General features: G+C 42.2%; 2 protein-coding genes, 3 long non-coding RNA genes, 7 other non-coding genes and 2 pseudogenes across 18 annotated transcripts; 5 read left to right on the plus strand and 9 right to left on the minus strand.

Annotated features, from left to right (window-relative positions):
- Positions 1-7,808: 7,808 nt before the first annotated feature.
- On the minus strand, positions 7,809-30,373 carry ZNF322 (zinc finger protein 322). 7 transcript variants are annotated; one of them, XM_038584389.1, is made up of 4 exons: positions 30,061-30,373; positions 29,138-29,223; positions 17,574-17,615; positions 7,809-12,142 (listed from the first exon to the last, which is right to left on the minus strand). In XM_038584389.1, exon 4 carries the CDS (start codon positions 11,958-11,960, stop codon positions 10,752-10,754), a length of 1,209 nt encoding a protein of 402 aa, XP_038440317.1. In that variant the 5' UTR covers positions 11,961-12,142; positions 17,574-17,615; positions 29,138-29,223; positions 30,061-30,373; the 3' UTR covers positions 7,809-10,751. The 7 variants fall into 7 exon arrangements, with proteins under 7 accessions (XP_038440317.1, XP_038440315.1, XP_038440316.1 ...); XM_038584387.1 differs by having other exon boundaries at positions 17,541-17,615; XM_038584388.1 differs by having other exon boundaries at positions 17,541-17,615; positions 30,205-30,368.
- LOC106558250 lies at positions 30,341-36,081 on the plus strand (annotated as a pseudogene).
- A 12,282-nt stretch (positions 36,082-48,363) lies between these two features.
- On the plus strand, positions 48,364-48,436 carry TRNAM-CAU. The gene has a single exon. It is a non-coding gene; the product is annotated as a tRNA-Met (tRNA).
- Positions 48,437-50,522: 2,086 nt separating this feature from the next.
- Positions 50,523-72,012, minus strand: LOC111094059. Its single transcript, XR_005384435.1, has 3 exons — positions 71,939-72,012; positions 58,999-59,078; positions 50,523-51,560 (listed from the first exon to the last, which is right to left on the minus strand). It is a non-coding gene; the product is annotated as an uncharacterized LOC111094059 (long non-coding RNA).
- Positions 65,602-65,675, plus strand: TRNAI-AAU. The gene has a single exon. It is a non-coding gene; the product is annotated as a tRNA-Ile (tRNA).
- TRNAV-AAC lies at positions 69,928-70,000 on the minus strand. The gene has a single exon. It is a non-coding gene; the product is annotated as a tRNA-Val (tRNA).
- A 3,962-nt stretch (positions 72,013-75,974) lies between the features above and the next one.
- On the minus strand, positions 75,975-76,047 carry TRNAA-AGC. The gene has a single exon. It is a non-coding gene; the product is annotated as a tRNA-Ala (tRNA).
- Positions 76,048-80,836: 4,789 nt separating this feature from the next.
- LOC100687060 (proteasome subunit alpha type-6-like) lies at positions 80,837-83,194 on the minus strand. Its single transcript, XM_038584401.1, is given in 2 exon segments — positions 80,837-81,640; positions 81,643-83,194. Coding segments are annotated over 2 exon segments (741 nt in total). The 5' UTR covers positions 82,183-83,194; the 3' UTR covers positions 80,837-81,439.
- An 8-nt stretch (positions 83,195-83,202) lies between these two features.
- Positions 83,203-83,275, minus strand: TRNAR-ACG. The gene has a single exon. It is a non-coding gene; the product is annotated as a tRNA-Arg (tRNA).
- A 7,062-nt stretch (positions 83,276-90,337) lies between these two features.
- Positions 90,338-90,431, plus strand: TRNAI-UAU. The gene is made up of 2 exons: positions 90,338-90,375; positions 90,396-90,431. It is a non-coding gene; the product is annotated as a tRNA-Ile (tRNA).
- A 217-nt stretch (positions 90,432-90,648) lies between these two features.
- LOC106558251 lies at positions 90,649-95,876 on the plus strand. Its single transcript, XR_005384427.1, has 3 exons — positions 90,649-91,093; positions 93,795-94,113; positions 94,454-95,876. It is a non-coding gene; the product is annotated as an uncharacterized LOC106558251 (long non-coding RNA).
- Positions 95,877-101,651: 5,775 nt separating this feature from the next.
- Positions 101,652-102,509, minus strand: LOC119877865 (annotated as a pseudogene).
- A 2,032-nt stretch (positions 102,510-104,541) lies between these two features.
- On the minus strand, positions 104,542-109,669 carry LOC111094058. Its single transcript, XR_005384433.1, has 4 exons — positions 109,263-109,669; positions 105,598-105,666; positions 105,375-105,479; positions 104,542-105,223 (listed from the first exon to the last, which is right to left on the minus strand). It is a non-coding gene; the product is annotated as an uncharacterized LOC111094058 (long non-coding RNA).
- TRNAS-GCU lies at positions 106,771-106,852 on the minus strand. Its single transcript has one exon. It is a non-coding gene; the product is annotated as a tRNA-Ser (tRNA).
- Positions 109,670-128,060: the final 18,391 nt, after the last annotated feature.

A 128,060-nucleotide genomic window follows, 5' to 3' on the forward strand; every position in this document is an offset into this window, starting at 1 on the left:
GTATTTTCGTGACTGACTGATTTAATTCCACTCATTTTACTGAAGAAGATAGGGACCAAAAACATCTTACTGTCATTGGCTTTGAAGTAGAAAAGCAAATAAGTAGAAGAGCAATAGTAACTGCCTGACTTCCTGAATCGATTTCAGTATTCTTTTCACAATGCACCACGTTTCACAGAGCTGCTCCCTGAGATCAGGCTTCATGGCTATTATGACTGTTGGCTTTTGCGTTTACCCCAACCTCCTATCATAATGTAAACTTAATAAACACATGAACTGTTCACTGATCTTTCTGCAGCATCTAGAAAAATGTCCAGCACTCAGTAAATATTTGTTAAATGAAAGAAGTTCTGTGACTGTGATAGACTACATTGGATCTGGTTAAAGCCCTGCGTGTTCAGGCAGACCCCCCATCAGATGCTTTTAGGCCGAGCCACAGCATGCTCCTGTTTCCAACGGGTGTGGAGTCACTTTAGATGTTACTCTACTACCAGGTTTTAATGTTCTTTGAAAGAAATCATAGTTCTTCATATATAAGAGTGCTTAACAAATGTCACTTCCTTTCCACCTCGCTTCCCTCTAAGAGAGGCTGCTTCCCTGTAGCTGTTTCATTTCCTACAGCTAATACTTTAACTCCTAAAGTATCTAGTAAGATAGCAGATGTCCTGTTCAGAAAATCTCCACATGCAAACATCACGAGAGATGTATGCAAGAAACTATCCACTTCAGGCTGTAAGTTCAACCGTAGGGAGCAGAGAGGCTGTGGCGCTCTGGCCCTCGGGTGGGAACTCCAACCAGAGGTTCTGAATATGAGATATGGGGGTTCCAGAATGGATTTTCCTAACCAGAAGCTCAGTTGGGTGATGCCTCCCTCCTCTGGGTTCTGCCTGGACAAACTCTGTATCACGATTAAGTTCTTTATTGGTATCTTATTTTAAAAGCATTTCATGTATATGTTTTATCTCCCCAATAAAAGGAAACTGTATACATCTTGAACATTGAGGAAAAATAAGAGAGAAAAAGAGGAGAACTACTGGAGACACAGAGTACCAGAGAATCCTTTCAGGGATGTTTACTGACATAAGAGACCTTTTTGGACACTCTAGGGATGTCAGGCTGGCTCAGCCAGTAGAACATGCTTGGGGTTGTGAGTTTGAGCTCCACAATGCGTGGGGAAATTACACAAAAATAAAATCTAAAAAAAATAAGAAAACTTTAGAAAGGAGAATCTAGTCGTCAGTTTAATTTCATAGGCAGAAACGTAAGAACTTCATTGCATCTGGGCCCTAGAAGCTACAGGAAGAACGGTTTTTAAAGTACATGGATTAAAAGGTGAAAACATCCCAAATTTCCATCCAGTAGAAGAGTAGATAAACAAAATGTGGTATATTCATACAGCAGAATATTATTCATCCTTAGAACACAATTCTGATACATGATGCCCAGGAATAAAGTTTGAAGACATGATGCTGAGTGAACCAAGCCAGACACAAAAGGACATGTATAGGATGATTCCACAATGTGAGGAAGCCACACGAGGCAAACTCATAGAGACAGAGATTAAGGTTTCCAGGGGCTGGGAGAGAGGCAATGAGAAGTGACTGTTGAATGGATTCAGTTTCTGTTTGGGATGAGGAAAAAGTTCTGGAAATTGATAGTGGTGATGGTTGTACAACATTGGGAATGTGCTTAAATGCTATTTGTGCACTTAAAAATGGTTAGAATGGTAAATTTGATGTTCTATTTTACCATCTTTAAAAAAAAACATTTTCAATTTCAAAAATATGTTCACTATTAGATATTTAAGAAATAAACCTATAAACCAACAGAGATAATTGCTGTTACCATCTTAATGTGTATATTCCCAATGTTTTTCCTATATATGTCTGCATATATTAAAACGGAGTCATATAATACATACCATTGTATGACCTGCTTTTCAGTGCTGACAACATATCATGTAGATCCCTTAGTGCCAGACACGTACATTTTATGAATAACTGTGACAAGCACCCTTGTCTGTGTATTTTATCACAGTTTATTGCTTCCTAGTGGTAAATTTCTTAAAATAATTTAAGATCAAATCCCAAAGGATTTGAGTGTTGAGGAATACTAAAGAAGAAATTCCTTGGACACTGAGGGTAGATATAACTCTAGAATAGAGAAGAAAAATGATGAACAACTAAGACAAGCTGTTGGGTTTTGAATACCACAATCTGCCATGTAAATGTTCCATGGTTTATGGTATAGCTATGCTCTGAGAGTTGCCCAACTCCAGTAAAATAGTTGTATTCTTAATATTCTGCTCAGACTGTTTTCTCTGAATTTTAACATTTAAATAATGAAATGATACAAAATACATAAATTAGAAAATACAAATGTCCTCTATTTGTAACATTCATAAAAATACTATCAATATCCTCCTAGAATATTATTTTTCTTTGCATTTACAAACATACCATTTTTTACAATAATGTACATACTACTTTGCTACTCTTTACACAAATATATTTTGACATTTCATCAAATACATTCACCTTATTTAAATAGTTTATTTAACTCGACGTTTGTTTTTTGCTATATCATTATATCACAAGGTGGCTACAATAACTGTCCATATAGATACAGAGACACAGACTTTTATCAGTATATTTATGGAAACATCCTTAATCATTAAATTACTGAGGTAGTATATACATTACATATGAAAGCTACTGTTTTCTCCTAGTTTCCAATCTTTTCAGGCAAAAGTTTGTTACTCCAATAAGACTATATACAAGTATATCCACATATAAATATGAAATACTAGTAATGTATGAGTGTCAGTCTGTTCATGGAGTGTCAGCTTATAAACAGCAGAAATTTATTTCTTAAAAAAAAAGAAATTTATTTCTTACAATCTGGATTCTGGAAGTCCAAGATCAGGGTGCCAAAATGGTAGAGTTCTGTGAAGGCCCCCTTCCTGGTTCTGTTCAAGATGGCAGTCTTCTTGCTGTGTTTTCACATGGCTGAAGGGGCAAGAAGGCTCTCTAGGGTCTCTTATTCAAGGACACTAATCCCATTCGTGAGGGTTTCACCTTGTTGGCCTAATCACCTCCCAAAGGCCCCACCTCCGAATGCCATCACATTTGGGGATTGGGCTTTAAACCATAAGAGTTTTGGGGAGATGCAAACATTCAATCTATAGCATAGTGTCTATTTTTTCTAACTGCCACCTACATGGCTATTACAGTTTTTTACATCTTTGCTAATAGGAAACATTACCAAAAGAGTTGGATATTCAAAATAGTGGAAGTATTTTATATTACTAAGAATATTAATGTGACTCTCTTTCCAAGTGTATATTGGCCAGCTGTATTCCTTCAGTGAACTCCCTATTCACATCTTTTTCCATTTTCTTTTACTTATTGATTTGTAGATGCTCTTTTATAGCATGAATAGGAGCCCTTGTCTATGACATACAATAAATATACTTTCTTACCTGGCTGATTGTGTAATTAGGTAATATAAGTTTTTAGTTTTTACACCGTCACTTCTGGTAACTCTTGCATAATTTCTGGCACTGATACTATGTGAAGAAAGGCCTTCACAAGAAAGGACTGTTATTTTTTTTTAATTTACCCTAACTTTATTTTGGTACAACCATGATCTTATATTTTACATTAAGAAAATATTTAATTTTTCCAATTAAACTTCTCCAGACTGTTTTTAGATTTGGTGTGGTAGGAATTTAATGCTATTTTCCCCAACCCTTAACGTCCCAAGAATATTTTAAAATAAACTACCCTTTCTCTATGATTTGAATACCAAATACCAATACATTGCTTCCTATAGAAATCACTGATCTGTTTCTGGACTAGTTATTCCACAGACTCTGGAGGAAATATAAGCCTGTAAGTATGGTAATAGAATTTTCTGAGTAGACAGAGAAGCTAGTTAGAAGACCTATGTGGAGCAGCCCCGATGCTTGTTTCTTTAGTTACCTAGGTCTCTTTCAAGACTCACTCTCTTTCTGGGATTTTGCTTCTTTATGTCTTCTCTTTAGTTCCTATAGAACCTGGAGGTTCGTACCTAATGAGGCAAACTCCCTTCAGTTTTCTCTCGAACTCTGAGGCTTATTTGTACACCAAGGAGGGAGACAGACAACAAGTCAAATGAAGGGACCTCTTTCCCCAATACATACACACCACCACCACTGCCACTCAGATCAGTCTTGGTGTGAGCTCTGAAGATTGCAAGACACTCAAACTCTAATATAAACATCAAGTTCCATGTATGCCTCAGATATAAAATGAAACGTGCCAGGATCCAGCCTTGGAGCACAGCACAGAAGGGACTTGCTCTAGTCCTGATTCCATCATAGGAACCTTGAAACTGTCTTTAATAAAGGCTTAGCTTCCTTACCATCTGAGAAATGGGGATAATCATTGTGATCCTGCCTGGGAGCTCTAATTGAGACAATATATCATAAAATAGCTGTAGAAGATGTAATTTACTATACAAATGTAAGGAATCACAATAGGCTTGCATTTATTTATTTATTTATTTATTTATTTATTTATTTATTTATTTATTTATTTACAATAGGCTTTTAAAGCTTGAGATGGCCTTAAATATTATACAGCAGTACAATTCCATAGAAATATAATGCAAGCCTCTGGAACACCTGGGGAGCTCAGTCTGTGGAGCCTCCAACTCTTGTTCTCAGCTTGATCTCAGCCTGATCTCAGGGTTCAGGCCCTGTGTTGGGCTCCATGCTGGGCACTGAACCTACTTAAAAAAAAAGAAAAAAGAAATATACTGCAAGTCTCATGTGCAATTTTAAATTTTTTAGTAGCCACATGAAAAGAAAAATGAGACAGGTGAAATTTGAGTAATAAATTTTATTTAACACAATATATATCAAAAGTACTATTTTAATATGCAATTGATATAAATTATTAAGGAGATATTTTACATTTTTTTGGTACTAAGTCCTCCAAATCCAGTGTGTATCTTACAGGTATATCTCAATTTAGACTAAAATTTTAAGTGTTCAATAGCCAGGAGCGGCTAGCTACCTAATAGTGCAATTATATGGTCCAAATGCTAATTTTATAGAGTGGAAAACTGAGGATCAGGGGTATTAAGGGACTTTCTTCAAGGTCATCTGGTTTTATCTTGGTAGAGTTTGGTTTAAAATTCCAATCTTTTAGCCTACCTGTACTTTATTTTTACGCTTCACGCGGCAGGGATGTACTTTTTTTTTTTTTTCTCCCAAGCTTTTATCTGACTAATCTAACACCATTGAGTGAATCATGCCTTCTGCACTAATTTAAAATGACACTTTTTAAAATATAGTAAATTCCCATATAAAATGCAGCTCTGTGTCTGGACTTTGCATTCTGTCCTCTCTACCGCCTTCACAGGAACAGGAGCTTTTGATCGCTCGGGGTCTGCAGCGAGGACCATCTAGTTTACACCACTCAACAACCACGGCGAAGCAAGCGCAACATTCTACAGTTTCCATGTGGACACGTAACTGTAAAAGCACCTTTCATACTGCGGTTCTTAGTACAGAGCCGCTGCCAGGCCGGATCCGGATGCCCCCCACCCCCGCGGACGCGGGTGCTCCCTCGCACACGGGACTCAGCCCCGGACAGATTCCGGGAGCGGGCACCGAGGGGCCGGGGGAGGGCGAGCGCGAAAAGGAGGACAGAGACAGGGTGAAGACGCTAAGAGACGGCAGCGGAACGGCAAAGTGCACATCTTCTTGCGATTTGGTGCAGAGATCAGTGATCTTTGAGAGCATCTCAGTAGAAAACTGAGAGAAGGCAGAGGGTAGCATGATAGGTAGGAAATGAACTCTTAGAAATGGAAGCAGCATAGATTTTAAGCGGGTATATTCTGGAAGGGGAAAAAAGAAGAGAAAAAACTAGCATCTTAAGGGCAACCTAAACTTTTTTTACACAGGAAACGAAAGGATAGCTCTATATATTTGAATACACGAGGAACAATCTCAATGAAGGAAATTAATTTAAAATTCTACAGAAAAAAAAAAGTGGAAGAAGGTTCCAGAGGTGGTTGTACCATGTGCTCAGCTTGTGAAAGGAATCAGGACATTTATTCTTGTGGGAGGAGAAAAGCAGGCTAGATAAAACGATTTGTTTTGCAGTGGTCAGGAAGGCTCTTTTTGGTATAGGTGATCCTGTGGGGGCGCTGAGAGGGAGCTGAAGAATGAGGGGAGTGTGGATTTAGCACATCAGCAGAGGTGACCAGCAGCGACTGTTCCATACAACTCCCTCATCAGTCCACTGCCCAGTCAGGAACTCAGCTGCCCAATGTAAACCACAGGCCCTGCTGCCCCTCAGTGCCTGCCCCAGGTCTCCCAGGACAGCTCTAACTTCCTCCACCTGTAAGGCCAGGCTCCCGTTAGAAGATCTGGATTCAATGAGAAAGGTCCACTTAGAATTTCATACAAAGGGCTTTTCCTAGTTTTCAGATATATTAATGCAACTGTCTGAGCCAGGAACTAAGGCACAGAATTGCAGATTTTGAAAATAGGCACAAAAGGTAATGGGAGCCTCTCCAGGAGTCCTTCCTTTCCCTCAGTGGACTGAGAGCACCAATTATTCCATGTTACCAGACACCACTCACAGTGCAGCCCCTACTGCTGTTTCCTTGGCCAGATAGGAGGAGCATTTCCTCTGCAAGAGTAGCTACCTTCAGCTTCTCTCACTTCCTAAAGGCCAAATCTCTGCTTGGGTAAAGTGACAACACAAGCTAATGTTGGGGTATCAAACAAGGAACTTTCAATTTCATTGCAAGCGTTTTGTTTTGCTCAAGGAGCAATGCAAAGAATGATTTCAAGAAACATCCGTGGCATATGTGTGTGTGTCAGGATGCATCTTTGCTTTTCTACTTCCCCAGAGACACCACTTCTCTTCTGGTTACTTGTAAGAGATGTGGCTGTTTTCCAGGTAATCTCTTACCCCCCCGCCCACCGGAGCGCAGGGCTGGAACAGTACTGTAAGGTGGTGGAGGGGGCACAGGAGCTTGCAGGCCTTGTTCCAGGTATTCCACTCCAGGCATCCCTCTCAAGTTCAGAAGGAAAACAAAAGGACATTGTGCTATGCTCCCTTCCCCTTTTCATCTACCCAGCTGTCATGCTTCCCCCTTATTCTTTTCTCACAATTAAAAAAAAAAAAAAAAAGCCACTTTGAAACCTGAGACCTATTCTAGTTGGCCGGAGCAAACATACCAACAGGCAAATTTGCTAATGGGAGGAAAGTGGGCGCCACCGTTCTGACCCCGCCTCCTGAGCTGCACTCCAACCAAGGTGGGAAGACAGCACTGCAGCCCTATGCAGCTTCTAAGGAGGACTGCAAATTCAACATTTTGCTTGATTTTTGACGTTGGAGGTTACTCAAACAATAGATGATTTTGTTGTTACGGTCAGTTTAAGCTATTACTCTCTCCTGTGCTATTTAGGTAATGCAGTGGGGAGGCTCCAAAAGGATCCAGTACCCACAGCAGAGCACAGACAATATTTCTTCCAGGTTTCCATTCACTTCTCTGCCTTAGCATCAAAAACTGGAACTCTGGAGACAGTTTTAACGACGATCACCCCTACCAGGTGGAAGGGTCACATGAATACCCACTTTATTTTTCTGCTGTTTCACTGAGGTATAGCTGACAAAACTGGAAGGTAAAGTGAACAAGCTAATGGTCTGACATATGTATACACTGTGAAAAGGTTCCTGAATACCTGCTTTATTCTTGTGCAAGTGTAGGGGAAGTGCTTGTTCTTAGTAGAGCAGAGACAAAAATGGAGTTTTTCAGAATAAATGTTTATTTAAGAATTTAAGGGAAAACAAAAACATTAAAGCATAGGAATACATAGACTGAATACAAGTGTCTTGTTTGGTCTGAAGTCTTGAAAAAGTTACTCTAACTACTTACCTGAGGTAGATTTAGGTTGGCACTGTCTCAAGAGAACCTCCATCCATCCCAGAAGTTACCTTCTAGTTCTGGTTACAGGCTCCCAGTGGTCCTCTCCAACCTCAGGTTATGCTCTACAAATAACACCAACCCCTCTCTCAATGGGTAAAAGCCCTCACCCTCAGACCTGTCTCATACCCTGCCTGTTTGCCGTTTGAGGGATGGTCCATCCTTAATTTATTTAAAGACAAGAGACAATTATCAGTAAGATTAGTTGAAAGAAGGGGCAAGTCACTGCCCTGCCAACAATACAAACTCTGTCCCCTTCTCTAAGCTGTAACGATTAACAAGTAGCCATGAGGAATAACCCTCATCACCACCATGCCATACACCCAATACTATTTTAAGCATTACAACCGTCAAACATATACTAGTGACAGGCATGATCTGCACCAAAGAGAAACAAATACATCTTGCGTGTTTAATCACACTGGGCAACTTTTCATGGTATAAGAGCTATTTATGAAAATTACTAAAACACAACAGATCAAAGAAACCCTCCAGCATTTGTTTTCTAAAACAAAACAAAAACAAAAACCAAAAAAACCAAAGGAAAAAACAAGTAAACCCCACCCTAGAACCAGATTCCTTATTATTACTATACACTATATCCACTGACTCTTAGATTATCAAGCTCATTAACCAGTTAATAGGACCAAAGCTTAGAGCCATACACAAGGTAACAGCTGGCCACCACCATGAGTCTGAATGCCAGCACTCTCCAATCATTCAGGGATTTGTTAAAATAAACCAGAGAACCCAGACTAGCAACAAAATATTTACTCACCAGTCTATAGTCCCAAATACTGTAGGAATCTTATTTATAGTAAATGTCTTTTAACTTGAGGGAAGAAAAAAAACCTCTGAATGGTCCATTTATAATCCCTGGATTAAGTACAGTATTTCTAGAGAATGTTAGAGATAATCATTAATTATCCTGTTAAATTGGAGATAAGTGCTTATCCTTAGGTCTCTGATGAATCTGTCAACTACTTTTGCCTCCTAGCATTCAGAATCCTACATTCCAAGCCAAACAGATACCTTATGTTGTGGTGACTGCAATCCTTTCCCTGGGAAAAAAAGTATTCTCTCTTTCCTTGGCAGAACTGAAATAAATGAAAGGCATATCATTATGGGGATTGATTTACTATCAACAGCAGGATGACAGAGTGAAAAACACCAGCTTTGAAGTCAGGATACTCAAAGTTTAGCTCCTTCATTAATAATGTATCATTATGTGTTTTTACTCTGTGTTCAGGCTTAAATCTTTCTTTTGGTTTCCCTTAATCATTTTACAAGGAGCTGAAGAGCATCTTTTCATCAAAAGAGATGTATTAAATAAAGTCACAAAAATACAGATGCTAGCAACATCATGACCATTATACTTAAATTTGCATTTCTGAGTTGAAAATAACTCTCTAAAGCTAAAATTTCAAATACCAGTGATAATCTCAAAGATGTTCGAGGGAAAGGAAACTTTTTGGGGGGATCCCTTAACTCACACAGGAAAAAGCTAAGTATTCTGCCTTTTTATGAGGTTGGCCCTCCAAAGAGGGCACTTTGGGGAGTGTTTTGATCTGGCTACTCCCTAGCTGTTCAGTTCTTTTCACTACCAGCAAAAGGTTCCCAGGCTATTGACAACATACTAGTCCCCATTCTTGCCAAGAATTAAAAAACTGACAGAGGCAAAGTCAGTATAATCCTTTCCCCCTGACAGTAACACATGCCACACCTTCTATCACAAGGTTACAGTCCTTTCCTTTATTGGATTTCCAAATTTTAACAAGTGAAAGTAAAGCAATCATTAAGTGGTTCAGATAAAAGTATCTTTACCTGAGTTACCCATCAGGCCACTTCTGACCTGCCTAGCTCCTCCCAGAACAAGGTTCCAGGCATCTAAGCAACTGTTTACATACTGACTCCATTAAAAATCATCTCTACCATATGGGTCAACTATTACCTAACATATGTACACAGTCCACAATGAGATCTCTCATTGGCGCAAAATTCTGTGCAGAGTACGTTCTTTGGGACCTGATAAGGTAGGAGTTTCTAGCAAGGCTTTTTTCAGACTCAAAGGAGGGTTCTTCCCTTATGGGAGTTCCCTGGTGTACCACAAGAGCTGCTCACTGACAGGAGTCTTTCTTACTCAGAGACTTTGTAAGGTCTTTCCTCAGATTGGGTTTCTTTGGTGCAAACCCAAGAAGGCTCTCAGCTAATGTTTTTGCCACATTCAAGACAAATACACGCATTTTCACCAGTATGGCTTCTCTGAAAAGTAAGAAAGTCATAGTTCTGTTAGAAGCTTTTTACGCACTTGCTGGGTTTCTCCCCACGATGGGCTTTCTGACATCCAATTCGACGTACATGCTGTTTGAAGCTCTATTGACAATGAGGGCATTTAAAAAGTCCTCTGGAGCGAATTCTCTTGGGATGAGGCGGGGTGACTGCTGCTAGAGAGCTCTCTTACACTCACTGCATTTGTAAAGTTTCCCACCTGTAGGAATCCCCTTGCGGGTGATCAGATATGAGCCTGGACTAACGGTTTGTCCAAACTCAAGGCATTTGTATGGTTTCTCATTGGAGTGGCTGATTAAGTGTTCTGTTAGGGTAGTTCTCTGGGCAAACCATTTCTCAACTTCCCACAGTTGCATTCTCTGGTCCCCACTGAAGTCTGAGCTCTGAGGAAAGTGTGAGATTTGCCTAGAGTTCTTTAATGAGTTCTCTCACAGGTAAATACGTTTTTTATGGTATTGTAACTTCTTGTCTGATCAAGACATTTGTGAGGCTTCTGACGCATGGGGAGGGCTGAGCTCAAGACCTTTCTCGCCCATATTACAGATGTATGGTTTCTCACCGATATGGATTGTCTGATGTTGAAGAAGAGCTGAGCTCTGGTGGAAGCTTTTATCACATACACTGTATTTATAATGCAGCTCCTCAGTCTGAGTTCTCATTTTCTGTTGGGCAACAAAGTCCATCCCTAGGAGGAAGCCACTCTCGCATGTCGACCACTGATGTGGTTTCTCCTCCATGTGAATTCTCTGATGCACAATAAGGTCTGAGCTACAGCTGAAACTTTTCTCATATTCAAGGCATTTAAAAGTGTGAGTATGAGTTGCCTGATGTCTGATGAGGTTGGCACTCCGGGTAAAACTTCTCATACATTCCAAGCATTTATATGGTTTCTCACCCGTATGAACTCTCTGGTGTACAATGAGGTCTGATTTCTGGCCAAAGCATTTCTCACAGGCACCACACTTATAGGGCTTCTCCCCGGTATGAACTCTCTTATGAACAATGAAGGCTGAACGGTGTCGGTAACTTTTCTCACACTTATTACATTTGTAGGGCCTTTCACCAGTATGAGTTCTCTGGTGGCTAATCAGATCTGATTTCCCACTAAAAGCTTTTTCACACTCCAGACACTTAAATGGTTTCTCACCTGTGTGAGTTCTTCGGTGCCTTATAAGGTTTGTACTTCGACTGAAGCATTTATCACACTCACTACACAGATATGGTTTCTCGCCTGTATGGCTTCGCTGGTGGACAAGCAGATCAGAGCTCTGACCGAAATTTTTGCCACAAATATCACATGTATAGAATTTTTTACCTGCATGTGTTCTCTGGTGTCCTGAAAGAGCTAAGTGGTGCCAAAAGCTCTTCTCACATTTGCTACATTTGTAAGGTTTCTCATAATTGTGGATCCTCTGGTGTGAAATAAGATCTGAGCTTTGGATGAAGGTTTTCTCACACATATCACATCTACAAGGTTTCTCCCCAGTATGGGATCTCTCACACATAATAAGAGCTAAGTTTTCACAGAAGTTTTGCTCACGTTCAAGGCACTGGTATATCTGATCATCTATTTGAGTAATCTCATGCACATGAATAAAAATCTTTTTACCCTTCTGAGGGCATACATGATATATTTTACTTTTCTGAGTTCTCTGATTATATCTCTCTTGTGAAGTGAACATTTTCTATGGCTCTCTCCTAGGGAGTCTTCCACTTGTCTTCCTGACCCATCATTTTTTTCATTGTTGTTTTCTTGATATGAACTTGAAAGATACATCTGTTGTAGGCCTTTCAGTCATGAGCAGCTCATCTCTACAAGCTTCCAGCATTATACACACTAATTCCTCACTTGGTATTTCCAACCCTGTGAAACAAAGAAGAAATATGATTTATATTCCTGTAACTAGGAAAAGAATGCACAAGGTTATTACTGCAGAAAAGATGGAACTGTTCCATCAGAGTTCATAAGTGCTCTAGTTTTTATAGGGCTTGCAATCTTTTCCTCTTTTCTAACATACAACTAGTCAGAGACACATATGGGGAAAAGTCCAGGAAGAGTTATTTCTGTCATGAGCCTGGGTGATCTCAACACTAGGCTTCCTCCTCTTTCCCCTGCTTCAACTGAGTAATCACAACAGGCCTAACAGTTAGTGTGCTTGCTCAAGAGGAGAACAACTCCAAAGGGACTGGGAAGGTCTATGCAGTCCTCTCGGTAGCAAAGTTGGGAAGGAATCGGGAATGATCATTAGAATTGAACACACACGTACGTTAAGTAAGTAAATTAATCACTACGTATCTCACAGTAAGCACTCTGTGTTAGCTCTCACGCTCACTGTTATTAAGATGAAGATTCTGCTTTGCTATGAGCACAAACCCTGCTCAAAAAGAAAAATCCTGACTACAGATGAAAGCTTGGGCTTCAAGCCTGCTTTTTGTACCAGGCTCTTCCTTATACAATGAAGAGATACGGAAGAATTTCTTTCCTCTTTTGAGGGATGTGCAAGTATTAAAACAACTGAGGTTGAGCATCTTGAAGAAATAAGCCCTTATACAAAGAAACATCACAATTACATAACTCTCCTTTGTCACTTCACTGAAAAGGGCCCTCTGCTCAGGCTGCCAATGCTCCACTCTTCCTGGGTAAGGGATGCAGCCACATCTTCAAATGAGTAGGAGATTAAAAAGGAAGGAGAGGAGAGAAATGCGGAGGTCTTTCAACTAAGGACCTATTTTCCATGAAGCTATACTAGTAGATGAGTTAAAGACGCCATGGCCAACAGGAAATAACACAGACTAATGCTGTACACTGGGCTGATTCGAGAGAGAAGCACGGGGGGGGGGGGGGGGGGGGCGGGGGCGGGGGGGCAATGAATTGGTCACTTAATCAACCACTCACAATATACCAAAGAAGAAACACAGGAGAAACAAGAAAGGGGAAAAACCATCATATTCCGTGTCCTTTACACTCTTTTCAGTGATCATTTCCATATTGAATCCTCCCCTCATACATTCTAAACCTTTCTCATCATCTAAGGAGTAAAAGCTGATGACTTTGCTTCCTATTTTTGAGAAAATTTAAGTAAGCCAAAAAAAACCCCACAATATAACACAATATACACTTATGCTCAAAACAAAAACATAAAAAACCACTTCTACATGCTCCCACCACATCAACTAACTTCTTGCCAGCACGGTCATGCGCTCCATCTTTCCTCTGTCCTTACGGATGACAAACTGCCTTTGCTCAGTCTAAGGACAGACAGCCCTTCCACTGGCGTACTGGATTCTATCCCTTTACTCCACAAGGACATCACTCCAGCAATTCAATCCTCCCTATCCTGCACCTGTTCTTTTTGTGTGGATCACACTAACCAGCAAGCTGGCTGTCCTGTTCTCCTAAAACAAAAGCACAACCAACATGAGAACTTCTCTTGACCACCTTGCCCTCAAGCTATCATCCCACTTCTGTTTCTTTTTCCTGCAAATTTCTTCAAAAGAAATCAATCTGTTTATTGCCTCCAAATCTTGTCTTCTAAGGTTTCTGGAACATCCTCCAATCTAACATTTGCCCTTATCGCTCTGCCAGACTGCTCTTGTTAGAAACCAACAAGCCCCTAAGAACTCTGCCTCCTGGTTACCACTCTGACTCTTCTCCTTGCTTTTCTTCTACTGTGCACATGTCACATTGTCTCTCTGCTGCTGTTCAAACTAGCAGGTCACCCCCACTTCAGGATCTGTGCTGTCTCCTCGCTAAAGTGCTATCCCCTCTAGATCTTCAAGGTTCCATCCCCCTCATCACCTTCAAATCTTTGCCTGGCCATCCTACTTTACATTGTAATACACCTGCATCCCAGCTGACCCACACATATAACACTCCTGATATACTGTTGTATTTTCCTCCATAGAATGTCAGCCCCTAAAGGACAGGGATTTTTTTCATTTCAATGCTGTTTCCCTAGTACCTGGCACATAGCAGGTGCTCAAAGCTAGAAAAGAAGTCCTTATCCAGCATCTATGGACTCCTAAATAAACACAAAAACTGTGAAACTGATTGCAAATGTTATTTGGTGTATGTACATACTTCTGGGGACAGGGTCCACCATTCATCAACTGTGACATATAGGACTAGAGCCTGTGTATGTGAGAGGAAACAATATGCAGGCCACCAGAATTCAGAGTAAACAATGAGGCGAAAGGATCCAGAAGATGGGGGACTTTCTGTTTCATCCATTTGCTAATTGGTTTCCCAATTTCCATTCAGCAATTTGCAAACTCTCCATGCGTAAGGCACAGAGATGGTTGTCATAATTAAAAAAAAAAAAAGGTTATTTATAAATAGAAAAAGAAATACCAAGGCTTTAGGTGTCAACTCAAAACTGAACAGGGTGGAAGTAGAGCAGTTTCTTGAAGAAGCCAGAGAGAGGTCCACAGAAAGGTAGTGTTCAAACCACTACAGAGGAACAGTATGAGAGAAAACTGATGCATGGCTGAAAAGAGCGGTGATGTCCACAGCTCGGAGAAGGGAAGGAGGTGGGATACACACAAGAGATGGTGTGTTTATGCTAAATACAGTAACTCTACATCCTAGATTTCAAATATTCTATCATGTCACCGTGATCAACAAAACTGTCATAGAAATTACATTTTTTGGTCCAAATTACCTGTTCCAGGTGACCCTCATAGTTATCATACAAGAATTCCTTACACTCCAAGATCATTTCTCTCTGTTCATTCGATAATGGATCCTAGGAAATAAGTGTACACATCTGACCAGTCAAATGAACTCCTGCTACCCAATGAAGTATCTTAAAGATGAGTACATTTCTGTCCTGATGATACAAGAGAGTGAATACTACTCTATGTATTTACCAAGATGCTGAGTCTCTGAGTTCTAAGGGGCTGCAGGCAGCCACAGAACACATACCCTTGATTACTGATGAACCATGGGCCTCTTGAGAAAAAGTTATCTGAAAACTACTAACAAAACAAAACAAAACCCCCAAAGCTAAAACAAAACCAAAAACTACTAATAATAACATATTATTAGTTACTAAGTACCAGAGTGTATGCTGCAGCTTCCACAATCAACCCCCAAAGCCTAAAGTGTCACAAAAAACGTTTTCTGTTAATAGAATTTAGAACTCGATGTCCCGTATCTGATCTTGCCTTACTTAGTCAAAAAGCAGGCCAGCAGAGAAGCTGCACCGAGCTGAAATCCAGACCTACTCCACTACTCCTCCGCCTGATCCCAGTTCAGGGCAAATCTATCCTTTCCTGTCCTCAGGCCCAAACCCTGGAGTCATCCTGTAATCTTCTCTCTCACTCTCTACAATTGAGTCATCAACAAATTCATGGGCTCCATTCTCAAAACTAGAATGCAACCACTTCTCACTGTGTCTGCTGCTGCAACCTTGGTCCAAATCATGCTCATTTCTCATTTGGATGATGGTAAAAACCTCCTAACTGGTTCCTATCAATTAAGGGGTGAAAGGGGTGCTTCCCAGATTTGTATGTTGAAGCTCTAACAAACCCTACACCCCATTACCTTGGAATGTGGCTGTATTTGGAAACAGGATCTTTAGTTTACTTTTTATTTTTTTTTTTAAAGATTTTATTTATTTATTCAATGTACAATGATAGTCACACAGAGAGAGAGAGGGGCAGAGACACAGGCAGAGGGAGAAGCAGGCTCCATGCACCGGGAGCCCGACGTGGGATTCAATCCCGGGTCTCCAGGATCGCGCCCCGGGCCAAAGGCAGGCGCCAAACCGCTGCGCCACCCAGGGATCCCTAGTTTACTTTTTAAAAAGATTTTAAAGTAAACTCTACACCCAATATGAGGTTCACTTACAACCTTGAGATCAAGAGTTACTTGCTTTATGGACTAGGCCAGCCAGAGGCCCTGGAGACAGGACTTTTAAAGGGTAAAGTTAGGGACACCTGGGTAGCTCAGTGGTTAAGCATCTGCCTTTGGCTCAAGGCATGATTCCTGGAGTCCTGGGATCGAGTCCCACATCGGGCTTCCTGAATGGAGCTTGCTTCTCCCTCTGTCTATGTCTCTCTCTGTGTGTCTCTCACAAATAAACAAACAAAATCTTAAAAAAAAAGGGGGGGGGGTAAATTTAGGTGGGCCCTAATCCATTTTGACTGATGTCTTTATAAGAAAAGATTAGGACACAGAGATATTTGGGATGTGTGGGCAGGGGGAAGATCATATGAGGACCAAGAGAAGGTGGCCGTCTGTAAGCCATGGAGAGATCTCAGAAGAAACCAAACCTGACACTTTGATCTTGGACTTCTAGCCTCCAGACTGTGAGGCAACCAATTTGCTGTTTAAAGGCACTCAGTCTGTGGCATTTCATCATGGTAGCCCCAGCAACTCCTGCCATCCTATCACTACCCTCCTTATACCCACAAGCCCTCAACCCTGCAACCAGTGAACTCCTGTTAAAACAACAGAACAGGAGTGCTTGGGGTGGGGCTCAGTCAGTGAAGATCTGCCCTCTGCTTGGGCTCTCTCTTCCTCTGCCCTTACCCCTGCTTTACGCTTGCACTCTGTCAAACAAATAAAAATCCAAACAAAATAAAAATAAAACAACAGAATCCATTCTTCTCTGCTCCCTTCAGAGGCCTCCCCTTTCCCCACCTCTTTCAGTCCCCACAATGGCCCTAGAGGCCTCAAAGGGGCTGCTTTGTGACCTTACCACTGCTTCTCTGACCTGCTCTCTGTTCTCCACATGATGTGCCCACAATGGCTTCCCAGCTGTTCTCACCCCAACTCCCTTTAGAGCCTCAGTCCTTCCCTGCTGGTTTCTCCAGCTTTCTTCCTTGTGGGTATGCACAGCTCTCTTAATTCCCTCAACTACTTCTTCAGCTGTCACTTCTTCAGGAGGCCTCCCGTGACCACCATATTCAGAGCTGTGGGCCATCCCCACGCCCAGTGTTCCCAAGACTGCTTTTCCGATTTTTCCACAACGCTGACCACTTTGGATATGCTACATAATTTGTTTTTTTATGGTCTAAAATATGGCAAGGATGTTTATGTGTCTTGTGTACTGCTCTTTCTTTAGGATACAGAGCAGTGCCAGGCACACAGCTGGTGCTTACTAAGCATCTGCTGAGTACGTGAATAAACCTCATTGTAATTCTTCGTGTCCCTATGGTAAAAGCAAAAGGCCGAGTTCCAGAAGACAGGGGGCCACTCTGACAGAGCACGATCTAGGAGAAGGTACATCCCTGAGGACCAGAGAAACTTAGCTTACCTAGAATCTAACTGGAAAGAAAGCAGCATTTACCTCCTGGTCCTAAGAATTTGATTTCTCAAGGAAGACAGCATTCTGTAAAACACAAGGATGAGAAAAGAATACACCATCATAAATGAGCAAATTTAGCACCAGATCATTTCACTCGAAGAACCTGAAAATGGGTAAACTGATTTCCTTAAAAGAGCAGATGGGTTTTCTTATACAATGCCTTAAATTCAATTCTGAGGTTAATCGGAATCCTACACCATCTCAGAGAACTCTACAGGAAAGGGACAAGGGAGAATCTGAAGACCACCTGCACAATCTACAGCTTCCTTGGGGATTCTAACAGCATCAAAGGAAAGGGCCCCTATCCCTAAATCTCAGTGGAAGACAACACATGCTAAGGCATCATCCTCCCAGCAGGAACTCGGGCTGCAGGAGGGACCTACAGAGCAGTAGGGAACACACACTATACCTGCATTCCCACGAAACCACTCCTTGACTATAGGCATCCTTCCTTCACTGGAGGGCATGACATCATCACACTTCTGGTTATCCAAAATTTACAGTGGCCTAAGGGGACTAGTATTTCAGCCACAAACAATTCGGAAGGTAGCCCATTACGGGCATAAAAGAAGTCAGAGAGCTCAGACTTGTCCACTGATTCCTTCCCTCGCAGCTTTAACCTGCCTATTTCAGGCCATGGAGGTTTCCGTTTCCTCAAGAACCTTTCTGCTCTGGAGGATCAGAAGCATGAAAGGAACTCCTGAGACCCAGACAACAAGTGGGCACATTTAGTTGAGGCTCTCTATGACATGGAGTCCCTACGTAGCTGCCAGTATAAAGATGACAAGTGTCATGATTCTGGTTCCAGGCTAAGATGGAGTAAACACATGCCATTTTTGTTCTCCCTCAGAATGCACTTCTGAAATCTGGACAGAATCCATGGGCTAGGCACTTAAGGCCTCTGAAAAGTAAACAGTGCGCAGGTTAAGGAAGACCAAACTTTCAAGCACAACCCAATGGGCAGTGAGTTGACTCTTCTGAATGCTGTTTCCTTCAGGGTGAACCCAATACAGCCTGAAACAAAGAAGTCAGGGAAACCATAAATTGTAGTTCAACTGGGATTTTTCAGAAAACCTATGAGCTTCTACAACAATGATTTAAAACTGACTTCAGTGGATAGAAAACCGACTTATGTATGGAAAAAGGACAAAATACCTCTGGGAGAACTCTACAGAACACAGTAATAAAGCAAAGTCAGGGTAATGGTGGCTGTAGGAAGCCCAATTTCCCGACACCTCCTTTAGAAGCTAAAGGAGCAAGAAGAAAAACAAACGCACAACACAAGCCCACATCTTCACCAAGTCACAGCTGGCCGGCTCTCAAGTGCAAGTTATGCATGCTGCCCATGAGAGCAAGGGTGGCCTGAGTATGTGGGGTGCAGACGAGGGCTCAGGGTACACAAAATCAACTGAGTTTCCTGCCAGAGAGAGAAAACCCACTCTAAGTACAAAACACATTTTGAAAGTTCTGATCAGAAAAGGGTATCAGAAAGGGACTTAACACCCACACCAGAGTAAAAGAGGCAGTCCTGGCAGGTGCTTCAGGAGAGAGTAAACAGGGAGGGAGAGGAACCAACCCTCTGGGCTGCATAGTGAAGGAGAAAAGAAAGAAAATTTAAGGGTCCTTCAAGATGAAGGGAAGATTTTTTTTTTTAGAAAAAAGGAAAATAAAAGAGACACACTCTATCTCCCCATTATCTTCAAAAAATGCCAACTCATTAAAAAAGACAAAAACCAAAAAAAAAACTTAAAAAAAAAAAAAGACAAAAACCCCACAAAACCTTACCACAATGACAAAAGTGCCAAAGTGTTACTAAATTAGCAGTCTTGTTAAACACTTTATGTTTCAATAAAACAGACATAATTCAACTAAAAGCTGAGAGAAGAAAAAGAAAGTGGCCTCACTAGTTAGTGCATTAATGGCAGACAGGAGGAAAGGGTTCCTACTAAAAACTGAAAAACCAGATAATTAAAGGCTCAATAAGAAAATGGGACTAACATCACAAAAGATCTATGCCATGATAACAAAAACCAAACATTCTAAAAACATTTTTAATGAAAGAGCAATGAAAACACAACAAGTAGCTGAAAAATTAGGACAAGTATAAACAATATGATCATGCGGAGACCAAATATATCAATCATCAATGCATGCGAAGGAGTTTGGCTCACCTCTTCAAATGTTTTTACCATGGTTCACAAAGCAAGATCCAACTACATGCCAACTACAACAGATGTTTAAAGACTCAAAAAGGCTGAAACTAAAGGGACAGAAAAAGGATCACAGGCAAAAAAAAAAAAAACAAAAAAACAAAAAAAAACCCACAGGTAAATAGAAAGAATAAAGGAAGGCCCTGAAAAAAAATAAAAATAAAAAAAAAAATAAAGGAAGGCCCTGTATCCAAGATATCAAGAAGAGAAGAACTCAGGCTGAAAAATATTAGACATGATGAATAACTTTTTAATGTTGAAAGCCGTAATTAAAATAGAGCTTGTAAGTTATAATTTTGAACCAAGTTACACAGCAGTCACCCTTACAAAGCAAAAACTACAAGAGATAACAAGAAATACAGATAAAAACATTAATAATAAAACAACATGCCACTATCAGTAAAGACTTACAAAGCAGAACAAAAATAAATAATGATGCAGAAGACCTAGATAATCTAATTATCAAGTAAATCTTAAGAATAGCTATGGAAACTTATGCCCTAATAATACGAAGTAAACTTTTTTCTCAGGCACATGTGACTCAGTCACAGAATCCTGTCATGTATTAGGTCACAGAGACAACATCAGTAAGTTCCATAAAGTGACATGAAACTAAAAATTTATTAAAATGCAAAATTTAAAAAGCCCCTCCTAAGTGGGGAAAATAAGCTATTAAGACAACTCTTCAGCAAATGGGGAGATGAAACGAAATTTCTTTTTTTTTAAATTTTATTTATTGAGAGAGAGCACGATAGGGGATGGGGAGAGAGAGAACCAGACTTCCCACTGAGCAGGGAGCCCCATGAGGAGTTCCATCCCAGAACCCCAAGATCATGACTTGACCCAAAGGCAGAAGGCAGGCACTTAACCAAATGAGCCACAGAGGCACCCCTGAAATAAAATTTCTAAATATTGATAATTAAAACTATTACAGATTATAATCTATAGAGTAAACTTAAAGCAGTGATCCAGGAATGTTCATAGTCTTACTTTTATATCAATAAAAAGATTAAATGAACAAACACTAAATTCTCAGATCAAAGAACTAAGAGAAAGGTAAATCAAAGGAAATTAAGGAAGAAAATAAAAATAAAAATGGAAATCAGTGAACTAAAGAGAAAAGCAACCTAATTATAAATCAAAATCCTACTTATTTGGAAAAACTTAAATGATTTAATGAAGACAAAGAAAATGTACATATTTATTAAAAAAGAAAAGGAATTAATAACAAGTAAAACAAAAAAACCCCACATACACAAAACATCACTTTGCAGACTTCTACACAAATAAATGGGATAACCTATGAAACACTGTTTCCTGGGAAAAACCTAATTTACCAAAATCACACTTATCAGAGACAGAAAGTTTTAAAACACTAATATGCACAGAATAAACAGAAGATTATTAAGGAATTATCCCACAAAAAAGCACTAGATCGACATCATTTCTAAAGGGTATTCTAACAAACTTACCAAGACCAAATAAACTCAATGCTGCAAAAATGTTTTCCAGAATACCAAAAATTAGAAATACTGCTAGTCTTTTGTGAAAATAGCTTAATGTTGACAACTAAATCTGATGAAAAGTATAAAAATGTTTATAGCCCAGTATTAGTGTGAAAAATACTAATAAAAATCTAAAACCATATTAAAAGTAACATCACAAGAAAGATGAACTTATTCAAATGTAAGATTTGTTCAAATATTAGGAAATCCATTAATATGATACCATATATTAACTGATCTATGGAGATAAATCATGACTATCATCATAGATGCTGAAGGAACTCACAACAGAAATCAACATCTATTCCTAATGAAAATACTCAAAGTAGGAATTGATGGACTTCCTTTTAAATAATAAATTATACATTCTTTGGTCTAACAGCTAGTATCTAAGTGAGAAAAACTAGTCATTTCCAGTAAGATCAGAACAAGTCAAGAACAATCACTATCTCTTCTGTTACTAAACACTAACTTGGAAGTATTAGCTAATGCAATAAGAAAATAAAAATCAATTAGAAGTATAATAATAGAAAAGAAATAAATTTATATCTGTTTGGAGATATAGGTTATAATTCAAAAACCCTAGAGAGAATCAACATTAAAATTGACTCAAAGGGGAGGGATACCTGGGTGGCTCAGTCAGTTGAGCATCTATCTGCCTTAGGCCTGGGACTTGATCTCTGGGTCCTTGGATCTAGCTCCACCTCCAGCTCAGCAGGGAGTCTGCTTCTCACTCACCCTTCGCTCCCCTGCTCCTGCTCTCCTGTGCTCTATCTCAAATGAATACATAAATAAAATCTAAAAAAAAAACTGACTCAAAGGAATTCAGCAAGGCAGCAGGATATAATACACACAGAAATGAACAGCACTTTTTTGTACACAAATAACTAGAGTATACAATGATAGAGAATACTCTTTGTACAACAAAATATGAAATACTTAAAGATAAATTAAACAATAATTATGTAAAATGAAGAAGAGGAAAACTTTCAAACACTACTGAAAGACCCAAGAGTACACTTAAACAAATGGAAAGATATCTTTTTGGATAGATTAATTCAGTATGATGAAGATGTTAGTTCCTCCTAAAAAGACTTATAAACTAATACAATTCCAACAAAAATAATAAACTTCTTCATGGAACGAGACCAAAGGTGGGTAAACTATGGCCACAGGTAACTCTGGCCTGCAGCCTAGCCTTTTTATAAAGTTTTCCTGAAACAAGGTAACACTTATTCATGAATGTATTGCTCATGGCTTCTTTCACACAAGCAGAGTTAATTAGTTGAACAGAGACCATATGGCCCCCAAAGCCTAAAGTATATACTTTCTGAGACTTTACAAAAAAAATCAACAATGCCTGAGCTAGTTATTACTCAGATTCACTTGGAAAAACCAACATGCAAGAGTAGCTAAGAAACGATGAAAAGATTGAGAGGTGATTGATAATCCCAGGAGACATTAAAATATACCATAAAGCCTCTATATTTAAAAAAATGTCATTCTGGTACATAAATACATAAAAAGATAAGTGGAATAGAATAGAAAATCATATACAGAAATTTAGTATATAATAAAGATGATGTCTCAAATCACCAGGAAAATAATGCATTTTTAAATAAATGATTAAACGATTAGATTAAATAATTAGAACATCAGGATAGTCACATGGAAGTTGATACAACTGATCTATACCCCATACCACATACCAAAATCAACTCCACACTGATCAAAGATGTGAATTTACAAACTGAAATCATACACATACTGAACATACAGGTAATTTCAGTGTATAGAAAGGTTTTTGGCTTATGATACAAAATTGGCCATTTGAAAAAAATAAAAACATTTTTGCATGTAAAAAGAATTGCAATAAATGTACCACTCTGGGCTGAGATGTTGATAGCTGGGGAGGCTGGGGTCGGTGGGTGGAGGGTGGCAGAGGACATACAGCAACAATATGTACTCAACTCAATTTTGCTGTGAACCTCAAAGTACTCTAAAAAAAGTCTATTTTTAAAAAATGAAATAATTGAAAAGGGTATGGGAAATGCCCAATCAATTTGACATACACTAAAAAGTATGACAACCCATTTTGTTGTCAAAACCGTGGGGAAATAAGACACTTTCATATGTTGCTAGAGGTAACACCAATTGGTACAACCTCTGGAGGGGAATTTGACAATGTAACTAATAAAACTAAATGCATGTATGCTTCAAAGTATTGGTTATTTTATGATTTCTAATAAAACTAAATATGCATTTCTATCTGACTCAGAATTCCATTACTAGAACTTGACTCTGAAGATACACCTCCAACAATATAAAAATATACAAGCATAAGGTTAGTCACCGTAGCAATGTTTGTAACTTGAATATATTTAAAACAACTTAAATACCCATACGTAAGAAAGTGGTTGAACAAACTCAGTATAGGCACATATAATGGAGTACTATGAAGCTGTAAAAGAATGAAGAAAACCTTTATGAATTGACGTCGAGTGATTTTCAGGATATTCCATAAACTTTAAAAACAATGGTATAAAAAAGCATGCTACATTTTGTATAAGAATGAAGTAAAAATAAAAAAATACACGTGTATGTGTGGGCACCTGGGTAGCTTGCCTCTTGGTTTTGGCTCAGGTTATGATCTCAGGGTTGTGGGACCTAGTCCCCGTTTGGGCTCTGTGATGACCTTGGAGCCTGCTTGGGGGTTCTCTTTCTCCTTCTGCCCTCCCCCTGCTGATGCTCTCTCAAATAAATAAATAAATAAATAAATAAATAATAAATAGATAGATAGATAGATAGATAAATAAATAAATAAATAAATAAATAAATAAATAAATAAATAAAACAACTATAAATCCTTTCATTTGGCCAAAAATAACTCTTTTTTTAAAGATTATTTATTTATTCATGATAGTCACAGAGAGAGGAGAGAGAGGCAGAGACACAGGCAGAGGGAGAAGCAGGCTCCACGCCGGGAGCCCGACGTGGGACTCGATCCCGTGACTCCGGGATCACGCCCTGGGCCAAAGGCAGGTGGTAAACCGCTGAGCCACCAGGGATCCCAGGCCAAAAGAACTTTGCAAAAGGTTAAAGAAACTAATGCATGTGCTTATCACCACAAGGTAGGTGAAATGGGATTAAAAGGACCAGCAAATGGCATCAGTGTCAATAGGTCAAGGACTATACATTTTTGTAACACACTCAACATTTTTACTTTTAGAACTGTTACATTTCACACATTCAATAAAACAGACAAGAGAGAAATGTTAAAATATAATACAAACAAAAACAAATGAGTCTGCTTTTCAAATGATTAAACACCCAGAAGGGAAAAAAACAACTCAAATAGCACTTTAATACAGTCTTAGGATTATATAAACTCAAGCTAAACATAAAAGAACTATAAACAATTACTAAATTCTCATTAGTGGGGCTTTTTTCTCTCCTGTGGTATAGATATATTACTTAGAGTATACCCTAGAACTGAACAAGTATATACTTTGGGTAAAATGGCACACAGATTCCTCTTTCAGAGAAGGGAATTATAAATATAGAAAAGGCAAAGGCAAGAATGAACTCTGTAGTGATTAAATGGAATTAGAAGTATCAGTATGAGGCCAAGGTTTTATAGTATATATGAAAACAAAGGTGTGTATGTGTCAAAGTATGTGTTTATTTTATTTTTCTAATGACGTCTGCTGAAAGGTTATATAAAGAATGAAATCCTAGTAGTAATGTGCATACTAAACACTCAGGTCTTGGTTTCTAAACACATTCTCCACTTAATGCTATCAGGGCTCCTGGAGTAATGGCTGATTCCCGGGCTTAGAAAGTATAAGATGAACCCAGAACATCTTATTGTGCCAGGTAAGAAGTGCTCAAATAGTGGTGACAATATGCCAAAAGGACCCAGGAGCCAGGCCGAAGGGGCTGCTACTGTACAAATCTGGAACAAACAGAACATCAAAATAAATATTGACTATGATAAGTTTTTTTTTTCCAAGATTTATTTATTTATTTTATGATAGACATAGAGAGAGAGAGGCAAAGACACAGGAGGAGGGAGAAGCAGGCTCCATGCAGGGAGCCCAATGCGGGACTCAATCCGGGGACTCCAGGATCACGCCCTGGGCCAAAGGCAGGCGCCAAACCGCTGAGCCACCCAGGGATCCCCTGACTGTAATAAGTTAATAACACAATAAGAATCCATACAGATTCAAAAAAAGTGAAAATGGAGAAGGGAGTTTTTCTTATTTTAAAAAAGTCAATAAGTAAATGTAGAAGAAATGATGGAATTTTAAAAACCACCATGTCAAAAAAATAAATAAATAAAAATAAAAATAAATAAAAATAAAAATAAAAACCACCATGTCCAATCAAAACTAGAGTATTTAATTGTTTCAGGTAGAAATCTAGTGGGTGAAAAGTTTATGAGATCAGGATATTTATACAATCTGAAAGTATCTCCCTACTAGATATTTAATAATTATGAGACAAGAGTACTTCACAGTACCGAAACTTACAGAAACCTGGAAGATACCACCTTAACCAAATGATCAAAGTTACTATTACCAGTAACACGATGTCCAAGTTACCCAACAGAAGGTAAAGAACAGAATAGGACATCACCTCTGTGCTATCTTGCCAAAAATGTATAACCTAAATATGCGGAAACATCAGACAAACCAAATTGAGGGAAATTCTACTAAATACATGACCTAACCTCTTAAAAAAAAAAAGCCAATGGGGCACTTGAGTGGTTCAGTCAGTTAAGCAGCTGCCTTCAGCTCAAGTCACAATCTCAGGGTCCTGGGATAGAACCCTGGGCATGGGGCACCCTGCTCAGTGGAGAGTCTGTTTCTCCCTCTCCCGCTTCCCCTGCTTCTGCTCTCTCTCTCTCCGTCTTGTTCTCAAATAAATAAATAAATAAGATCTTAAAAAAAAAAAAACAAAAGAAAAAAGTCAAGGTCTGAGGACATATATTCCATGATAAAGAAGACATGACAATTAAATGAAATGGGGAATGATGGACTGATCTTGGGCAACAAAAACTGGTTTCTTCCCTTTCCTGAAAAGGACACTAGTGGAACAATTGACTCAACTTGAATAAGATAATAGTGTTATATGAGTTTTAATTTCCTAGCTTTGATAGCTGTAATGGTAAGGAGAACAGCCTTGTTTTCAGGAAATAAACTGCTGCGTATTTAGGACAGGCATTCTCAACTGGGGTTCTAGGAAAGAATGAAGCTCTATAGGAAACAATTTGAGTATTTTTTCAATTCTCTCAAGAATGGCATGTAACTAGGAGCACTGGACATGCATAGGAGAGAAGTTAATTCACTACATACTTTTAGGGCTTAATTCTCTTAAGACTTTAGGGCTTAGCATGTCATAAGACTTTAGCGCTTAATACTCTCATAGTTTGAGGAGAATCATTATGTCTATAACCTAGTCTTAAAGGGTTCAGGGAAAACATATATATATATGTGTGTGTATATATATATATATATATATATATATATATATGTGTATATAGAGACACATAGAATCATAGAGTGAATACAGTAAAATGTTAACATTCAGGACCATGGACAAAAGGTATATAAGCATTCTTTGTACTACTCTGCAACTTTTTCTTACGTCCGAAATTATTTCAAAATGAGAAGGTATTTTAGTTTGTTTAAAAGAACATGAGAGCTGAGAGTTGATATATTGTACTAGTTAAAACTGAATGTTCAAGTTCTGGAATCAGATTTTGGTTCAAATTCCCACTATGCTTCTCTGTAGCTGCAAGAACTTGGGTAAATTACTTAACTTCCTTCAGCTTCAATTTCCCCTTTGATAAAATAGGAAAGATCCCATTACATGCCTCAAGAAGCTGCCATGAGAACTCAGACATCACCACGAAAGGACTCAGCTCAGTACCTATGTCTCTACAGATACTCAATAAATGACAGGTTCTATTATTTTCTTAATTTCATCTTCACACACACAAAAACCCTCTTTATCCAGTCCATCCTCTGCATCTGCCTCGTGTAAAGCTTTGCTCAGAATCCACTAAAAATTAACTAAATCATAAGTAATAAAATAACTCAGCCAGTTAACAATGAATATGGAGATTCTGCAAAAGCTAGAAAAACAGTAATGGATAAATATTAGGAGAAAAAAGAAAAATTCAGAATCAAAACCAAGTAAAGATATGCAGGCATATGGACAAATAGCTAGTAGAAGACAGTAGAGACTGTGGAAGCTTTGTCTTTTAAAATGTGTATTACTGCTCAGGTCAAAAGTACAGCAGAATGGAAATAAAGGATTCTGAGTTTGGCAATAGCCTGGTAAATGAAATCAGAGTCTTGCCTAAAGTTATCAGCCCAGGATATTGTATTTATCCTAAGTAGCCAATAAACTGTGGGACACCAAAAAGAAAAAAATTAAAAAATTAGGAAAATCATTTTCTCATTCCTATCTAAGTCTTTAGAAGCCAGCACCTAGAAAATAAAACACTCTGGTTTGTCAAAACTTAAAGTAGACCATGACACTTCCCTAGCTCAAGATATTATCATTTCCTATCACACTCAGAATAAAACCCAGTTCTCACTGTTCTACATAATGTGGCACCTCCAACTATCTTTACCCTCACGAACCATCTTGGAACTTCTGCACTTGTTCCCTCTGCCTGGGACATTCTTCCCCCAGGTAGCTTGCTTCTTTCTTTGATCCAAGTCTCTGCCTGAAAATTAATTCCTCAAAAGGAGGCACATCCTGACTACTTTATATAAAATAGCTATGTCCTCTTATTCTCTTTTATTTCTCTTCACAGCACTTTTCATTCTCCAACTTTATGGTACATATTTTATATCTGTTCATTTGTTTCTCTCTCCTAGTAGACTTTCATTAGGGTTAGGACTTAGTATTTCATTCACTGCACTATCCCTATACTCTAGAACACATTTGTTGAATGAATGAAAAATATGAATAAATACCAGAGCAACAAAAAGGACCGACCACCATAATTCTTAGGGCCCCCATAGCAATGCAACAGGCCAGGCTGGCAGTCCTGGCTGGTCCATCTGGCAATCTCAAACATATCCTGTGTGTCCTAGCTTCAGGGTGCCCTCCTCCAAGAGGTTTATCCTACCTCACCCTAGGGGGAGACTGGTTCTCTCTTCCATGGCTAGGGTCAGAGTGTGCACAATAAGCAGGCATGCAATAGAAGTCCAAACAGAGAATCTGAGTATTGAACTTCAAAGCTCAAGGTTATTCTTACAGTTGAAGGATATATGGGACAAGCAAAGTCGATAAGGCATTAATCTAAAAAACAGATAATGCTTATTGTATCAGGCCCGAGGCGATACATTTATCATTTATCTTTCATTGACTGCATGGATTATCTCATTTAATCTTCCCAAGAGCTTGGTAAAATAGGTATTAATACCAATATTTGCACTTAACAGAAAACCTTATGCGTAGGGCAATTAAATAATTACTCAAGAACTCATGGCTATTAGGTAGCATGGCAATGATTGAAATTTCAATCTTCTAACTAAGGAAGCTGCCTAAGCATTGGGCATACTGCCTTTTTTGGGCTGGAAATCAATCAAGAAGCAATTGCTACAAGCCTACTGCGAATACATATGTGGGAAAGAAGTAGAAAATACACTTAAATTGGCAGAATAGGATCCAGTTTTAACACTATCTCAGGACCTAAGAAAGTATCAATCTCTTTTTCCTGTTATCTTCTTCCAATCCTTCTTGTCCTCCCCCACCTCCTGCTCCCAAATCCATATTTATAGAGAAACATGTAGTCTGGTATGCCACTTACCATTAACAAAGATTGAAGATGGCCTTCCTTTGGCTTCAAAAAGTCTCTAGTCTGTAAGTATTCACAATACTCAATGCTTCCCTCTCCTAGAGAAAAAACCAATAATGTAGAAATTTATAATTTTTTGGTGAAATTTATATATCTTTCTGGAGCTGGACGTCTAAATATTGGTCCCATTTACGCCCCAGTCTGGTCAACATCCTTCAATCACATCTAACTCTTCCCACAATTGCTTACATTCCGTTTCTCCTGCAAGAAATAGCTGCCACTGGTAGCCATCACTTCCTTCCCAAGCAGCCCTAGACAAAACATCAAGAATCCTTCTGGATGATGACTAACTTTCTTAGGAAAACTCTGAGTCTTGTTTTACTTGTCTAAAATATTTTTTTGCTCATTTTTCGTTTGCATTATCTCCACTTCTAAGGTCAAGGACCCATTCATTATTCGACCACAATACATCCCAAGACACACCAGTAAGTGTATATAATACACTTCTCCAAACATAGTTATGAATGGTTAAAAAACGGTATTCTTCTGCATATAGATTTGAGTACAACAGAACTAATCTCCGCCTTAAAAGACGGGGCGGGGGGGGGGGGCTTCATTCAATGTCCTTGGGTTTTTCCCCAACGGGAGAGATACAGATCGCTCAGAAAAGTGCCCGGTAATGTTTATTGTTATCCTCTCCAGGAAGGACCGGACTGAGCTGCTCTTCTTTCAACTTTTCATTGACCGTCTTTCAGTCCGCTGTCTGGGCGGGGGCGAGGCGGGGGAGGGGATACGGACCCCGCTCGGCAGCCGGCTGCAGGGGCCCAGGGACCGTGGAGGGCGTGGGGTGGTCGGTCTCCGGTCCGGCCGCGACCCCCCCCCCGCCCCTGGGCCCCGCGGCCGCGCCCCTCCCAGGCCCCACCGGCCCGGCTTACCCCGGCGGCCGCAGGCACCGCCCCTCCGCCTAGGACCGCACTTCCGGTTAGTCTTCGGACACTCGGGTTTGGGTTTCCCGGCAGCCGCAGGCTTCGCGGCGGCGGACCCCAGGGCCCACCTTCGGGAAGAGAAAGAAAGCAAACCTGGGGAGCCGACGAGAGCCAGAAGCAGCTTCCTTTGCGCGGCTCGGGAGGGGAGCCGAGGCCAGGCCGCCCAAGGAGCGCTTTAAGGGCCGACAAGGCCGGATCCGCGAGCCTTTTCAACCAGGCTGGGAAGCAGCCGGCGTAGCCCCGCCCCCTAGAGTCACATGACCACCCCTGCTCCGGAGGCTGGGGCGCCCCGCCCCCGGCCTCTGGGCCAATGGGAGATGAGCTTCTGTGAGGGGGCGGGGCCTCGGGGCGCCTGCGCTCCGGGCCGCCGGTGGTTCGGGGCGGGGCGGCCAACAGCCCGGGGCCTGCGAGACCCCTGGGGTGCTGGGTTGAGGGCGGGCTCCCTTACCGCTTTGAAGAGAAACGACGTAGTTTCTGTTCCAGTGTCTGCCTTCTGTGCTCTTTCCTGAAAAGCAATTAAAAGAGGACTCGAGCCAGAAGTAGCGTCACGGAGACGAGGGCCACCCTGAGAACACCCGGAAGGATCCGGGAGAGATGGAGGCTCCCGGAGCGCGGCGGAAGCGCTCAGCCACCCGAGATGGGGCTGGCGAAACGGAGGAAGTACTTTACCGGGGGTGCTGGTAGCAGCCGCGCGGAGGATGGGACCGCCCGGGATCACGGGGGTCCCCGGTCCTGCTGCTGGGCTGCAGTCAACGAAGACCAATCACTTTTGTTTGGGTTGGAGCAGAAATAAGATTGCCTGCACAGTGAGAAATCTGTGAAGGTCTGCTTTCCCTGTTCGATTGTTCAGGGAACAAAAGTTTTTAAAAGGCCCTCAGACAGCAAAGAGGGAGGATAAATACTAAGAAAATAAAGGAGGAAAGGCTGGGGGAGGTAGCCAGGGACCTGACCTGGATTGTGAGCTCAGTACTGGGGCTGGGGAGCGGTGAAAACATCAGTGTTTTACCAGTCACGCCTTCAGGAGTAGCCAGTCATGTTTCTAATCCTGGAATTCTCCAGAGGAGCTGCAGTTCATTTTAATTTCATATATATTTTTAAAGATTTATTTAGAGAGCGTACAAGTAGGGGAAGAGACAGAGGGACCGACTCTTGAGCAAACTCCGCACTGACAGGGGAGCCCAACACAGGGCTTGACCTCAGGACCCTGAGATCATGACCTGAGCTGAAATCAAGAGTGGGTCTCTTAACCTAGGAGTCATCCAGGCGCCCCTTTTTAATGAGAACTAAGGCCAAAATATTCTATCTATCCAGAGTCGTCTTAATATTTGAAATAACAACTTTTAAATTGATATATGTGGTGTGTTCCAGACACTGTTCTAAACACTTTATATGTGTTATCATATTAGCTTGTAACACAAATTCTGATATGTATTATTATTTTTATCTTAGAAGGGAACTGGTGCACGCAGAGATTAAGTGACTTGCCCAAGATCACACATTTAGTCACTGGTGAAGCTGAAAGATGAACAGTCTGATACCAGAGCCTGTGCTTGCACCCGCTCTATTTGTATGGCTACCTGGATAGTGGTGAGTGTATTCTGGGAAAGTACTGTAGTAAAAATCAAGCAAATGGTTCTGATCCCTGCACTCCATGTAGGAAGGATTCAGTACATGTTGAACTCTTCAGCCTTTTCTTTCAAGAGACATTGGCCCAATCAAAGTGCTCATCCTATTTATTGTTTCATTCACTCAACAGGTGTTTCTCAAGCACTGCCAATTCATGTGACTATATTGGATTTTAGGAATTTGTTTTTTATTTTTAAAAATATTTTATTTATTTATTCATGAAAGACACACACACACAGAGAGAGAGGGGGGTAGAGACACAGGCAGAGGGAGCAGCAGGCTCCACCTAACCCCGGGACTCCAGGATCATGCCCTGAGCCAAAGGAAGGCGCCAAACCGCTGAGCCACCCCTGGATCCCAGATCTTAGGAATTTAAAGATGAGTGAGACTCAGTCCCATTCCTCTAATGGCTCACATCCTAGCATGGAGACAGCAGGGGCCATAAGTGGTATGACAGAGGTAGAAGTTCCATAATATATTCTGGGAGCATAGATAAGGAGTACCTAAGATTTTTTTTTTAAGTACATAAGAATTTGAGAAAAGTTCAGAAAAGCCTCGGCGGGGGTGGGGGTGGGGGTGGGGGGAGGGACGAAATAGGAGGTGGAGCTTAAAAGAACAGAAGCAATGAGATGAGACTGGAATGAAAGATGGGAAAAAAGAGATACTTGAATGTGATTTCAATTAATGGATTTATCCATTAATTTCCATTAATTTAATGGAAGCTCTTCATGAGATAGCTTAATTATTTTCAAACTTAAAATCTTTAGAAATAATGGTTTTATTTTTATTAGTTATTTAGAAAGATGATTTTACTTTAAAATACAGAAGCAAAACAGGAAGCTGGGAGAAAAGGATAAAGAATAAGGAGTAGCCAGCAAATTATGAGGAAAATGAACAAACAAAAACGGGTCAGGACAACCAAGGGAGGAGAGTTTCAATTAAAAGTTTGACAACAGGGGCTCCTGGGTGGCTCAGTCAGTTATGTGTCGGCTTTCAGCTAGGGTCATGATCCCAGTATATCGGGCTCTTTACTCAGTGGGGAGCCTGCTTCTCCCTTTCTGTCTGCCTACTGCTTCCCCTGCTTGTGTTCTCTGTCAAATAAATAAAATATTTAAAAATAACAATAAAAGAATAAAACGTTGACAACAGCAATGTCATATGTTATAGAGATCAGTTGGGAATTCCTATATTCTAGGCATGTTATAAAGCTCCTTATACCTACTAACTCAATCATCCAAGAACCCTTTGCTGTTTAATCCTCACAAAAACCCCATCCTAGGGATGATGGAAATGGAAGTACAAGGAAGTTCAGTGTTTTGTGCAAAATCATGCTGCTGGTACGTGGCAGAATGGGGATGTAAACCCTGGCAGTCTGGCTTCCTGAGTCTGTGCTGGTTACCATTACCTTATACTCTCTCTCTCTGAAGAGGATCTATGGAATTTAGGATAACCAGGAGTCTTTTGTGTTTAATAGGGGCAGCTTGCGTGCAGTATGGTGGAAAGGGAAGAAGGGGACACAGGTTGTATCATTTCTTTCCAGAATCTTGGTTATAAAAATGAACGATGAAAGGCCATCTCTACTGCAGAACATAGGACTACTAGAGGGAGTAGGGCCTACAGCTTCAGGGTGAAAGAGATTTGAATATGTTGCTAAAGGGAAAATGGCAGTGGAGAGGATGGAGATTCGGGAAAGGAGTATCTGAGGCCACTCAGGAGATAGGAGAAGCTAGGTTCTAAAATATCAGGGGAATCAATCCTTTAACCGAGAAAGAGTCTGAGATCAGAGGAAGGAAAATACATCTGCACTGCTCGGGGCTTGTTCAGAAACACTTTTAGGATTTGGAGGGAGGAATCCTAACTAGCCACAGGTACCTTACTCATCAGGCATCCAATTTGTTATATTAGTCATTCACTAAAACCCTGATTCAGCAGAGTTATAGTCTCACAAAGGTGTCTTCTGTTTGATGTACTCCAAAGTCAACAACCAACAGCACATTTTAAAAAAATCACCATCTTGCTGGTTCAACAATTCCAAGAGGATAGCATCGCTGTCCTTCATGTTTTGATTTCCTAGGGCAGCTCAGATTTTCTCACTGAGGAACACCCAAGCAAGAGGAAAATGAGCAGACACCCCAAAGTGGCTTGTCACAGGTATCAAATTAATTTGAGGATCTCATTTTATCTTTTTGTTGTTAAGCCACAGCAATTGCTTCACTGTTAAAAGTATTTATTTTTAACTAAGTATTTTAGGTCACACAAAAGTTGGGAAGAGAAAGATGGATGTCAACTAGCCCATGTCCAAATCTGAGGACAAAGAGCTGCCTAAAGAAATGAGTAGCTGGAACAAACCACAGAGATCACAATGGCCACTGACCAGTGGAGTCAGCTTCCTGGGTGCACATTCACAAGCACCACTGGGGTGTAGTGAGGGCAGCAAAGCTGCTGGCCCCGGTCATTACAACTTTTTAGGAAAGGAGAAGCATGAGCTCCCTCTTCAGACACGGCCTTGATGCATTTGTGCTCCTTCCTGGCCCTCTCCCAATCCATGGCATTGAATTCCTCAGTGGCCATGCTCCACACACCACTCTCCTCCAGGCGGGCAGCATGTGGCAATTCCAAAACCTCCAGGGTGTGAGCAGGATATGTAAAAGCTCTGAATGCCACAGCTCTCACAGAAGTGTGATGAGAAAAAAAGTCTCGAAAGACCTCATACACAAGGGAAGCCATTTTAAATTTCTTTCTAAGTTAGCATGAGTACCTAAATGTGGTTCAAACCCAAAGCCTAATTTATGGCCCACCACACATGCGTTGTACATCTGCTTTGTAAATGAGTAGCCTGAAGGAAAATCAACTTATCTTTGAGCTGTCAATGTTCCTACCACTGGCATTCCTTTGCTATAAAACTCATTCCTGCCTATGTGCTAATCTATGATCTTCTAAGCTCCTACAAGATGTAAAAAAGTATATAACCCTGTAAAAACTGTTCATTCTCCAGAATATTTTCTAATCTGTGAACAGTGTGTTTCCCTGGCAGCTGGCCTAAGTTGGGCTCAAGTAAAACACTTTCTTACTTTTAGAGATTCTAAAAGGCTTGTTCATTTGGCATGGGCCAGTGTGCTAGGCTTTGTTGTGCTTTGAGTGTATATGTGGTTATGCCCTTAGCTCCCTTCAGGAGCTTGGTGAGAGAAGCCTGAGCAATGAAGTATCTGTTCTGCTGTTTCTTGCAGATACTGCAATTGCAATCAGAAAGGTACATGTCTGGAAGATGGCACCGAAGGCAAAGAAGGAAGCCCCTGCCCCTCCCAAAGCCGAAGCCAAAGCAAACACTTTGAAAGCTAAGAAAGCGGTGCTGAGAGGCGTGCACAGTCACAAAAAAAGAAGATCCATGTCACCTACATTCCAACGACCCAAGACTCTGCATCTCCGAAGGCAGCCCAAATATCTTTGAAAGAGTGCCCCCAGGAGAAACAAGCTTGATCACTATGCCATCATCAAGTTCCCCCTGACTACTGAGTCAGCCATGAAGAAAATAGAAGACAACAACACACTTGTGTTCATTGTGGATGTCAAGGCCAATAAGCACCAGATCAAACAGACTGTGAAGAAGCTCTATGACATTGATGTGGCCAAGGTTAACACCTTGATCAGGCCTGATGGAGAGAAGAAAGCATATGTTCGACTGGCTCCTGACTATGATGCTTTGGATGTTGCCAACAAAATTGGGATCATCTAAACTGAGTCTAGCCGGCTATAAATTTAAATATAAATTTTTTCACCATAAAAAAAAAGAAAGGTACAAGTCTGCTGAGACCCAAATGTTAAAGTGTCCTGCTCTGCATTGGCAGCCTCCTGAGTGTTATCCCAAGGCATCCTGCAGCAGCTCAGTGGCCCACTGGCAGGGTAGTGCCTGACAGCTCCTGGAAAGTCTTCCACTGGTCACCAGGAGAAGAGAGCTGCTGTCCAGGGCCACCTCCTGGGCCCAGTGACCACTATCTCCATTGCTGCTTGTTCTGTGGGTGCCTCACTGGCCACAGCTCCCACTCCCAGCTGGCCTGTGGAGTGCTATTTGTGGCTGGTGTTCAGGCCTTGGAGATCCAGCTGCTTCTGCCCCAGGTGGCTTGGTGGCCCTGCTGCTCCTTGCTGAGAGCATTAATTTAGGAGTCTCATTTTATCTTTAAAAGTCATGCAGTTTACATTCTACTCTATAATCTAGTTGGGCACTAGAGACAGAAAATAAGAGACTGGTTCCTTACTCTTTAGAAATCATATTTTATTTTTTTAAAGATTTTATTTATTTATTCATAGACACACACACACAGACACACACACACACGTGCGCACACACACAGGCAGAGATACAGGCAGAGGGAGAAGCAGGCTTCATACAAGGAGCCTGACATGGGACTCCATCCCAGGTCTCCAGGATCACGCCCTGGGCTGAAGGTGGTGCTAAACCACTGAGCCACCCAGGCTGCCCTAGAAATCATATTTTAAAATGAAATAGATGCATGCCTCACTCAGGTGGCAAACTATTAGTCTCCTTGCCATATTTAGGCAGGTAACACCAAGCAGTTGTGACTTTCTTTTCCACTCAACAAAAACTTGGACTCAGGTTCTTCCTCGATACAGTATTCACTCAGGTTCACCTCGATACAGTCCATCCACAGAATGGACTTTGATTTGGGAAATCTCTATGTATAAGAGACAAGTTTAATTCAATAAGCTATGCGTTGGAGGAAAGATCAGTGCAAAGTGCAGTAAGAGCACTGAAGGAAGGGGTTTTCTGCTTGGACGGATCTAAGGGAACTTTACAACAGGAGGTATTCAGTCTGTGACTTGCTCTGGCTTTGCTCTACAAAGTCTTCAGGGGTCCCAGTTCCTTCCAACTTATATTCCATCATCCCTTGTCCGGTAGGTAGATTTCTAGTCGTCACATTCAGATTTTAGATAGAAACATGGAGGAAGAGACAAGAAAAGGTGAAGGGTTGTGGGCCAGCTCTTATTAAAAGAAGTCTCCAAGAAGCCACAGCTCAGGCAGCCCGCCCTCATCTCCTTGGCCAGACCTTAGTCACATAGCCACACCTACATGTAAGTTCCATTCCTATAGAAGAAGATGCATATGGACATTACATGGGGCCAGGGTGGGGGATGGGAAGGAGGGGGAAAATGGTTGTTTTGTTAAGTAAATGTTGGAAATACTGGATTCTATTAAATGGTCTATTTTTATTTTCAGTGTGACTCTTGTATGCCCAACCCCTGACGTGTAATATATATGTCTTCTTCCATAGGAATAGAACCTCCTATAATTAAGAAAATGGACAGCAGAATAAGACTTAATTCCCTTACAGCAAGGGAGGATGAAGAGGGATATCCACTGAGTAAGAGGGATAAGAGAGGTTAAAACAACAACAACAAAACCTCAAAAAACTAGAGAGAATCAGCTTAGGGAAGCAACAAGAAATAAAGCTAGTAGTATGCGGGGTCCAGTACATAGGGAGGGAGTGGGTTATATGGGGAAGGCAGAACTTCTTTTTTTTTTTAAGATTTTATTTATTTATTCATAGACACAGAGAGAGGGGCAGAGACACAGACAGAGGGAGAAGCAGGCTCTATGCAGGGAGCCCGATGTGGGACTCGATTCTGGGTCTCCAGGATCACACCCCAGGCTGCAGGCGGCGCCAAACTGCTGTGCCACTGGGGCTGCCCAAGGCAGAACTTTGCGCAATCTGATAGAAAGCAACTGGAGATTTGGCCATATCCAAAATCTCCTTTCAAAAGAGCTCAAGTGGAAGGAGCTAGCTCAGGCCTGCCAGGGAGAAACAGCAGAGGGATGTTCCTAAGCATGTCTTGTCCTATGCCATCACTGGCTCCATTCCAATCTTCACCAGAACATGAATCTCTCCCAAGAAGAACCCAAGGAAGCAGGTCAAGTCTCTGTCTTGGCCCTCAACTTCATGGCCACCTTCTTGCTGAAATAGACTTATATCTCCTTATCCTGGGTCCCTGTCATGTTCCTTGACAAGCTGACATTCAGTAGTGTCTGGGATATCTGTTTGGAAGGTGATTTTTTACTTTCTCCTGGTGCAAAGGGACTAGGTGACAACTGTGGGGAGTGGTTACTTTTATTGTAGGCTAGGTCCCCTCTAAGGTAGGTGTTCCTGACCCAGACCTTATATTGTGTTAGGAAGACTTAAGAAATGCAGACCTCTGGGGTACCTGAGTGGCTCAGTTGATTTGGCATCTGCCTTTGGCTCAGATCATGATCCCAGGACCTGGGCCCCACATTGGGCTTCCTGTTCAGCTGGGGGTCTGCTTCTCCCTCTGGCCCTCCTCCCCATTTGTGTTCTCTCTTAAATAAAATCTTTAAAAAAAGAAAAGAAAAGGAATGCAGGCCTCCAGGTAGACTTTTACCTCTAGGTAAGTGCCAGCAGGCAAACAGGCTCAGACTGAGATCTCACCCTTCCTGAACTCCTCCATTTTCTCTATCTTCTCCATCTTCTCTGAGTCCTCCAGCATCCTGTCCCTGAGCTCACCTGTCCATCTTTGAGTTCTCTCTCAGTTCTTCTCCTCTGCTCTTGACAGTCTGTGAATATGAGTAGGGCAGGTGGGGAGGAGCATGTGAATTTAGAGGCTAACAGAATCAACTCCTGTCCCAAACTGGACTTCCCACTTCCTCCTCAGCATATTTGTGGCCGGTGTTTCATTGTCTTTGCCATTATACTCTCCTCCTCAAGCCTCATTTTGGTAGTATCCTTCCAGACCTTTCCTCTTTTTCCCTCAGAGTTATCTGTTTTTGCCGTCTGGGAATTCACTTTGGTTAAGGGATTCCCATCCAGTTGCTTTGGTACTGAAGAGCATCTGGGTTTAGGGATTGAGATGAAGGGGAAGAGACAACATTGTGAGTAGGATTGAATGGTTAGAAATTGTGATCTGCAACCCCTGGACAGGCACATTTCATCAGTCTGAGACCTTTTTCTAGGATGAGACACTAAAAAATGAGATGCCATATTGGTCCTAAGGGGAATGTATGGTATCTGGGGTTGCCAGATTTAGAATGAAAAAAAAAAAAATACAGGGGGCCTACTTATATTTGAATTTTAGATAAATAATGTATTTTTAAGCTTTTTTTTTTACATGGGGCTACTTATACTAAAAAAAGAATGATTCGTTGTTTATTGAAATTCAAATTGAAATGGGCATCCTGTATTTTATTTGGCAGCCCTAGAAGTAGCCTTTGTGCGGAAGGAGAGACAGATTGTGTGAAAGGAATTCATTTCTAAGTAGGAGGATTCGTGTTAAATGAGGCAGAAAATTCCACACCTTCCTAGGATGCCTCTATTTGGGATGGTGAAGAGACAACCACACGAGTGAGATAGATCGTGTGATTAAGATAATGAGATCTGATTATAGGAGGGATTGATATCTGTAGTTAGGGTGAAATATTTGGAAAGAATAAGAGTATGGCAATTTGGGAAAGGAGAAATTTAAGTTTGGGCTAATGGTAGGTAGGAAGACAAGGCATTGGACATGTGGGGGAGAGGACAGGATCAGGGGACAGCAGAGGTTTAGTGTGTGGGCCATATTTAGGTAGAAGGGTGAGTTTGGATGGAAAGTGATTTCAAATAGGTGGATGATAGATTTACATTGGTTGGACAAGCATGATTAGGCAAGCAGGTGGGCAGTACAGAGGTATGAGTTGTGCTTGGCTGTTTAAAGTGTGGAGAATTGATGAGTTGTAGAGGAAAGTGATCAATGAGCTTTTTTGAAGGATATGTTTTATAGATACATTGGAATGCCATTTAAAAAGGTTTTAAATCCTCCTTAAACACTATGCAGTCTTTTTAAAAAAAAAAATCATTCTGCAAAACAACTTACACACTAAAGAAGCAGGCCTATTTTACCCGTATGACATGCACTAACACAGATGATCTTAGTGATGAGACATAATCAAGATCAAAGTGGAACTTCCTAGGACACTTTAAGGAAATAGCTGAGATCAGGGCTGAGGCTTTTCCTCCTCAAACCTAAGCTCACACCAATGGTGGACTCCAGAGAGCAGTACTTTTCTTACACATGGAGGATACATTTGTGATTACTGAGCTCCTGAAGCACGCACTGCCAATGACGACTTTCACAGGAGTCAGACCCCAAGTCACCTGTTAGTGTCCTCACTTTATACTTCATCGTGTCCCTGAGTTCTGGTGATTGTCCTCGCACCTGTAAATCCAGCCAGATTTTAACTTGGTCAAGGGAAAGGTTTTATGCCATGCCACCTCTTCTTAATTTACCTGTTCTCTCATTTGTTGAATTTATCTGGCTACCCATATGAAGACATCCATTTTCCTTCTCCTGAATACCACCTGACTGCCCTTCTTGACAGTATATGAATATGAGTGGGGCAGGTGGAGAGATGTCCAGCATTCCATATTCTCTGCTTTGCAACTCTCCATTGTGTCTTTCCATCTTGATTATTACAAGTTGATAATGCAACACCTCCTTCCCTGAGTTGTGGGAAGGTTGCAATTGTGGTAATTGGTGCAAAGAGACCAGCACAGTGGCTAGGGATGAAATAGGTACTCATTAAAATGATAGTTCTCTGAAGAGCACAAACCACGCCTTTGGTTTCTTTTGGCTCCAAACTGTTCTGAACCCAGCAAACACCAAACAGATACTGACAATTTGAGACGGCTTGTTAAAATCTGTTTCTCTTTTTGTCTCCACTTCTCAATGTTTTCATATCTCAATGGCTTTGTGAAATTTCTCTTTCTCCTTCTATTTCCCAGGATTCCTTTCTTTTAGTTCATTCAACCTGGAGGACTGGCCTTGAGGGATGAACACAACCTGAGGAAGTCTGAGCCTAAAGCATGTTCCTGGAATAGACTGAGGCCTTATGAGATAACCCTTGCAGTAGTGAGAGCACCTGAGTATTTGACTTGCATCTGCCAGCCTTCCTGTGCTTTACATTCTGTGCTCTAGGAGTCTCTCTCGTAGTTCATGGGTCGTTTGGTCAAATTCCCATTCATTCCTCCCATGGAATTAGATTCAGATTTAGACAAGAAGGTGGTTTAAAGAGATTCATTCTCAGCTCAGATGAGCAAGTGAAGCCTCTTGTACAAGCCTGTGTACACCTACACAACATTTCTAAGCTTAGGGACTCCCGTGATTCTGCCTCCCCTAGCTGAGTGCCTATACAGCACAGCTATTTCAGAAGGCAGACTGCGAAGAAGGTATAATGAGCCTAAGTTTAGCATACAGCTGGATCAGTGGGGTTGGGAGGGAAAAAACCTCAGACCACCACCCTCTCCTTTCTTGCCCTCATTTCAAGTGGATTATGCAAAAGCAGCTGGTTTTAAGTAATTTTCAGGCAATGACTTAGTCCGCCATTTGCTACTTCAGAGTTCCTGTTTTTCCAGTGTTGACTGATTTTGCATTGTTGGGGGATCATGTTAAAAAATCAAATTTTTGGAACGCCTGGGTGGCTCAGCAGTTGAGCGTCTGCCTTTCATTCAGGGCGTGATCCTGGAGTTCCAGGAATGAGTCCCACATCAGGCTCCCTGTAGGGAGCCTGCTTCTCCCTCTGCCTATGTGTCTGCCTCTCTGTGTCTTTAATGAATGAATGAATGAATGAATGAATGAATAAATAAATAAATAAATAAATAAATAAATAAATAACTTTTTAAAAGATCAATTTTTTCTTTTTAAAAAATTGTATTGTGGTAAAATATATGGAGTGTAAAAGAAATGTAAGCATGCCACCTTTAACCACTTTTAAGTGTACAATTTGAAAACATTAACTAAATTTAGTGTTCTCCAACCATCACTACTATTTCCAAATCTTTATCTATCACCCAACTAGAAACTCAACCATTTTATACTTGTTTTCCTCCAACTCCTCATATTCTCAAATCCATGTTGTCTCTATGAATTTGCCCCTTCTAGGGCAGCCCCGGTGGTGCAGTGGTTTAGCACCACCTGCAGCCTGGGGTGTGATCCTGGAGACCCAGGATTGAGTCCCTGCATGGAGCCTGCTTCTCCCTCTGCCTGTGTCTCTGCCTTTCTCTCTGTGTGTGTCTCTATGAATAAATAAATAAAATTTAAAAAAAGAATTTGCCTCTTCCAGATATTTCCTATAAATGGATTCATATAATATTTATACTTTGGTGTCTGGCTTATTTCACTTAGCATAATGTTTTCAAGATTCATCCATGTTTTAGCATGTGTGAAGACTTCCATCTTATGGCTGAATAATACTCCATTGTGTACACACACACACACACACACACACTTGGTTTATCCATTCATCTGTTCATGGATGTTTGTGTCATTTCTACCTTTTGTCTATTGTGAACAATGCTACAATGGGCATTGGTGTGCAAGTATCTGTGTGGATCTTTGTTTTCAGTTACTTTGGGTGTATACCTAGGAGTAGAATTGCTAGCTGATAATGGTAATTCTATGTTTAGCTTTTGGAGGAAGTCAGCTGTTTTGCACAACAATTTACATTTTACATTCCCATTGGCATTATATGAGGGTCCCAAATTTCCTCACAACCTTGCCAACATTTATTTTCCTGTTCTTTTTAGTTATAGCCAACCTAGTAGGTATGAAGTGATATCTCATTGTAGTTTTAGCTTGCATTTTCCTGATGATTAATGATGAACATCTTTCCATGTACTTTTTGGCCATCTGTACATCTTTAGAGAAATTTCTCTTTGAATCCCTTGCCTATTTTACTTTTTAATTAATAAAAAATTTTAATTGAAGTATAGTGGACTCACAATATTACATAAGTTTCAGGGTACAACATAATGATTCAGCAACTGTATATGTTAGTCTATATTCACCCAAGTGTAGCCCCCATCTGTCACCATATAATGCTATTACAATACTATTGATTATCTTCTCATGTTTTCTGTACTTCCCACCCCTGTGATTTATTCATTCCATGACTGGAAGCCTGGACCTTCCACTCCCTTTCAACCATTTTACCCGTCCTCTTGACCTCTTCCTCTGTCAAACACAAGTTTGTGTTTTGTATTTAAGGATTTTTTTTCTGTTTTTGTGTATGTTCTTTTGTTTTTTAGATTCCACATATAAGTGAAATCATGTGGTATTTGTATTTTTCTATCTGACTTATTCCACTTAACATAATACCATCTAGGTCCATGCATGTTGTCACAAATGGCAAGATCTCATTCTTTTTTTATGACTAAGTAATGTTCCTATATCTGTTTCTATATACCACATCTTCTTTATCCATTCATCTATTGATGGACACTTGGGTTGTTTCCATATCTTTGCTGCTGTAAATATTGCAGTAAACATAAGGGGAGCATATATCTTCTCAAATTAGTGTTTTTGTTTTCTTTGCGTAAATACCCAGTGGTGAAATTACTGGATCATATAGTAGGTCTATTTTTAAGTTTTTGAGAACATCCATACTGTTTTCCAGAGTGTCTGTGCTAGTTTGCATTCCCACCAATAATGCACAGGGGTTCCTCTTTCTCCACATCCTTGGCTCCACTTGTTGTTTTTTGTCTTTTTGATTCTAGTCGTTCTGACAGGTGTGAGGTGTTACCTCATTGTGCTTTTGATTTGCATTTCCCTGATGATTAGTGATGTTGAGCATCTTTTCATGTGTTTGTTAGCCATCTGAATGTCTTCTTTGGAAAAATGTCTTTTCAGTTCCTCTCCCTGTTTTTTAATTGGATTATTATTGTTATATACATACAAGAATATTATGTATTATATACAACTTACAATATTATATATTATAAAATATATAATATTATTATATTGTTTAAGTTCTTTATATATTTTTGGATATTAACCCCTTCATGGATATATCATTTGCAAATATCTTTTCTCATTCAGTAGGTTGACTTTTCATTTTATTGATGATTTCCTTCACTGTGCAAGTTCTTTTTGCTTTGGTAGAGGTGGCAGGAATGTAGGAGCCCACGCAGGATAAGGAAGACAAGTACAAAGACTTGGATTGTTTAACCCAAGCATAGTGCAGAGGGCATCCATTTAGGAATGGGCCCAAAGTATGGAGTTGGAGAAGAAGAGCGTGGGTCAGTATGAGATGTTCAAGCCTAATTAGTGCAAGGAAGGTGTCTGTCAGAGGCAGAAGCCCAGCCAATGATGTCAAACCCTGAGCAGGATGAGGAGAGCATCTCTGTAGTACAAGGCAGAGGCAATTGAAATAGAATTTGTGAAAAGGACTTTGGAGTGAGCTGTTGGTGAGCTATTATTTTTGTACATTGCCCACATACAAAAGTTCAGAATGAGTTGTCTCTTCTTTTTTACTAAATCTTCACAAGAGAGATGCCAACAAGGCCAGTCAATGGCACCAAAATATGGGGGACACAGTGGAGAGGCCATGGGTAATATTAAGGCAATGTTACCCAAATTAATTCTTTATTGAGATTAGTCTGCAGTTTCAGAGCTCTTTGGGGACAACCAGGCATGAACATTTCCCACACGTGTGGGAAACAGAATAGAAAGAGGATTGGCCCAGGAGCAACTTAAAGCCAGTTTAGGGATGCCTGGGTGGCTCAGTGGTTGAGTGTCTGCCTTTGGCTCAGGGCATGATCCCAGAGTCCTGGGATTGAGTCCCACATTGGGCTCCCTGCAGGGAGCCTGCTTCTCCCTCTGCCAATGTTTCTGCCTCTCTCTGTGTATCTTTCATGAATAAATAAACAAAATCTTTAAAAAAAAACAGCATAAATGGGCTGAATAGAGAAATGAAAGCAACTCAGAGAAAAAGAAGCAGGAGGAAAGAGAGAGGAAACATTTTCCCCAACAATTGTCAAGTAGCCGCCATTCAGCAGCTTCAGGGAGTGAAGGGAAAAGTTTGATATTTATGTCAAGTATGAGTTTGAATGTGACAGGGAGCTCAGCATTTTAATTTTGGGACTGAGACTGTATTACTCAGGATAAGTCATGAAACTACTTAGGTCTTCATATGGACATAGGGGAAAAAATGAGTCCCAGTGAATGGAAATAAAATGATAATGGAACACCTTCAAATATATGGTCTATATCATCATGTCCCAAACCCATAAGATAGTTATGGACAAGGAGTCACAGGGCTCAGGGAAAATAAGACAAGATCATATACGAATGAAAATAGCAAGAATGGGCCTTGAAGAATGAAGATGAGAAATCATGGATGAAAAGAAATAATGGATGTATGGATCAGGCATGAAGTTGGAATTCTTCTAATGACTTTTTTAATTGAGGAGGCTTTAACAAACACATAAAGGGAAGTAGTGACAGCAAAGGCTGAGCATTTTGAGCATGTTATGGGCTGAATTGTGTCCCTCCAAAATTTGTATGTTAAAACCCTAACCCTTGCTACCTCAGAATGTAGCTGCATTTAGAGATAGGGCCTTTAAAGACATAATCAAGTTAAATGAGTTAGAGTGGACCCTAATCCAATCTGACTGGTATCCTTTAAGAAGAGGAGATTAGGACAGAGAGAAACCAGACATGTACATACAAAGGAAAAACCATGTGAGGACACAGAAGGTCGCCATGCACAAGTCAAGGAGAGAGGCCTGAGGAGAAACCAAATCTGCCGACACCTTGATTTGAACTAGGATTTGATCTAGCCTCCAGGACCGTGAGAAGAATTTCTGTCGTTTAAACCATCCAGTTTGTGGTATTTTGTTGCAGCAGCCCTAGCTGAAGAATACAGAGCGGAAGGGTTATGTTATCAAAATGAAGTATTTCAGAGGATATATTTAATTGTAAGAATGAGGAAGTTTGAGAGTGTGGGAACTGGGCCTTTGTTTATCCGGCCAGCTCCTGAGGTTAAGGATTGTTCAGGTCTCTGTAAATCTCCAACCTCAGTATAATGCTTGGCACAGAATGTGTTCTCAATAATTATACGTAAAATGAATGATGGGATGAAAAGGAAGAGAGTTTTAAGAGAGGTTGTATAGAAATAATCTGTGGTGATTCTCAAGATTTCTGGTACCAGGACCATTTTTTAAAAAATTTTATTTTTAAGTAATCTCTAAACCCAATGTAGGGTTTGAACTTATGACATTTTTTTTTTTTTAAATTTATGATAGTCACACAGAGAGAGGGAGAGAGGCAGAGACACAGGCAGAGGGAGAAGCAGGCTCCAAGCACTGGGAGCCCGACGTGGGATTCGATCCCAGGTCCCCAGGATCGCGCCCTGGGCCAAAGGTAGGCGCTAAACCACTGCACCACCCAGGGATCCCTGAACTTATGACATTGAGATCAAGAGTTGCATGCTCTACTGACTGACTCAGGCTGGCACCCCAGGACTCTTCATACTCTTAAATATTATTGTGAAACCAAAGATCTTTCTGGATTATATCTATCAACATTTACTATGTTAAGATTTAAAACTGCAAATTTAAAAGCATTTACTTGTTGGGGTGCCTGGCTGGCTCAGTCTGCAGAGCATGAGTCTTGATTATGGGGTTGTGAGTTCAAGCCTCATGTTGGGTGTAGAGGTTACTTTAAAAACAATTTTTAAAATCTTGGAAAAATTGTTAATTTTTTCTAAAATAAAAACAATCAACTTATTAAATAACATTTTATGAAAAAATAACTATATATTTTTTCTTTAACTGTCCTTAATGACTGGCTATGTCGTATATGAACAAAGTTTGGCTTCATACAGATATGTTGTTAGAAAAGGAAAGAGTATTTTAATAGCTTTTTTAGTTAATTGTGGATATTCTTTTTTGATTTTATAACAAAACTTGACAGGTGGCATCTTCTTAGGGTTGATTGTAATGTGGAATCTGAAGCCTTATCATTAAGTTTGAATGGATCTTTTAACCCATGTGCGTTTGGTAAATAGGTTGGCATATTGGTCCATGGAGGTGTTCAGCTTTTCCAAATATTGAAACATTTCAGTATATAATGTCAAACAAACAGAAAAGAACATTCATTAATACCATCACCAATCTCATCAGAATATATCTCATCAGAAATATCTCTAAGTATTAGGGACACCTGGGTGGCTCTGTTGGGTGGGTGTTTGCCTTTGGCTAAGGTCATGATCCCAGGGTCCTGAGATTAAGTTGGCATGGGGCTCCCTGCTCAGTAGGGAGCCTGCTTCTCCCTCTCCTCCTGCTTGTGCTCTCTAGCTCACTCACTCTCAAATAAAAAAAAAAATTTTTTTTAAAAAGGAAATATCTCTAAGTATTGCAAAGCTGCAAGTTCATGAAGTCTCCTAACTGCTAATTTTCACTTGAAAGCTAATAATTCATCATTGTAAACAAATCCTCTCAATTATTTTCTTTGAATTGTTTTTTAGACAGATTTCTTGAGAAAAATCTCTGAGTATATCATAGTTTTGCCTATTTGTGCTTTCAAATAAAAATGATGTTCCATGAAAACAAAACATCTAGATCAGTTTGCAAGTCAAAAGTCATCCAAACACTTTTCTTAGACAATCATCCTATTTTTATACACAACTGAAGTGCTTTTTCTGCATTAACATTTATTCATATGGATTATTAAAAAGACATGTACTTAAGGGTAAGAGCTAATAAAGTGATTTTTTTTGTTACTGCATCATCAAGGATATTCTCAAATAAACCAACAACCACCCCCGCCCCAGCCCTATATGTGACCCCTATGAACACAATGAGAGCGAGTACCTCTTGATATACTGCCTTGATCCATAAAAGGAACCAGCAGTTTTATCTACTGTTTTTGCACCATCAGCCTTTTTCATAACAAATAAAAGCCTTGATATTATTATGAAAATAAGTTTGGCTTCACATACATTGAAAATGTCTCAGGATCTCCATGGATCTGTTCACCACACTTTGAGAACTGATGTTCTGAAGTATGGGGATTTGAAGGACAAGAGACCAAGCTTGCCTTGGAAGTTTAGAACTGAGTCCTCAAGCATATGGCAGGTTGCGAATTAATGTTGGTTGAATGGACTGGAGAATCCATAATTGTATAAATATTTGCTTAATTGAATGAATGCAGTGATGTGGATAAAAATGGTGGAGAAAGCATGCTTTTTGGAATCAGAATCTGCTTTAAAGGTCTGGCTTTGCCACTTAGCAGCTGTGGGGTTAATTCTGCAGAGCCTCACTTTTACCAGGATAATGATATATAGATTTATGACCAAGAAATTAAATTGGGACTAAATGAAATTATGTGTATAAAAGTCTTTTAACAAGTGCAATCTACCCCCTAACATGGTGTTTGAACTCAAAAATCTCAAGATAAAGGGTCACACACTCTACCCATAGAACCATCCAGGTTTCCTTATATGGATAAAGTCTTTAATAGAATTTTTGGTTGTATACAGGTAGAGAGAGCATGGAGACTTTAAAAATCAGTTTGTGATATTTCAAGGGTAATAACTCCGGAGACATCAGTGGGAATGTAGTCAAATTGACAGGTAGGTATGGACCATGGACATACTATTTAGTGAGTCTACTTCTCCAACAAAAGAGGCTGTGGACGGCAAAACATCGGCATCTCTGAAGAGAAGACGATCTAGATCAATAGGGAATGAAGAAAATACTGTCCACAGGTCAGTTTTTTAGTAGGTACACCAGGAATTCCAGAAATTCCATGATTCATTTAAAATCTAACCAGGGGTGAGTCCTCACCGCCTTCTTAGCGCAGTGGGCAGCGCGTCAGTCTCATAATCTGAAGGTCCTGAGTTCGAGCCTCAGAGAGGGCATGTTTTTGTCTCGAAGCTTGCTCACCTCACCTCATTTTCACAGTCGACGACAACCTCACTTTTAGAGACCGGGGGGCATCCTGAGGGCTGCGCTCACTGCGCCTGGGATGTGGTTGCTCCTGTCCCAAACCGAGAAGGTGACAATCCGTGAGATGCGGGGAGTTCCCGCAGCAGGTGTTGGGAGCCGCATTCCACCCGCGCTCTGCCTCCTGCCGGGGAAGCCGGGGACCTGCGGGTCGCGAGAAATCGGCGGGGAGGGGGGTGCGCGGGGGCGGGGGCGGGGGCGGGGGCGGGGGCGCGCCACCCGGTGCCGGGACAGCCAGGGGCGCCGGAGGAAATCCTCCACGCAGGCTGGGAGGAGCCGCAGGGGCCGCGCTAGTGCCTGGAGGTCGGGCCGCGCCTTCCCCGGCGGCCACCTGCCGAGCGCATCCCAGCGCCGCGTGCACCTCGGGGTCCTGCTTTTCCCGTCTGTTTTCAGTTTTAGGGGCACGTAGAAGACGGGGACATAGTGGATATCTTTGAAGCGTAGTGAACGGGCTCTTTCTGCCCTTTTTTCCTACGTTTCCGCCCACCTCGGCAGGCCCCGCGATATTCTGATCGACCCTCCTAACAGACCGCTTGTGTCCGACGAGGGGACACAGGGGAAGCGGGGTGGGGGTCCCCGCGGCCTCGGAAGGGCTCAGAGAGGGAGGAGGTCCGGGCCAGGAGGCGTCCTGGGGCGCCCGCAGTGCGCTGAGCTGGTGCAGTGGGCCAGGCGCCCCGCCCCCCTTCCCAGCAGCTGTGAGAAGTTCATTTTAGTGGTGACAGCACCTCTCCGCTCCCTGGATCTGGGATTTACATGCGGGATTAGCCTGGGGTAAAGGAAGCTAATGTCGTGGGCCTGGAGAAGCTGGACTATTTATAATATGCGGGGGCAAGGTCTCCAGGCAGATACTGGCTTGCAGAATGATGGAGTGCAAAGTGCCGGAGACTCAGGCAAAGGAAGGTTAGGACACCCAGTGGAATTTATAGAAACTGGATTCACGTGGAAAGAAAGGAAGGAAGAAAGTGTGGGGAGGTCTGTCAACTCAGTGCTAACCCACCTGCCCGGGACCCCATGGCCTCCCTATTTCAACTGTAAGACCAGTCCTGAACAATAGCTTCTGAAACCCTTCAAAATTAGAGATGGAGACAAAGAGGCCATTGTCTGTGCCATACACAGAACCCAGATAGTTTCCCCTCTTTTGTTTTAGAGGCTCCCGGAGATGGAAGCAAATGTGCAACAGCTTCCCAAGCAAAAAAGCAATTCCACCCCGACTGTTGTCAGAACTTACTGAGGTCTAGACAGTGGGAGGGAAGGGACTCACTCAGTGGTACTGGGCAGTGGGACACTCTCTGCCTTTGGGCTCTTTCTCACAACCTTTTCACGGCTTCAACATGAGCCCAAGCCCCAAGATATCTGAGGATGATGCAGGCGGCATGAGGAGGTCCTGTGACAGGAATCACCCTTGGATAATAAGACATTATCATGGCTTTCAGATCCACAAATGCCATGTGCCCTTGACTTTTAAGGCCACCAAACTGGAGTGAGGATGGAATAACCGTCTACCATTCCAGAGGGTACCCAGGGTGGGAGCAGGAGGACCAGCCATGGCTCTGTTGTCTCCACAACAGTAAAGTTCCCAGGCCCATGGAAGGGAGCATGGTCCATCTGGGGAAGACCACACCAGGAACTGCCTGGCTAGTTAATACAGGTGTTCCAGAATTTCCTTCCATATTTTTCAAAGTTATGATTGTCAGCTGACTGTTGTGGCTGACACTGTGGCTATCTGGTAGCTTTGGGGTAGGCCATTCTACACTCTCTGTTTGCACATCTGTTCCCAGCATGTCTAGTCCACGTGTAAGTGGAAAGATCATGTCTATGGGAAAAATTATCATTTATATGTAACTCAAGATAAACACTTTTTGTTTGTTTGTTTAAAATGCCAGTTAAAAAAAAATAAAACGCCAGTTAAACATTCTCTCCTTAGACGTAAAAAGGAACCAGGTGGGTTTTTTGTCTTTTTTTTTTTTTTTTTTTTTAAGTAGCTGAGCTTAATTGGTGGAAAGAAATCAAGGTTCATCTTTAATTTTTGTTGCTACAAGAGCCATTTGGAAACAGACAGGGACCATGCGGTGTCTGAAGACTGTCATTTAGGCTTCTGCTTCTCACTCTTCCCCCAACAGTACTGCTGGTCTGTTGTGCTTCACACTGTCCCTACTCCATCTCCTTCATAGGTAGACCATCAGCCCCCCTGGAGCAGCAGCAGCGGGCTTTCCCTGGAGATCTGGGGGCTGCATGCTGTTCCCTTGGCTCAGTTCTCAGTCACTCTGATGGATTCCAATTCTGAGTTTCACTACCCAGCAATCTCACTTTCACTGCATATTCCTGGCAACTAGAGATCTCATCCCACAAATTCCATACTAACTGAATGAATAAATACACTACTTATGTGACTTAAATAAAAGAGAGGTTGATTGATCTTTGAGGACTGGGACAGCCTGATAGAAACTTGATCAAAGGCCGGATCGATCTGCAGAATGTTTCTTGTGCAGGAGCAGAGACTGGGAGGAGACTTGAGTGCAGTATCTCTAGGGTGAATGGCAGCTGTTGGATTACCAGCTGATCTTCTTGCAGTTGCAGTCAGAGCAGCAGGGCTAAAGCCTCATCTCATTACAGTTCAGGGTCTGCAGGGGACATGACAGGGGCTGCATTCTGTTACCTCCCTTAGATCCCTATACCCCAGCAGGCCCTAGTTGATCTTTTCCCCACAGAGTGCCTGAGCAGCAGGGGAAGTAAATACTGGGCTTGAGGTTTCTGCCACCTGAACTTCTTTACTCCTGTGAGCATCTATCTGGCCCTCAAATTGCTAAAGCTTCATGGGTACCACTGAGGCTGCCTGCTTCAAATTTCCCCCTTCCCTCACAACTCCAGCCCAGTCTGATTCCTGCTCTCAGCCTTGGGCAGGTAAAAAAGTAAGACGTGCCATCGATGAGACTCAGGATCAAGATTACAATGACCCCATGATGCTTGTGTGGCCAAGTGGGTTAGTTCTTGACTCTTTATCTCAGGCTTGTGAGTTCAAAGCCTGTGTTGGGCTCCACCCTACTTAGAAAAAAAAAAAAAAAAGAATATGATGAATTTTTGCTTTTTCTTTTTAGCCTGTGTTGGGCTCCACCCTACTTAGAAAAAAAAAAAGAATATGATGAATATTTGCTTTTCTTTTTATCCTTTTGAAATAATAAACTAGTAGTGTAGAGACTATTGGGGCAGTTACCTTACTTTTAAATTTTATATTTTTTTTGAATAGATAACAATTTAACACAGTTCAATATTCAAGAGGTTTTCCAAAGGGTGACAATGTTCCTGGTGTTCAATTCTGTCCTCTGAAAGCAATCAAAGTTAGCAAATGCTTATGTATATTTCCAAAGATACTTAAGGAATGTACGAGAAGCTATCTGTGTAGCTAAGTGTAATTTTATTTATTTATTTATAAAAGATTTTTACTTTTTTATGAGAGACACACAGAGGCAGAGACATAAGCAGAGGGAGAAGCAGGCTCCTTGCCGGGAGCCCAGTGCAGGACCTAGGACCCCGGGATCACACCCCCAGCCGAAGGCAGACACTCAACTACGAAGCCACTCAGGTGTCCAGCTAAGTGTAATTTATGTATCTGGTCCCTTGCTACATGGTTTGTGAAAATCTGCTTTTAACAATAGACCTTGGATCTGTTTGTTTTTTACTTTATGCTCCTCTTTCCCCTTTCAATCCCATTAAAGATTCTATTTTATTCATTTACCATATTTGGTTTAACTGTTCTCCTATTGATGGGCCCTTAGGGGGTTTCTGGTCCCTTGATGTTACAAACAATGCTACGATTATTATATTATGCACATTTTTTGGCATATGTAAGGGGATCTGTAGCATGAATTCCTAGAAGTACAGTTGCTGGGTTAATTTTGAGAGATTTGGCCAAATTGTGCTCCAAAAAGTGTTGTACTAGATTTGGAGGGAATCACCGGTGAAGTAAACTAACCCTTTGTGGTCAGGGAGGAAAATAAATCAGGTTTCTCAGAGACTGATATTTATTTACAGGAATGACAATTCTCAGAGAAAGTGTCACTTGTTCAAATGGCCCAACATTTGTATGGGCACATTTTGGGGCAGGGAAGACGTACAGCTCCTTGCTGGTGGGACTTGTCAAGTCCCAGAAACATGTAGGTCCTGGGGTTATGGTAAGACAAAGAAAAAATATTCTGCCGGGGGAGGGGGGAGACCTGGGGTGAAGGCTGGTGGGGAGAGGAGGTTCTCAGTAAGAGCAGACAGAACCCCAGATGCTGACTGCATGAAAATTTCAGAGACACTTCAAAATGTAAGAGAAAGCAAAATAGAATTGAATACATATGAATAAAGGAATAAAATAAAATTGATTTGCTGTGTTCTCAGAGGTATGCTGTGAACACACACACTTTGCCTCATGGCCTTGGCCACAAGTCCACGGAGCCGGCGCCACGCAGTTAGAGGCCTCTGACTCTCTTTTCTGTCCCCTGTCCCTTAGAAGCTGGATTCCTGGAAGGAATGACTGGAAATTGAACATTGTTCTAATCAGAAAACTAAAAAAGAACATTTGTTCCTGTTCTTCCCTTTTCTTTCCTCTTCTTCTCAAGGTCACGCTTGTAATTACGTTTTATTGGCTACAGAGCCAAACAATTTAGAAATGGGCATTTTAAGCACAGGCAAGGTCCCAAAGGCATGAAGTCATCAGGAATGGAGGAGAACCAACAGGTGGCTAATGCATAGAAGGGAGAGCAGGGTGACATTCTCGAAGGTGAGAGGCTCTGAGCACTTTGTTGTCTGCTAAAGGCCCTGTTTCAGTGATTTTACACTGAACTGCAACATGGCCAAGTCTGTGTTTCTCAAAAGATAGCTGTGGTGCTGGCGCAAAGGGAAGAGTGGAAAGTTAAGTTCAAAGGTCAAGAGAAACATTAGGGCATCACTTTAGTGGACCTGGAAGAGATGTGGAATGGCTTTTCTGGCAGTCAGGGTAGGCTCATTTGTTCCTATGAGCCTTGGGAGTTCAGTCACCATCGGGGCAGACATCAGCCTCACACTGTTGTATGGGGAGATAAAAACAAAAACAAAATAATAAACTAGATAGTTTCAAGTGTGATGGAAGTAACAACTTGATGATTCAGGGGCAAGTGCTCTGAGGGGATGATTTTGAGGTGAGTCTAAATATGTGGAAAGTCAAGTATATGAAGACTCTTGAGCCTTGAAGCAGACGGAATAGTAATGCAAAGACCTTGAGACAAAATTCACTTGAGTTATCAAAAGGGAAAAATGAAAAGAAGCTAGTGTTTCTAATTTAGACAAAGAGGTAGAACTCATAGAATGTAGTGAACAACTGAATGCAGATGATGAGAAGGGACAGAAAGTCCTGGAGTCTCTTGCTTGGGGCATTGCATGGTTGGTGGTGCTTTTTCCAAGACTGGATATTCTTCACTAAAGCAGATTTGGAGAGAGAAATTATTAGGTTCTTGCCATGATCTATTAGTTCTGAAATATCATGGGATGATATTCAGAGATATCAGTGAGGGGTGGAGATATCAGTGAGGGGTTATAGATAAAGGTTGGAACTCAGGAGAGATGACCCTTCAGAATATAGATTGGGCTTGTAATGAAGCACAGAGAAATAAATTGTATAGGGCTGTACTACTCAATACAGTAGCCACTAATGATATGTGGCTATAAAGTATTTGAAATATGCTTTGAAATGGGATGTGCTATAAGTGTAAAATATATAGCATATTTCAAAAACTTAGTAAGAGAGAAAAAGAATGTAAAATACCTCATTAACAATTTTTATATTGATCACTGTTGAATTGATAATATTTTGGATATAGTGTTAGATAAAGCATGGTATTAATTTCCCTTGTTTCTGTTTGCTTTTTTAAAAAAAAATGTTTTATTTACTTATTAATGAGAGACACAGAGAGAGTGGGGGCCGGGGGGGGGGGGGGAAGGGCAGAAACACAGGCAGAGGGAGAAGCAGGCTGCATGCAGGGAGCCTGACGTGGGACTCGATCCTGGATCTCCAGGATCAGGCCCTGGGCTGAAGGCAGCGCTAAACCGCTGAGCCACCCGGGCTGCCCTCTGCTTTTTTAATGTGACTGCTAGAACATTTAAAATTATGTGTATGATGCATATATCTATTGGGTAGCACAGGTATAAGGCAATAGTTCTGAACCTCCTGGTGAGAAGGGGATCACATTTGCGGAACTCTTCACTTACAAGAATGGTCACAGATTCCTGCCCTCCCCCCAAATTAGCTTGAGATAAGAAGTGGCCCAAGGACAGAACCTCAAAGAATATTTATAGAGAAAGATAGAGAAAAAGTGGAGATACAAAAGCCCCTGAAGAGTTCAAGGAGAACTAGTTGGGGGAATCCCTGGGTGGCTCAGCGGTTTAGCACCTGCCTTTGGTGTGGGGCATGATCCTGGAGTTACAGGATCAAGTCCCACATCAGGCTCCCTGCATGGAGCTTGCTTCTCCCTAACTGCCTGTGTCTCTGCCTCTCTCTGTGTGCTTTTCATGAATAAATAAATTAAAAAAAAATTTTTTTAAAGGAGAACGAATTGGTGCTATCTAAATCCAAGGAAGAGATCTTACTCATGTGATAGGGGGAAGGACGGAGAGTATCGCAAAAACTACAACCCCAAGTAGGAAAAAATATAGACGTTCCCACTGGATTTTACAATTTCAAGGAGATCATAGTGGCCTGAAGGAAAGCAGTTTAAACAAAAACCACACTTTCTTTAGTGTTTTAAGTCTCTCTTCGTTCATAGATGATCCCTTGCTTTTCTTTTAAAATTGTCGTTAGTTAACTAATATACTTTATTTTTTAGAGCACTTTTAGATTTGAAGAAAAATCAAACCAGTTACATAGTTCCCAGTAGACAAGGTCACCCTTCCTTCTGTATAGTTTCCCCTATTATTAATATTGTGTGTTAGTGTGGGACATTTGTTATAACAGGTGAATCAATATTGATACATTATTATCATTGACTGAAGTCCATAGTTAACATTAGGGTTCACTCTTTGTGTTATACATTCTATGGGTTCTGACAAATGTACAATAACATGTATCCACTATTCTAGGATCATACAGATTATTGGTTATGCCAACAGACTTGTTGAAGGGACTATATATTTTTTATCCTACATAATTTCCTACACTGTGGATTTATTCAATCTCATCTTCTTGGCATCCCTTGACATATTTTTCAATTTGCTCTACTTCTTGTAAACTGGTAGTTAGAGGTACAGGCTCACTTAATTTCAGTTTCAAATATTTCAACAGTAAAATTTGAGAGGCATTATGTGCATCACTTTACGAGGTACATAATATCTGAATTTCTCAATTTTAGTCGTCAGTGTTAACGTTCATCTGTGGGCTCGAATGTCATATACATAACATTTATATCATGTTAATCATATATTGATACATACAATTGACACACAAAATAAATTTAGACACTATTAAAAGAACAAACATAAGTGCAAACAAAATATTAATTCTCAAATGAACACCTTAGAGACAAATCAAAAGCATACTTTCAGACTCCTTAGATGATCAAAAAAAATGGGAATTTTGAATGACCTATTTCTTGGATTCTGCAGAAACTGCTCTCTAGTTTAAAACTCTATCCTTAAATACTCTTTAGTTATAGAGCATTATAATAAATCATCTGTGCATTTAATATAAGGAGTAAAAAACAGAAAGAGACTCTAAAGAAAGCCAGAAAAAAGAATGGTAAATGGAAAAACAGGGATTAGCCGGAATATAGCAAATCTAGTTCATCATTTGAAACAACAACAACAACAAAAAACCCTAAAATTGCCAATTATCAGTCAAATGTAAGAAAAACAGGAAGATGAAGAAAGCACAAGAAAGAAGCAGAATGAGTTAGTGGATGTTATTTTAGATTTTAGAGATGTGGTGGGATAATTTTTTGAAGAATTAATCTGTTTGATTTTCCCGCACCACCAACTGCATCTGGGCAAGGCAGTGGCCATATGTCATAGAACCTTCACTCTAGATGCTGGGGGTACAGTAAGACTCAGTGGTCTGTACAGACTGTGCCTGGGCACTCAGGAAGCTCTAGGAAAGAGAAAAACAAACCAATAACTTTAAAAACAAACTTTCTGGAAGACATAACATTTGTGAAGAAGATAGGACAAGGAGTGAGAGACCGTGCAGGCGCCATTTTAGCTTTACTTGTCTGAAGAAGGAAAATTTGAGTTGGGACCAGAGTACTTAGAAGTGCCAAGCCTGGGGCAGGAGTAGGAAGGAAGGGACGCTGGATGGTGGACCAAGGCTCTCCATGAGGAACAGTAACAAAGTACAACAGAGGAGACAAAGTTTCTTGGATCTTTTCCCAGGGGAGAAGCTTCAGGTTTGTAAATAGGAGAGCAAGCAATATACAAACTAAGGAAGGGGGGTGGTTTAGAACACCTCTAAACTAAGCCAGTGCTCTACCACTTGAGCTAATTCCTGTAGCCCACCCATGGGCAGACTGACCACACCCCACTCTCATTCCGAGTTCATTCCTTGTTGCTGGGGCTGCCCCAGCCAGGACCAGATTGAGGGTGGAGATGATCAGACATTGCCATGGGCAAATCTCTGAACCTCAAGTGTGAAGGATGGGGACTTCCTTGGAAAGCCTTGTCACATCTTCCCAGTTTCACTTTCTTGACCTCTTGGAAGTAAAGAGAACACATTCCAGATGTGGACACACCATGTCTATTCCAGCCTGCTCCCAAGCTGTGATCATTAATGTTCATTGCAGGCATGGCTGCCAGAGAGAAGTAATGGGGCAGCCTCTCCAAGTCCAGGGCCTCAAGCCATCTGTGTCACATCCCTGGGTCAGGCCACTGGAAAGCCCTACTCCCACTTCCTAGAGAAGCCCCAGAAAACCAAAAACCTAATTTCGTTCAACTTCCCAAAGGTGAAACTTGTCTGTAGCCCAGGATGGGGACAAGAGGAACGACTGGGAGAGAATTTTGAGGCCAGTAGGTCTAAGTGAAAACACAAGCTTTGTTAAGTTGGGTGGATTAATAGTTTCAAAGAAAGGCAGAGAAGGCAACCGCCAGCATCAGTCCCTTCCCAGAACTGAATATCTGTGGGGATAGTGACTCTGAAATAATAGTTTGCTGTTAGCCTGAGAGAATGACCACGTTTGCCTCTCTTCTCCTTTCTAAATGCAGTGGACACTCTTCCACTTTATTCTCCAATTCTGGATATGGAATCAACACACTTGACCTCAGTATTTTGTCTGTTGCAAGCTGCCCACCACAATCTGGGTATTCCATTAAAAGATCTTGATCTTCTTGCCTCCATTTCAACTTTGATCTGAGCCTCAATGTTCTCACAGTTATGCTAGTCTGTAGTGGAGATTTCTTAGATTTCTCAGAGAATACCCATTCCTGAGGCTGCACATGGCATTTTTCTCCTGTAGGGCTCAGGGAGCGATGATGAACCTCGAGGGGAGCCAGTATTGTATCTTGAGCATTTTACCCTTAATCTGTAGATTCATTGCTGAAGCACTTAGCACCAGGCCCAGAGGGTGAGACCAGTGACCTACTCAGAAACTGCAGCACTAGTATTAATTTATGGAGCAATTTCTGTGGTCTAGAACTGTTCTTGATGCTGTACATGTATTAATCCAGGTAACATACCTAGAGATAGCCTACAGTCTCCATTTCCATCTGAAAAAACTTATGAAAATTTCTTGCTGCAGACCTCAAGACTCTCATGGCCAAAAGGGAAAACAAATGGAAGTGATACATTGCTCTTTAGATTCTCCTTCCTCCATCCCTACCTCTCTCTCTCTGGTCCACTTGGCAACCACATCTTTCTTACTACTATCTAGACCTTCACTTCCACAGGCCAATAGAAGAGGGCTTTTCCCTTGTCATCTCAGTGGACCCTAAATTAGCTCGTGTCCCAGAGTGTAGAGGACTCCAAATTTGTTTTCCACCCAAGCAGAATTCTTGTTTAAGATAGAAACATAGGCATTTCCTCTAACTATCACTAATATCAAGTAGGGATTTTTGTTTAGTTAGTATTTGATGTGTGGAGAAATGATATACAAGTAATTAGAAGCCTTGAAGGAGAGAGTCATTTGAGATTCAGTAAAGACTGGATAGTGAATAAGAAGCTCGAGCCTTTCGGGAAGCCTGGGTGGTTCAGTCAGTTGAGCCTTTGACTCTTGGTCTTGGGTTAGGTCCAGATTTCAGGGTCTTGAGATCAAGTTCCACAACGGGCTCCACTTTCAGCAAGGAGTCTGCTAGAGATTCTCTCCCTCTGGCTCTCCCCCTGTTCTCTCTTTGTCTCGATCTCTAAAATAAATAATTTTTTTTTAAAGTCTTGAGCCTGACAAATCCACAAGAATTCCTATGTGTGAGAAGGAAATGTGGTTGGGGAAGATTAGGAGGGCATGATCCAAAGAGTGACTGGCAGGTACAGGCATGAGGCACTGACCTTCTGGAACTGCAGATGGTTTTGAGCAGCTTCAGGGCAGGGTCCTTCTTCATGGTCCCAGTTTATGAGGAGTGCACATCCTAAGAATGCGATTCTCATATGAGAAACAAATTCATCAACATGCATTATTATTTGTAACATTTATTGGCAAAATGTATAAACAAGGAAAGAGATAAGCACATCTAATAAATAAAAATGTTTTTCTACTTTGATCACTATCGGGCAATACTGAGAAGGATCATGTAGTGTCAAAGAGGGAGATATGGGAGGGGGAGAAGAGAAAGATGTTTGATGAAAGGGTAAAACATTGGCAGCAGCCCTAAGGACCCACAGGATCTCCCAAAATCCAGCACAGAGATCAATGCCCCCTTCAGCATGACTCTGCTAGGGCCAACTGAACTGAATGAGAACTTCATGCTGTTTCTAAGTAAAATGGAATAATGTTGCAATTTCAAAAATACATTTTTAAAAATGTGGTTCCTCTTGGTAGTTAAAGGAAAATCTGGAGCCCAATATATATTGAGCACATTTTCAGAAAATTCAGGGAGTTAAGCAAAACACTGGACCTTGCCTTCTTAGTGAAGGCATACCTGAAAGCAGAATTAATAGCTAGCTCACATCTTTTCCCATCGTCCTTCCAAATCCCTCTTTCCTTCTTTGTCTTCTTCTTAATACTTAGCCAACTCTCAGAGAACCTGATAGACAAATTTACATTAGCTACCATACCATGAGTTGTCACTGTGAATGAAATACTAAAGCGATATCATGATAAAAATAAAAAATAAAATTTATTGTTTATAAAGTGTAAGATGTATTTTATGAAAAAAAATTAAGATGTAATAAAATCCAGATTCTCCTATGTGTGCCTCCTGACACAATTCTCAGGCTGTTCCTCACACTTTGTACCCCAAAGGAGAAAGTTTGGTTTTCCTACCACATTTTTTATTAACTTTGAGCAGAGGCCCCAAAACCTGTGTTTGTAAAAGACATTTTGACCTATCTGTTCCTTTTTTGGTTTTGTATGTAACATTTTATGTTTTATTTTTTCTTTTTAAACCAGCACATAAGTGTTCAGGGGAGATGAGCTAAAGAGAAGTCTGCCTGGTGTACACCTCTCCAGATGCCCATGCAGCCCGGGAATTGGGGGAGCCTGACAGGGGTGCAAAAGCTGGAGAATGCAGGTGTCGATCCCGCTACCTCTCGCATGCTAAGCGAGCGCTCTACCACTTGAGCTAATTCCCCCTGATATCTTTGCTCTTCAGCCTATTTTTTATAATCTTGACACAAATTTCATTCCAGTGCAACTTCAGTTTCCAGGTAGTTCACACCCTCAGGAAACTTCACTACCAAGGGAGAGCTGGGACTGGAGCTGGTCAGAGACAGCCTGGGACCCGAAAGGCACACACCACCTCTGCGTGCAGAAGGGAGGGACAAAGCTGTGCAGCTAGCTCTGCTTCAGCTTCACTCTCCGGATTAGATGAGAGTGGGGGGAGGGGTCCTTCATTAGCAACTACTCGGAGTCATCTGGGAGTGCATTGCACTTGAATACCACCTTCTGTACTCCGTCTCCTAAATCTGGGAACAAACCCAAGCATCTTTCCACGTGTTGTTCCTTCAAATAATTCATCTTTTATCTGATATCTCTTAATAGTTTCTCCTTTAAGGGAGTTGGGATCTGCTGTTATCTATTTCCTCCTTGAGTCATGGGCTTATCTGTTGAATTATAGATCACTGGATCTAGCAATTCTTTTTTAAAGAAGTAACTGGATTGGGGAACTCAATTATGGTGGTTTATTTTACAGTGGTCCATATTGTGATGCCTATTTTAAAAATATCAACATGGTTGAAGCATAATGTATATACTGTGGAGGTCGAGAGAATTAGGGCTATTCAAGTTTAACATTGGCATGAGTACAACCATTGTAGCTTTGGCAGCCATCTCAGGCCCCTATGACCAGACCAGGCCACTGTGACCAGGAACTGAACTCTACCTTACCCTGGCTACAGGCAAAATCACAAAGCACGCCCTTATCGGAATAAGGAAGCAAGAGCTTGTGAGACCTCTTTACTGGAGATTCTCACACCCTTACCCTTACTGAAAAACCCCACCTTACCCCTAGACCAGCCCATAAAAAACCAGCTGTAACCCACCTCGGGGTCCAAGTCCCTGCTCCGCTGTGTTGGGTATACTTGGACCCAAGCTCGAGCTTGTTAATAAACCCTCATGTACTTGCATCAGTGTCGGTTCCTTGGTGGTTTTCTCAGATTTGCAATATTGGGCACAACAATACAACAAAATGCACACATTTCAATGAATTTTGACAAATGTACCCACACATGAAACCATCACCACAAAGAAGATATAGGACACTTTCACCCTAGGAGTTTCCTAGAGCTGCCGTAACAAAATACCCAAGGCTGGAAGGCTTAAAACAAACATTGATGGTCTTAGTTGTAGAGGCTAGATGTCTGAAGTCAAGGTTTCCCTTAGGCCATAGCTCCTGAGCAGAATCCTTCCTTGAATTGTGTTCTTGAATTTTGGATGGTTTTTCACTCAACATGTTTTGGAGATTTCGCACAACTTTGTTGTGTGCATCAGTTGTACATTCTTGTTACTGCTGGCTGTTTTTCCATAGTCACATCAGCTTGCCTTTGGTCTTAATCTTGAAACAGAGGGTCTGAACCAGCCAGTGTTAGGAAAATTGGAGCTTCGTTTGTGTCATTCAGCATAACTTGTAAACTTTTTCGGTGTTGTGAGTCATAGGGCTTTTGCAAATTCTCAATTTGTTAATTTCTCACTTTGTCCTCTTTCCTCCCACTAGGGCCACGCAGACCCAGTTACAGCCCAGTCGGGGAGGCCTTAGCTGCGAAAATCCTCAGCGAATCCGGAGAACGGTCTCCTTCTAGAAATATGAAAGCCGAGAAGTTAAAGGACTTCTCTAAGGACACATAAGCTAAAGAGGGAGAGGATCCCATACCGAGCTCGCTTGGTCTGTGGCCGTATCCCGACGGACGTGACCTTCTAGACAGCTGAGGGGATTGGGTGTGGGGAGGGGCGCGGGGCTCCGCGGACCTGGTGCTGCGTTCCCCGGGGGTCTGTGCCTGGTCTCGGGCGCCAGCAGGGCCCGGGGGCGGTAGCGATTGCCGGCCGCCTGTACCCCTGGGACCCAGCCCGGGAGCTGAGGGGTGGGCTGTGCGGGTGGGAAGAACGGAGTCCAGGCCGGAGAAGGGGAGCTGAGGCGCGGAGAGGCCTCTGTCCCGCTGCGCATCGGCTTTGCAGGCCTGCTCTGAGCGCGCTGGGACCGCACTGGTCGCTTCCCACCGACCGTGTTGCCAACTCCGGGCACTCTCCCGTCCCTCTCCAGCGGGCAAAGGGCTCGGGTCCCTGACAGCTTCTTTCTCTCTCCCTCAAGGCCCCCCTACCGATCTGAGAGAGTGGGGTGTCCCCTGATTGTCTAGGAATTCCGCAGGCACCCCAGGCTGGAGCGTGCTTGCTTGCTTGCTTTCTCTCCCACCCTCCCAGGCTGGGGATCTCTCCTCTCCTCTCCTCTCCTCTCCTCTCCTCTCCTCTCCTCTCCTCTCCTCTCCTCTCCTCTCCTCTCCTCTCCTCTCCTCTCCTCTCCTCTCCTCTCCTCTCCTCTCCTCTTCCCCTTCCTTCCTCATCTTTCTTCTTTCTTTCTTTCTTTCTTTCTTCTTTCTTTTCTCTTTCTTCTCTTTCTTTCTTTCTTTTCTTTCTTTCTTTCTTTCTTTCTTTCTTTCTTTTTTTTCTTTCTTTCTTTCTTTCTTTCTTTCTTTCTTTTTCTTTCTTTCTTTTCTTTCTTCTTTCTTTCTTTCTTTTTCTTTCTTTTTTTTCTTTCTTCTTTCTTTTTTCTTTCTTTTTCTTTTTTCTTTCTTTCTTTCTTTCTTTCTTTTTCTTTCTTTCTTTCTTCTTTCTTTCTTTTTTTCCTTTTTTCTTTTCTTTTCTTCCTCTCTCTCTCTCTCTCTCTCCATTCCTTCCCCTTCCTTCTTTTTCAGGAATATAATTGCTATTATTATTGAAGTACAGTTGGCACAGTGCTAATTTAGCTACCAGTGTACAACATAGTGATTTGACAATTCTATACACTAGTCAGTGCTCATCATGATAACTGTAGTCACCATAGCAAGTTATTACAAAATTATTTATTATATTCCCAATGTTGTGCTTTTTATCTCTGTGACTTATTTATTTTATAACCAGAAGTTTGTACCTCTTAATCCCTTTATTTCATACTCTCATCCCTCTGTCAACCACTAGTTTATTCTCTGTATTTATGAGTCTGTTTATTTTGTTTTGTTTTTTTTTTGTTGTCATTTGTTCTTCTTTATTTCTTTTTTTTCTTTTAGATTCCACATGGAAGTGAAATTATATGGTATTTGTCTTTCTCTGTCTGACTTATTTCAATTAACATAATCCCCTCTGGGCCCACTCATATTGATACAAATGGTAAAGTCTTATTCTTTTTTCTATGGCTAATATTACATTACATATATGTACACACCTGTCGATAGACACTTCTATCCATTCATCTGTTGATAGACACTTAGGTTGCTTCCATATCTTGGCTATTGTCAATAACGCTGCAATAAACAGAGGTGCATGTGTCTTTTCAATTAATGTTTTCATTTCTTTGGGTAATGGAATTACTGGATCATACAGTATTTCTATTTTTAATTTTTTTGGGGGGACCCTCGTACTGTTTGTCATGGTGGCCACATAGTTTGCAGGAGGGCTCCTTTCCTCCACATCCTGGTCCAGGTGCCTCATGTTTGTTTTTGTTTTTCTGACAACTTAAAGATACGTTTCAATTTTTTTTCAGGTTCCCAGGGGTTTGACCTGTGGGGGGTGGATTGGGGTGGGATGATCGCTGAGGTTGGTCATCAAGTTCAAAATTTGGAGGCAAGGAGAGGAAAAGCTTCTTTGTGTGTCCTGTTCTCTCCTGCGTGAAATTCGCAGGGAAATGATGACAAGAAAAGGCATCACAAGGCTGGGTTCTCTGCAGATCGTGGGACAGTCGTGGGACCGTGTCATACGGGAAAACATAGCGAGCTCAGGCTGAGTTCACCAAGCCCTCACAGAGACTGAGTACTACAGGGAACTGTAGCTCGTCGGGCTCCAGGGCGCGGGAGTGCTCCGCCCCAGGGCGCCACGACCTAGCCCATTCCCGGAGTGCTTATCTTTTCTGTCTTTTCCTTCCCCTTCTTGGGCGTCTGCTTTCCCGCCAGACAAAAGGCACAAAGAGGATGTGTTTCCTCAACTCCTTTTCTAGGAGCTTTTTATCCAGTTTCTTGTCCGCAGCCTCTACCCCAGGCTGGGTGCCCAGGCGGTCTCCGGAGAGGAGGGGGAGGAGGAGGAGGAGGAGGAGGAGGAGGAGGAGGAGGAGGAGGAGGAGGAGGGGGGGGGAGGAGGAGGAGAGGGGGGTAGGAAGGAAGAGGAGGGAGCCGAGGAAGACGCGGAGCCTCCACCCGCCAGCCGGGAGCACTTGCAGCAGGTGCAGGAGGCTGGGCCCCGGGTTTGCACTCTGCGGCGGTGCCTGGGCCTCAGGAAGCCGACCCGGGAAGACCCGCCAGCCCGAAAAAAGTGAGCTGGAGAGAGGTAAGCGTCAAGTCCAAAAGTCACGAGCAGTAACGGCACTAGAGCAAACGGTGAGAGGCCGCGCACCTGCTTGAGAAGCGGGCGGTGGGCGGAGACTCCCTCACTAGTTCAGACGCCCGGTGCGGGGCTCACGGTGCCGCGAGGTCCTGGCTGCTGCGGGGGTGCCTGCCCCCTCCCCGTGGCTCTGCGACGCTGCGGGCCGCCCACCCCACTTTACCTAAGATCCCAGACGTTTCCAAAAACGAATCGCACCAGATTCGTTTGGGGGAGAAATGGCTAGCCGGGCGGAAACCCGCGGGCGGAGGGGACGTCGGGGCTCCTATCCCAAGCGGAGCGGTCACCCTCGTCCCAGAGCGAGACCTGCGGAGCTCCCTGAGGTCCGCCTCTTGGAGCCCCAACTTGAAGGTGGGCGGCTGTTTGCACCCACGGCCTGAACGCGTTTCGAGAAACAATGCAGACACGAAGAATGCAATGGAACGTGTTTGTCTCAAGTGACTTTTGCAAATAGAACTATGGGAGTGCTTTCCCGAATTGGGTAAAAATAGGGAATAGGGGTAAAATTCTGCCTTTAAGGGAAAATGGGCGAAGAACCCAGTGGGGATGGTGCTAGAAGCCGCGTGTAGAGGAGCAGGTGGAGAGCCAGGGTCTCCAAATTCGACTCCCGCCAGTTACTCCGTGGGAGTGAGTTCGGGAAGCAAAGTAGAAAGGATGGAAGGAGCCGGGCCAGAGGAGGGATAAAGGGTAGTGAGATTGTCTTTCAGATGATTGTCGCGAAAACTCAAGGTCCTGAAACACCTGAGCAGGTGACATTTGAACTCTCCATGTGTAGTGCTGTATTTTAACTGAAATATCGGGCTTACAACGAACCGAAGATCGTGACTTCTCCCAAACTCCAAGGTGAATTTGAAGAAAAAACTTTCTTTCATAGTGATTGGAATAATATTGTTCTTCATTATGTGTCTAAGGTTAGAAAACGCCCAGCAGCGTTCGGCCGGTTAGCTCAGTTGGTTAGAGCGTGGTGCTAATAACGCCAAGGTCGTGGGTTCGATCCCCACACGGGCCAGTACGTCTTTTGTTCCCTTTTCCATTAAAAACTGCTGTGCTCTAAAAAAAAAAAAAAAAAACCAACAACAACAACAACAACAAAAAACAAAACCCTAAGAGATTAATAGAAGAACAGATTAACAGCTCCTTAATCTCAACAGGGTGGAGAGTGGTCAACTGTGGTTTTCTGTGTGGGATTTCCTGTTCTTGGAGGATCCGATGAGAAGGGAACTGAGAACAGAACGAAAAAGATGTGAGCCTCCAGAAGGGAAGTGAAATCGGTAGCAATGTGAAAACCAGAAACGCTGGGCTTTCCCATCTTTTTACATTTCCCAAGATGTTCAAAGATTCCTCAACCATTACTAGCTCCTCAGGTGAATTTTTCTAGTTATGATTCTGCTTACTTGCAGGGGGCTGTCCTTGGCCTGAGCAGGGTGAGTAAAGCCTTTCAGAGCAAGTCAGAGCAGAGCCCTGGCCTCTGCTCCAATCTTCACTCCTATTTCCTCTTTTTACCAGGACTTGACTCCAGGGGTGTTGGACTTAAGATGTTTCATACAGAATGCTCAAACTTTCATTGCTCTTTGCTTGTCAAGGTACTTGCTAGACCTGAAACCATCTTCCGGGAGGCGTCTTGTCTCTGATGTCTCTCCCAGTTTTCTGAGGTTGGATTGTGTTCCTTCCAAAACTCCTGGAGATCCAGGAAAACATCTATTTTGTGACATTTACCAAGTTATGAATGTCTGTTACTCAGCCATCTTCCCTATGAGATCGTAAGAGCCTTGTGGGCAGGATGCTTATAGCCTAGTGCTAAGTGCTTTTAAAAATCTGCATTAATGATAAAAGAATGAAAGAAATATGTGCAGGCCTGAAGGAAAGAGTGTGACAGGTGCTTCACATGGACCTTACAGGTCTGTGACATCATGCTGTCTGAACACAGTGCACTGAGGTCCATTGAGGGGTAGACTACAGTACATGGTGGTTGGACCCATTTCTCTGAATGTATCCCCAAGGCTCAATCAGAATGGCTGTGTCCACAGGATCAAGGTGGTGGTACCAGGATCAGGACAGAGCATGTCCAATAGATCCAAAGTCAGGGAAAGTCTAGAAGGTTGAACTAGGCTGAGGCTGGGAGATGGGAGAGAGGAATCTGACCACCTCAGACCCTAAAAGATGGAAGGATAAATATAGACAAGAAATGATCCCTTTTGGTTTCACCACTCGTAGTCTCACTGACATCTACCGACAACTCTAAAACATCAGTTTCATTACTATCACTCTTCTGCACTCTGACCACTCTTGATTTCCTCGTTTTGATATGATCTTGGTTTCCTCTCAACTCTGGCTTTTGTATCTGTCAGAGCAGGTAGTTAGTGAGACTTTCATGGGATGGCTGGAGGCCAGCAAGCGGGAGGCCATGGCCAGCCACAGGGAAGGTCCAGGCCTGTCCTGGCAGCCCTCACAAGAAGCTGAATCACCCCAGATGGGCCCCAGATGGCAATGCCACCACAGGAAACCCCTGAGCAAGTTAGGAAGAAACACTGAGAAACTTGCCTCTAACCTCAAGTTATAAATAGCCTGCCCCTATTAACAACCATCAATAAAAGATAGAAATCCAATCTCTAGGATGCACAGCTGTCTTTCTCTTTTTAAGACTTACTTATTTTAAAGAGAGAGCAGGGGCAGGAAGGGGCAGAAAGACACTTTAGCCCACTTTGCTTCCCAGAGCCTGGGGTGGCACTCAATCCCAGGGCCCTGAGACCATGGCCTGAGCCACAAGCAAGTCAGGTGCTTAGCGACTGAGCCAGCCAGGCTTCCCTCACCAGCCTTTAATCTTCCACCCTAACGTCTTTAACATGTGTGTAGTACATGTAGATACATCAATTTTGTGATTTTCACTTTCTATCATCAACCAGGCTTTAAAGAACTCAAAAGAGAATAACAGTGTATCATATCAACCCAGATGTTTCCTGTCTCTGTTCTTCTTCATTCATTCTTAGTATCTAAGATCCCTTCTGGTATCATTTTTCTTTTTTCTTTTTTTTTTTTTTTGGTATCATTTTTCTTGTCTCACAATCTGTCTAACTCTTTTCTAGCACTTCCACTAATAATGGATTCTCTGTTTTACCTTTGAATGAGGATGTATTTCTTTCACCTTTATGTCCAAAGGATAGTTTTGCTCTACTTAGCCTTCTGGGGTTAATGGGTCTTTTCTTTCAACATTTAATAAATGGTGTGTCATTTCTTTATGGCCCTTGTGGTCTCTGATGAGAAATACATAATCATTCAGATTGTAGTTTCCCTTTTGTTTTTATCTTGACATGTTCAAAAAAATTTTTTTCTATTGTTTCCAGCAGTTTAATTGTGAGATGTCTGAGTGTGGATTTATTCAGCTTTATCCTGCTTGGGGTTTGCTGAACTTCTTGCATCTGATTTATGTCTATTGCCAAGTTTGGAAACTTTTCAACTATTAACAATTCAATTATTTTTCCTTTTTCTGGGACTTCTTTCTCCTCTTCTTCTGGGTCTCCAATATTGTGAATAGAATTTCTTTGTTATTTCCTGTTTGTCCCTGAGGCTCTGTCCATCTTTTAAAACCCACTTTTCTCTCTGTCATTTAGATTGGGTTGCTACTATTGTTCTATCTTCATATTCACTGAACTTCTCTCAGTTATCTCCTGATACAGAGACAACTCAGTGCTTTCATAATTTTGGTAAATACACTTTTCAGTTCTGAAGTTTATACCTGGATTTACATCTTCAGATGATTTGCTAAGATTTTCTAACATTCCATTCATTTCAAAGAATTCTTGCCCCTGATTCTCGGAGCATGTAATCATCACAGGTTTAAAGTGTTTGCCAGATGATTCCAACACCTGTGCCATCCCAGAATTGGTATCTGTCAATTCTCTCCTCCAAGTGATTTAGGACTTCTTGGTTCTTCATATAATCCATATAGTTTTGGATTATAACCATTTATATATTATAAGATGTTGTATCTTACTTAGATCTCAGGGAGAATAGCACCAGTTTTGTTTTCCTGGGTGCTTTGCCTTGTACCAAGTACTAACCAGACTTCTAAGTAAGTGTTGTGGTTTCAAGGTCCATTCCTTTTTCAAAGCCTTTACCATACTATTTGGAGATCTCTGGAGTGTGTGCAACCCCATGACCAGTGTGGACTTGGGCAGTGGGCTACCACTTACTGCAGTTCTCAAAGTCTGTGCTGTGTTCTTTAGGGTCAGAGCCACTTATTCACAGCTGGAAAGTGCGTTCAAGAGTTCATAAATAACTTTATGAGTTTGCTTTCCATGTGTCTCCCCCAATATTTTTTGGTTCCCTGGGGTTCACTGTCTCAGTCCACTGACCAAAGAGTTGGGCTCTTATTTCCCTGGCTCTGCCCTGCTCTTCCAGGACTGTGCTACATTTAAGGCCAAACTGCAGGAGAAATGGAGAAAGAGAGCAACTGGGCAAGTCTCTTGGGATCACAGCTTCTCTGAACACAAATTGTAAATTGATGGTAGATCTGCTTACCCAGGGGTAGGTGGACTCGGGAAAGCCAGCCTTAAACTTGCCCAGAGGTCATACATGATAGAAACATCCAAATTACTGCGTTCAAAGTGTCTAATATTTTCTCAGTGCAATAGGCTGAAAGATGTGGGGTTGGGAGCTGGAGATTTGGGTGGAAACAGTAAAATGTGGAGAATGTGGGCATCGATCCCACTCCCTCTCACATGCTAAATGCTAAGCGAGTGCTCTACCTCCTGAGCTAACTCCCCTACCCTATGTGCTTCTGTCTCCAGTCTTTGTTCTGGTCTCCACGTCATGGTCCACTATGCTGAGAGGCCCCCAAAAGACGGGGAAATGTCAAAGCCTTTCATATGAAACCAGGAATCACCTAAAGGGTGTCTTCTCAGATGACGCAGGGCCAGAGAGGGATGGATGGGCACCTATTCCTCCGCCAGAGAAAGGAAGAGAGCAGCTGTGGGGGAACTCTGGCGTCTGAACCAACCCATTGCGCAGTTCAGACTTTCCAGAAGTGGGACGGGATGCGGGGCGGTACCAGATAAGCGCGCGCCCCCGGGGTGCGGGGGAGGACTCATCCGGCACGCGCCCGCTAAGGTGGCACAGCTGTCTCTGGATGGTTGTTTCTTAAAGACAAAAACCAAAAACACAGCAACAAAAGGGGGATTATCACTGTTCTTTTCAGCTGGAATAGAAAGAGGCGGTGATTTCCTTTCCTCCCTTCTCCCGGGAGAGGGGCAAAAAGCAGACACTGTTTCCGCCCGGTTTCGAACCGGGGACCTCTCGCGTGTTAGGCGAGCGTGATGACCGCTACACTACGGAAACCCACATCAACCCGCCCCTCCGAGATCAGTGTTCAATTCTTGCTAAGTCGTGCCGTGGAGCCGATCCATATCTACCCCAGGTGAGAGAGCAGAAAATAAACCCCAAAACCCAGACAGGAGAGCTATAGGAAATAGGAGGAGAAATCGCGTCAGAGCGAAGAAATAAAAAATGGACATGGAGGGATACAGATGAGGAGAGAACACAGGGTGGAAGGAACAAGCATGTAGGCCCGACTTCTTGTGTTAAGAGATATACCTGTTCAATTGGAGGTGTGTGTGTGTAAAATAGACACAGAGGAAAATGTGATTGAAAAGCCTGGACATAGAGAGATATATTGAGGAGAAGGGGTTGTCCAGGCTTAAGAACCTTTGAAAAATCCCGGGAAGGTGGTTTACACAATCAAACTAACATTTTGGAAAAGGTTTTTTTATTTGGAATGACAAAGAGGTTGGAAATGGGGCAATTAGAATGGAAGAAAAAGGAAAGAAGTTATAGAGTAGGAAAGGGTTGGGGTTTATCCTGTTAATTCTTGAGATTATCAGTAGCAGGAGTCTTTCTGGGTCATCAGTGCCTGGTACACTGCCTGGCATAGAATACTTCCTTCACAAACATCATAAGATGGATGAAGGGAGAAGAAAGAAGGATTCTGGCGAGGTTGTGTAGGAAGGATTTACAGTATTCGTCAAGACACTGGGTATAGAGATCTGAGGGAGAGGAAGGAGTCAAAGGCACTTAGAAGTCTTGAAACAGGGTGGCCAATACAGAAGAGATTTTGATTAATGTCTGATGAATGGAAGAATAAATCCATTCATTTACAAGCACCTGTTATATGAATGAAAGAATGAATGGTCCTGCCAGATGGGTATGGGATCTCCTTAAAGAAGAACTACCTGAAGATCTTACTTATTTCTATTATTCTTTCATGCCTTTTCTCTAAAAATTTCCCTAGCTTCACAATTTTTTTTTTTTTTTCTGACAGTCTGGGTCTGTATGATCCCTTCAGACCCGTGCTACTCAGAGACCTCAGACTCACAGATTCTTTATTACATCCTGTCTCTCTAGGTGACCCTCACCAGCCTTCTTTGCATCCCAAGGCTAAGTAACCCCCACAAATCTCAATTACAAAGTCACGGAGAGGTTTTCTTCTCACCAGGATCTCTTTGTCCAGAAAACAGGAGTAGGAGGTCCACCTTCCTACTAGCCAAAAAATTGTGAATCTTGAGTTGGAAATGCCCAGCACAGCCCAGTGCAGATGATGATCTCCACAGAGCTCTCTCCACAGCTTTTTTCAGGTTTTCTTTCTTTGTCTATAGCCCAATGACAGAGTATTGTCAAAGATTAAGCCTGAGATGCCTTGTGGGTGAAATAAGATAAGAATCAGATAAGATACATTGATAAAGATAAGATAAATCTTAAAAAGATTCAATATTTCCTGCAGTTGAGTTCAGGAGAGAAGCTCTAGGGATCACAGGTGCCTATTAAGAAGGAATGAAGAGTCATAACAAGAAAACAGGTGCCTTTTCCTCTAGCTTTGAGTGCAAAGAAGGCATTCTAATATTTGACCTGATTCCCACACTCTAACCCTCTTTTTGACTAATGGTCATTCTAAGCATGTGCCCTAACTAATTTTATGGGTTTAACCTGGTACCAAAGGGTTGCTTCCCTGCCATCGAAGAGGACCTAACTAAGGGCAGGTCATCTCAAACATGATTTCAGCAACAGCAGAATGAAAAACAATGATTCTGTTAGAAAGTGTTGGCGGAAGGAGAATCCTACCATATGTCACCACAAGAATGATCTATCTCTGAAACAATTTCACATGATCTTGAATGACAGAGGGCCAATGAAAGGTCCCAACTGGGTGGGGTAGCCAGGTGAGATAACAGGGCTTTCCAGAGGTTGTGTATCTTACTATAAAAATAGGGTTGTGATTGTTACCTGGTTAGAAATATGGCCATCTAGGAGGAGAATTTGGGGCTGCCTCTCTGGTCCTCACATCTGCACCATTATCTCCTCCCATTGTGACCCAGGTCACTGGGTGGGGCCTGATCCTTTTCCCTAACTTCCAGAGAAAGATAAGACTGTCATAGGGGTCTTCCTGGGACAAAATAAGACAGGGGGAAGAGGAGGAGGAAAAGTTTTTAAGTGAACACCGAAACTGGTTTTACTAAGCATTTAATTTTAAAGAAACTTAAAGAAATTTAAAAATGGTCAGGAAAGATCAACAATAAAAACACTAATGCTCCAGGAGTCAGAATCTCTTTTCGTTCTAATTATCTGTCAGAAATTTTGAGATTTTGAGCCAGAAATAATGGGAAAAGGCTTTTCTCCATTATGAAAGAAAACCTTACATTTGTTGTCTTCCTTTTTTTGCCTGAGCTCAAGAGATAAGAACTCTGGTGCATATGTCTTTCAAATTGTGAAATGAAATCAAAATTGCTTCTCTCCACCGTGGACTTTCTGGTCAGAGTCGCTGCTTACCATCCTGACCTCTTGAGCCCTCATCTGTGTACTGAGACCCTACTATGTGCTCAGATGACATCCTCCCACAGCTGGGCTTGCCGCTTTTCCCAGAGAACAATCGAAGCCCATTTGGAGCACTTTCCTTATCCAGGAACTATGGGAAAATTTAGAAGGGAAGCCTGTTCTGTCCAAGAAGAGAACCCTGGTGAATTCTAATCTTAATCTGCAAATCCATTCCTCAAGCATCTCTGGTGAGCATCTATTCCACAGGGAGAAGGCAACCAAAGTAGTAAATTGTCTACTGATCAATTCCTGACTCTGCTCCAAGAATCCCTTGCTTCTCATTCTCCATATGAAGAAACATGTTAAGGATCTATCAGGTACCACTATTTATCCAACTAAGCCCCTCTTATGGGCAAATAGCTCTCATATCCCCCAGTTTTCTTGATAGGTAAAGATGACTCTAGTGACAGTGTTAGAAAAACTTTGGTCACAAGGATCTCAGCAAGCAGGATGGAGAGACTGAAAAGTTTCTTCATGGTGACAACTCTCATCGCTCTTTTCTGGAAAGCTAACGGAGCCACCTCCACACTCTTGACTCCTTTGATTAGCTAATGATTACCCCCCCAGTAAACATTATCACTAGTTGATTATGCATTTTTCATATTTGCTTCTTGTTTGTTTCCCTTACACTCCCAACTGAGCTGTAGCTCCAGGAGGGAGGGAATTTTTGCCATGTTTTCACCCTTTAATACTGCATCCAGGACCATCCATTAATATGTGCTCAAGCAATATTTGTTGAGTGACAGAATAAATGATTTGACACTTCTTTCACCTCCTAACTGTGGTGGGGCCAGTTCAGAGCAGGAAGTGGGAAGAGAAATTTTTCCTGTTTCTTCCATAAGACAGAAGGAAGACCAGAAATATAGTATAGCTTGTAGTTTCTGGTGCAATCTAAATTTCTTCACCTTTCATTTCCTGAAACTACCGGGAAGCTCAACGAACTATAAAACTGATGTAACCTTCCTCAGCAAATTCTCCATCAATGCTCAAAAATCCTTGTAGGAAATATCTGAGAATTTTTCCTTCCGTTCCTGTTTTTTAATCAAAGTAACTGACCTGGGGAAAAACCTAGTCTTGCCCTCTCTGAGACTCAAACTGAGGACCTTCAGATTATGAAATTGACACTCTGCCTACTGTGCCAAGAAGGCAATTGCCCATGATCTTTCACATTTAAAATAAAATAACAAATATTATTTTCCAAGCACCGCTGTTTTTTTTGTTTCCAGCATTTAAGAAATGCTACCAATGTGACTTGAAAATCACTCCATGTAAGCCAGTGCTGGACCCAAAGGATTTCACACCCAAGATGAGTGAAGTCCAAGCCTTTCCAGTATTCACCCAAGGATAGGTCCATCTGGGCTGTAAGACTGGGGGCAGTGATGCCTGTCTTTGCTGCTCTGCTGTTCTAATGATGTGGTTTGTCCTTCCCTCAGAGCTCTCTTACACCTCAGGAAGGTGTAAGGCGATCTTACACCTTCCTGGTCTCCTTTGTTGAAAATAAACATAGGAGGTGTTTATTTACTATTGGTTCGCTGATGGCCGACTAAAAGAATGAATGAGTGGGTGAATAAATAATCCACATATTTGTCTACAGTTCAAACTTCTCTGTCTTGGTCTGTTTTATCTTCACTTACATCTACATGACTGGAGACATTCTCCCTACCAACCAGCAACAAAACAACAACTTAATAGAAATCTTGCTGTTCGCTTTGTTTTGTTTTGTCATGTACCATTAATTATACTGAGAGATCTATGGAGATTATCTCATATGGTCCAATTGGATTTTGGCAACAAAACTACTTATCAAAATCTACACTTTCAAGATATAATGGAAGTGCAAGTAAGTTAAGTATTGCCTCCTACCATCCCGGAGCTTCTAAGTGGCAAAGCATGAGTCAAGAAGCATACTTCTAGATTCTATAATGTACGCCCTTTCTCTGCTCCAACTCAAGATGTCTCTGTTCTCCACAGTAGCTCATTCATTCATACATAAATATCTCACTTTCAGCCTCCTTTATGTTGGCCTTTTGGGCTTAGACCCCCCACATCAATATTGATTCGTTGTCCTCCTTCAAATCCCACATCCAGTGACTTGAAAATTACTGAGCACTGTTGTGCAATTCTTTTGAATCCATCACTTCTCTTCCATTCATTTAGTACATGTTCACTGGACAGCTGTCCTTTGCCAGGCACTGTACTGTGCTCAGGTATTCAGAAGGAAATCTGATGACTGCAGACCTCAAGAGATGGGAGGATAAATATGGACAAGAAACGATCCATTTCTAGTTTCACTGCTTTGTCTCTCTGGCATTTACAGATAAATAACTCATTCTAAAATATCAAGTTTAATAACATCACTCTATATTAATTTATCTTTGTGGTGGTTTTTTCTTTTTACTATATCCCTTTTTATAGTTTTTTCCCCTTTTTATAGTTATTTAGCAATTAATCTAGGTTGCTAATAGTAATTGGTACATGCATTACCATATACATACCTGATATTTTACAGTCTATTATAGAATCAGTGTTAGACCATTCAAGTCATATATAGAAACCTTATCATCATGTAGGTCCCTTTATTCTAACACCTTTGTGGTGTGTATATAGTATATTCAGATGATGTGTTATAATTTTTGCTTTCAGGCATCAAAAGCTTACTTTAAAAAATAGCAAAAGAGAGAGAGAGAGAGAGAGAGAGAGAACTTTAAAGGACTCCAGAGAATAATGCTCTATTGTCTCTACCCAGATATTTCCTATTCTGCTCTTGTTCCTTTGTTTCTGATGTTCCAAATTTCCTATCAATTCTCTTCAGTCTTAAATCTTTTTTTTTAAAGCCATTCTGTTATCAGTGAATTTTCTCAGTGTGCTTTCAAGAAAGAATGTATTTATTTCACCTTTATGTCTGAAGGATATTTTTGCTACTTAGATAAAATTTCAGATGGACAATTATTTTCTTTCACCGTTTAAAAAATATTCCTTCTTTTCTCTCTAGCCCCTACGGTTTCTGATAAGAAGCCTTCACACACACAACACCTTTTCCTTGTCCTCTGGCAGCTTTCAATTTCTTTTCTTTAATTTCATTGTGATGTGTCTGGACCTGATTTTCTTTGAGTTCATTCTTCGTGAGCTTTCCTGAACTTCTTGAATCTGGCTTATGTGTTTTGCACTTTCCCGGACTGTGCTGAATGTCGGGCAAAGTTGCAGGGGACACATGGAGAAATACAGAAAATGTGTATGCCTCATCCTTCGGGGATCACACCTCCTCCGAAGAAACGGGACTTACTATAAACTGGCAGTCTACATACCTATGTCTTGGAGAGCCCTCACCAGCCCTGTCTTGTCCATTCCCATACGTCAAAATTCAAAGAAATACCCCCAAATACCCGCCACTTTCTCATTTTCTTGAGGCTTGAAATCACCCCCTGGAAAGCCAACGTCGGACAAAACTTGGAGAATGTGGGCATCGATCCCACTACCTCTCGCATGCTAAGCGAGCGCTCTACCACTTGAGCTAATTCCCCAAGCACGTCTTAGGGATCCTTCCAATTTTTCTTTCAGGAATAGAAGCGCCGGTTTCTGCTTATTATTCGCTGTTTCTGATGGCCAAGAGCAAGGGGCAGTCAAGGCCATTAATGCAGAACTGGAATTCAGCGAGGAGCGCCTCTTCTGCAGACTGCCCCCCGCTAGGGCACGGGGAGGGCACCGGTTCCTCTGCGCGGAAAGGAGGGGGAGAAAGTCGCTAAGAGAAAAATCCGGTGTGGCCCAGATCTCCGGGTGCACATTCCCGGGAGAGGAGCGCGCCGTTTCCAGCGCGGTAGGATTCCGGGCAGCGAGGGTCGGGTTGCTCGGCTCCCCCGGGATGGGGACCACGCGCTCGGCGCCGCTGCAGCCTCAGGAAACGGGCGGTGGGGACCGTCCTGGGAGGTGGAGGCAAAAGGAGACGGTTGTTCCCGCCCAGTTTCGAACCGCAAGCCCCTAGTGTGTCAGGCGAGCGTGAGGACCCCTAAACTACGGAACCCGCTCGCCCCGCGGGGCTTTATCTTAATTTCTGAGATCGCGTTGACTGCAGGTGCAGCGCTCCGAGCGGCGGCCACCAGCGACCCAGCGCGCGAGCACAACGCGACCCACGAAGGGGGCTCGCGGGAGGCACCAAGAAGCACCGGCGCATCAGAGCGGAGAACCCGCAGCCGAACCTTGCCGGGTACAGAGGACGGGGGAGCACCAGGGGAAGCGAGCAGGCGCGGGCGTAGGAATTGCGGGGATGGGGGGAAGGCGGGGCGGAGGCGACGCCTGTTACATTGTTTGAGTTAAGAGCGCAGGGCTCGGGGAGGGCGGGGCCGCGGGAGCGCACGGCAGAGCGCACGCCCTCTACGCCGGAGAGGCTGCGCGCCCCCCCCGGGTGCCCGCCCGGCCCGTGCTCCCCGCTCCCGCCCACACTCCCCGTGCTGGTGCCCGGTGTCCCCCCGCCCCGCGTCCTTCCGCCAAACCCTTGACCCGCCTGGCGGCGCGATCCCCACCATCGATCACACGCCTGGACAGTAACTGATCTTGGATCTTTCTTTTTCTTGTAAGGGCGCACCCAGCACCGGGGCGGGGGCCAGGACTTCGCTTCCACCGCATGGGATGAGCTGTGCAAGGTGGAGGAAGGCGGCGCAGAGCCGGGGGACGAAGCCCGGACCGGACAGGAATCCCGGGGAGAAAGAAGGGGGCCCCAGCCTGGCCAGGAGGGGCATTTTTGTCAGAGGGGGTATTGGGGGAGTCCCTGAGCGCCGCGGGTTCCAGGGGGGCAGCGCGGACGCCCATTCCCTGTTCTCCCCCGAGAGAAGCCGTTCCCGTGGGGCAGGAAGGGCTCTCAGCTCTTTGAGATTGAGATTCACAGGAATCTAACAGGATTCACAGGAAGGGTTAGCCTGGGAAATGAGAAAGGGAATAGTAGCGGGCCCGGAGACGGCTGACGCAGGTAAGGATGTGTGGATCTGAGGCCTCTGTTCAGGGCAGCACTGAGAGATTACCTAAAAGCAGAGAGGGAGGGACTAGAAGGTACTGACACGATCCAGGCTCTGAGGCAGATCAGGGACAAGGTGTGGGGCAACAGGCACTAGGATGTGGTCATCCCTGGCTGCCTGGGCCTCACCATTTCTGTAGTGCATCCATTGTTTCATGACACCCAGAACAAATTCCTCCGGATCACCAAAGAAATTATAAACAGAACCAATGAAGACCTTTCCCAAGGCCATACCTGTGCCCCAAGACAGATTTTTCTCTAGGGACTCAGTCAGCTGCAGATTGACCCAACATGCTGTCCGTGCCCAGCAGGAAATGCTATAAGGTCATTCCTTTCCCAGCAGTGGACAGAATCTTGTGAGAGTTTGAGCAAGGGTGTGAGGTCAGGGAGGTCATGACCCATAGTGGGCTGAGCAGTGGGACAGTCCTTGCATCCATCCCACTTACAGACACCAAGGGTCCAACATGAGGTTCTGGGAATGGAGTGGCTGGGGTCTTAAGAGGTCCAAGGCTGCTTTGGGACTGTGAGGTACAGTCTGGAGAACTGAGGAAAAGACAAATCTCATATGTGGCTGTGCTGAGGAACTGTCTTCTTGCCGTTCAGGGAGGCCCCTGCCCTAGCTGTCAGCCTCTCAATTCTTCCACTCTTGCTCCAGACCTGATACAGTTGACTCTTTCATCACTGAGGCCGTTACTCCAATGTCACTGCCTTAGAGGACCCTTTACTGGCCTTTCTAGCTGAATCAGTACCCTACCTGTCCCTCTCTTCATCATCTTTATAAAACTCTGTCCTGAAAAGGATACTAAATTATTGTCTTATTTTCCATATTTCCTCTAGAGTATAATAAGCTTCTTGACAGGTTGGCAGTATAGATCCTCTCAGGGTCTAGAGTTAGGATGATGCTATTCTTAGCTATTGGCTATTCAGACATTAGTGACTTGGAGAGGAAGAGCTTTTCTCTGTGTTGTGTTCTTTCATAGGGTAAATTCAGGAAGAGACCTTTCTTAAACTGAGGCAACATGCCAGCTGAGAGGCCCTTTGATTTTCTGCAATGGACAAGATAAATGGGCACAGCTGAAAGGAAACAAGATTATTCCACTTGTCAGTTTTGAATATGCATTTCTGTTTTGCAAGCATATAGTACGTCTCTTGGAGCTCTTACTGACTTCATGGTAAGGCAATTGCCATGATTAATTTGTAAGAAATAGAAGTAATCTGATTTTCTTAGTGGCCTGCATGATCATATATAGTGGTTAGTATTCTTGTTGTGACTGTAGTGGGGATCTGAGTATGGCAGTCTGGAATCTACTGCTTTCATTCCCTCCACTCCAAAACTGAACCTAAGGCTTTGATTGGAAGCTAAGTTTTGTTCCATTCAGAAGAAATATATAAAGAAAACCTTCTGTGCTTCTTTTTGGGCACTGTTGGTCAAATCAGGAGGGGAAAGAGTATCTGAGTTTTCTCAATTTATTGTTCTCTTTCTCTTTCCACCTCCATTCAAGGCAGTGCTCACTTTAAAAAAAAAAAAAAGATTTATTTGAGAGAGAGCACCAGTTGGGGGGAGGGGGAGCGGGCAGAAGGAGAGGGAGACAGAATTTCATCTCAAGCAGATTCCATACTGAGCTCATTGAGTAAGGAGCCCCCATGGGGCCCAGGGCTCAACCACATGACCATGACATTATGACTCTGAGATCTTGACCATGAGATCACAACCTGAGCAGAAACCAAAAGTCAGATGGTTAACCCACTGCACCACCCAGGCATCCTCAAATTATGTTTTAAGGATGAGAGGCCATACAGCTGCTTTACCCAAGGGAATTTGCAAAGTCTCAGAAAAATGAAAGAACAGGTTTGTTTGTTTTTTTTTTTTTTTTTTTGAAAGAGCAGGTTTTGAAGGTAAATAAGAATGACTTATTTTTTCCTAGAGTCGCATGGGAGAAAACTTCAGGAGTGAAGCTGTTAGGCAGGCCAACCCTCTTCATGAATGGCTTTGGATGCCAGGTAAAGTATTTGGACAGTCTCTCTAGCTAAGTTTGCTGGTGAATGAATTTAGTCTGGACTGTAACTGAATTTGCACCTCAACACCGCTCCCACAAAGGCCAGAACTTAGAGCTACGTGCAAAGGCCAGGAGGAGGGTCAGAGCATCATCAGAGTGGTCCAGGCAGAGAAACTGATACAGTAACTTTGGTGGAGTTACGACACCTTTATTCATTCCACAAATCATTTGAGCGCCTACTGCTGTTCCTAGGCTGTGTGCGTGTGTGTGTGTGTGTGTGTGTGTGTGTGTGTGTATGGGGGGGGGCGGGAATCACAGTGCCTCCTAGGATTCAAGGATAGCTGCTAGGTGGTAGTGACCCCTGGCCCTTGGGTGAGAAACTCTTTTGAAGTCTGCTCTCATATTGAATTTTCTGGGGAGGTGCTGAGGAACACTGCTCTGCACGTGGAGGAATGGCATTCCCTAAGGCAGCATGGTGCATGAGAGGAGCAATCAGTTCTTGATTTTGAAGTTGGATGCAACAACCCTAACCAGAAGGGTGATTGGTGGGACTTTCCTCTTCCAGAGTCTGAAGATCCCAGCGCAGGAGTTCAAAGTGAGTTTATTTTCCTGTGTACAAAATATCAATCGACTTATCTGTGTCAAGAATAAAATGAATCCTGAATCCAACCAACAGAGACGTTAAGAAAACATATACTCCCACAGTTCCTTTTACAAATAGCAGGTTTAGGACTGCAATCAGAAGTTGATGCAAATTTCAGGAGAATAAAAATGCATCCCTTTTGGGAAAATAGGTGGAGTGCAGAGTGGGAGCTGGGCAAGAATCTAGGAGCAAAGGGGCAGAAAGTGCATTTTTGTCTGCATTGGTCAACTTGACAGTCTGGGAGAGAAAGAAGGAAAACGTTTGTGTTCAGTCAGATTCTAAGGGTCATCCAGGTGCTGTGAAGACAAATCAGGCAGGAAGTAGGTCAGGCTATGGGGTAACAGGGTAGGTTGGTAACTGGGGTCATCACACTAGGCAGATGACATTTGAACCTTCTCTCTTTCTTTATTTTTTAAAGAATTTATTTATTTATTTATTTATTTATTTATTTATTTATTTATTTATTTATTTATGATACAGAGAGAGGCAGAGACATAGGTAGAGGGAGAAGCAGGCTCCCTGTGGAGAGCCAGCTGTGGAATTCTATCCTGGACAGTGTGGAACTCAATCTCAAAACTCCAGCATCAATCCTAGAGCCAAGGGCAGCTGCTCAACTGCTGAGCTAGTCAGGTGTCCCTCCACTTCAGAGTTTCAAGGTGACTGATGTTTTAGGCTAAAAATTAAAAAGAGTGATATAGTCTTTTAGGCTTCTAAATGAATTTGAAGGGGGGGGATTGAGTCACTCTAGAACAGTATTATTCACCATTCAGGGGAATGCTTGAGATATCTGATTAAGGCTTTAGTTTTCTTAAAGTTCTACTGGTTACAGCGCGTTGCTAATGTCCATCACTTGCTAATGATCTGGGTAATCTAGATAGCCTTTACCTTGCTAGGAATTTCCAAAGCAGAACCAAGCATAAGTACACCCAGAGGTCTAGTACCAATGAGTCTGTAAGTAGGAAGGCGCTGCCAATGCAAATCCCAACATAGGTTTGTACTGCAGGGAACACACCAGAGCTATTACTAGTAGTTGTCACTAGCAGTGGTGGTGGCATCTGAGTTTTGAATCCAGGGATGTATTTCCTCTTCCAAACTTTATTTTTTTTTCCAAAAGCACTGTTTTTATTTATACAGAGTCCTAACCACTTCACAGTGGCAGGAGGAGTGGGAGCGGTTCCTTTTTCAATCCTGGGGCCTCCACGATATTGGTGTGTTGTTACCAAACACAGGCAAGTGGTGTCATGGATTTGGCAAACTAACTACAATGTTTAGTCTCTCTCTGTTAGAGCAACAAGGTGAGCATCAATCTCTGCTTCTGAAAGAATTCTGAATTTAAGATTTTCAACTGTAACTACTCCAACTTCTATTTCTGAAGGTTTAAAATCAATTGATAGAACAGTTGATAGGCATGTAATTGCAGTTTCCACTGTTTGTTCAAATGTCTGATCAAATTTCTTCTTCACTTTTTTTTTTCAAGGAAGCTGGTTGACTCTGTTTGTTTAACTCCTGCTGCAGTGGCTTTAAACCCACAGTAGTAACCTGCAGGATCACACTTGTACACCCGAGGGCCTTGTGCTTCATCTATACCAATTAAAATCATACAACAACCGAGAGGCCTCATTTCAGCATTCTGTGTGTAGACCTGAGAAATATCAGCAATTCTTTTGCATAGCATGTCCACAGGAGTCTCATAGCCATACTTGTATTTCCAATTAGCTGCCTCATAGCGTAACCTCTGCACCTGGGATCTGCTGTCAGCTGTCATTCCTGTCATCACACAGCCAATGTTTTCAGTTATCTTGAATGAGTGAGTCACTATGCTGGAATCCAATAATTTGTCAGGTACTTTCTTCTGTGTGACAATTACTGCACAGTCTTTCCCTCTAACAGCTACTGATGTAAGGGCACCCTGGTTAATAGCCTTAAAAGCATATTCTACTTGGTAGAGCCAGCCCTCAGGTGAAAAAATGCTAATGTGACGGTCAAACCCAGCGCTGGAACCCCGGGACATGTTGGTGAACCCACTACTTCAAGCATTGTCTCTGAGCCCCGTCTTCAAACTTTAAAAGGAAAAGTTTGGGCTACATTATCCTACCAGGCCACAGCACAGCCAGGATGGAAGGAGCCCCTGACTCCAGACCCTTCTTTTCTCTTTTCTGACGCTCAAATTCTTTCGGCCTCCTCCCGCACTCTCCCAGCCGTGGTCTTAAAGGAGGATAGAAAAATTCATCCTTTACTGGCCAGGATCTGTTCTCTGTCCTTCTTCTGCCAGCTGGCCTGCCCTCGTGTGCATCTGTGACGCCCCTCCCCCCCCCCGGGGGGAGATGAATGCTGGCAGGACCCAGGGACCTGTCACTTTGGGGCGGTCAAGCATGGAGGTGGGTGGGGTGGCTGTTCTGCAGGCACCGGCCAGCGAGCTCCATCGCATTTTATGCAGCCACCCCGTCCTAGCTGAGCCCAGTTCCGCACCCTGGTCACCTGGTAGATACAAACTCCAGGTCTTCCCTGTCACCGTGTGAAGGGCTCCCCACCTGCGGGCTGCTTCTCACTACAGCAGGTTTCTTACTCCTGACCCGAGATCCCCCTGTGTCCTGCCCTCATCCTTCGGCAGCTTCTCTCTTCTGTTGGTTATGAAATCACTGTCGATTGTTTCCGGATAGACCTGAGCAGCTGAACACTGGAGGAAATTAAGCGGGATTCTCTGAGAATTCTGTTAATTCTCAAGAGAGCATTAACAAAGAGGCAAATGTTCATAAAGGGGAGACTTCTTCATGCAAAATGGGCAGGTATAGAAGATATTATGAGTTGATTTATGCCAGATTCTTGTCTTACTCTTTTGTATGTCTTTTCCCACTCCTCTCATCTTCCCTCAATCTTTCTCAAGGATGTGGTGATGGAACAAGAGTTATAATGCAACTTTTATGAGGACCTCTTTATAATAAGACCGCTTCAGAAGGATTATTGGGTGCACGTTGGTTATAAATAACACAGCATACCACTCCCATTCCCTCACCAAAAGGAAAGAAGCTGCTGAGCCAGCCAGGAGTCGAACCTGGAATCTTCTGATCCGTAGTCAGACGCGTTATCCATTGCGCCACTGGCCCTGCTGACAATGGTATCTTCTAAAGCATTGTTAATTAGTCTTCATGAAGTGCCTGGATTTTTATACCACCCAGTCTCTGGATGTGGCTCTTGGGCACTGGGCCCCCTTCCGCTTTTCTCTGCTCTTCAGTTCCCTGGCTGAGAGAATGTAAAGCTTTGCAGTCTATTGTGAAGACTCAATATCCTGCCAACCTCAGGACGTTAACCTCACGGTGACAGACAGACCTGCAAGCTCCCAATGATGGCGTTTAAGGCTTAGCTGTTGGAAACTGGAAATCAGGGGCCAAGGCCAATGTGAAGGAACAGAATGAAGAAACACTCTTACAAACCTAATGGGATGAATTCTTACCCAGTTTGGGTTTTGTTCTTTCCTGTATTCCCAGGTAGAGAGCATACACAATTGTGGCATTGTGATGTCAGCTGCTGTTTGCTCAGCGATCTTTCTTACCAAATTGTATATTCTTTGAGGGCAGCTCCCATAGTGTCTACAATAACTAATTTTTCATTAAAAGTCTGTGTGCATGGATGAAGAATTGAGAGCATAAAAAGGCATAGCTGGTGGTATATGTAGGTAGGCATTCCGTGTCTGTATTCCGTGCTCTCCTAACCCTGATATTTAAATGGAAGAACAGGGAAGGAGTATGTACAGCTATGGTGTTCTCATTTCCTGAACATAGCTTGGGGGCTCACAAATGGTTTCCTTGCTTCGGAGCTGGGGCTGGGCAGGTCCATTGTCTAAAGCTAGGGACAGACAGTAGGGCTGGGCAGGAGCTAGTGACTGAGAATTAGGGCTCCTCCTAAGTGAATAGACATCTACTCTGATGATATGAAAGAAAAAGATTTGGATGCCTGGGTGGCTCAGCAGTTGAGTGCCTGCCTTCAGCCCAGGGCGTGATCCTGGGGTCCCGGCATCGGGCTCCCTGCTTGGTGCCTGCTTCTCTCTCTGTCTCTCTTCATGAATAAATAAAATTTTTTTAAAAGAAAGCTTAGTGAACCAAATGCACACCAGATTGACATTTTTCATATCATTTAGGTGGTTGGTTTTGAGTTTTTCCTAATGCCAGTGATCAGAAGGATTTAGAACATAATGCTTATGCAAAAACTCACTACAAAACTTACATATCTACCCCTAAAGAGCACTCCTCAGTAACAGGAAACTTTCAGCAACAGATCCAGAACAATTGAAAATACAACATTCGATGGCTTAAACAAAGTGATTTATTATCACACATAGTCCAGAGGGTAGGAAAGCTATATGTCAGGTTAATTCAGTGGCTTCATGATGTCATCAGGACTCAGATTTAAAAAAAAAAAAATTTGCACACTGTCCTTTTCAACCTGTGGCTCTCATACTCCAGCTGGTTTCCGTGCAGTTCCTCAAACTCAAACAAAAAGCAGGCCTCTTTCTGGTATCTCTTGTTGAGGACAACTTCTCCTATACACTCCTAGTAGATCTTCTCCCACACTGGCCAGATTTGCATCACACACTCTTACCTAACCCAATTATCTCCCAGAGTAGGATCACTGTCATTTAGTAGATCAATCATCATTCTTTGTTTGGAGCTGAGAATGGAGTCCATCTCCTCCAAAGCCAAGGAATACAGAAAGTTATGTGAATAAAAATATTTTTCTGTTGGAAAGGAGGACTGAGGGCAGTGGTGCAGGGGACTGGTGGTGGTGTAGCCAAGCAGTATTAGCTGCTATACTCAGCTCCAGCCCCATATTTGAAATAAAATGAAATAAGTATTTTTAAAGCATTTTTGAGGGCTGAGAGCTTACATTAACCTTCACTGGTTCTATAGCTAGATTTCCAGGTCCTTCCAGAGCCTCAAAGAAGGATTTTGACCTATGGTGTGTGTTCAATACTGTGTTCAGTGCAAGTACATTACTTGCATATGACATTAATTGTACATGATTACATATTGATTCTGATATTGCAATTATATAATTGTGGCTATTAGTAATGCCATACATCACAGATCTTTGTAACTGTCCAGTTAAACGATCCCACAGTTTCTAGATTTGAAGCATCAGAGGGTGATGTGCACAACACAGAGCAGAGCACTGGAGTTCAACCTGAAATGGTTGCCTCCATCTGCTTCTCCAGGATGGAGCAGGAGTCTTACATTATTAATTCCAGAATCAGTAATTTATGCCATCTATATTTGTCTATAACAAATATATATCTCTCAGTGGTTCCCACACTTATTTTTGCAGTGCCTGTATAACTGTTGATATTTTTAATTTGTTTTATCATCATGGTCTGCTCATCTCCAGCATTACTGTAGCTTAACACTTTCTGTATTAAATTTACTCCCTATTCTTATCATTATTCATTAGAAGAAACTTGATGTGGAAAGAAAGCAAGTGTAGAGAGAAACCCAGATTAAAATCTTGACTCTGCCTTTGATTAGCTATGTGAAATTTGGACAATGTAAGTTTTCAGTCACTGCATTACTTTATCTGAAATAGGAGGACTATAGTCACTTTGCAGATTTGTTGTAAGATTAAATAACATAACACAGGTAAAGACCTGGCAGGTATTTCAACTGTCAATAAAATACAGTCATCATTGATAGCAATGTCCAGTTCCTGTCCTGTCTTCTAAAATTTAATCTCAATATGTCAAAAGGCATTTACTGCATATTCATTTGCCAAGCAAAATGTGAACCCCTAAGGATTTACATATAAAGCTTAATCCTCCTTTCTCAAGGAACTAACATCTAGTCAGGGAAACCAATTTAAACTCGTCATTACAATAAAACAGGAGAAGTGCTACCCCAGAAATAAAGAAGAAAATGTGTTAGCAACATGGAAGTAAATCAGTGAACTCTGGAGAGGCAGCCAGGGAAGGCTCTCAGGGAAGGCTCTCTCAGACCAGATGTCAGTGAAGCTTAATTTTTATTTTATTTATTTGAGAGAGAGAGAGAGAGCAAGAGCAAGCACACACAGAGAGAGTATGAGTGAGAAAGAGCACATTCCTCACTGAGTGGAGAGCCTGCTTCAGGATTCAAACCCAGGACCCTGAAATCAGGACCCTGAGGTCAGGACCTGAGCCAAAGGCAGACACAGTCAAATGAGCCACCCAGGTGCCCCAAGTGAAGCTTAATCTTGAAGGAGAAGCAAATTTGACCTTGTGAAGAAGGAACTAAAGGGCGACAGGGCTCAGGATGTGCAAGATTAAAAGTTGCAGAAGGTGCCTGGCATAGTTGAGGAAAGTGGTTTCATGTAGTAGAACTATGGTTTGAATTGGCCTGGAGAAAGGAAACTGGAGAAGAGGCTGGAAAGGCAGCTTGCGGAACACACTAGACTTCAAATATACTAACAATAGTTTTTTCTAGATTTTGTAGGTTCGTTTCTTATACATTTTAACTTCTTTTGCATGTATGACATGCACTACAATAAAAAAATTAAAATATTTTGAAAGATAGGTTGGTGCCAACTTGTAAATAACTTTATCAAGATAAGGCATTTATCCTGAGGGCAGGAAGAAGGTAAAATAGGTTTTTAAAGAGAACATTTTCAGTTCTATATCTTAGGAAGATTGAATTAGGCTCTACTAGAGGGCACCTGCAGTGGGGGAGGAGCCAGATTTCTAGACCCCCATAGTCTGAGCAGGAATGGCAAGAATTGCTCTGGCTACTGAGTGTGAGGAGGGCTCAGAGAGGGGAACAGAGATCTGGTTGTGGTGGAAAGGTTAGGTTTTGGTGATTCAGCCAAAGTGGTAAGCAAGGAGAACTTAGGATAATGCTTATATTTATGGATCAGGAAATTCCATTGATCTTCATTGAATATTAAAAATAAAAAGTATCCTGAAGGAAATGAGTTCCACATTTTAGTTTCCAAACTCTCTTTTGTAGCCCTAATTATACCAGAACTTTCTTTGAGTCTATGAACTACCCCTATATCGTTCCAATAAATTCAACCTTGTTACTATGCTTTTCTGGGGTGTCTGGCTGTCCTGTCTCACCACCTGGCCTGGAAGTCCTTGGAGGACAGTAGCCCTGACTTAACCTCCCTGGTATCACACTTTGCCCCGTGCTTTACATGAGGGAGGATCTCAGCAATAATTGTTAACAGAACAGAAAAAAAAAAAAATGGCAGAACCCAAATCCATTCCTTGGTGATGTCAAGAGAAGTAAAGTGTTTTCTTTGTTGTTGTTGTTGTTGTTGTTTTCCTGATGCTCAACATTCCCTGAAGTCATAGCCCTTACCTCCCCTCCCCTATGGCTAATGATCCTGGTTTACCTTTTATTCTTTTAATCTTTCTGTTTCAGCTTTTGATTACACTGTTTTCTACAGAGGACCTTTTTACATTGAGGTCATCCTAACCTTCTCTTCAAGAGTAGAACCTTGTGGTCCTTTCCTGTGTCCCCATTGGTAGGAACATTCAGTGACATCATAAGGATGTGAACTTTGCCTTCCAACAAAAAGGTGAAATCCTACCCTGATGCTCCTGTTTAAATACACATACACACACACACACACACACACACACACACACTTCTCAGGGGTGCCTGTCTGACTGAGCCAGTGGAGTTTGTGACTCTTGATCTCAGGGTTGTGAGTTCAAACCTCATGTTGAGTGTAGAGATTACTTTAAAAAATGAGGGGCAACTGGGTGGCAAGTTAATTAAGTGTATCACTCTTGATTTCAACTCAGGCCATAATCTCAGGGTTGTGAGGTTGAGCCCCGTGTTGGGCTCTGCACTTAGCACAGAGTCTACTTGAGTGTCTCTCTCTACCCTCTCACTCATGCTTTCTTTCTCAAATAAATCTTTAAAAAATTAATAAAAAACTTATCACTTCCCATATTTCTCCACCCACCAATGTCTGTCTTTATGGCTTATGCCCTTAGTTCTAACTTCTAATACTGAATAGGCAGGAGTATTGTATTCCTGTACAAGGCTGAAGGGCACTTGAGAGAGAATACAGGGTAATCAGGAAAATACCTGGGAAGACATTAGGTGGAAAACAGTTTTGTGTTAAGGGTGCAATGGGTCATACTACACTCTTCACCCCCTTCATCAGAATGATGTTAAGATATGTAATGCCTCCGACACCACCTTTATTGTCTAGCACACCGCTTGGCCAGTGGTGGGTACCCTGCATGTTTGCTGTGGAAGAAATTAATGAGTAAGTGAATAAATAAAAATGATGAAAGGACAAAGCAGAGGGTTGCTAAGAACCTTTCTTTAGAAGTTTTAAAAATGTAAATTCTGGGAAGGCTGGAATTATCTTTGTCTATTCTATTCACTTCTGTGTTCTGAGCTCCCAACATTGTCTGGCACAAGGCAGGTACTAAATAAATCTTTTTGGAATGAATCAATGAACAGGAACAAAAGGCTCATCCTCAGGGTGGAGGGTTGTCCATTTCTGTTGGGTATATACTATGCTAAAATATTTATCAAATTAAGTAGGATGTTAAAGTGTGCAACAGTAATACATTTCTAGCTCGGAACTATATAGCTTTTTGTGTCAGTCAGTTGTACTATTAAAAGAGGATAGCCTGATAATGCCATTGGCTGGGGAAAGAAGGGATATTCATGGCAGGAAATCAGAGGTAATTCAACAGGGTAAAAGATTGCTTTTGACAATCACATGCACCTGGAAACCCAATCCTGAGACTTAGGAAGAATAGATGTTCCAAGGGAATATTTTTAAGTTTCAACGTTGGTGGAAGCCCCATTGAGAAGAGCATCATATTTTCTTAGCTCCATGGCTCCAGAGAGTGTGATTCTTGAGCATAGTTTGGGACTGGTGGGATGGGGTCCGCAAGACAGATTCCAAACCTTTCTCGATAGAGGATCTACAGCTGAGCTACAGAAAAACAGATTCTCACATAAGCCACTATCTTCTCAAAGGGTGGTACATGACCAGTTCCATTCGAGATGCCTCGGAGAGGTTAATTCATTACCTGTGGTGGATACCCCTTAGGGCATTAGGACACCTTAGGCTACGTCTGAGGATGGACAGATGCTGAGCCCCCTACACATTTTCCACGTGAGAAAAGCTTAGGATTTTCTCAGGGCCTATGTATCTATAAAAAATTCAGTACACTTTTCCTCTGGTGCCCAAATCCCCTTTATCCCCGGTGTTGAAGGCAGTGGGACATTGCTTAGTGCTCTTATCTTCGGTGGTAATCTTTTATCTGAGTTGCAAGACAATCTACCTTTAAGGTCAAATATTATACATAAACTTCAAGAAGACTTCAGGGGCTCTTTTTCCCCTTTTGAACTTTAGATACACAGTATCTTTCACTTGACTCCACATTTTTTTTTTATCTTACCTCACAGCTTTTGTTTTGATGTATCATATGCACGTGAAAAATGGTAACTTTTTTTTTTTCTTAAGGAAAAGAAAAACAAGAAAATGCTTGGGATGGAAATGCCAGCTAATTCAACGTATTTAATGCCAGTTAATTCAACGTAACCTCTCCTCCGCCTCGCCATCCACAACAAAGACCCCAACACTCCGGGGCAACACGCACACACGCGCACGCACCGGGGATAGCTCCTTGTCCCATCCTCCCATCTCAAAACTCTCCTAGGTATGGGGTCTTAAAAAACAAAACAAAACAAAACAACAAACCCTAGTTCAACGTAGCCTAGAGGCAGCCGGCACTCCAGAGACTCAGCCTTGGGCCTGTTTCGGTCGTTTCCCCTATAGTTTGCAGTCCCCGGAGAGGAACGCCCGCGGGCGGGGAGCTCCAGGCTCCATTTCAGGGGCTGTTTCTCAGACCGCGTCATCGCAGCCAACAGCCTCGGGCACACTTTGGTTTCTAACCTGCTTGTCGGGAGAGGACTGGAGAGAGGCGGGGGCACCTGTCTCCCACCTCCGCCCCCGCACCCCCGGTGGCGGGGAAGTGGCCGCCGCGTTCCCGCCGGCACAGCGCCCTCAGGGCCCCGGAGTGGGTGGCAGCCTCGTGCTCAAGAGGCGGCCCCGGGAGCTCGGGGAGACCCGGGGCAGGAGGAGAGCGGCAGCGCCCTGGCCTTGCCCCCAGCGGAGACCTAGGACCGGTCTCCGTAGGCCGTGTAGCAAGTGACCGGAAGCGGGGAGCAGGTGCTCCAGTGGCGCAATCGGTTAGCGCGCGGTACTTATACAGCAGTATGTGTGCGGGTGATGCCGAGGTTGTGAGTTCGAGCCTCACCTGGAGCATCATTTTCCAGCCAGAGCGTGCAAGAGCCTTTCCTCTTTGTATTCCCACGTCCTCTGGACCATGTCGCGCCACCTTTGATATGTTTGATGGGTTCTCTAGCAGGTCTCTTCACCCTTCTCCTTGGCGCTTTTGCAATGGAACAACGTCAAGCGTTTACAGACGGAATCCGTGATGCTGCAGTGAGTTAACTTCTCTTTATCCGCCCCGTGTTCTGCAAGCGTTCTCCCATGAACATCTCCTGACACCCCGTCTTCCCACTTTGCCCTAATGTTTGGTGATGGATACTCAGGGAGCCCCGGCACGTACTTAGAAAGTGCTAAGTAACTTCCCTGAAGCGATAAGTGTGGAACTCCAGTAGAGGGAACTCAAAAATGAGAAATAGTGTGCCGTCCCAGCCCTATTAAAGTTCCAGCTTGGGGGAACAATGAAATACTGATTTCTGAAGGTCACCCCTAGTATTTACCCCTCCCCCCACTTGAGTCTACCCTGATGAGCCAACAATCAGAGACCATAGAGCAGCTTTTGCCACCTGAGAAACAGAGCCTGGCATCTGCTGATAATCCAACAGCCTAGGACTGGAAGAAGATGTGTGATAAAGAGACCTAGAGACCAGAAATCTGTAGAACAACATCACAGGAATAAGCATACTGTTGTTCCTGAGGTAGGTAGGAAGTAGGGAGTGATTTTGACTTTTGACTCCCTTAACCCATTTTACCTGCCCCTCCCCCTTACCTCTGACAACCACCCGCCTGTTCACTGTATCTATGAGCTGGGTTACCCCCTCACCAAAAACAAAACAAAACAAAACAACTTTTCATGAAGCCTGAGGCAGATGCAACAATTTTTCAGAGGCGGGATTCAGCCAAACTTTTATCAGAGTCAGGAAAACCAGCAGCAGGACACAGGACCACTGAAGGCTCCAGCCTCAGGCACTGTCTTTCATGTTAAAGACTGCAGAGCTCATTTGATTCTTCTATCTCTGGACAGAATCTCTTACATATCTAATTCACAATTCTCGAGCATAACTTGTTGACCCAGTAAGACCACATTTCCAATATCCTAATTAATTAACAAGGGTAAATTTCACTAAAGAAAACCAATTTCATTATGTTAATTAGCAGAGCCTCTGGCATTTATCAAAAATAAACAGAAGTTTTTTAGGGAACACTTCTGCATTGTGGTTTCTATGATGCCAACTGACCATCCTCCAGATTGTGATATCTGCACAATGTCCTGACCCTAGAATCATTTAAAATCATTTTATACACACATTTATATTATGCTGTACAGTTGATTAATTTATTGGTCCCTCTCTGTATCCATACCAAGATTGTGGTAGAGTGTATGTCTTCATCCACAGTAGACTATATTTGTGAAATAGCTCTCATTCTTTTCTGAATGTGACCTTGGAACTGCCTCACCTATAATTGGACTCTGTTTCTCTTCCCCGTGAAGTTGGACTGGATTTCTAACTCCTTGGAGCAATGGAATGCAGTAAAAGTAATATTCTGGGGCTTGTGAACTCAGGCATTAAGAAAATATGTCAGCTTTCAATTTGCCTTTATTTTTTATTTTTTTTTTAAGGATTTTATTTATTTATTCTTGAGAGACACAGAGAGAGGGAGAAAGAAAGAGAGAGAGGCAGAGACACAGGCAGAGGGAGAAGCAGGCTCCATGCAGGGAGTCCAATGTGGGACTCAATCCCAGGTCTCCAGGACCACACTCTGGGCAGAGGGCAGGCATTAAATGAATAAATGAATCTAATAACATTTCTGCCACTGCTTTAATGAAGATACTCATTATCTCTGCCTGGACCATTATGAAGGTCCTAACCCTGTTCCTGACCTTCAGAATTTACCCTGTATGAAGACATTCCTGCCTTTCTCTAATGCAAATTCAGTCATGTGACATTTGTCAGTTGATAACAAACTGTTACCAGAAAGAGATGTCCAAAATCCTTAGCAAACTTTTTTTTTTTTTGAGGAGAGCCAGCTAGTCTTCCAACTCCTGAAATTTTGTCCATTGTGCCCTTTCTGCATGCTACCATAGACTGCTTCTTCCTCATACCATCTTTGTTCATTTTTCCAGGTTTTCTAGTCCATTCCCAAAATGCCATTCTGTAAGGCAGCTAGATCCTTCTCAGTCCTTAGGTGAAACTGTAGGCATAGATTTAAGCAGAGGTGGAAAAAGAACTGGGAAGGCAGATGGAAGAAAACACACCAGGGAGACTCACTTCACTGGTCTGAGAGCAGCTCCTGGAGAGAATGAGATGCAGAAGAAAGGTTTTCTTTTAATTTTCTGATTGGATCAAGGCCATAATTCCAAGTTTCAGTATTAGATTCAGTTTCCAAAAGAGGCCTTCAGGAACACAGATGTTTCACAGGATCTTTGATTCCAAAGTAAAATTGAAGAAAGCCGGAGAGGTTCAAAATGTGTTTGCCAACCTAATAGCAGTGCCTCTCATTCAAACACACACTGTCTGTGACCACAACTCGGCACTGCCTGGAAGTCAGTATCACTGGGTTGTTCTTATGCTCCGTGACCTATTGTAATTTACTCAGATGCTGCTCAGAAAGCACCTGGGATCAAAAAGTTGTACAAGTGTTCCCTCTGCTAAATGCCCAGGGTTCTTTCTGCTGTCAGCTGTGAAAGGACTGTTCGCTTCAGTTCCAAACACCTTTTACTCATTCGTCTCATTTCCATCCTGCAGACAAACTTAAAAGAGAGAAAATGTTTACAGCCATCACCTCCAGGTCCTTCTGAGATTCCACATGGCAGAGACTAGGGCCTATCAGGGCCTGCTTTTCTCTGCACACTTATTTCTGCCTTGAGCAGTCCTCACGTTCAACACCCCACCCTCTGCTCAGGCAGATCAGTGTCCCTTCTAGTAAGACAGGAGGTGCCACTGGGCCAGGCGGAGGGCCTGGAGATCAACTCTTCCAACCCTGTGTGGGGCCTTAGGTAGAATCTGAGCCTGATGAGCTAAGGGGCCAGACACAAAAGTTGGTGGTCCTGCCCTTATCAGGCTTCTGAGGACACAAGGTGCAGTGAAGGGCAAATGGGGCCCCAAGATGGGCCTGGGGGTCAGAGAGGCGACCAGGAGAGACTTGTCCCAGCCTGGCAATGGCGTGACAGGAGCAGGAAGGGCTGCGCGTGGTGAGGGGAGGGGAGGGTCTGGCGAGGACTGGCTACCAACTGCACATATCCTTTCAGTGCACATTTTCCAGGGCATTCATTTCCTCCCATCTTCAAATTAATTGGGATGAGAGTGTTTCAGGCCAGAACGATAAGCATTTTATCTAATCTTCCTACCCAGATTAAAATCGCTGTTTTTTTGTTTTTGTTGTTTAAATTTGCAACAGATTCAAAACGTTTATGTCAAGATTCTTTGGGGACGAAAGCAGACTATGAGCTCCGAAGTTTGGAAATTCCCACTGTCGCTCCAGAACTCCCAGAGAGCCCAGGAGGTACCCTACTTCCTGAGCAACCTTTTGATGCCTCTGGTTTTCCCCTGATGGAAGAACATCTGAGCCAGGCCAGCCGGATACTCTTCGGTCCCTTCTGTTCAACGTCTGCGCTGGCCAGACCAAGGGGCCAGGCAGCCAGAACGGTAGAGGTCTGTGCTTTTCGGGCGGCGGCCGGAAGATGCGCTCTGGGAGCAGGCAGAACCACCGAGGCAGGGTGCGCAGGGTGGGGAGGCCCGCGACGCCCCCCACGCCACCCCCCCACCCCCACCCCAGGGGACCTGCAGGCCATTTTCTGAACGAGATCTGTAAGTTCGTTTTCTTAGGGCGCTGTTAGCAAAGGGCAAGTTCCCACCGGGGCACCAGCTTCCTGCCCAGGGAAGCGGGCCTGCTCCCTGACCGGCAGACTTTGGGGGCACAACAGCGGAGGAATGGGCGGCCAGGGAGCTAGGCCTCTGAGTGCCCGCAGCCTCTCTTCCACTGATTGCTTCCTGGTTCACCTGTGAGGAAAGCCCAGCCTTCCCTAAGGCGTCCTGAGCACAGGCTTTGCTTTGCAGGAGGACCTGGATCGAAGATGAGCAAAAACCCTGACGCTGGATGTACTGAGGAGTCCTTGACCCTGCTGGTACCCGAGGTGGCCCCCAGGCTCTTGGTCTCCTCACAGGAGAGAATCCAAGGGCAGGCACAAGTCGGATGAGCCATACAAGTAGGAAATTTGAAAGCAAAAGTGCACTCCCAACATCCCAGGATGTGAGAGGGGTGAGCTGAGGAGGGAGAGAGTGGCACGACCTGGGGCTGGGTTTCTCTCTATTACTGACAGTTGTTAACTAGGGGGCAGAATGTTTATTACTTGGGCCTGGAAGCAGGGTTTCCCACTGTTTTTTCTTCCTAACCTGCTCAGCGATTTCCATTTCCGGTGGTGGCTCCACCATCTGGGGCCCCTGTGGTGTGATCCTGCTCCTTGTGGAGTGCTGCCAGGACCTTCCTCACCACTGGCCACTGCCTCCTCCTTGCTGGCCTCCGGGCATCCCATGAGAGCCTCACTGCCTGCCTCCAAAAACCTGAGGTTTGTGAGAGTTTCCTTTCCCCATGCCACACATTGAGCCAGAGGCAAAGCCTGACCTAACACCTGGGTTCTCTGACCTTTGCACTCAGCACCGTATCAGAGCTGTTTTATATATTTTTTATATTTTAATGGGAGACTGCATTTATGTTCATTCTGTGCTGACAAACAGTAATCACAAATGTCAGACACGGGTCCTCTTTGGCCTGCCCAACCTTGGACACATCATTTGACTCCTATGACTCCTCAGGTTCCCTATCTGTTGTTCCAAATGACATAGGGCCTTTTGGCTTCAGTGCCCTTTAGCTGGAGTCACAGTAATGATCTGAAATTTAGAATCTTGGGAGGAGTACAAGTCCTGGCCCCTATGCTTCAGTGCGGCCTCTACAATGATCGGTGCTTAATTAAATAAAGGAATGGCATTCCCAGGGTGTCCCGCTGTATAAAATGGATAAGTCCCCAAATCTACAGCTAAATAGTTCAGCACCACAGTCTGGACTCAAGGGAGAAAGTAGCTTGCAAGTCTCAAGGCTTCATGAAGTGGGGATCACAGAGCCTGTGTGGTCTGTATGGTTTATAACAACAGATGAGGTGCATTCATTGTTGAAGGGACAGCAGATGAGAAGTATTACTTTTGTATATGTCTCATTCATGGGGAGAGGTAAAGAAAGTGAAGCAAACTAAAAACACAGAGAAACCGAAGAGGGTTTAGAAGGCATTCTTCAGTGCTGTCTGTGGTCTCTTTTCTCACTGCCTCCACAGTAAACTCTCCTGCCATAACCATCCTGGGTTTCCCATAGCTCTATTTATTTCTTTTATAACCATTGTTTTTTTTTTTAAGCACAATATATATTTTAATATGTATCATTCCAGTTTTTTAAAATGTACACAGATACAATTATACACCTATAAAATACATTAAAATAGAGTTGTAGGGGATCCCTGGGTGGCTCAGCAGTTTAGTACCTGCCTTTGGCCCGAGGCGTGATACTGGAGTCCTGGGGTCGAGTCCCACGTCGGGCTCCTTGCATGGAGCCTACTTCTCCCTGTGCCTGTGTCTCTGCCTCTCTCTCTCTCTCTGGGTCTCTCATTAATAAATAAATAAAATCTTTAAAAAATTAAAAAATAAAATAGAGTTGTACTGCATGGACTGTTTTGCAACTTACTGTTTTTCATGTAACCACATATTTTATTTTATTAAAAATATTTTTAAACTTAAATTCAATTAACATATACTGTATTACGAGTTTTAGACATAGAGGTCAGTGATTTATTAGTTGCATATAACACCTAGAGCTCATCACATCACGTCCCCTCCTTCATGCCCATCACCCAGTTACCCCATCCCCCACTTCTCTCCCCTCCAGCAACCCTGTTTGTTTCCTATGATTAAGTCTCTTACAGTTTGTCTCCCTTTCTGATTTCATCTTGTCTTATTTTTTTTCTTTGCTTCCTCTATGATCCCATGTTTTGTTTCCTAAATTCCACATATGAGTGAGATTATATGATAATTATCTTTCTCTGATTGGCTTATTTCACTTAGCATAATACCCTCTAGTTCCACCTATGTCATTGCAAATGCTAAGATTTCATTTTTTGATGGTTGAGTAATATTCCATTGAGTAATATTCCATTATTCCACACACATCTTCCATATCCGTTCATCTGTTGATGAACATATGGGCTTTCCACAGTTTGGCTATTGTGGACATTGCTGCTATAAGCATTGGGGTGCAGGTGCCCCTTTGGATCACTACATTTGTATCTTTGGGGTAAATACCCACTAGTGCAATTGCTGGGCTGTAGGGTAGCTCTATTTTAAAATTTTGAAGAACCTCCATACTGTTTTCCAGAGTGACTGCCCCAGCTTGCATTCCCACCAACAGTGCAAGAGGAACTCTGCATCCTCGCAAAGATCTGTTGTATCTTGGGTTGTTAATTTTAGCCATTCTCACTGGTGTGAGGTGGGATCTCATTGTGGTTTTGACTTCTATTTGCCTGGTGCCGAGTGATGTTGAGCATTTCTTCATGTGCTTATTGGCCAACCTATGTCATCTTTGGAGAAATGTCTGTTCATGTCTTCAGCTCATTTCTTGATAGAATTATTTGTTTTTTGGGTGTCTAGTTCGATAAATCCTTTGAAGATTTTGAATACTAACCCTTTATCTGATATGGCATTTGTATTTTTAAAAAGTCTTCCAGTCTCACCCCTTTTTCTTCAGTCTTAGGAATTGAGGGTGATAAGAGTTCTTGAAGAGATTACAAGCCTTTTGAGATAAATAGGGGAGGTTTTGGGATTGGTGGAAGTGAATGGGTAGAATTTGGCCTGCCTCTAGAGCTGCATTTGTTTTCTCATTTTACAAGTTGTAAGATAGAGGGGCTCTCAATTTCTCAGAGAATAAGGTTGTAACTTAATGACATGATAGATCCATCTCTCCAACTTCATTATCCTCCATTTGCCTCTTTTTTTTTTTATGTGTACAAAGTTCTAATTTTAATGTGGGGCAGGGGGAAAGGCTTTGAACAATTCCTACCGGACTCCCAAACAATTCCTACCGGACTCCCAATGTCGGGTTCCAATCTGGCCAACTTTTGATTACAGAATTACTTAAAACAGAATTATTTTAAATGTCTTATCATTTTCCAGCTAGAACAAATAGTACATATTTCTAATGGTATTGAAAACCCCCTTTGGGTATAAGAGTCAACCCCAAAAGGGGGGATAGGGTGCTACCTTACCAAGATCCAGATCATCTGCAAAAGGGGGAATAGGATGCTACCTTACCAAGATCCAGTCATCCCCAAAAGGGGGGATAGGGTGCTACCCTACCAAGATCCAGAGCCACTCCCAAAGACAGCCAAATACAAAAACCAACAACCTGCATGTCTCAAGCAGAAAGGCAAGCCAAGTTCATAGGACATAAAATCAGATCACAGAGATCTTCATAATTGACTAGTTGATTATGGTTTTGTTTAACTGCTGTATATAAGAATCTACTAAAGTCTCACTTGGTCTGGAAAAGGAGAAACATTCCAGGCCTGTGTGAATATACACCCGACTTGAATCACTCAAGCACCATGGATAATTGTGGATCCTTAAACATCCCCAGACACGACCTGGTTCTGTGACCCAGAGAACCTTGAATGATGGGAAAGATAGATCCCCATGGAGAAACTCTACTACATTGCCAAGAACATAACAGTGATAATCTTCCCGCAGCCATCCCCGGAGGGACCCGCAGTCACTTATTATGGAGACTGTGTAGTGGACAAAGGGACATAATCAGTCTTCTCAGAGACTCACGGTCATTGGCTCTGAGCTGACAATAATTCCTGGAGACCCAAAGTCGCACTATGCATCACCAGTCAGACTAGGAACTTATTAGGTTAAGTTAGATGATCAATAAAGTTTTATCTCAGGTCCATGGTTTCTTCCAAGAAATCCACTATCATTTAAGAATTGTAGATAACTTGTCGTTTAACTCTGGCTGCTTTTAAGATATTTTGCTTTCATTTTTACAGACTGGTCTGGATATAAACATTTTTGAGTCTATGCTGCTTAGAATTCTCTGAGCTTTTGAAGCTACTAGTTTGAATTTCACCAAATCTGAGACATTTTCAGTTATCATTACTTCAAAACTTCTGTAAGATTTCACAGGCAAAATTGATACAGAGTTCACCTTCCTACTCTATTTTACTCATAACAGAACTATAAATGAGAGGCAAGAGGTAGTTGGTGGGGGTTACCAGCCATGTCAGGGTGTTCTAAAATTCAATATTCTCAGTTTCTCCTTCCTCCCTCCCTCCCGCTCTCCTATATGGGTAACAATTTAGTCATGTGTTTCTCATTTTAAGTTACTTTCTGCTTAAGATTCTAGATTCAATTTAAATTTCTCAACTCCATCCTAACTTTTCCAAGGGAAGCACAGAAGAACACTTACTTTGAGAATCCAAATTCCAGGCTCTCTGTAATCACTAATTTTGTGTGTCAACTTAACTGATCTAAGGGATGCCCACATAGCTGGAAAAACTGACTTTGTCTCTGAGGGTGTTTCTGGAAGAGAATAGCCTTTGCTCAATAGACTGAGTAGGGATGCCCTGTCACCAATCTGCTAGGGGCCCTCCTGGAACAAAAAGGCAAAGGAAGGCTGAATTCCTTCTCTCTTCTTGAGCTGGCAAGTGAATCCGCTCCAGCTCTCCATCCTGGCAGCTCCTGGTTCTCAGGCCCTCAGACTTGGGTATGTAAATAAGGAACCCCTTGGTTATCAGGCCTTTGGACTCCTACCGGACACTACCACTGGCTTTCCTGGTTCTCTAGCTTGCAGACAGCAGACTGTGGGACTTCCCTGCCTCCAGAATGGAGTGAGCTAAGTCCAATCATTTCTCTCTCTCTCTCTCTCTCTCTCTCTCTCTTCAGAGAGACAGATACAGATACATAGATATAGATATTTCCTGTTGATTCTCTTTCTCTGGAGGACCCTGACTAACACACTATCCTAACCATTTTTGTTACCAACCACACATCTCCGTATCCATCTGGATACTTTCTATTTTAATGCTCATTAAGTCTCTTCTTTATAATTAATTTTAAAATGCTATTCTTAACTTCATTTCCAAGCTCTTACATCCCTTCCTTTGGGGTCCATTACCCATGACCAGTTCAGGGAGTGCTTATTTTGTCTTGTTCTCCATGATAGAAAAAGATGTCATAGGGAAGTTACAAAACTAAGATAAATAGCATAATCTTGGCCTTCCAACACCCACAGTTATATAAAGGAGTTAAGCTCCTAAACATATTACAATATAGCATAATAACACAGATAAGTTATTTAAAACTGTGTTGACATGGTCCAACAAAACCAAAGGGAAGTTTAGTAGGGAAGTAAGAGACTCAAATGTATACAAGGGTGACAAAACAAGTATGATACAGGCATTCATAAAAATGGGATGGAAAATGCCTATATGAATTCTAAGATTTGCATCATAAAATATGTGAAATCAGTAAAACAGCATCAGGTAATTTTCAAAACAGCTTGAGGACATATCTTATTGCCAGAATGATGACTTCTACTCAAATACCTATTTGGCTTCCAATTTAAGAAAAATATAAACCAAATTTATTATTTAAATTAGTGTAGAGGGCAGCCCTGGTGGCTCAGCGGTTTAGCGTCGCCTTCGGCCCAGGGCGTGATCCTGGAGACCTAGGATGGAGTCCTATATCGGGCTCCCTGCGTGGAGCCTGCTGCTTTTCCCTCTGCCTGTATCTCTGCCTCTCTCTCAATCTCTGTGTCTCTGAATGAATGAATGAATAAATAAATAAATAATAAATATAAATATAAATAAATATAAATAAATAAATAAATAACAAATAAATAAATAAATTAGTGTAGAAAACAAATTATTTTGTAGCTCTTTGATGGCACACCAATGTGAGACTGATATTATTGTGGCAGTGTCAGAGCACTAACAAATGTGTTTTGAAACAAGCCACGCACTATTTTCAAACTAATTTTTTTTTTTTAATTTTTTATGGTCACACACACAAAGAGAGAGAAGCAGGCTCCATGCACCGGGAGCCCGACGTGGGATTCGATCCCGCGTCTCCAAGACCGCGCCCTGGGCCAAAAGCAGACGCCAAACCACTGCGCCACCCAGGGATTCCCGTCAGAACTTGTTCTTTTTTCATCTTTATAAAGATATATTCAAAGATTTAAAGACTCAGAAGATAGGGGGTCCCTGGGTGGCTCAGCGGTTGGCGCCTGCTTTTGGTCCAGGGCTGCGCGATCCGGGGGGCCCGCGAAGGAGTCCCGCGTCGGGCTCCCGGCATGGGGCCTGCTTCTCCCTCTGCCTCTCTCTCTCTCTCTCTCTCTCTATCATGAATGAATAAAATCTTTTTAAAAAAAGACTCAGAAGATAGAGAGAGATATAAAAGGAAATTCTACTGATTTGTTTCACATACCTAGGTTCTCTGAAACCAGATCATACTGTTTTAAGGTTCCTTTGCACTCTTGCAAAAGAGAGGGATCGGGTGGAGTTGAAATATTACATTCCATTTTTGAATACCATTGCTCTTGAGTTACTATCTTTTATTAATTACAGATACATCTTGCTCATCATTCCATAGCAATACATTTTGAACTCACCCATTCTTTCATAAGCTCAATAACATCCCCTTGTATGGCAGAACCCTCTAGAATATTTTCACATAGCCAGCAAAAAATAGTCTATTTGCTGGATACTAGTTCATGATTTTTCAAAATCGCCACAATGTGTAGTAATTTTTATACTGCAATTCTCATATGAGCAATCCTCCTAGAAGTGACACAAGTCAAAGAGAAAATACAGTAGCGTTTTGAAAGAATTTGCCAAATTTTTCTCCTTCCTATAGGAACCTTGGTAGTAATAGAGGCATCTTATAAGCAGGAAAGCTGGAATTGGCTTCTTCCCGAGGGTGGCAGGATGGACAGGAGAAGAAGGCAAAGTCCCCAGAGGGCACCCAGAAGTTATTATGATCTCCTTCCTCTGTCAGCTCAGGGCTACTGGTCAACAGCTTTGCTGTATAACATCATAATTTAATTTGTTGAGGCTACTCTTCATTGTTGTTGTTGTTTTTGTTTTACACGCAGCCATTACATGTCTTATTTCAAACTTGCTACCCAAGGGATCAATGAAACAGTCATTTTCCTCAAGTCTTAATGAATGTGCCAACATTTAGCCAGATGTCCATCTCTGTGAGTCAGCACAAATGGGCTGAGAAATGAATAACTAAGGCTTATGATTTCTAAAACGCTTAGCTTTATGAAATTATTCTCAAGGAAAGAATTTAAATATAAAAAATAATAGAATCTGTCCAAGAAAAGAAAAGAAAACAAAGCATCAGAAGGAGAACACTGTGAACGGCTCTTACCTCAGGGGGGTTCTGGTAGAGAACCTTGGATCTCCGCAGGTAGTGGGCATGCTTGTGGTGCTTGTGGAGAACATGTACCATGTAGACAGTGGCCCAGCCCATGAGACTCAGAAACAGGAAATCTCGCAGGGCCATGAGAATGAGAAAAATCCACTTCATTGTCTGGCTTGCTGGTAGGAAACAAGAGCCATCACTTGCGCCAGTTCGTGATCTGTTTAGGCTGTTGATGTTTCTGATGTAATAGAGTAAGTTCACGTTGACCAAGGAACTGAGTATCCAAAAGAAGAGGAAAAAGGGAAGGATACGCCATGTGGATGCTGGCTTGAAAATGGTGCACAGGGGGGGCTCTGGGGCTGATGGTGGCTGCCTGGACCACAGTGAGGAAGCTGCTGATGGAGATCGAGAGGCCTCGATCATCTGGGAAAGGTATCAACCCAAAAGTTTGTATTGTTTTTAGCATGAGCTTGGAAAAAAGAATTAGGATATTTGTAAAAGCCAGGTGGATGAGAATTACATGTATAGATTTCTTTTTAGTGTCTCCAAAGAAAATGCACACGTAATTCACAGAGACAAAGATGTTCCCCACAATGCCAGATCCAGTGAGTAAGAGAAACATTGGTCCCTTGATATTGTTTGAAACCATTTCTTACTTCATGGGCAGAAAAATTTGAATCCAGCAAGCACCTTTTGAAGAAAGCAACTGTATGATGTATCTTCAAAGAATGATTCGTACCAAAGGGTTTTTCTAATGTATAAAGGACAGTTAGGATATATGTAATAGAGCATATTTTTGTACAAATAACTCTTTTCCTTTCCCTGGAAGCACTCTTTGTAGACAATTCTATGTGGCTTCAAATGTAATATTGGTAATAAGAATACAAAAATCTAAATTTGCAACCTAGATTTTTTTTCTGGCTCCATGCCAGCAAAGACAATCTATGTGCTCAATAGCTTGTATATCCCAGCTATTTTCAATCTTGGCATGTGCCAAATTGAACTAAAAGAGACCCCACCCGATGTCACCCTGTGTTTTTCTACTTCTTCATTTTGATATTACCATGAGCCAACTCCAGAAGATCTCTACCTCCCCACATTCCACAACACAGACTTAAATACTCTTCTTGCCCCACATATTTCATAGTTCATGAATTTAGCCTGTCTCATTGTTCATACTGCCCCTTCTTATGTTTACATCCATCACATACGGCATTTTTTTTAAGATTTTATTTATTTATTCATGAGAAACACAGAGACACAGGCGGAGGGAGAAGCAGGCTCCACGCAGAGGGCCCGATGTGGGACTGGATCCTGTGACTATATGATCACGCCCTGGGCCGAAGGCAGACTCCCAACCGCTGAGCCACCCAGGGATCCCCACATACGGCATTTTGATTAGTATATCAATCTCCTGGTTTGTCTCTTAGATTCTGCTCTTTATATCTCTGACACATACACTTAATATTTCCTGACTTCTCTTTTAATGCCAAAAATGATTTTGTGAGTTCATCGCTTATAAGATTTCAGTGGGTTTTCCTAATTGTCAACATCAAATCAAACTGCATAACCTTTTGAGACAGGACTCCAACTCTTAAAGCCTCATCGGCCAAAGACCTCTAGAAACAGTTTGTGGGCTGCACAAGCTCAGACCAGACTTGATGCAGCCTGGGCAAGAGTCCGGAGCAACCTTGGAATGCTGCCCTGCAAGGGTCTTTATAGGAGGTCTGAGTCCCACGGAGGAATCTGAGGAGACCCTAAGGGAAGCCTGGATGTGTTCAGGATGTGTTACTATTTCCCGGGGTGGGAGTTGGGGTGGGGGGTGCTGGTGGTTAAAAAAGAAAGCCAGTTAACAAGGAATTGGGGGTTGTCAGGAGAAGAGTGCGGTTTATGACTTAGAGATCCCTAATAATGGTAAAGTGCAGCAAAGTGGGGTGGGGTATGTTTGGTAAGAAAAGAGAAATCACTCAAACAAAGGTTTGTAACGGCCTTTCACAGTTTCTGAATAATCCTGGGATAAACAAGCTTTCCAGGTAGTTTAGCAATTAGCTTTTACCAACTTCTGTTTTCCCAACCTGAGCAACAACAGAACTGACTGAATTGTCACCAGTCCAAACCGATTGTCAACCTTTCAGGCCCGGGTAAAACTTGGCTCTTTCATCAATAGCTTCTCCAATCTAATTTTTCACCTAGAAATTGATATAAAACTGCTGACAATTCCCCCCAAACAAAATAGACCAAGATGTTTGATTTAACTCCCAGGGGTTCCATAGATTCTATATACTTTGGAAGCCTTTCCACAGCCTTCACCCCGTTCCATATCCTACCAGGGTTGTAAAAATTTAATTACCTATATTCAGTACTTTCCTATACAAAATGTTTTACCATTTTTCCAGCCTTCTTTCTATCTTCCCCAAATCTCAAAGCTCTGAATCAGGATGGGGACTGCTTTCCGTGTCAGCTGGTAAACCACTCGTCTTTCTTTGTGACTGAAATATAGGAACAATGTCAGAGGAGGGAGGGATGGGACTGTCCCAGAATACTTTTTTGGAAATGTTAAAATAAACTATCTTTTTAAATTTTTTATTTATTTACTTGAGAGAAAGAGAGAGAGAGAGAGAGAGAGAGAACAAGCATGGGGAGAAGTAGGGCCAGAGGGAGAAGCAGGCTCCTCACTGAGCAGGGAAGCAGATGTGGGGCTGCATCCCAGGACCCTGAGATCATGATCTGAGCCGAAGGCAGACACTTGACCAACTGAGCCATCCAGGTGCCCCTTTTAAAGTAAGCTATTTTAAGAGACATGCTTTACATTCAGGTAGTCCTGAATGCAAGCCCACAAGCCCATTCTGGATCTAACACTCACTGCCTTAGCCAAGTAAGTGCATCCCTCTCAGCTCCTTTTCTCAACTAAAAAGTGAGAGGAGTGCTTTCTGCTACGTGAGAGGACAGTAGAGGTAAAGCGGACTGCCTCAGGTTATTCACAACCTGGCTGTAAAAGTAAGACTCGGCCAACAGCCCCTGTCATTTTCATCCTAATGCTGCTAAGAGGTGCCTCCGTCAAGCTGGCGTGTAGTGGCCGAAGCTGACTTACACATACGGTGCCATTATTAGTGTTAGGATGGGGAGGCTAAGGACAGGTGAGGGAAGAAGACCTTCAAATTCCACACAAACACTTGGAGAATTTTCAAGACACCTGGGAAGACCAAGCTGGCTCATATGCAAAACCCAGGAATGCCCCCAGTGAGAGCCACAAACTCCATCCCTGCTAGTGTTGCTGACAGAGCAGGATGCAGGGGGCAGCGAGGCAGAGGGAAACACAGCTGCTCCTGGAGACTGCAGGCACTCTGATGCTTCGCGGATTTCCTGAGAAAAGAAAGCGGTACCTTGTCTACAGCGCGCCCCAGAGCTCTCTCGTGGTACCGATCCTGAACCCAGGGACACCTGCTCAAACGTGTCTGGAGGCACATTTGCTGAAACCGGTCCCCGTCATCTTTCTGGCCCCGGGGAAATGTACCTTTGCAGGATCAGGAGTCCAGGTGCTCAGGCTCACAGACCCTCTCAGGAACTGCCTCACTTAGTCAAAGACAGGAGCAAGGTCCCTGCATCTGAGGGACGGTTTCTGTGGCACAGGGAGTAATAAAAGACTTGGTCAGCTGTGCTCCCCTGGCAGCTGCTGTGCAGCCGTGCTCTTTGTTGGTCCTTCGGGCAGGTGAACCCTCCACCGAGACATCCTTTACCTTCTGGATTTGAAGAGCTCTTGGCTAACCTCAACTGGAACCAAGACTTGGCTTTTCAAGGTTGTCAGCCTGTCAGGGAAGAGAACACTTTGGTCAGAATCTCAGTCCCTGAAGTACAGCTTTCCCTGTCCCTCCAAATTACAATGAGTGTGTTTTAAAGTTATATTAAAATGTTTTTTTTTTTTAAAGAAGATTTCAGAAAAAATATTTTTAGTAAAGTATCTTAAAAATAATAGTTTTTAAAAATTTTATTCGTTTTTTATCAGATACATGGAGAGAGAGGTAAGAGACATAGGCAGTGGAGAAGCAGGATCCCTGCAGGGATCCCCATGTGGGACTTGATCCCAGGACCCTGGATGACGCCTTGAATTGAAGGCAGTTTCTCAACCACTGAGCCACCCAGGTGTCCCTAAAGATAATAGTCTTTAAACAGAAGGAAATGTAATTGTAAAAACTAGTTGAACATTGAGGATGGGAAATTCCAGTCATGTTCCTAAGTGGATAGAACTAAACATCTATCTATCTAAAACCTGTATTCCATTGTTATATAAATATAAAATAGTAAAATAATTTTGAAACCAAATTTCCATTGTACTGGAGAATTTGGCTTATTCAAGTATCTGTGGCAACACTGTAAAATGAAACAAAAATTTGGGAACTAGTCAACTTAGAGATTGGTCGATTGCTAAAAAGATTCATAGAGTTCAGGCCTTGACCAATTAATTCTCCAAATTATGAATTGGTTTTAAAAAAAAAAAAGCCCTTCAAGGAGTATGGTACATGTCCAGGGAATACATTACATTGGGTCAAACTGAGGAATAATCTGCAAAATCTGCTATAAAGAAATTAATGTCACAAACACAGGAATACTACCCAAAGGAAGGCAGACATAATGGTACAGGTTGTATAATCAGTAAAGATGAAGTTAAACTTCAGGTGAAACTCAGGACACTAAACTGATTTTCTTTTTTTAAGGTTAATTTATTTGAGTAATCTCTACACCAAAGTGGGTCTGGAACCCATGACTCCGAAATCAAGAGCCACATGCTCCATCCACTGAGCCAAGCCAGCCATCCAACTGAACGGATATTTGAAAGGAGCTTATCCCAACCTGGAAACGCCAGGAGACCTTTGAAAATATTCCTACAGCTTTCACACCAAAAGGTACACGACCGACGAAGGTGGGACTTGAACCCACGCGTGCAGAGCACAATGGATTAGCAGTCCATCGCCTTAACCACTCGGCCACTTCGTCTCTATACCATGCCGTTTGGGGTACTTTCTTCCAGAATTTACACTTGGGAACTCATTGGATGGAAGGACGGTCAGGAGACGTCCAGGAGACGTGGGGCCGGCGGGCTCCGCACAGAGCGGCCGCGGAGCGCGGGGGACCCTCGCGCTGGGGCAGGGGCGGGGGCAGCTCTCGCCCGAGGCCCGACCGCGCCCGCAGCGCCACTGGCCCCGCCGGGGTCCGGGCTGCAGGGCCGCGTGCGCGCAGGAAGCCCTCTGAGCCCGCCGCGGGCAGGGGCCCCCAGAGTCGGGCCGCCAGAGCCCACCCCAGGGCCCCTGGCGAGTCCGGACCCCGAATTCCTGGCGGCTGAGACAGCCTGGGCGACCGAAGCACGGGGCCGAGTGAGGCGGTGCTGCCTCTCTCACCGCCTAACGCTGCGGGGTGGGGTTGCAGAGGTGACCCTGTACCCGGGTGGGGCGAGGGCCCCTTTGCCGCGCATCCGCCCGGGGGAACCCTGAGTTCTCAGCACCCCCCCCCCCCATATCCGTGCCTCTGGGTGATTTTCTAGGGGACGGGTTCTCAGCTTCTGTCCGATTTTACAAGGCATGTGGTGCTAGGGATGTCAAAAGACTCACTCCTAGCGAGGAAATTATTTGGGGAAAGGATGGGGGTGAGGGAGAGTTTTCAGCTTCTTCGTAGTTTCTAAGAATGAATGCAAAGCACAGATGAATAAGCGAAATAAGTAGGAGTGAATTCTGACTAATCAGAATGAATTGTAAATGCATGGGAAAGGAAAATAATACTGAAAATTAGGGTGTTTTCCCCAAAATTTGAAGTTAAATTCCAGTTGGTTAACCTACGGTGTAATAATAGTTTCAGATGTAAAATGTAATGATCCAGCGTTTATAAACAACACCCAGTGCTCATCACAAGTGCCCTCCTAAACCACCATCACCTATGTCACCCATCCCCTCACCCACCTTCCCTCTGGTGACCATCAATTTGTTCTCTAGAGTTACGAGTCTGTTTCTTGGTTTTCCTCTCTTTTTCCTCCCTTTGTTAATTTGTCTTGTTTTTTAAATTTGACATTAGTGAGATCATATGGTATTTGGCTTTCTCTGACCTATTTTGGCTTAGCATTATACTCTCTGGCTCTATCCAGATGGTTGCAAATGGGCAGGATTTCATTCTTTTTCATGGCTCAGTAATATTCCCTTGTGTATATATACCACATCGTCTTAATCCATTCATCAGTCGATGGACACTTGGGCTATTACCATAATTTGGCTATTGTAAATAATGCTCCCGTAAACATCAGAGTGCATGTATCCCTTCAGATCAATATTTTTGTATCATTTGGGTAGATACCTAGTAGTGCAATTACTGGATTGCTCAAGCGTAACCTTCAGAAAACAGAACTGCCCTATGAAGGTTAGTCTGAGCAAGTTTTCTAGAGATGGCTGAGAGAGAAAGTGTGTCCCAGACTGAGGAAAGGGTCTGAGCAAAGGTAATCATGTAATTATGTGGGGCTTTTTTCCTCCTTAAAACTATTAATTTGATGTGACATTAATAGGTCTCCTAATACTCAATCATTATTCCATTTCTAGTATATACCCTGTTTGTTCATGGTAGGTTAATATTGGCTAACATTTTGTTTAAGATTTTGCGTTGGTTTTCAGAACATGTTGGTCTGAAATTATCTTTTTGTGCATATGCTAACTTTATCAGGTTTGGGTATTATTATACCTATTCATTAAAAGAACTTGGAAGTTTTCTTTTGTTTCCTATCAACTGAAACAATTACATAATATTGGGGCTGTTTGTACTCTAACAGTTTTGTGGAAGGCTCTAGTGAAACCAATTGAGGTTTTTGTTTTGTTTTGTTTTGTTCCTATGGTATTTTCTTGATTACTCTTTCTCTTCTATGGAAGTTTGGGATTGTTTTCTTCAAAAGGCATGTTTTTGAAAATTTCTCAAACTTCCTGTATGTCAAACAGTGTTTGGAAGGAACTATGTTTATCAGAAACTATTTGTTTTGCAGGGAGAGGCACCCCCAGCATATCTGGTTGATCGTATTGCCCCTCTCTGCCTCCTCCTTATGCTCTCTAATCTGAAACTAGAATATTTAGGTTGAAATTTTGACTGTCTTTTGTCCTTTGTTGCTTGCCCATTAGTAGGTTGGCCATAGGACAGAGTCTGGCTTTTGTGGAGAAAACGGACTCTCATGAATAAATAAAATCTTTTTAAAAATAAAGTAAAATGTATTCAACTGATTATCTAGAGTTTACCATTTGACCTCTACGTTATATAGATATCCAAGCCAAACTATTTGTAGTCTCCAAGGCACTTGGCAATCAGTAATAAATAAATACTTGAAATCTATCTTCTTTTCTAGACAAACAAGGTTATTTTTCTTATTCACTTGCATACCTACCAATTACAGCAGATTTTATTCTCAGTGAAGGCTGTTTCATGAGATTTCCTCCTGAATTGCTGCCAAGTCTTGCACCTCCAGGTGGCTGTCCACCTTCCTTAGGGTCACCGCCCTTCCCAGCTAGCATGCCCTAATCTTGAGGCCAGTGGGGCAATGCAGCCTCTACACTGAGATGGGGAGAAGAACTGTCATCTATAAACACACACGATTTCTCCAGCACTGTGTCTGAGGAGTTCATCGAGCAGGTGCATTAGCTCTGGAATTCGGTCAGCTGTCCTGCTGGACACCCTCCCTACACCACAGACCCCAGCTGTGTAATATATCACCCATCATCCTGCATGATGAGCTCCTAATCCCCTTCCAGATACTGGCAAGCCCAGAGATAAAGGTGTTTGACCCTCAGCAACTGCAAGTTGGTCAAGCACTTCTTGTGTGATGCAACCTCTTGAGGACTTCGTTTCAGGTGTACAACACATTGATTCAACAATTCTATGTATTACTCCTTGCTGACCACAATTGTGTCATAATCTCTTTGCTGGTGGAGAGTCTTGCTTTGATGTTGATGGCTGGTGGTGGTTGCTCAAGGTTAGGGTGGCTGTGGCAATTTCTTAAAATAAGACCACAAGTTTGCCACATCCTCCTTTCACAAATGATTTCTCTGTAGCATGTGATACTGTTTGATCACCTTTTACTCACAGTAAACTTCTTGCAGAATTGGTGTCAATCATTGTAAACCCTGCCACTGCTTTATCAGCTAAATTATTCTGAATCCCTTGTTGTCATCTCGACAATCTTCACAGCACTTCTCCAGGAGTAGGTTCCATCTTACTTTCTTTTACTCATCCATAAGAAGCAACTCCTCATCTGATAAAGTTTTATCATGAGATTGCAGCCATGCAGCCACATATTCAAGTCTCACTTCTCATTCTAGTTTCCTCACCATTTCCACCACCACTGAAGTCTTGAGCCACTCAAAATCATCCATTAGGTGGAATTAAGTTCTTCTAAACTTCTATGGATGTCAGTATTTTGACCTCTTCCCATGAAACTCAAATGTCTTGAATGGCTTCTAGAATGGTGAATCTTTTCCAGAAAGTTTTCAATTTACTTTGCCCAGGGCCATCAGAGGAATCACTATCTATGGCAGCTATAGCCTTTCAAAATGTTGTTCTAAAATAATAAGATTTGAAAGTCAAACTTATTTCTTGATCTATGGGTTGCAGAATGGATGTTGTATCAGCAGGCATGAAAACAACCTTAATCTCATACATCTTCATCAGCACTCTTGGGTGACCAGGTACATTGTCAGTGAACAGTAATATTTTTTAAACTCTTTTTTTAAAAGATTTTATTTATTCTTTCATGAGAGACACAGAGAGAGGCAGAGACACAGGAGGAGGGAGAAGCAGGCTCCATGTCGGGAGCCCGACACAAGACTTGATCATGGGACTCCAGGATCACGCCCTGGGCCAAAGACAAGCGCCAAACCGCTGAGCCACCCAGGGATCCCCTGAAGAGTAATATTTTGAAAGGATTTGTTTTTCTGAGCAGTAGGTGTCAACAGTGGGCTTAAAATAGTCAGTAAACCATTTTGTAAAAAGATGTGCTGCCATGCAGGCTTTGTTCTTCTTATAAAGCATAGACAGAGTAGATTTAGCATAGTTTTTAAGGGCCCTAGAATTCTCAGTATTGTAAATGAGCATTGGCTTCAACTTAAAGTAACTGGCTGCATTAGCCCCCAACAAGAGAGTCAGCCTATGTTTTGAAGCTTTAAGTCTAATGCATTGACTTCTACTGTCTGGGTGTGAAAATCCTAAATGGCCTCTTCTTCCAAAAGAAGGCTGTTTGGTCTACATTGAAAATCTGTTGTTTAGTGTAGCACCTTCAGCTAGATCCTCCTGATGACTTGACATCAGCACCTGCTGCTTCACCTTGCACTTTATGTTATGGAAATGGCTTCTTTCCTTGACCTGATAAACCAACTGTTGCTAGTTTCAACCTTTTCTCCCACAGCTTCCTCACCTTTCTCAGTCTTCACAGAATAGAAGACACTTGACATCTTGCTCTAGCTGAGGCTTTGACTTAAGGGAATATTGATCTTCTATCCAGACCACTCAAACTTTCTCTGTGTCAGCAATGGGACTGTTTCACTTCCTTATCATCCATGTGTTTGCTGGAGTAGCACTTTTCATTTTCTTCAAGAAGTTTTCCTTCTCATTCACAACTTAGCCAACTGTTTGGCACAGGAGGCCAATCTTTTGGCTTATTTTGGCTGTAGACATGCCTTCCTCATTATGTTACACCATTTCTAGCTTTTGATTTAAAATGAAGGATGTTAGGGCATCCCTGGGTGGCTCAGCGGCTCAGCGGTTTAGCGCCTGCCTTTGGCCCAGGGTGGAATCCTGGAGTCCTGGGATTGAGTCCTGCATCGGGCTCCCGGCATGGAGCCTGCTTCTTCCTCTGCCTGTGTCTCTGCCTCTCTCTCTATGTCTATCATAAATAAATAAATAAATAAATAAATCTTTTAAAAAAAATGAAGGATGTATAATTCTCAGAACACTTGAAAACTTTGAGGCCAGTGTAGGGTTATTAATTGGCCTAATTTCAATATTGTTGTGTCTCAGGGAATAGGAAGGCTAGACAGAGAAGAAAAAACGTGGGGGAAAGTCCAGTCATTGGAGCAATCAGCACACACACAACATTTATTAAGTTCACCATTTTATATGGGTGCAGTTCCTGGTACCCCAAAGCAATTACAGAGGTAACATCACTGATCACAAATCACAGTAACAGATTGAATGATGAAAAAGTTTAAATTATTGTGGGAATTACCAATATGTGACACAGAGATACAAGTGAACAAATGTTAGAAAAATGGCACCAACAGACTTGATATACAAAGGACTGCCACATGGGCAGCCCTGGTGGCTCAGCAGTTTAGCGCTGCCTTCAGCCTATGGCGTGATCCTGGAGACCCAGAATCGAGTCCCACATCGGGCTCCTTGCATGGAACCTGCTTCTCCCTTCCAGGCATGGAGCCTGCTTCTCCTTCTGCCTGTGTCTCTCATAAATAAATAAAATCTTAAGAAAAAGAAAAAAAAAAAAAAGGACGGCTACAAGTCTGCAATTTGTAAGAAATGCTGTATCTGTGTAGTGCAACAAAGTGAAACTCAAAAAGCAAGGTGTGCCTGCAAGTAGGACAGCTCCATAATATTGAATGTCAAGCATATATAGTTGTTTTTAGTTACCTCCCCTTTTCATCATAAATATATGGTATTTGTTTTGACTAGTGAGGATCTTGCAATTCTAAGAGAGTTTAGCTGTGAAAGACATATTAAGCTCATTTTAATTCTCACTTAGTACAGCAAGGATACAAAAATCAACACACAAAAATCAGATGTTTCTATATACTAACAATAAACAATACAAAAAAGGAATTTAAAAACAATTGCACTTAAAACAGCATCAAAAAGATAAAAATACTTAAAAATAACCTTAGCCAAAGAGACAAAAAGCTCATACACTGAACACTGTAAATAATGCTGAAAGAAATTAAAGAAGACATAAATAAACGGAAAGAGATCCCATGTGTATGGATTGGAAGCCTTAATATTGTTAAGAGGTCAATACTACCCCAAACCATCTACAGATTTAATGCAAACTGTATCAAAACTTCAATGATATTTTTCACAAAAACAGAAAAGTATGATCTAAATTTCATATGGAATACAAAGGACTCCAATTGGTCAAAAACCACTTTAAAAAAAAGAGAAGAACAGAGTTAGAGATCCCACACTTCCTGATTTCAAAACTCACTACAAAGCTATGGTGATCAAACAATATGGTACTGGCACAAAGACAGACATATAGACCAATGGAATAGAATAGGGATCCCAAAAATGCACTTTCACATCTTTAGTCAAATGATTTTCAATTGGAGTACCAACATCATTCAATGGGAAAAGGCATTTTTTTTAGCAAGTAGCATTGGGAACACTGGATGTGCAAAAGAATAAAGTGAGACTCTTATCTCACACTATAAACAAAAATTAACTCAAAGTGGACCGAGACCTGACTTTATAGTTTTAACTATAAAACTCTTACCAAAAAAATAAGACAAAAATATTAATGGCATTAGACTTTGCATTGACTTATTGGAAATGCCTCAAAACATAGGCAGCAAAGTAAAAGTAGAAAAGATGGATTTCAATCAAATGTAAAACTTTGGTGCATCAAAGGACACTATCAACACAGTGAAAGGGCAGTCGTTAAAATGGGAGAAATTATTAGTAAATTATGTGTCTGTTAAGTGATACATATAGAATGTACAAGAACAAAAGACAACTCAGTTACCAATGGGCAAAGGAGTTGAATGGACATTTCTCTAGAGAAGAAACAGGAAAGGCCAATAAGCACATGAAAAGATACTCAACATCACTCATCATCAGGGAAGAATAAATCAAAACCACCATAACATATCATCTCACACTCAGTAGGATGACTATTATTAGAAAAAAAAATGAAAAGAGAAAATAGTAAGCATTTACAATCAAAGCTGGGTTTGGGCTACGATGCAGGACATGAGTTTCCAGGGCCACTGACACTGTTTGGCAGTACACTTATGAAAGAAGTGAACATACTAAGAACAATAGAAATCATAAGTGACCACCTAAGTGGTCACTTAGGTGACCATATGAACTGGTTCATATGCATATAGCCAGCACCCAGAAGTCCCCCTTTCATGCTTTTCTAGACACTGTCTCTCATGGGGAGTCAGTATTCTGACTCTACTGCTCAATGATCTTTTATTATCAGTGTATAGTTTAAAAATATTCAGAAAGTGACCACTTGTGATTCTCAAGTGTTTCTTCTTGAGCTTTGGTGGTGGCTGTGGGTGTGTGGGAGATGGCAGGAGGTCCTAATACAATCAAGGAGACCAGAGCTTCTCTGAGACATGTGCTGTGCTGAGGGCTCATCCTTGCAGTGCTTCCTATTCATTATTGCACATTTACTATAATTGGGATCAGAGTGTTTCTGGGCTCAGCAAATGACAGAGGGTCAGGGGAGACGTGTGCCTCAGGGATCTATATGGTGCAGAAGTTGCCCTATACCCCTAGCTGAGAGCCAGAACTTGTGACATTGATATGGTTACATCAGTAAGTTAGCCATGACCACAAGGGCTCAGAAAAGTATAAACAGGGCCTGGCTGGTGCTGCTTTGCCACAGCACCTCTCCTGTCCCAGAGCAGAGCTGAACAGAGCTGCCAAGGTGAGTACACCTGACAGCCATGGATAGGGGCTGCCTTTGGCTATGCAAGGAGGCTATCTGGGGCAGAATGGGGAGGGGCAGGCGGAAGACAGCAGTCGGAGCTCTCCTGTGCCTTGTGCAGGACCCAAAGCTGTGAGAAGACAGCTGATCACTTCCCAGGCCCTGCAAAGACATCTGTTCCTTTCTGGTCTGTGAGGAGGCTGTTGTGCAGCAGCAGACTTGATGTGCTGTGCCTGAGGATGCCCCTGTGTAGCAAGGAGGGACGTGTAGGAGACATCACATGCCAGGACATCTCCCCCAGGTCTATGGGAGTGCACATCCTCTGTGGTCTCCTCAGTGCCTGGGCCTTTTAACTCCCAGACTTGGGGCTTTGTACTTAAGCTTGTATGTTATCTTTGGTGTCCTTCTGTCTCTTCAATATGGGGCATGCTTGCCTGTTTTACTAAGATTTTATTTATTCTGATGTTTTCCTTCTCTAGCTACCCAAAATGACACAGTACACTATTATAGAGAATTTTTTTAAGGTGTGGGGACACACAGTAACATGAATAGTTGTTTTTAGAAAATTATTCTTTTGTGCTTTCCAGGCACTGACATAGCACTACATATATCAGTTCATTTAATCCTCAAGACAGACCTCCAAAGTGCAAAGTTGTCACCCCTATTTTACAGATGAGAACACTGGGCCTGGGAGAAGCCAAATAATACACCCAGAGTCACCCAGACAGAAATTGGGAAGGCAGTATTTAAACTCCAGAATGTGCTTGTGAACATTGTTATACTTCTCAGATCTAATGATACTGCACAAGCATCTGGAATGCATTGATTCACGCAGACTGCATTTGTTCATCCTTAAATTATGGAAGTAAGAAGCTTTGAAAGCTTCTTAAAATCTATATAAACTCTCTTTCCAACATCCTCCAGATCATATAGACATGTGTAGCTTTTACACATCTGAGGAAACACTCAAGTCCCTTGTGAATGCGACATTCACTGTGAATTGTCTTCTCCAACTCATTCAGTTGTGACATTTGTAAAGAAACACAAATCAACTCAAATCTCTCTCCAAACTAGCTCACAGACTTATCTCTGATTAACAGGCAGTTTTACAACCATAACCATATGTCTCATTTAATAACATTTTCATAAACAACTCCCTGAGCAGTTAATAGCAAGCGCTGTAACGTGAAATGTAGGTACAGGATGGACAGAGAACACCTCTCAGGTGCTCCACAACTGAATGAAGGAAGGAGACATGTAAACAAACCAGGGCAGCAGAGCCCAGAGAATCCAGGGAAAGACACCAGACAATAAAATCCTAAGCTGATGTGTGATAGATGAGCAGCAGTTAGCTGCGTGAAGGGGCAGCTGAGGGCAGGAGCATCTCAGCATCTGGAGTTCATGTACATTTGTTGGCAGGGGAGCTGACAGTAATTCAGAAATAAATTTGGCAAGAAGGAGAGGAGGCCCAATTGTGAAGGACAAACTTGTTTAGGCATAAGGTTAACATGTGAAGCCATCTATGGTTTGTAGGCCATTGAAGCAAAAGGAACAGATTCATGTTTCAAAAGCTCTTTTTAGTCTGACATAATATAGAAAGAGAATAAAAAGAAAGAGGGATGCCATTTATAAGGTGGTTATATAAATCACAACATGGGAATACTGAGGACACTTGGCCTTCAGGGTGAGGCATTTCTGACTGTAAGAGTGTCACTAAATTTGAAAGGGGGAAGAGAGTGTGTCAGTAAGATGTGTGTCTTTGATTGCATTTCCATGAGATCTCTATGGAGCCAGAGCTCTTCCTCTGCTGGGGGAACATCCTCAGGAGAGGTGGAGCATGCAAAGAGCACAGACAAGAGAAAAAAAATCTGCTCCAGTCTGACAACACTCAGGTGGAAAATTAGGAACACACATGTGACCAGAGTTAGTCCCCCTTGAGGCAAGGGGGCTGGGACTCCCCTTCTGCACTTGGAGAGAGACAAGTAAGCCAAATAGTCTTCCCTGAGAAACCACTCTCATTGAGCCAAATACAGTTCTTTGGGGCAACTACAACTGTGTTAGCCCAGTATTCACAGTATCTGAAGGTTAGGTAAGTCTAGGCTGCTAAAGTGGACCAGGAAGAGCCTAGCACAGTTCTCTACAGTGAGATCATGTACTGGGTATGAGCAGTGAAGGAGGAGGTGTCAAAAATGATGTTCAGCAGTAGAGCTTAGAAATGGACTGTAGCAGGTTCCTGGGTGGCTCAGCAGTTTGGCGCCTGCCTTTGGCCCAGGGTGTGACCCTGGAGTCCCGGGATTGAGTCCCACATCAAGCTCACTGCGTGGAGCCTGCTTCTCCCTCTGCCTGTGTCTCTGCCTCTCTCTCTGTCTCCACCAGTTCTTTTCACTGGAACAGACATGGACCTAAAATATGTCATCTTTACTTATTTGTGTCTGTCCAAAGTTTTTCCTGCTTTTGTGCATGATGTCAGAAGATAATCTGGAGTAAGCTCATCCAGGGAATAATCTTGCTTTCTGTTATTGGACTTGAAATTGTGGGGAACTTCTTCATACTTGTGAGACATGTATATACTTTGCTCATGGGGCCTGAAAAAAAAAAAAAAAACAAACCCCATAGGCCTTATCCTCAACCATTTGGCTTTTGCAAATACAATTATTTGTACCAATGAGAGCAAAGATATAACCGTATTTTTTCATCTCAGAAATTTCCTAGGCAATGCTGGTTGTAAGACTGTGCTTTACCTGGGGAGAGTGGCCGGTGGTCTTTCAATCTGCACCACCTGCCACCTCAGCGTGGTCCAGGCCATCAGCATCAGTCCCAGGACCACCTCATGGAGGAAGCTGAAACCACAGACTACATGGCAAGTTCTTCCATATCTCCTCCTCTTCTGGATCTTCAATTTCCTGATAACCTCCAACTTGCTCTACTGCATCACAGCAGTCAGTAGCATGAGCAGATCTGGGATTACAGCATTTGGGACTACAGTTATATGCTACCACCTGGGCAACTTATTAGGTGGCTTTTTCCTACTCTCATGGCTCTGCAGGATGTTGTCTTTCAGAGTCTCATGGGCTGGAGCAAGTGGGTACATGGCTCTCCATCTTTATAGGCATCACCAGAGTGTACTCTCTCTCCAGAGTTCAGGCTTCAGAGAAAATCCAGCCCAGAGATCAGAGTTACTCATAGTGCTCTCATTCTCATGACCTGTTTTCTTCTCTTTTATTGGGCATATTTCATTGTCTCCTTCACCACAGGCTCCTTCCTGACAAATAATTACACAATATTAAATATTAAAACACTTATAATATTTGGTTATGCCAGCGTCAGCCTCTATGTGCTGATCAGCAGGGATGCCCAACCTGGCATAATGCTGGGGTGCTCACTGAGAAATTGGGAAAACTGCTTTCTCTAGTGATTCCATTAGTAGCTAAAGGTACATCATTCAGTGATGGTTTGGGCCCAGCAAAAATTCCATCCAGCATAAATTAGAAGTATATTATAAAAAAAGTCCACTAGTCTGGGTCTTCTGAGAAGCAAACACCAGGACAAGGTTAAATATTCAGAGAAGTTGTCAGGGCAAATGCCTGAAAGAAAATGAGGAGGGAGCCAGGAAGGCTGAAGAGCCAGCTGATGGAGATGTAAGTGTGATGCTGAGGAAAGGGCAGACAGTAGAAGGTTGGGTGGAAGCATCCTAGGCCAACTTCCAGCCTAAATAGAGTTGAGCAAGGGAATTCTGGAGTAAATTTAGCCATGAGTAGAACTCTTGGAACATCTCCAAACTCATTTAAGAGACTAGCATAACTTTGATACCAAAATCTGAATGAGGACGTTGCAAGATAAAATAACTCACAGGCTAATATTGCTCATGAATGTAGATGCAAAATTAGAAACAAAATATTAGCAGATGGAACCAAACACTATATAAAAAGGATAATATTTATTCCAGAAATGCCAGAAGGGCTTAATATTCAATAATTAAGGGAATATCATGAGTCTCATAAAGACCACAAAGGGAAAAAATGCGTACATTCATTTTAATAGAGTCCTGAATACACTTGGTAAAAATTCGACACCCAGTCTTTAAAAATATAAATAAAACTTCTCAGAGAAAATTATATTAGAGAAAATTATAATCTTCATTTGATAGAGATTAACTACAGGAAAACCACAGTTAACATCATATCCAATGCAGAAATTTTAAATGTTTAATTCTGAGGTTAGAAATGAGACAAATGTTAATCATCATCATTTCTACTCAGCATTTTTCTGAAGATTCTAGCTATTATGGGAAGGTAAAAAAAGAAAGAAAGAAGGAAAATGGATTGAAATAAGTGAAATAGTTCTTAGTCACTCACCTATTAATAAAATTATGTGTGTAGAAAACTTGAAAGAGTAAAAAAGAAATAAAATTAGCAAATCCCACAGATGGAAGGTCAATATAAAAATAATGGCCTACTACATATTAACAATAAATAATTGAATAATTTGCTTAAAATATAAAAATCAAATATATAAGAAAAAACAAAACGCTTACACTTTCTCCAGTGAAAACTAGAAAACATTGGGTTATACATTAAAGCTAAATAAATGTATAAGAATCCCATGTTCAGGGGGTTTGGCGCCTGCCTTTGGCCCAGGGTGCGATCCCTGAGACCAGGGATCGAATCCCACATCGGGTTCCCGGTGCATGGAGCCTGCTTCTCCCTCTGCCTGTGTCTCTGCCTCTTTCTCTCTCTCTCTCTGTGACTATCATAAATAAAAATTAAAAAAAAATCCCATGTTCAGGGAAAGAAAAACTCACTATGTTTAAGGTGTCCATTGTCTCCAAAGTACTCTTTTTTGAAATTGAAGTATATTTCAACTTATGAATCACTGAACTCTACCTCTGAAATTAATAATATGCTAGATGTAATTTAATTGAATGTATATAAAATAAAATTGAATGAAAAAATGGAAATATAATTGACACACACTATTACATTAGTTTCAGGTGTACAACACAGTGATTGGACAACTGCATATGATATGCTGCACTCACCACGAATGGAGCTGCCATCTGTCGCCATACAACACTATTACAATACCATTGACTATATTTCCTATGTTGTAGCTTTTATTCCTGGGACTCATTCATTTCCTAACTGGAAGCGTGTATCTCCTACTCTCCTTCACCCATTTTGCCCAACCTCCCATCCCGCTCTTCTCTGGCAACCATCAGTTTGTTCTCTGTGTTTCTGGATCTGTTTCTGTTTTTTGTTTGTTTGTTTATTCATTTGTTTTGTCTTTTAGGTTCCACTTCTAAAGGAAATCATATGCTATTTGTCTTTCTTTATCTGATATAATTCACTTAGCATAATATCCTCAAGAGGACCATCTATGTTGTCACAAATGTCAAGATTTCATTATTTTTTAATGGCTAAGTAATATTCCAGTGTGTGTGTGTGTGTGTGTATATATATATATATATGTCTTTCTCCATTCATCTATGGATGGACACTTAGGTTGCTCCCATACCCTGGCTATTGTAAATATTGCTGTAATAAAAAATAGGGGTGCACATAGCTTCCCCAAATCATTCTTTTTTTCCCCCAAATCATTCTTAAGTTGCAGTGCAATTTGGATTAATATCCCAAAGTGTGTGTGTGTGTGTGTGTGTGTGTGTGTGTATAAACTAGTAAGCTTATGCTAAGTTTATGTGAAAATATAAAGGACCCACTCTAGGCAGATAACAGATGCACTACCAGATATCAATCCCGATTATAAATCTATAGTAATAAAGCAGTATACTTTTGTTCCAAGAGTAGGTAAACTGATCAATGGAACAAGATATTGAATTCAGGCTACATATTTGTAATAATCTGATTCATAACAAGGGCAGCCTTACTACAGTGGGTAAAAAAATGGTCTTTAAATGAATTAGGTTGGGTCTGTAAAATAGCCACCTGGAGAAATGTACCTGATCTCCTAACCTACAAAATACAATCAGTTAGAGATGGATTGGAGAGTTTAAGAAAGAAAGCAATAAAGCTCTTAAAAGAAAACATAAGAGAATGTCTTTATGACTACATAGTAGACAAAGATATTTTTTTTAACAATTCAGGATGTCAAACCAGCTAACCATAAAAAAATTATAATTTGGAAAATATTAAAATTAAGAATTTCTGTTCATCAACAGTCATACTAAGAAACTGAGTCAAGAAACCACGGATTGGGAGAAGATGTGCACAATACACATAACTGACAAAAGACTCAAATCTAAAATACATGCAGACTCTTATTACACATAAATAAAGGAAATTAACAACCCAGTAAAAATGGGCAAAGACTTGAAGCCACTTCCATGAAATGATAGTGTCCAGTAAGCATAGGAAAAGCTGCACAGCATCATTAGTCATCAAGGAACAGTAAATCAAAATGGTAAAGAATTCTCACTACCCATACAGCAGGGGGCATAAAACTAATACATCAACAAGACAAAGTGTTGGCATATGTATTTTGTTCATTAGATTTGTTAATTTTTAAAACATTTCATAACATTGAATCCAATAGTGGAAACTTAAACAGAATTTGAAAACCACTGGCCAGGAACCTATCACTATTCTTATTCATCTTCTAAAAGACCCCTAGAGACATTACTGTTACTGCTGATTATCTGAATGCTGGTAAGTCAGTTCTGGAACTACCTGATGAAGGCAATGAAGACTTGACAAGAAAGAAGGAAAGCAAGCAAGCAAGCAAGGGGGACCTGAAGACACAGTGGGAGGAATGAGAGATGGAAGGAAATTCCATTAAGAAGTAGAACTAGAATCTCACAAGGTCTTTTTTTTTTTTTTTTTTTTTTAGAATCTCATAAGGTCTTGAACCAAAAGCTCTCACTTAACAGATAAACAAGCTGAACAACAAAACTACACTGCCTTTACTATTATTTGAAATATGTAATATAGAAAACATTGACTAGCACTAACTATATACATTTTTGTGAGAAATTACATGGCCTTGAGAAAGGAAGCATCTCTTACCGGCCCAAACCAGGGAGAACCGCTTGATACAAGGCCTAGGCAGAGGAGGCCACCCTTTGTGGAAATTGCCAGCAAAGGGGACAAAGTGTCCCCCTTCTAATTCATCTTTTTTTGTGTCTTTCCCCTAGTCTTTCTAATCTCCATGGCTCTAAGAAAGCTGTTCTAAGCTCTGATATTCAAGTTAACTCAGCTGTTCTCACTCCATCCAGCTCAATTCAACAAATACTGTAGGTGTCTGCAGGCCAAGTGTTGGCGTTGTGGTCACTGCCCTGGAAAAGATGGAGTATTGAGAAAGGAGGTCACGTGAGCACACTAGGTAACAAAACACCTTCACCTTCGGGAAGATACAGCCTGAGGGGCTCCTGTTACAGGAGTACATATGGCCTGGGATTTCTCAGCCCAGCAGTGAGCCAACCACCTGCCAGGGACTTACCAATGGGAAGGGCGCCACCATGGTGACAAACATTCCATGGAAGGTGTGATCACTGACCATTTGAGTTCTATATTTGTATGTGTTTATTTGTGTTTGTATAAAGAAATTCCAGGTGGGTACACAGGATAAAAGTGAAATCTTGATGTTGATGGGGGACTGGGGCGGCTTGGGACTGGGGTGAGAATAGAATTCATTTCTTTATAGATGCAATTATTTAACCCTAGCAATGCCATGCTATTCAAGACTACAAAACAATATTACATATGTATGTATGTGTGTAAATATACATATATAGAGAGTGCCATACACTAAATGACCTCAGAGATTTTTTTCGGTCAGCATAATGCCCTTGAGATCTAACTAAACTGTTGCATACATCAATAGTTAGTTCATTAGGGGTGACTCAGTCTGTTGAGCATCTGCTTTGGGCTCAGGTCGAGATCCTAGATCTTCAAGTCCCCGCATCAGGCTCTCTGCTTAGTGGGAAGTCTGCTTTGCCCCCCCTCTCTCTCTGCCCTCCCCCCACTCGTGTGCTCTCTCTCTCCTATCAAATAATCTTCCCACCAGCAATAGATAAATATCCAGCATCCTTGCCAACATTTTGTATTGTCACTATTTTTCATTTTTGCTGTTCTCATAGATATGCAGTAGTACCTCATCTTAATTTGTATGTATCTGGAAACTAGTGATATTGCACATCTTGTCACATGTTAGCTTTCCGTCTGTATGTCCTCTTCACTGAAGTATTTCACATCTATCGCACATTTTCTAGTTGGATTATTCATCTTTCCATTCTTGAGTTTTGAGTATTATTTCTACATCTAGAATGGTCCTTTGTTGAATATGTTTGTCAAGATTCCTCAAGTCAGAAGTTTGCCTTTTAATCTTCTCAGCACTCTTTCACAGAGCAAAAGTCTTTATTTTTTTGATGGTCAATTCAATTCATCAATCCTCTTTCATAGATGGTGGTTTTGGTATCATGTCTAAGAGCTCCTTACCAAGTCCTAGGACCTGAAGATCTTCTCCTCAAGTTTTATATTCCTAGGTTTACTTTTGTTGAGGGAGGAGTTCACTGTTTGTCTTGTACTCTTGTTACTGGGCCTCCAAGGCCAGGTTCTTGAGTCTCGATGTCATGGAAATGAACGTTAACCTTGAGACAAAGAAAACAGGTGGAGTTCATTAGAGATAGCTTGTGTACCAGGGAGCTGACAAGAAAGAGAAATGTCACTCCCTGAAGGGATAGTGTATTTTCCCGAAGAGTGAGGAGCTGGGAGTGGAGAAACATCCTTCAGTTCCATGGTCATTATCTTGCGATGGTTACTTTTTTTTTCTTTGGGTTGCTTTTCTTTTCTTTTCTTTTCTTTCTTTTCTTTTCTTTTCTTTCTTTCTTTCTTTCCTTTCTTTTTCTTTTTCTTTTTTAGTACGGTTGGCACAAATGTTACACTAGTTTCAGGTGTACACTTGAGTGATTTGATAAGTCGAACATAGCATTATGCTATGTGCACCTAATGTAGCTGCCATATGTCCCAGTACATGGTTATTGCAATATCACTCACTGTATTCTTTATGCTCTGCTCTTTATTCCGCTGACTTGCTCCATAACTGGAGGCCTGTATCTCCCTCCCACTTCTCCCATTTTGCCCAGCCCCTACCCCTCCCCTCTGGCCACCACCAGTTTCTTCTTTATTCATTTTTAAAGATCCTATCTATAAATGAAATCATATAACATTTGTATTTCTTGGTCGAACTATTTCACTTAGCATAATATCCTCTAGATCCATTCACATAGTTGCAAATGAAAAATTATACACCAACAAACCAGACAACCTAGAAGAAATGGATAAACTCCTGGAAACATCCAATATTCCAAACCTGAACCTGGGAGAGATAGAAAATCATAATAGATCTACTCCAAGTAAAGAAATGAGTACAAATGTACCATATTCAATGTCCTTACTCATTACAGTATTCTCTTATAATCTTTTGCATGGGTATGGGTTGTTACTTCTCTCATTATTCTTCCTGTTGGACCACATTCCTGTGTCTCCCTTTTTGCTTTACTTTCAGTATTAGATTCTATGAATTAGGTGAAATGGCTACTTCTCCTAAAGTTGAAGCAGGGGTCTTGTGTATGGTGACTCCCGTGCAGACCATGTATGCTTGCTGACTTTTGCTGGCTGGCTAGAGTTGTGGCCCCAAGTGCTCAGTTTCTTTCTTCTTTCTTTCTTTCTTCCTTTCTTTCTTTCTTTCTTTTCTTTCTTTTTCTTTCTTTCTTTCTTTCTTTCTTTCTTTCTTTCTTCTTCTTCTTCTTTCTTTCTTTCTTTCTTTCTTTCTTTCTTTCTTCTTTTTCTTTCTTTTAATTAATCAATTTTGACTTATTTATTTGAGAGAGAGAGAGAGCGAACACTGGACCTGGATAGAAATAATTTGTGCCAGTCAAGGGAAAGATGATAAGAAGAATAAAGACAAGGTTTATACATCACCAACCAGTGATGCCTAATCAGGATGTATCATAGATAAACCTGTAGACAGAGAATACAACTCTGAGTTCTGTGCTGACCTAAAGCTATCCCTGGCATTATAGGAGTCAGACTGTGTACACAGAGCAGGGGACAAGGCGGAAGCAGAGAAGGAACTCATTTTCACTTTTAAACAAAGCTTAACAGAGTTTGTTAGCAAATGCCTATTTTTAAACAGTATTTTGTCTTAACATTACAAAGAGCAATAAAAGAAAAGGAGGTATTCCTTGGAGACATTGGACTTGTTAATTACTTGTAGAACTAGTGAATGTCAGAGAAGTACAAAGCTTTCATGCTTTTATCAGGTATGCCATCCAGATCGTGTTGACCCAGACCTGCCCTAGGGATGAGCTAGAGATTCTAAGTCACACAGCTCCATGCCAAGAAATGCACATGTGGTCCATTGGTATAAGCCACTCTGTCCTGTTATTTCCTTAAGACTGGGAAAGATTTTTCTTTTATTCACACAGAACATACATAGGCAATATTTCTTGACTGTCTTTCTAGAAGACTGTCTTCCTGAAAGCCCACAAATACTCTCTGAGGTAGGTCTTTTCATTGTCATTTTACATAAGAGAAAGGATAGCAATAGAAGCCCAGTAACTCATTAACTGTCTACCATCACTTGTGACTTAGTCAGCATGAGGGCCAAGGACAGGTTGCCCCAAGGTATGCAATTTTGGTATACTGATTGTTTTAAATAAAAGTTACTTAAGAGACAGCTTGTGTAACCAGGACACTCAGACCTTTCACCATTCCCCTGAAAGCAGGAAATAAATCTGCCAGAAAGGCATCCTCGCTGTACCAGGAGGTAAAGACACATCCATATCCACCAGAAATAGGAAATTTTGAGATAAGAAGCTATATAAACACCCCTTATCACTCTCTATTCATTACTACCCAAGCCTAAATTGTTTAGAATTCCTTATTAATTGAAGATCCCGAAGTTAAGTTTTCTTTGTAATGTCAAATCCTTACAGATTTATTGTCTCATTGTCTCAAAAGTATAAAAACCACCTGCCTTGGTCATTTCTTTGGGTCTCAGTTTCATTATTACACCTCAGGGCGCATATAATAAAACATGTATTTTCTTCTCCCGTTAATCTGTCTCCTGTCAATTTAATTCATAAACCATCTGGAAGAATTTGAAGGGTTGAAGGAAATACTTCCCTTTCCCTACCGTGGGAATCAGTGGAATCCACATGAAACTCCAGAGCTGCCACTAATGGTAGAAAGGAGAAGTTGAGGGACACACATCTAGATGCAGAGGGAAAGATGTGGGCAGAGGCTAGAGGACTTGGCAGTGGTGCTGAGGAAGAACACACTGAAAGAGAGAATGACCAGAAGGACATATGTCAAATGGGAAGGGAGTGATGGTTGGCAGTGAGATTGTGTCAGATTCTCTGGGTTCAACCCTTGATTCAAGTCTTCCTCCTCTATGTGTGTTGGAAAATGATAATTAGAAACAAAATGTCCTGCCAACCCACAAGACTCTCTATAAAAGCAAAAGAGAAGGAAAACAATTTTATTATTGAAAAGGCATTAAAACATAATGTGATGAGCATCACAGCCAATCCACTAAAGAGATTGCAAGAACAGAAAAAAAGCTCATTTTTTTATACAGCCAAGCAGATGGAATCCATTACATACATGTTCTCATGATAAATGATAGTTTGCTCTCAATAAGAAGTCTTCACAGTACTATGTATTTGTCACACATAGAACCTCCAAAATTCATCTGATCTGGGGGTCACTGTGTAAATGAATTGGTTGTATTTAAAAGATAAATTTCTTCATCTTCATGACAGAATAGAGTTTTGCCTTTTGGAATCAGGTCCTCCTGGAGTTGGGCTTTTAATCTCCCATAGAAACTGGGAGAAAAGAGCACTCTTTTCAGGGTGATGTTGCAAAAGGTGACAACTGGCAAGAGCTTTATTTAGGTTTTTAAAAAACTTACACACATCTCAAAGGGGCCAAGGAAAAATTTACAAGTTATTTGTTGTTGTACTTTTTATAGAAAACACTCTAAGGAAAGGGAGGGTGGAAAGTATGTCTTTTGCACCAGGGAAGATAATTGTTTTTTCCTTTTGCCTTTAGATGTCTCATTGGCACCTCAGGCAATCTGTCTGTGCCTGCATGTCCTCGTTCAAAATTGGGGATTGAAAACAAGTACTTAACTCAAAGAGATTCTTCTGAAGTGTTCCTTAAGTATTTTTAGCAAGTTCCCAGTACACCTGTAGCTAATGTTAGAGAAGAAAATATTCACTGATGCTTGTTCAAGGTGGTGAGGCAGACTTTATTCAGGACCACTGTGGATGGTATAGGGAAACCCTGCCCTGGGATTTTACAATGACGCAAGGAGACACTGACCTCAATTCAGAATACAGCACGGGCAAGGAGAACTCAGAGCCAAGAGGCACGAGGGGGCTCAGTAGAGGATTAAAAATTACTAAGAGAACACATCAAGGGTAAGGGCTTGTGGCTTTATCGACCTCTCAGGATTCTTGCTGCAGACAGGCCAGGGTGCTTGGGTATCACCTTGGGAGGTGACAGGTATGAAGCCCCCAAATAGATAAGGGAATAGATACAGGGTTCTTGCTACAACTAGATTTTGCAAGAGAGCACACATAAGCTTCTAGGAGAAGGTTGAGGAGCCTGATTAATTGTTGGCCAAATAAAGAATGTTTGACCATAATGAAAATACAGCCCCACAGAAAATGAGGGGAAATCTGGCCTTTTCAGACTCTTTGATGCTCTCATTTCTTGAAAAATAATTCTAACCTCACCTCTCATCTCAACCTTTTGCTCAATTTTGTTTCTATTCCTTTGCATCAGTGATGGGAAAGTTCATTCTTGGGGGAGAAAGTTATCTAGATGATAGAAGTTCCTGTTCATGAAGCTTTGTAGGCCACGAGGGATTAGGAACAAAAGGGGCATCCTTCCAGATTTCTAGTTCCATTTCTTTTTAATAGACAAGAAATTTAAAAATAATAACTTGCAGGGCACCCGGGGGGCTCAGTCTGTTAGGTGGCTGTCCTGGGCTCCCTGCCCAGTGGGGAGCCTGCTTTTCCTGCTCTCTCTCTCTCAAATAAACAGAAAATATGTCATCTATTTATTTGAGAGAGTGAGAGAGTGAGAGAGAGTGAGAGTGAGCATGAGCAGGGGGACAGGGAGAAGCAGACCCCGGAATGAGTGGAGAGCTCGACCCAGCACTCCATTCCAGGACCCCAGGATCATGACCTGAGCTGAAGGCAAACACTTAATGGACTGGGCCACCCACGTGTCCCAACAGAATCTTGTAAGAAAACAAAAATGAACAATCACTTGAAGAAAAGATCTCCAACCCCCTGCTACTCCAAACTATGTTGGTTTGTATATTGATTAGGTAGAGCTGTAGGCACTTGGAAAATAGGAGAGCAAGGAGAGGTGTCCTTAAAACTCTCCTAATCTGCTAAAGACAGATTCTCAGCTGTCATAAGTTACCTCCCTGGGAGTTTCATTAACCAGAGAAATTTGGTTCCTATCACAGGAGAGAAGCTTAGAAGTGGACACCATACAC

The sequence above is a fragment of the Canis lupus genome, chromosome 35, assembly GCF_011100685.1.
Source record: "Canis lupus familiaris isolate Mischka breed German Shepherd chromosome 35, alternate assembly UU_Cfam_GSD_1.0, whole genome shotgun sequence".
Lineage (NCBI taxonomy): Eukaryota > Metazoa > Chordata > Mammalia > Carnivora > Canidae > Canis > Canis lupus.

Coding starts and splice junctions, on each gene's coding strand:
- ZNF322 (XM_038584390.1), bottom strand. CDS start 11,960: ATGTTCACTTCACAAGAGAGATATAATCAGAGAACTCAGAAAAGTAAA.